The sequence below is a fragment of the Ranitomeya variabilis genome, chromosome 1 (assembly GCF_051348905.1).
Source record: "Ranitomeya variabilis isolate aRanVar5 chromosome 1, aRanVar5.hap1, whole genome shotgun sequence".
NCBI classification, from domain to species: domain Eukaryota; kingdom Metazoa; phylum Chordata; class Amphibia; order Anura; family Dendrobatidae; genus Ranitomeya; species Ranitomeya variabilis.
Window position 1 is genome coordinate 425,345,986 of NC_135232.1, and position 144,179 is coordinate 425,490,164.

At 41.9% G+C, this 144,179-nt stretch overlaps 1 pseudogene; it reads right to left on the bottom strand.

Moving 5' to 3' along the window:
- Window positions 1-4,557: 4,557 nt before the first annotated feature.
- On the bottom strand, window positions 4,558-55,877 carry LOC143795864 (zinc finger protein 592-like; annotated as a pseudogene).
- Between the last annotated feature and the right edge of the window lie 88,302 nt (window positions 55,878-144,179).

A 144,179-nucleotide genomic window follows, 5' to 3' on the forward strand; every position in this document is an offset into this window, starting at 1 on the left:
AAACTGCATGATGTAGCCTTTATGAGCATGTGGGCACTGACAGACAAGACAATAGGGAGTTGCTGTACCTGCATAGTCACTCAATGTCACTCCAAATTTTTCAAAATTAATTGATTTGTGATATAATGTGGAAACTAGTGATGAGCGAATTTGTTTGGAAAGCGATCGCCAAACATAAATTCGGCACAAATATGGCACATTCGGATTCATCATCGGAAACACGAGCAAACTTTTAAAAAATTGGTAAAAATCAGTAACAATCGGTAAAAAGTGTGGAAAATATTTGGTTGCCACAAAAGTATTTTCAGCACATTTGAAACGATAATGGTGGTGTATCATGACCATTTTGCATGTGTTTGATGAGGGAAGGGGATTTACAGAGCTCAGAGATGCAACGTTTTTGTAAACTTTTTCCCCCTAACTTTATGTATGCACATTGGGGCTAGACAATCATGGAGCAGGAAACATCCACAATGTCCTGACACCACGGCTTGTGTCATTGGCTGCTGAAATCACATGTCTCTCTCCATATAAAGATCAGACATCTCGTTTTAGCACCAATTTGAAACTGGAATAGCGCAAAGAGGCTGCTCTGGAATACATCAAGATTTTAGCTAGTAAGCTAGGTGGTTGCTTATCAGTCAGACAGCTAGCTAGTGTCCAGTGTGGCTGTTAAATTTACCTTCCAGCATTTATTTATTTTTGGCCATTACTGAGGTCCACAAAGACAGCAGGGCACATGTCCTACAAGTGTGTTGTGCTGTGGTGATATGAAACTGTCTGCGGACCTAACGCACATTAAAACAATTATAATTTTTCAGTTGCAAAAAGTTACAGTCCGCCATATCACACTTTGTCATTTTTGGGGGTTGAAATTAAGCTGTCTGCAGATCTCATGCACATAATAATAATAATCTTTATTTTTACATAGCACTAACATATTCCGCAGCGCTTTACAGTTTGCACACATTATCATGGCTGGGGCTTGGATCTGGGGCAGTACGAAGTAGGGTTCAAACAGCATCCTGACCCTCGTCATCAGATATTAACCCCTGGGGGGAGATGATCTTGATGAGACTCTGATATCTGCAGCTCAAGCAGACTGTACTGTGCTGTCAGGGCAGGAAGAGGAGGAGGGTGACTCCAAGGGCAAGCAATGTGATAACAAAGATGATGATGATGAGGTGTTAGATCCCAGTTGGTGTGAACATATAGGCACACAACTTAATAGGTCATCTGAGGAGGAAAATGAGGAGATTACCTTGCGTCATACAGCACATACACGTAGTGATGCAGCCACGATGAGCAATGCATCCTCAGCCACAACTGTGGCTGTAACCAGCAGCATCTGTGGGTATGCAGCTTGCAGGGGTGGCATGGGTTGCCTAGCCTGGGCTTTCTTTGACACTGCAAAGGATGGGCAAACTGATGTAGTCTACCAACTTTGAAAAAAACTGAGTCGAGGTAAAAAGTGCAATAATTTGACTACTACATTTATGAACTTTCACATGCGCAATCAACATGCGTTACTGTGGGAATCCCATTGAGCAAAGATGCTGACTAGCGGAGCTCCACAACTATCAGCCACCCTATCAATCGCATCTGCTGCTTCTTCTTCCTCCTCCTGTGTTACTGTGCCAACTATTGAGATGCAGGTCTTCGACCTCAGAACCTCAGGTTCTTTGCCCGCTCCAGTCACACTGACTAAGAGCCTGACATTAGTTGTAACAGAAGTGGACATGTCTCCTGTATTTCACCAATCTCGGAGAATGAGCACACCACAACTTTCTCAATCCACAGTGACATCTCCGCCTGCACCTCTCTCATAGTCCAGCAGTTTGTTCAGTTTACCATACTGCACACTCTGTTCGCACTGCAGCCAGCCCACGGTACCCCAGTTGTCATCATGTAAAAGATTGTTTCCTCCTACACATGACAAATCATAGAGGTTGAACTCCATCTCCAATCTTTTGGCCTTTCCGTCAGATGGTTTCCAAAAGCTGATGACTGTCACAGTCCCTAAGTACCAATTACCCAGTCGCTATTACTTTTCTAAGAAAGCTGTGCCTCCACAACACCAGCATGTTGCTGACAACACTTTTTCCTTGACTAAATCGATGTCTGCCAGGGTGCATTTCACCACAGACACTTGGATGAGTAAGCACGACTAAGGGCATCACATATCGCTGACCAGGCACTGACTGACTCTGTTGGCTGCAGAGGGAGGCAGTCAAGTGGCTGCTCATCAAGTCTTTGAATTCCCAAGGCTTGCTGGACAAACTCAGTATTTAACAGTTCCTCCACTGCTTCTTGCTCCCTTACATCCTCTAGGACCTCCACCTCTGCCCTCAACATCTCCCTTAATCAGACATGCATTCCAACAGTGCAGATATAATACCTCCATTATGGACTGACCTAGGTTAGAGTAGTCGTATTGCAACCACTAGGGGCATTACCAGCAGGTAGTGTAATCAAGAATAACCAGGGGACAGTACACAGAAGCAGCAATGTACTCTACAGGATCAGCAGGTGAAAGGAAGCTTGATTAAAGGCTGGTAGCTCAATTATCTTTCAAGGAAGAAAGTACACTGCCAGGTTTAAGAAGGGTGTTCAATCGAGGTGGAGCCAATTAGGAACTCAGGGTGGAGACAATCAGAAACAACACAGATACTTGCATCTGAGTTAGGAAGGTAATATCCAGCAAGCTGAATAGCTCAGAGGGAAGAGCTGCCACCTGGTGCACAAGAGCTGCTTGTTTCAAATCATGACAGTACTCCCTTCCTTCCAGAATGGCCTCTGGATACCCCCGGTGCTGGCATCCCTAGATGTCTCTGACGAAAAGCTCTTGTAAGCCTGGGTGCATGAACTTTGCCCTCCGGCTCCCTTGATTTTTCCTCTGGTTCATATCTCCTCCATTGCACCCAATATTGTAGTCTTCCTCTGAATCTTCTAGATTCCAGAATGTTATACATCATATACTCTTCTTCACTATGGACTTTTTTTCTGTCAGTGGAGGTGTCTGAGTTCTACCTGTAAACAGGTTCTCACTGAATGGTTTGAGCAAGGATACATGGAACAGAGGGTGAATTTTCAGGCTGTTAGGAAGTTTTAAATGGAAAGCAGCTGGGTTAATTTGTGCAGAAATTTGAAAAGGTCCTATAAATGTTGGACCTAATTTACAAGATGGAATATTAAATTTCAATATTTTTTTTTAGAAAGCCAAACCTTGTCACTGACCTGAAGGGTAGAAGGGGCTTTTGATGTTTATCTGCTGCTTCTTTGTAATATTCTTGGGCCTTTTGGAACATCTCAGGTAGTTACTTCTAAATTTTCGGCAACTCTGTAAGTCTATTTCTAACAGCAAGAACAGAAGTATTAATTTGAAGATTAAAAATAAATACTGGATGCAAGCCAAAGTTAGCAAAAAATAGACTTCGGAATGTAAAACTGTTTGGAGCTATTATAGGCAAATTCTGCTGTTGGTAAATATTCCACCCAGTCATCCTAGAGGTAAGAAATAAAGCAGCTCAGGTATTGTTCTAGACTTTGGTTAGTTCTTTCAGACTCACCATTGGATTGTGGGTGGAAGTCAGTAGACAAATTGACAGTATCTCCTAAAGCTGTACAGAAGCTTTTCCAAAATCTTGATGTAAACTGAACACTTCTATAAGAAAATACATTGTCAGGGATTCCATGCAGCCTAAATACAGCCTAAATACAGCTCTGGCAAAAATTAAGAGACCATTGCAAAATGTTCAGTTTGTCTGATTTTTCTCTTTATAGGTATATTTTTGAGTAAAATGTAAATTGTTCTTTTATTCTATAAACTTCTGACAACATTTCTCCGAATTTCCAAGCAATAAATTTTGTATTTTTTTTCTGACAAAGAAAAATGGTCAAAATAAAAAAAAACTAGCTCTTTCAGACCTCAAATACTGCAAAGAAAACAAGTTCATAATCATTTAGAAACAACAATACTAATGTTTTAACTCAGGAAGAGTTCAGAAATCAAAATTTTCTGGAATAACCATGATTTTTAATCACAGCTTTCATGCGTCTTGGCATGCTTTCCACCAGTCTTTCACACAGCTTCTGGCGCAAAAATTTAAGCTGTTCTTTGTTTGATGGCTTGTGGCTATCCATCATCCTCTTGATTTTCAATGGGGTTCAGGTCTGGAGATTGGGTTGCCCATGACAGGGTTTTGATGTGGTGGTCTCTTCATTTTTGCCAGAGCTGTAAATGAGCCATCATTGCTACCCGACCCATCACAACAAGTATATCAGTCATTTCTTTAGATGGAGGTACTGTAGGTCCACGATAAAATTAATTGAGATTGATCCCCAAGGCCTGGATGGAACTAGAATAGGTTAAAGGAGTCTTAGAGAACAATATTGTGGCATCTTGCTCTGTGCACATGTTAAACAGGAGGAAATATATTTTCCCACATCCTTCCTACAATTAGGCCACTAAAAAGAACAAAACAGTATTTTTTCCATTTTCATGACTCCAGTGAGCCCTACAAGTTTAGAATCATGGATAAGTTTGAGAACTTTAAGTCAAGTAGAATTTGGGACATATATTTGGTTGTTCTGTATCCCATACCACTCCTTAAAAGAAATATCAACATCTCTAGAAGGATTTAAAGATTCCTCCATAGGGACCACTGCAACTTTTTTAGCCTGCATGGCCACCAATGCAGCTACATGAGATAATTTAGAATGAGTTAGTTTAATCGGCTGCCAAGGTGGCACAGGTGAAGACAGAAGTCCCCTGGACCGGAAAAGACCTTATCCTGAGAATTGCTGCTGTTGTGAGCATCCCTAAAAAGCATAGACGAAACAAGCAAGCTGCTGTTTTTGTCGATACCTCGGGTTTGCTCAGATCTAGCCTTCTCTGCTTCCGTGCAATCAGATTTCGGCTCTTTTTTTACAGTATTCATCAAACATACTCAGCTCTGGTTCCGAGGGCTATCTAAGAGAATCGACCATGCATTCATGTTCAGGATCGTACATAGAAGGCTGTTTAAAGTACAAAGACTCTGTTACCTTCTATTTGTTAAAAACAATATTTTTTGAATCTTCTGGCTCAAATATACAAATAGGGCTAAGCTGGGTAAAAGTTGGGAGAAGTTCTGCATTGTGTTATTCTATTTTTTCTGTGTAGCTCCTTGAGTTATCCCCATTGATGAGTCTTGTTTCAAATTTTCCATAGCCTGGTCCGACAGCATGGTCCGACAGCATGGGGATCAGGGCCCACTCCAGGGCCACAAAAAACATTCAGCAGAACAGTTGGACATTGAGATTTTCGTCTTTTTCAGAAGCCTGAAATGACTCATGTCGGCTGGTGTTTTTCACAGTAACGCTAACTGCTAGAACATCAGGAACAGTCACAGACTGGGCCAAAGACAGATTCTCATCCAAACACATTCTTGAAGGTTTGAGATGGGTTTCTTATTCATCATTTGTTGTTTGGATAGTTTCCTTGGCATCCAAACTTGAAGAGTCTTCATGTTCAATATAATAATAATATAATAATAATTTTTATTTATATAGCGCCAACATATTCCGCAGCGCTTTACAACTTATAGAGGGGACTTGTACAGACAATAGACATTACAGCATAACAGAAATCACAGTTCAAAATAGATACCAGGAGGAATGAGGGCCCTGCTCGCAAGCTTACAAACTATGAGGAAAAGGGGAGACACGAGAGGTGGATGGTAACAATTGCTTTAGTTATTTGGACCAGCCATAGTGTAAGGCTCAAGTGTTCATGTAAAGCTGCATGAACCAGTTAACAGCCTAAGTATGTAGCAGTACAGACTGTTATGAATCCCAATGGCTAGGGGATCGCACTGGACAAGCAAAAATAACTCAAATAACGGACGAGCTCTAGGGTGATGGAACCTGGGCTGACCGCTGCCCTACTCCTGACAAACACAACTAGAAATAGCCAGGGAGCGTGCCTACCTTGATTCTAGACGCCTCACGCCAGCCTAAGAGCTAACTCGCACTGCAGAGAAAATAAAGACCTAACTTGCCTCCAGAGAAATAAACCCCAAAGGTATAGTTGCCCCCCACATGTATTGACGGTGAAAATGAGAGGAAGGCACGCACATAGATATGAAAATAGAGTTAGCAAAACGAGGCCCGCTATAACTAGAAAGCAGAAGGATACAAAAGGGGTCTGAGCGGTCAGCAAAAAACCCTAATCAAAAACCATCCTGAGATTACAAGCACCCATGTGCCAACTCATGGCACATGGGGAGCACCTCAGCCCACTAGAGCTTCCAACTAGCATAGAGTAATATTTAGCAAGCTGGACAAAAAACAAAACAACTGAAAAGCATAACTTAGCTTATCCTGAGAGATCTGGAAGCAGGTAGTCAGAACCAAACTGAGCACATCTGAGTACATTGATAGCCGGCAAGGGAATGACAGGAAAGCCAGGTTAAATAGGAAACACCCAGCCTCTGATGGACAGGTGGAAACCAAAGACCGCAACCCACCAAAGTCACCCAGTACCAGTTGTAACCACCAGAGGGAGCCCAAAAACAGAATCCACAACAGTACCCCCCCCTTGAGGAGGGGTCACCGAACCCTCACGAGAACCCCCAGGGCGATCAGGATGAGCTCTATGGAAGGCGCGGACCAAATCAGTCGCATGAACATCAGAGGCGACCACCCAGGAATTATCCTCCTGACCATAACCCTTCCACTTAACCAAATACTGGAGTTTACGTCTGGAAACATGAGAATCCAAGATCTTCTCAACAACATACTCCAATTCTCCCTCCACCAGCACCGGAGCAGGAGGCTCAACCGAAGGAACAACGGGCACCTCATACCTCCGCAATAACGACCGATGGAACACGTTATGAATAGCAAACGATGTTGGGAGATCCAAACGAAAAGATACAGGGTTAAGAATCTCCAAGATCTTATAAGGACCGATGAACCGAGGCTTGAACTTGGGAGAAGAGACCTTCATAGGGACAAAACGAGAAGACAACCACACCAAGTCCCCAACACGAAGTCGGGGACCCACGCGGCGACGGCGATTAGCAAACTGCTGAGCCTTCTCCTGAGACAACTTCAAATTGTCCACCACCTGATTCCAAATCTGATGTAGCCTGTCCACCACCATGTCCACTCCAGGACAATCCGAAGGCTCCACCTGACCAGAGGAAAAACGAGGATGAAACCCCGAATTACAAAAGAAAGGAGAAACCAAAGTAGCAGAACTAGCCCGATTATTAAGGGCAAATTCGGCCAGAGGCAAAAAGGCAACCCAGTCATCTTGATCAGCAGAAACAAAACACCTTAAATAAGTTTCCAAGGTCTGATTAGTTTGCTCCGTCTGGCCATTCGTCTGAGGATGGAATGCAGACGAGAAAGACAAACTAATGCCCATCTTAGCACAAAACGTCCGCCAAAATCTAGACACAAACTGGGATCCCCTGTCAGAAACGATATTCTCCGGAATCCCATGCAAACGAACCACGTTCTGAAAAAATAAAGGGACCAACTCAGAGGAGGAAGGCAACTTAGGCAAGGGTACCAAATGAACCATCTTAGAAAAGCGGTCACACACAACCCAGATAACGGACATTTTCTGTGAGACAGGGAGATCTGAAATAAAATCCATGGAAATGTGCGTCCAAGGCCTCTTCGGGATAGGCAAGGATAACAACAACCCACTGGCCCGAGAACAGCAAGGCTTAGCCCGAGCACACACTTCACAAGACTGCACAAAGGTGCGTACATCCCTTGACAAAGAAGGCCACCAAAAAGACCTGGCCACCAAGTCTCTAGTACCAAATATTCCCGGATGACCAGCCAACACAGAAGAATGGACCTCGGAGATGACTCTACTGGTCCAATCATCCGGAACAAACAGTCTTTCTGGTGGACAACGATCAGGTTTATCCGCCTGAAACTCCTGCAATGCACGTCGCAAGTCTGGGGAGACGGCGGACAATATTACCCCATCCCTAAGGATACCAGTAGGCCCAGAGTCTCCAGGAGAGTCAGGCACAAAACTCCTGGAAAGAGCATCTGCCTTCACATTCTTTGAACCTGGCAGGTATGAAACCACAAAATTAAAACGAGAAAAAAACAACGACCAACGAGCCTGTCTAGGATTCAGACGCCTGGCAGACTCAAGGTAAATCAGATTTTTGTGATCAGTCAAGACCACCACACGATGTCTAGCACCCTCAAGCCAATGACGCCACTCCTCAAATGCCCACTTCATGGCCAAAAGCTCCCGATTACCCACATCATAATTGCGCTCGGCGGGCGAGAATTTTCTAGAAAAGAACGCACATGGCTTCATCACCGAGCCATCGGAACTTCTCTGTGACAAAACCGCCCCCGCTCCAATCTCGGAAGCATCAACCTCAACCTGAAAAGGAAGTGAAACATCTGGTTGACATAACACAGGAGCAGAAGAAAACCGGCACTTAAGTTCCTGAAAGGCCTCCACAGCCGTAGGAGACCAATTAGCAACATCAGCACCCTTTTTAGTCAAATCAGTCAAAGGCTTAACAACACTGGAAAAATTAGCAATGAACCGACGATAAAAATTAGCAAAACCCAAGAACCTCTGAAGACTCTTAACAGATGTAGGTTGTGTCCAGTCACAAATCGCCTGAACCTTGACGGGATCCATCTCAATAGTAGAAGGAGAAAAAATGTACCCCAAAAAAGAAATCTTCTGGACTCCGAAGAGACATTTCGAGCCCTTCACAAACAGAGAATTGGCACGCAGGACTTGAAACACCTTCCTGACCTGTAGAACATGAGACTCCCAGTCATCAGAAAACACCAAAATATCATCCAAATACACAATCATAAACTTATCCAGATATTCACGGAAAATATTGTGCATAAAGGACTGAAAGACTGAAGGAGCATTAGAAAGTCCAAAAGGCATTACCAAATACTCAAAATGGCCCTCAGGCGTATTAAATGCGGTTTTCCACTCATCACCCTGCTTTATCCGCACAAGATTATACGCACCGCGAAGGTCTATCTTAGTGAACCACCTAGCCCCCTTAATGCGAGCAAACAAATCAGTCAATAATGGCAATGGATACTGATATTTGACTGTAATCTTATTCAGAAGGCGATAATCTATACAAGGCCTCAGGGAACCATATTTTTTAGCCACGAAAAAAAAACCTGGTCCCAGAGGGGACAAAGATGGACGAATATGTCCCTTTTCCAAGGACTCCTTAATATAATTCTGCATAGCAGTATGCTCTGGCACTGACAGATTAAATAAACGACCCTTAGGGAACTTACTGCCAGGAATTAATTCTATAGCACAGTCACAATCCCTATGAGGAGGGAGCGAATTGAGCTTAGGCTCCTCAAAAACATCCCGATAGTCAGACAAAAACGCAGGGACCTCAGAAGGAGTAGATGAAGCGATTGAAATCAGAGGTGCATCATCATGAACCCCCTGACATCCCCGGCTTAACACAGACATTGTTTTCCAATCCAGGACTGGATTATGAGTTTGTAACCATGGCAGACCAAGCACTAGTACATCATGTAAATTATACAGTACAAGGAAGCGAATCACCTCCTGATGAACGGGAGTCATGCGCATGGTCACTTGTGTCCAGTACTGCGGTTTATTCATAGCCAATGGTGTAGAGTCAATTCCCTTCAAAGGAATAGGAACTTCCAGAGGCTCCAGAGTAAAACCGCAGCATTTGGCAAATGACCAATCCATAAGACTCAGGGCAGCGCCCGAATCCACATAGGCATCGACGGAAATGGATGACAGTGAACAAATCAGAGTTACAGACAAAATTAACTTAGACTGCAGAGTACTAATGGCAAAAGATTTATCAACCTTTTTTGTGCGTTTAGAGCATGCTGATATAACATGAGCTGAATCACCACAATAAAAACACAATCCATTTTTCCGCCTATAATTTTGCCGTTCACTTCTGGACTGAATTCTATCACATTGCATAGTCTCAGGTGCCTGTTCAGAAGACACCGCCAACTGGTGCACAGGTTTGCGCTCCCGCAAACGCCGATCAATCTGAATGGCCATAGTCATAGACTCATTCAGACCTGTAGGCGCAGGGAACCCCACTATAATATCCTTAATGGCCTCAGAAAGACCATCTCTGAAGTTAGCAGCCAGGGCGCACTCATTCCACTGAGTAAGCACCGACCACTTCCGAAATTTTTGACAATATACTTCCGCTTCATCATGCCCCTGAGAGAGGGCTAATAAAGCCTTTTCAGCCTGAATCTCCAGGTTAGGTTCCTCATAGAGCAATCCCAGTGCCAGAAAAAACGCATCCACACTGAGCAATGCAGGATCCCCTGGTGCCAATGCAAATGCCCAATTCTGAGGGTCGCCCCGCAGGAAAGATATCACAATCTTGACCTGCTGAGCAGGGTCTCCAGAGGAGCGAGATCTCAAAGAAAGAAACAATTTGCAATTGTTCCTGAAATTCAGGAAGGTAGATCTATCTCCAGAAAAAAACTCTGGAATAGGAATTCTAGGTTCAGACATAGGAGTGTGAACAACAAAATCCTGTATGTTTTGAACTTTTGCAGCGAGATTATTCAGGCTGGAAGCCAAACTCTGGACATCCATGTTAAACAGCTAAGGTCAGAGCCATTCAAGGGTTAAGAGGGGGTAAGAAGCAGCTAGACAGCAATTAAAGGCTAGGCAGCAAAACTCTAAGGGAAAAAAATATATATTTCCCTTCAACACTTCTTTTTCTCCTGCTTCAGCCCAAACAATTAACGCTTTGTAGGCCGGCTATACTGTTATGAATCCCAATGGCTAGGGGATCGCACTGGACAAGCAAAAATAACTCAAATAACGGACGAGCTCTAGGGTGATGGAACCTGGGCTGATCGCTGCCCTACTCCTGACAAACACAACTAGAAATAGCCAGGGAGCGTGCTGTTGTGAATTCGGTTTGTGGGCTCCCCCGGTGGTCTGTTATGGTAGTGTCTCTTATGTGCCTTCCTCCATCTCTGATTACCTGTCGCCACCCTCTTGGGGAGTTTCCTATTTAAGGCTGCTTGGCTGTTAGTCACATGCCGGCCAGCAATGTGCTAGTAGCATTCTGTTGCATTCACCTGCCTCAAGTTCCAGTTCAGCTAAGTTGAATTTTGTTTCTTGTTTTGCTATTTTCTGTCCACAAGAGCTTCCAGCACTGAAGAGTCACATTGCAGATAGCTGGACAAAAATAGCAAAACAAGAAACAAAATTCAACTTAGCTGAACTGGAACTTGAGGCAGGTGAATGCAACAGAATGCTACTAGCACATTGCTGGCCGGCATGTGACTAACAGCCAAGCAGCCTTAAATAGGAAACTCCCCAAGAGGGTGGCGACAGGTAATCAGAGATGGAGGAAGGCACATAAGAGACACTACCATAACAGACCACCGGGGGAGCCCACAAACCGAATTCACAACAGCGTGCCTACGTTGATTCTAGACGCCTCGCGCCAGCCTAAGAGCTAACTCGCACTGCAGAGAAAATAAAGACCTAACTTGCCTCCAGAGAAATAAACCCCAAAGGTATAGTTGCCCCCCACATGTATTGACGGTGAAAATGAGAGGAAGGCACGCACATAGACATGAAAATAGAGTTAGCAAAACGAGGCCCGCTATAACTAGAAAGCAGAAGGATACAAAAGGGGTCTGAGCGGTCAGCAAAAAACCCTAATCAAAAACCATCCTGAGATTACAAGCACCCATGTGCCAACTCATGGAACATGGGGAGCACCTCAGCCCACTAGAGCTTCCAACTAGCATAGAGTAATATTTAGCAAGCTGGACAAAAAACAAAACAACTGAAAAGCATAACTTAGCTTATCCTGAGAGATCTGGAAGCAGGTAGTCAGAACCAAACTGAGCACATCTGAGTACATTGATAGCCGGCAAGGGAATGACAGGAAAGCCAGGTTAAATAGGAAACACCCAGCCTCTGATGGACAGGTGGAAACCAAAGACCGCAACCCACCAAAGTCACCCAGTACCAGTTGTAACCACCAGAGGGAGCCCAAAAACAGAATCCACAACAACAGACACAGAGGGCTATTAACTGCATAAAGTGTATGAGAACACGATGCAAGGAACCTGATTATGTGTTTTGGTTTTTTTCTATTTTTAGTAGGCCACACAGGGATAGTTAGGTTAATGCGTTGAGGCGGTAGGCCAGTCTGAACAAATGCGTTTTTAGGGCACGCTTAAAACTGTGGGGATTGGGGATTAATCGTATTAACCTAGGTAGTGCATTCCAAAGAATCGGCGCAGCACGTGTAAAGTCTTGGAGACGGGAGTGGGAGGTTCTGATTATTGAGGATGCTAACCTGAGGTCATTAGCGGAGCGGAGGGCATGGGTAGGGTGGTAGACTGAGACCAGAGAGGAGATGTAGGGTGGTGCTGAGCCATGGAGTGCTTTGTGGATGAGGGTAGTAGTTTTGTACTGGATTCTGGAGTGGATGGGTAGCCAGTGTAATGACTGGCACAAGGTAGAGGCATCGGTGTAACGGTTGGTGAGGAATATGATCCTGGCAGCAGCATTCAGGGCAGATTGGAGCGGGGAGTGTTTGGTAAGAGGGAGGCCGATTAGTAGAGAGTTACAATAGTCCAGACGGGAATGAATAAGAGAAACAGTAAAAGTTTTTGCAGAGTCGAAAGTAAGAAAAGGGCGAATTCTATAAATGTTTTTGAGATGCAGATAAGAAGAGCGAGCCAGTGATCGGATGTGGGGGGTGAATGAAAGCTCGGAATCAAGGATGACCCCAAGGCAGCGGGCATGTTGCTTTGCAGTAATGATTGAACCGCACACGGAGATGGCAATGTCAGGCAAAGGTAGGTTAGAAGAGGGAGAGAACACGAGGAGTTCAGTTTTTGACAGGTTCAGTTTCAGATAGAGGGAGGACATGATGTTAGAGACAGCGGTAAGGCAATCACTGGTGTTTTCTAAGAAGGTCGGAGTGAAAGCAGGAGAAGAGGTGTATAATTGGGTGTCGTCAGCATAGAGATGGTACTGGAACCCAAATCTACTGATTGTTTGTTCAATAGGGGCAGTATACAAAGAGAAGAGGAGGGGGCCTAGGACTGATCCTTGAGGAACCCCAACAGTAAGGGGAAGGTGAGAGGAGGAGGAACCAGCAAAACATACAGTGAAGGATCGGTCAGAGAGATAGGAGGAGAACCAAGAGAGAACGGTGTCCTTGATGCCGATGGAGCAGAGCATAGTGAGGAGGAGCTGATGATCCACAGTGTCGAATGCTGCGGAAAGATCCAATAGAATTAGCATGGAGTAGTGACCATTAGATTTAGCTGTTAGTAGGTCATTAGAGACTTTAGTGAGGGCAGTTTCAGTAGAGTGTAAAGAGCGGAAGCCAGATTGAAGAGGGTCGAGAAGAGAGTTATCTGAGAGATAGCGGGTAAGACGGGAGTGGACCAGGCGTTCGAGGAGTTTAGAGATGAAGGGAAGATTAGAGACAGGTCTATAATTAGCGGCACAGTTTTGGTCGAGGGAGGATTTTTTAAGTAATGGATGTATGATGGCATGCTTAAATGAGGAGGGAAAAATACCAGAAGTGAGGGAAAGGTTGAATATTTTTGTTATGTGAGAGGTGACAGCCGGGGAAAGGGACTGGAGGAGATGTGACGGAATGGGGTCACTGGTGCAAGTGGTCGGGCGAGAAGATGCAAGGAGCCTGCTTACTTCTTCTTCAGTAACTGGTTCAAAGTCAGAGAGTGAACTAGATGCAGTGGGGGAGGGAGGACAGTGCCTGGTATGAAGAGATTGGGAGATGATTTCCTGTCGAATGTGGTCAATTTTTTCTTTGAAGTAATTGGCCAGATCGTCAGCGCGGAGATCTGTGGTTGGGGCCTGCTCTCTTGGGTTGAGTAGGGACTGGAAAGTGTCGAAGAGACCTTTAGGGTTATTGGACAGTGAGCTGATGAGGGTGTTGAAATAGGTTTGTTTGGAGAGGTGAAGGGCAGAGTTGTATGTTTTTAGCATGAACTTATAATGGATGAAATCTTCGGGTAGATTAGATTTTCTCCACAGACGTTCGGCGCACCTGGAGCATCGCTGCAGGAAGCGTGTTTGCAGCGTGTGCCACGGTTGTCGCCGTCTGTGTCGAGTTGCTCTATGTATAGGAGGAGCAGCTTTATCCAGGGCACTTTGCAGGGTTTCATTGTAATGGTTCAGAGCAGAATCAGGACATGAGATGGAGGATATTGGGGCCAATGAGGACTGCGAGTTCTTCATAAGTTTCTGGGTGTTAATGGCCTGTATGTTTCTATAAGTGTGGAAAGTGGGGGTGACCTGAGCGGGTTGGCAGTTCTTGATAGAGAATGAAAGAAGGTTGTGGTCAGAGAGCAGGAGAGGGGTGTTTGTGAAATCATCCACTGAGCAAAGTCGGGAGAAGACCAAGTCAAGGGAGTTTCCATCTTCATGCGTTGGAGAGTTAGTATGCTGCGAGAGGCCGAAAGAGGAGGTTAGAGATAAAAGGTGAGAAGCAGACGGGGAAAGGGGAGAAGCAATGGGGATGTTGAAATCACCCATGATAAGGGTGGGGGTGTCACAGGAAAGAAAGTGTGGAAGCCAGGTGGCAAAGTGATCCAGGAACTGATGAGAGGGGCCAGGAGGACGATACACCACCGCCACTCGCATAGAGAAGGGGACGTAGAGTCTGACAGCATGGACCTCAAAGGAAGGGAATACAAGTGAGGGTACTTGGGGGTTAACTTGGAAGGTACATTTGGGTGAAAGGAGCAGCCCAACACCTCCACCTGCTCTGTTGTCTGATCTTGGGGTATGAGAAAAGTGTAGTCCACCATAGGAGAGAGCAGCAGCAGCGGTTGTGTCTGACTGCTGGATCCAGGTTTCAGTAAGAGCCAGGAGATTAAGAGCCTTAGAAAGGAAGTAATCATGGGTGAAGGAGAGTTTATTACACACAGAGCGAGAATTCCAAAGAGCACAATTGAAAGAGACAGAAGGCAGGCATGGAATATTAATAAGGTTAGAGGGGTTTCTGGGTGTAGCAGTTGGGAGGATTGACTGGCTATAACATGGGGGGCCGGGGTTTGGAGAGATGTCTCCAGCGACTAGGAGAAGGAGGATAGAAAGAGTGAGCAGATGGTTAAGTGATTTGTGATAGCGTCTTTTGTGTTGGATGGTGGGTGGGACTGAATGGATCTGCGCTGTTAAGCAATGTGAACAGAGCATGAGTGCTATACATAGGAGAGGCAAGGACAGAGGGGCCGATATGGATGGAGTTTAAAGAGTTTATGCAAGGGCGGTGAGTGAATGCAGCAGCCAGGATATAGATTATACAGATACATATGGTGTGTATTTGTTCTGTTTCAAATGAATAGGGAGTAGGTTTAGATTGTCTTACCTGTCTCCTGCCCTGTCTAACTGCCATGTTATAACTGCGTCATACTTAGAAAAAAATATACTTTGAAAAAAAAAAGTACACGAATAATAGTGCACGAATGCATCCCTGCATGAATGCATCCCCAAGCTATGTCTACATTTATAGAAGGCTAGCTCTTAGATCTCCCTTTTTTTTTTTTTAGGGTGTTTCTCCCCCTCTCGTTACAAATCAATCTACTTCAGTTGAGACAGCAGGACACAATAAATGTAGTGATCAGATAAACAAATGTCCAGGTCTACATGGATCATAAACCCCTTTGAAAAAGTTATGTGATCTCTCTACATAGGGACAAGCAAAAGTGAGTTAAATATCTATAAACACAAACAAATGCATAATAAGATGACTAACATATATAGATATATGCAGGATTCAATGCCGAAGATAGAATGAATCAGATACCATCCAAGCCGCTTGCTGTCAGGGAATGGAGCAATATGATTGGAAAGGTAACAGTATCTGGTATTGCTAATGGATGGCACCACTTAACGTAGATGATGCACTCAAAACCTCACCCTGTGTAGTAATAATAATAAATAATATTTTTTTTATATAGCGCCAACATATTCCACAGTGCTTTACAAATTATAGAGGGGACTTGTACAGACAATACATTACAGCATAACAGAAATCACAGATCAAAATAGATACCAAGAGGAATGAGGGCCCTGCTCGCAAGCTTACAAACTATGAGGAAAAGGGGAGACACGAGAGGTGGATGGTAACAATTGCTTTAGTTATTCGGACCAGCCATAGTGTAAGGCTCGGATGTTCATGTAAAGCTGCTTGAAACAGTTAACTGCCTAAGTATGTAGCAGTACAGACACAGAGGGCTATTAACTGTATAAAGTGTATGAGAACATGATGCGAGGAACCTGTCCGATCTCAGCTAAAACCACCGGGGATCTTGTCAAGTCAACAACCACAAAATCATACAGTATCTGTAATTGGCCAGATCAGTAGGCTGTGACTTGGATAAACTAACATGGCTAACTAGTGAAGGGAGAGAAGACAAGGCCTACTAATGGAGGAGGGAACTTCAGCTGTATCACAGCAGGAGCCGGGAGCTACCGAGCAAGCGTGTGCGCTGCACAAAGGCAGGGAGCATAGTCAGGAATAGCCAGGGCTGAGTACACAGGAGCAGCAATGTAGTTTACAGGATCAGCAAGTGAAAGGAAGCTTAACTAAAGGCTGGAAGCTCAATAATCTTGCAATGAAGGAAGTGCAATGCCAGGTTTAAGTAGGGTGTTCAATCGAGGTGGAGCCAATTAGGAACTCAGGGTGGAGACAATCAGAAACAACACAGGTACCTGTATCTGGGTTAAGAAGGAAATGCCCAGCACCCTGAATAGCTCAGAGGGAAGAGATGACACTTGGTGCACAAGAGCCGCTGGGTTCGAATCCTGACAGCCCCACCTCCATATTGCGCATTCATGGCTCAACATAAGGCAGTGTTCAAATTAATATGACTTGAAGATCGCAGTCACACAGCTCAAGAGTTATGGACAGCTATTGAGGCTGAGTTAGGGCTTCCTTAACTGAACCTGGAGCCAGGGAAGGCTGTGTGTGATAAAGGTGAGAGCCTGGTGTCGGCCCTATGCTGGGGAAACCTCGCACACGTGCCTTACATGGCTCACATCCTCATCCTGATGGTACAGCATTTTCTCCACCAATATCCTGGCATGGATTAGCTGCTCCAGAAAGCCCCGAAGCTGTGTGTTCATTTCCACCGTTCGCACCCCTCAGGTCATCGACTTGCATCGATACAGAGGTCTTTGTCCATGCCAGTTGCCAAGTTGATATGCAATGTGCCGACATGGTGAAATTCCACTCTGCACATGTTTCAGCAACTGTGGCAGCAGCAATGAGCACTGACTCAGTATGTCATGTCATATAACCTGGGTCAATGCAGCACGGAGGTGGCACATATCACGTTCACGAAGTGGGCACAGATTAAGGACCTCTGCACCCTTTTGCACAGTTTAAAAATGTCTATGGTTAGCGCTGATGACGCCATCATCAGCATCACTATTTAGGTCATCTATATGCTGGAGCAGATTTTAAATAGCCTGCGGTAGGAGATGGTGGTTCCAGAAGAAGAGGAAGCAGAGGAGGATGCAGAAAGGATAACATTGTGAGTGGTTTACTGCAATTGGATGGGGGCTGGTGATCACAGACAAACTTTTATTGAAGATGCAAGATCCAAGGAACAAATGGAGGAGGAAGAGGTGATGGGCGAGCAACTATGAGATGAAGAGGATAATCCTCCTCTCTCTGTTGTTCATGGTTGATGGGAGGGGTTGGAGGAAACAAGCATCATTGTTACCCAGCCACCAACACAGCATGGACTTGGACCTTATGGTAGAGCCCAACATATGAGTGCCTTCTTGCTGCACTCTTTGAAACATCCCCGTATAGTTATGATTAGTGTTGAGCATTCCGATACCGCAAGTATCGGGTATTGGCCGATACTTGCGGGTATCGGAATTCCGATACCGAGATCCGATACTTTTGTGGTATCGGGAATCGATATCGGGATTAATATCAATGTGTAAAAGAAAGAATTAAAATAAAAAATAGGGATATACTCACCTCTCCGACGCAGCCTGGACTTTACCGCCGTAACCGGGAGCCGTTGTACCTAAAAATGCGCGCTTGAAGGGCCTTAGATGACGTCACGGCGCTCTGATTGGTCCGTAGCGGTCGCGTGACCGCTACACGACCAATCACAAAGCAGTGACGTCACCTAAGGTCTTTCAAGAGCTTGAAAGACCTTAGGTGACGTCACTGCTTTGTGATTGGTCGCGTAGCGGTCACGCGACCGCTACGCGACCAATCAGAAGCTGCGGACGTCTTCTAAGGTATTTCAAGCGCTTGAAAGACCTTAGGTGACGTCACGGCTTTGTGATTGGTCGCGTAGCGGTCACGCGACCGCTATGGACCAATTAGAGCGCCGTGACGTCATCTAAGGCTCTTCAAGCGCGCATTCTTAGGTACAACGGCTCCCGGTTACGGCGGTAAAGTCCAGGGCGCGTCAGAGGGTGAGTATATCCCTATTTTTTATTTTAATTCTTTCTTTTACACATTGATATGGATCCCAGGGCCTGAAGGAGAGTTTCCTCTCCTTCAGACCCTGGGAACCATACAGGATACCGTCCGATACTTGGTGTTCCATTGACTTGTATTGGTATCGGGTATCGGTATCGGATTAGATCCGATACTTTGCCGGTATCGGCCGATACTTTCCGATACCGATACTTTCAAGTATCCGACGGTATCACTCAACACTAGTTATGATTAGGAATACTTTTGACTACTGTGTTGCCACTGTTAGATCCAGGTTATAAAATAGAATTTTGGCAGATGCTTTCCACCCTGGAAAGGGACCTGTGATTGCTGGAATATTTGAAACATGCTTGTACACAACCTTAAGAGAGCTTTTCCCCAAGACAGCAGTGAATCACACAATTTGCATTGCAGCTCTAGACTTCCAACCTCCAGCACATCAATTTATCAACACCAAAACATTAGCTGCAGCAGTAGTTTAAGTGGAAGAAGCAATTTCTGTCCTTTGACACTTTTTTAGACCAGCTTGTGCACCACCACAACATAGTCCAAGTCTTACACGTGGTGAACGAATGGAGAGTATGGTGCAGAAGTTTCTAGGACTGAATATCAATACCATGAGGGAGGGATTCAACCCTTTCACATTTTGGTCTTCAAAAATGGAAGCATGGCCTGAGCTCACCTCACACGCCTTCGAAGTTTTATTGTGCCCAGCAGCCAGCGTTCTCTCAGAACGTGTCTTCAGTGCTGCTGTTGGTATCCTGACAGATAAGCACAGCCAGCTATCCCCTGAAAGTGTAGACTGCCTAACTTTCATCAAGATGAACAAGTCATGGATCTCCAAGGACATTTGCACCCCAATTGCAGAATGAACAAACTAAGTTACATTGCATTTTTTAGTGTGTTGCATTAATGTCACGTAACTGCACTCTGTGATATCTTTAGTTTGGTTTCTGTGCCTGCTCTGGCTGCTGCTGCTGATGTTAACACAAATTTGTGGAAATGTGAACAGTCATGGTTGGTCTACATCTGCTGGATTGGCTGTAGTGGAAGACGTATTGGTCCCAATTATACTATTTCTACATACGTGTCTACTCACGTGAAATTTATGCCACTTTTGTGGTGTAAGGCCCTCATTTGTTTAAATATGAACACTCCGTGTTGGGTGTTTATCTGCTGGATTGGACGTAGTAGAAGACCTGTCCATCCCTATTATATTATTTCTGCTGTGGTGAAATTGAAAATTATATTGTCAACCGATAATTTTTGGAAATGTGAACACTTCTGGTTTGGTGTCCATCTGCTGGATTGGGTGTAATGGAAGACCTGTCGGTCCCTATCATACTATTTCTACTCTCGTGAAATTTATGCAACTTCTGTGGTGTAAGGCCCTCATTTGCTTAAATGTAAACTCTCCTGGTTGGGCGTCCATCTGCTGGACTGGGTGTAATGGAAGACCTGTCGGTCCCCATTATACTATTTCTACTGTGGTGAAAGTAACGCCACTTTGCTATTGTCTGCCAATAATTTTTGGAAATGTGAACACTCCTGGTTCGGTGTCCATGTGCTTGATTGGGTGTAATGGAAGACCTGTCAGTTTCTGTCATACTATTTCCACTCTCATGAAAGTTATGCCACTTCTGTGGTGCAAGGCCTTCATGTGTTTAATTGTGAAAACTCCTGGTTGGGTGTCCATCTGCTGGATTGGGTGTAGTGGAAGACCTGTTGGTCCCTATTATACTATTTCTATTGTGGTGAAATTGATGCCACTTTGGTAGTGTCAGCTACTAATTTTTGAAAATGTGTAGACTCCTGGTTGGGTCTCCTTCATGCATTTTGCCTGTAACAGTAGGCCTCCGAGACCATTAGGCCTCCACGCCCTTGGACTCAACTACCCATGTTTCTATTCTTACATTTTTCTGACAATGGTAGTCTGTGAAACTGATATTTGCACCACCTGAGTGTGGTTCAGTATGAAAGCAGGTAGAATTATTTCATGTGGTATCGGGGCTCCCAGCAAAGGGTGTCTACACTGATCCCTCACCCACCTCATCTTACTGTGACGTTCAATTGAAAGCTGTAAATGCTGTCCCAGACCCCAATACCTCATGCCTGGCTTGCTGAAGTGCCATGCTAGAATTTGTACTGTGAGTGAATTGAGGTCCCTTTCCTGGTATTTGTCCCTCATTTGATATGTTTTTGCAGCATTTGGGACCATTATAAGGTGTTGTGCATGTGTTTGTTTTTGCCTCTTATTGACATCGATGGCATTTGGCTATGTTCGCCGAATATTCGACAAATTAATCAGCGAATATTGCAAATTCAGTGATTGTAATCCAAACTGAACATTGAAATATTTGCTCATCTCTAATCCTGATGACTTAAAGGAGTTGCAAAGGTTTTTCAATTTTGCCAACTACTACCGTAAGTTTATCAGAAACTTTTCGGTATTGGTCAAACCTCTGATGGATATGACCAGGAAATGAATTGACTTTTCCAAATGGGCAAGTACAACCAGGGAGGCATTTGATAAATTGAATGAGTGTTTGCCATCTGCGACGATTCTCATCCAGCCTGACGTCACTCAGCCATTTATTGTAGAAGTTGACACGACTGAAGTGAGGACTGTAATGTCACAGGGTGCATCTCCTGGCAAATGGTGTCTCTGTGCACATTTTTCTAAAATACTGTCATCTGCAAAGAGAGAAACTGTGATACTGGTAATAGGGAACTTTTGGCAATCAAGTGGGCCTTTGAAGAGTGGGGCCATTTTCTGGAGGGGCAGTTCATCCAGTTATGGTAATTACAGATCACAAGAATTTAGTTCTAGAGTCTGCAAAAAGTCTAACGCCTAGGCAGGCAAGATCGGTGCTATTCTTCACCAGATTAAACTTTTCTGTTAGATATAAGCCAGGGAACAAGAAAATTCAGGAGAATGCCTTATCTCATTGTTTTCTTGGGGGTGGAGATAATTGTGAACCAATTCCTATAACACAAAAAGGGGTGGTTATTGTGTCTATATGCTTTGATCTTGAGAAGGAGGTTGTAGAGGCTCAGTGAGATGTCCCTGCTGCCTGTTCATTAGGTAAAATATTTTTGCTTGTGAATCTCAGTCTTAGCGTTCTTTGGGTATGTCTCCACGTTCAGGATTGCATCAGTCTTTGGTCAGGATTTTATGCAAGTAAAATCCTGACCAAAACTGCACCTGAGGTCACTGGCAGGTCACCTGTGGTGTACCTGCGTGTTTTGCTCATAGTAGCAACATGCAGCGTTTTGGAAAAACGCACAACGCATGCGTTTTCGCGGCAAAAACGCATGCATTTTTAAACGCATAGTGGAGTCTGGATTTCATAAAATCCCATCCACTATGCTGTAACATCTGGACGCTGCGTTTTTGACGCAGCAGAAAAACGCAGCGTCAAAAACGCAGCGTTTCCTGAACGTGGAAACATACCCTTAGTGAACATCATGATTCAGTCTTTGATGGACATCCTGGTAGTAAAGCCACCACAGTTCATGTTATCTAATGTTTTTGGTGGTCAGGGGTGCATCAGGATGTTCAGGAGTAACTTGCTGCCTGCAGTGTCATGCACATTCTAAGACTTCTCATACTCGTCCGTCTAGGTCTCATCAACCATTGGCGATTCCCAGTAGACCTTGGATTCATTTATATGTATATTTCATCACTGATCTACTTGTGTCAGCAGGAAATACTGAAATGTTGGTAGCAGTGGACAGATTAAGAAAGATGTCACATTTCAGTGTGCTACCTGCATTACCGAATGCCAAGACCTTTGCACAAATTTTCATCAGAGAGATCGTAAAATTACATTTGATTCCTATCGATATTGTTTATGATTGAGGTGTGCAATTTAATTCCACGTTTTGCACTTGTTTGGGCATATATCTGTCATTTTCTTCAGTGTTCTATCTACAGTCTAATGGACAAACTGAAAGTGTTAACCAGAATCTTGAAACCTATCTTAGCTGTTTTGTGTCTGAGAATTAGAAGGATTGGGTTACTTACTTACCTCTAGCTGAATCTACTCCTAAGTCCACATTCTTCGGGGCATGCGGGTTTCATCCTCAGTTCAGCTCGTTTAATAGAAATCATTCTTCAGGAATACCTGAAGAGGAACGGTTTCCATCATATTACATCTGTGGGGCAAATGTTTCTTAATAATTTGAAGAGGATGGGGTCCTAGTATAAGAGTGGCCAAGCTGAGACAATTGGTGGGTCCAGACCTGTGTGTTGGTGATTTTATATGGTTGTCTTTAAGGAACTTTAAGTTGAATGTTCCCTCTTAGAAACTAGGTCCCAGGTTCAACGGTCCCTACAAAATTGTGGCCATCAGCAATGTGGTAGCGTTCCACCCTGCTTTGCCGACCACCTTTAGGATTCATAAGGTGTTTCACGGGTTTCTAATCAAAAAGTATGTTGCATCCTCTGTACCATCATCGTTGTTGCCATCTCCACTCATTGTTGACGGAAATTTGAAATTTCAGATAGCTAAGATCGCTGATTTTTGCTTGCTTGATCGGTTACTTCAGTATCTGGTGCACTCGAAGGGTTATGGTCCTGAAGAGAGGATATGGGTTCCAGCATCTGATATCCATGTGGTCAGGTTGATCTGGTATCTTCACGAGGCACACCCTGATAAACCTGGCCCTGAGGTCCCGGAGGTTCCTTGTAATAGGGGAGTACTGTTACGGGGTTTCTGCAACAAAGAAGCTCCAGAACACAGCACTTCACCTTCATATTAAATGGTGCAGGTTGATTCTAGCAGTGCAGGGGTTAATCTACTCAGTTGAGAGCTCCTGGAAGCCTACCTGCCTTAAAGCTCTCAGCTGTTTACTGTTTACCCTGCCCCTGTAATATATAAACAGGACTCTGACAACTAAGCATTGCCAGAGTTAGTTTCATGCTGCATAGTTCAGGAGTTGGTGGTGTGTTGTTTGAGGAGGCGTTTGGTGGATGTATCTAAGATTGTTGCTAGGTTCTGATTGTGTGCAAATCCTTTCCTTCTCCTACATTGTTTTTTTCCCATCCTTCACTCCTTTGTTGTCTACTTCTGCTGTTTGTGAGTACATTTTCATATAATTAATATATATCCCTGTTCATATTACCTTGTTAATCTGGTTGGTGCATAGCCATACACAACTTCTCTCCTCTTCCTTGGTTGGGGAAAGGTAACAGACTGAGGGCAGATTCAGGAGCTCAGCAAGGTATGTGGCCCTGGCATCTTCACCATTAGAAGTAATCCAGGGAACAGGGATAGCTAGGGCGTCCCTAGCATTAGGGACAGGGAATGAGCCCCTAGCCCTAGGATACCCTACAGCAGAGTTGTGACATGAAATGTGTACATTAACCTCCTTTTCCTACACTGTATGAGCTTAAAATGGCATTCCTTGGCCATACTACATCTTTTATACTGGCTGTGATAGCCCCCTTTACTGGCTGTGCTAGATCAGGTTATGTGATAGCTGCAGGGTACTTTTGGGAAGTTCATGCGACCGCCCATTCTCTGAGTCTTTAGGCATGTAAGAAATGGTGTTGGGTGCTCAGTGTTTGAATTTGTGGTGACCTTCAAATTTTAGGATATTTAATGTAAAGTCTATCTTTCATGAATCTATCCAATAATCTATACAATACTAAGACAAATAGCGCTATTCTCATATTAGAATAATAATGCTACACACTATTAAGACAGTACCGATATAAAAAGTACCATACAGAAATTTACTTAGGCCATAAACTGCAAAGAATCATAGCACCACATTATTCCACAAAATACTCATTCCAATACTGCCAAACATTATTCATATTTAGCTACTTATATATTTTATTTAATAATTATGTTTCCCTGTATACTTTAAATTCTTAAGGGAAAGTAAAAAATGAGTAGTAATTCTGTTTAAACATATCATGTATGCCAACTGCATATGAAATAATCGTTTTGGAATTACAATCCCAAATAATAATTTCCAAATTCTACCGTTGAAGAAAACAAGACAAATCACATATTATAAGAAACCTTTGTTTTTCATTTTGTGACTTGCTAATAATATTATGTCCCTTTCCATGCCAGCCAATAGTATAGAAATGTTTTCTAACATATTGCATGAAGACAATGAAAACAATTACAATCACACATTGGCAGTAGTATGCAGGTAAGGCCCTGCTCCAATATGTGTACATTCTAGAGAAATTGCATTTCGAATATTAAGATGGTAATCTCAATCTACTCTGCACTTCTTAGAGCTTCTTCCAATGTATTGTTTAGTTGGGCATTGTGGCAGAAGTCCTTATCTGTATTATACAGTTTTCCTCAAAAACTCTTCTTTATAAATTCCCTTCCATTGTATACTGAATGCAGTTTATTAATTTAGGAAACTTTCAATAACAATTTACTTTTTAATGCATTGATCTTGTTAAGCAACAATAAAGCTGAAATGAATAGCCAAGAATGCAATTATCACAGTGGCCTCTTTTCAAATTGGAATTGATTCCATTATCCGCTTTACATATCAGGAAGTTAAATTAAAAATCAATTAATTGCGCACAAATGAAATGGAATATATTGCATCTTGTCTGCTGTTCATGCAAAATTAACTTTATGATAAAAACTTGACTTTTCTCCTGTAACTTTTTCCAAAATGGAGTAAAATCTACAAGTAAATTGGATAATTTGATTTATGCAACATTTCTTGTGCTGAGAAAAAATAGAACTCACTGATTAAAAATGTACAGTGAAAGATCATTAACTAGATTATGCCATTATATTATATTTCCTAGTTTCTTTATCTCAATAAGAATTGTCATACTGAACAAAACAATAATCAACTGAACTCAAACAAATGGAAATAAATGCAATTCTGTTTTCTCCTTTCATGGTTGTAGCAATGCTTTGTTTCGAATGGAAAAATGATTCATTTAGTTGCCCTTTAACTCTAAATCTAGTGGCTTGTTGTCAATGCGTCCTTTTTACCCAGCACTTTTGGGCACATACCCATCAACTCTCATCCAGAATTACCCACCACTGCTCTAATTCAGATTTCAATTCAGATAATAACAGCAATCATTTTAATGTAGAATTATTGTTTCCATATGCAACAAATTTAAAAGTCTTCCACTACTTTAAAATTGTGTATCTATAAGCAAATAGTGGGCAATAAAAAAACTGTACTCACTTCCCGAACCAACACCGTTCCTCTGCACAGGCATGTGCAATCCTCAACAGTTTCCATAAACATGATTATGATTGCTGCTCTGAATCAGTAGAGGAGTATTGTTGATACGGGCTGTGACTACCATATTTTTTCCCACCCTAGACCCATGCAGATTAACTTTAAGAGAAGGGGGAACTGTTGTGAACTATACTTCTTGGCTCCCTCTTGTGGTTTGGCACTTGGATTGTCGTTTCCCAGGTTGGTTCTCACCTGGTTCGTTAGGCCTGGGGTGTTGCTATTTAAACTTCCTGGATTCTCAGTCCAGTGCCTGGCATCGTTGTAATCAGTTCATTTCTGTTTGCTCCTGTCTTCAGGTCCTGGTTCTTTGCAAGATAAGCTAAGTCCTGCTTTCTTATTTTTGTTTATTTGTATTGTTCATATTTTTGTCCAGCTTGTACAAAATGTGATTCCTGATATCGCTGGAAGCTCTAGGGGGCTGATATTCTCCCCCCTCACCGTTAGTCGGTTCGGGGGTTCTTGGATATTCAGCATGGATATTTTGCAGGGTTTTTTGCTGACCATATAAGTCATCTTACTATCTTCTGCTATTAGTCAGTGGGCCTCTCTTTGCTAAAATCTAGTTCATTCTTACATTTGTCTTTACTTCTTACCTCACCGTTATTATTTGTTGGGGGCTTGAACTATAACTTTGGGGTCTTTTCTCTGGAGGCAAGAGAGGTCTTATTTTCCCTGATAGGGTTAGTCAGTTCTCCGGCTGGCGCGAGACGTCTAGGATCAACGTAGGCACATTCCCCGGCTATTGTTAGTTGTTTGTGCTAGGATCAGGTATATGGTCAGCCTAGTTACCACTTCCCTATGAGCTGGTATTTATGTTTGTAGACTTTGCTGTAATCTCTGAGATCCTCTGCCATTGGGATCATAACAGTATGCCAGGCCAAGTGAATAGTTAATGCATTGCAGAAGCGGGATTAAAAGAAAAGAAGTTCTGAGTTTTTGTTTTTTTTTCTTTCTTCCTTCCCCTTTTTCTCTGAGTGGCTTGAAGCTTTGCTTGCTGCAGACATGAATGTTCAGACCTTGATTACTAGTGTGGATCAGCTTGCTGCACGAGTGCAGGGCATTCAGGATTTTGTTGTTAGCAGTCCTATGTCAGAGCCTAAGATACCTATTCCTGAGCTGTTCTCTGGAGATCGATTTAAATTTAGGAATTTTAGGAATAATTGTAAATTGTTTCTATCTTTGAAACCTCGTTCGTCTGGAGATTCAGCTCAGCAAGTTAAAATTGTTATCTCCTTCTTGCGTGGCGACCCTCAGGATTGGGCTTTCTCGTTGGCGCCAGGAGATCCGGCATTGGCGGATGTTGATGCGTTTTTTCTGGCGCTCGGATTGCTTTATGAGGAGCCTAATCTTGAAATTCAGGCAGAAAAAGCCCTACTGGCCATCTCTCAGGGCCAGGATGAAGCTGAAGTGTATTGCCAAAAATTTCGGAAATGGTCCGTGCTTACTCAATGGAATGAATGTGCTCTGGCCGCAAATTTCAGAAATGGCCTTTCTGAAGCCATTAAGAATGTGATGGTGGGTTTCACAATTCCTACAAGTCTGAATGATTCTATGGCGCTGGCTATTCAGATTGATAGGCGGTTGCGGGAGCGCAAATCCGCTAATCCTCTGGCGGTGTTGTCTGAACGGACACCTGTCTCAATGCAATGTGATAGAATCCTGACTAGAACCGAACGACAAAATCATAGACGTCAGAATGGGCTGTGTTTTTACTGTGGTGATTCTACACATGTTATATCAGCATGCTCTAAACGCCTAACCAAGGTTGTCAGTCCTGTCACCATTGGTAATTTGCAGCCTAAATTTATTTTGTCTGTGACTTTAATTTGCTCATTGTCTTCCTACCCTGTTATGGCGTTTGTGGATTCAGGTGCTGCCCTGAGTCTTATGGACTTGTCGTTTGCCAAGCGCTGTGGTTTTGTCCTGGAGCCTTTAAAAGTTCCTATTCCTCTCAGAGGAATTGATGCTACGGCACTGGCGGAAAATAAACCGCAGTATTGGACACAAGTGACCATGTGCATGACTCCTGAACATCGGGAGGTGATTCGTTTTCTTGTTCTGCATAAAATGAATGATTTGGTCGTTTTGGGTCTGCCATGGTTACAGACCCATAATCCAGTTTTGGATTGGAAGGCTATGTCTGTGTCGAGTTGGGGTTGTCAGGGAATTCATTGCGATTCTCCGCCGGTGTCTATTGCTTCTTCTACTCCTTCAGAAGTTCCTGAGTATTTGTGTGATTATCAGGATGTATTCAGTGAGTCCAGGTCCAGTGCTCTTCCTCCTCATAGGGACTGTGACTGCGCTATAGATTTGATTCCTGGCAGTAAATTTCCTAAGGGACGATTATTTAATTTGTCTGTACCCGAGCACGCCACAATGCGTTCTTATGTCAAGGAGTCTTTGGAGAAGGGGCATATTCGTCCATCCTCTTCCCCTCTTGGTGCGGGATTCTTTTTTGTGGCCAAGAAAGACGGGTCTTTGAGACCTTGTATAGACTATCGGCTTCTGAATAAAATCACTGTTAAGTTTCAGTATCCTTTGCCACTATTGTCAGACTTGTTTGCTCGGATTAAGGGTGCCAAGTGGTTCACCAAGATAGATCTTCGTGGTGCGTACAACCTTGTGCGCATTAGGCAGGGAGATGAATGGAAAACTGCATTTAATACGCCCGAAGGTCATTTTGAGTACTTGGTGATGCCCTTTCGGCTCTCTAATGCTCCTTCAGTGTTTCAGCCCTTTATGCATGATATCTTCCGGAAGTATCTAGATAAATTTATGATTGTTTATCTGGATGATATTCTGTTTTTTTCTGATGATTGGGATTCTCATGTAAAGCAGGTCAGGATGGTGTTTCAGGTTTTGCGTGATAATGCTTTGTTTGTGAAGGGCTCAAAGTGTCTCTTTGGAGTGCAGAAGGTTTCCTTTTTGGGTTTTATTTTCTCCCCTTCTGCTGTGGAGATGGACCCAGTCAAGGTCCGAGCTATTCATGATTGGACTCAAACCCACGTCTGTTAAGAGTCTTCAGAAGTTCTTGGGGTTTGCTAATTTCTACCGTCGTTTTATCGCTAACTTTTCTAGCGTTGTTAAACCTTTGACGGATATGACCAAGAAAGGTTCTGATGTGCTAATTGGGCTCCTGCAGCCGTGGAGGCCTTCCAGGAGCTGAAGCGCCGGTTTACTTCGGTGCCTGTTTTGTGCCAGCCTGATGTCGCACTTCCCTTTCAGGTTGAAGTGGATGCTTCTGAGATCGGTGCTGGGGCTGTTTTGTCACAGAGAGGCTCTGGTTGCTCTGTGATGAGACCATGTGCTTTTTTCTCTAGGAAGTTTTCGCCTGCTGAGCGGAACTATGATGTTGGTAATCGGGAGTTGTTGGCCATGAAGTGGGCATTTGAGGAGTGGCGTCATTGGCTCGAGGGTGCTAAGCATCGTGTGGTGGTCTTGACTGATCACAAAAATCTGATGTATCTCGAGTCTGCTAAGCGCCTGAATCCTAGACAGGCTCGTTGGTCATTGTTTTTCTCTCGTTTTGACTTTGTGGTCTCGTACCTGCCTGGTTCGAAGAATGTTAAGGCTGATGCTCTTTCTAGGAGCTTTGTGCCTGACTCTCCTGGAGTCTCGGAGCCAGCTGGTATTCTTAAAGAGGGAGTAATCGTGTTGGCCATATCTCCTGATTTGCGACGTGTGTTGCAGAGATTTCAGGCTGGTAGACCTGACTCTTGTCCACCCGACAGACTGTTTGTTCCTGATAAGTGGACCAGCAGAGTTATTTCCGAGGTTCATTCCTCGGTGTTGGCAGGGCATCCGGGAATTTTTGGTACCTGAGATTTGGTGGCTAGGTCCTTTTGGTGGCCTTCCTTGTCACGGGATGTGCGGTCATTTGTGCAGTCCTGTGGGACTTGTGCTCGGGCTAAGCCTTGTTGTTCTCGTGCTAGCGGGATGCTTATTTGAGATGTTTTGTTTCTGCGGACCAGGATGATTGGGTGACCTTCTTGCCATTGGCTGAGTTTGCCCTTAATAATCGGGCTAGTTCCGCTACTTTGTTTTCGCCATTCTTCTGCAACTCTGGTTTTCATCCTCGTTTCTCCTCGGGTCATGTTGAGTCTTCTGACTGTCCTGGGGTGGATTCCGTGGTGGATAGGTTGCAGCGGATTTGGAATCATGTGGTGGACAACTTGAAGTTGTCACAGGAGAAGGCTCAGCGTTTTGCCAACCGCCGCCGCGGTGTGGGTCCCCGACTTCGTGTTGGGGAATTGGTTTGGTTGTCTTCTCGGTATGTCCCTCTGAAAGTTTCCTCTCCTAAGTTTAAGCCTCGCTTTATTGGTCCTTATAACATTTTGGAAGTTCTTAACCCGGTTTCTTTTCGTTTGGATCTTCCGGTGTCGTTTGCCATTCACAACGTGTTCCATAGGTCTTTGTTGCGGCGATACGTTGTGCCTGTGGTTCCTGCTGTTGAGCCTCCTGCTCCGGTGTTGGTTGAGGGCGAGTTGGAGTACGTGGTGGAGAAGATCTTGGATTCTCGTCTCTCTAGACGGAGGCTTCAGTATTTGGTCAAATGGAAGGGCTATGGTCAGGAGGATAATTCCTGGGTGGTCGCCTCTGATGTTCATGCAACCGATTTGGTTCGTGCCTTCCACGCTGCTCATCCTGATCGCCCTGGTGGTCTTGGTGAGGGTTCGGTGACCCCTCCTTAAAGGGGGGGTACTGTTATGAACTATACTTCTTGGCTCCCTCTTGTGGTCACTTGTGGTTTGGCACTTGGATTGTCTTTTTCCAGGTTGGTTCTCACCTGGTTCGTTAGGCCTGGGGTGTTGCTATTTAAACTTCCTGGATTCTCAGTCCAGTGCCTGGCATCGTTGTAATCAGTTCATTTCTGTTTGCTCCTGTCTTCAGGTCCTGGTTCTTTGCAAGATAAGCTAAGTCCTGCTTTCTTATTTTTGTTTATTTGTATTGTTCATATTTTTGTCCAGCTTGTACAAATCGTGATTCCTGATATCGCTGGAAGCTCTAGGGGGCTGATATTCTCCCCCCTCACCGTTATTCGGTTCGGGGGTTCTTGGATATTCAGCGTGGATATTTTGCAGGGTTTTTTGCTGACCATATAAGTCATCTTACTATCTTCTGCTATTAGTCAGTGGGCCTCTCTTTGCTAAAATCTAGTTCATTCTTACGTTTGTCTTTACTTCTTACCTCACCGTTATTATTTGTTGGGGGCTTGAACTATAACTTTGGGGTCTTTTCTCTGGAGGCAAGAGAGGTCTTATTTTCCCTGATAGGGTTAGTCAGTTCTCCGGCTGGCGCGAGACGTCTAGGATCAACGTAGGCACGTTCCCCGGCTATTGTTAGTTGTTTGTGCTAGGATCAGGTATATGGTCAGCCTAGTTACCACTTCCCTATGAGCTGGTATTTATGTTTGCAGACTTTGCTGTAATCTCTGAGATCCTCTGCCATTGGGATCATAACAGGGAACTCCTGTAAACCCCTTTCCTACATCGGGTGTAATAGTATGCCAATGGCGTACTCCCTTCCTTTGATGTGGGCTCCGGCGCTGAGCCCACATCTTTTCCAGCACATGTCAGCTGTTTTGAACAGCTGACATGTGCCTTTAATAGCTGTGGGTGGAATCACGATCTACCCATGGCTGTTAACTAATTAAATGCCGCTGTCTATTTCTGACAGTGGCATTTAACACATGCTTCCGGTGAGCACGGTGGCATTCCCGCCTATTGGTACCCATGTTGTGGGTCGCAGATGGGTTAGTATAATAACCAGAGGTCTTCAGCAGACCTCTATGGTTATCACTGCCTGATTGCTATGATCACCGCCTGGTGGTTGGCGCTCATAGCAAGTGAGAAGTTCTGCCACATATAGGTGATCTGATCATTGCCTGTATGTAGCAGAGCCGATGTGGTGGAGACTATTGAAGCATGCCAGAAGTAAAGAAAAACTATATATATATATATATATATATATATATATATATATATATATATATATATATATATATAAAAGTTCAAATCACGCCATTGAAAATGAAGCAATTAATAAAACAAACATACACATATTTAGTATCGCCACGTTCAGAATCACCCAATCTATCTATATAAGAAAAGGATTAACCCAATCTCTAAACGGCATAATGAGAAAAAAAAGTCAAAATGCCATAATTAAGTTTTTTGGCCATCACAACATTGCATTAAAATGCAATAATGGGCAATCAAAAGATCGTATCTGCACCATAATGGCATAATTAAAAACGTCAACTCAGCAAGCAAAAAATAAGCCCTCACCCAACCCGAGATTACCAAAAATGGAGACGCTACGGGTATTGGAATATGGCAACATTTTTTTTTTACAAAATGTGGATTTTTTTTTCTCCATTGAGATGAAAAATAACCTAGACATGTTTGGTGTCTATGAACTTGCAATGACATGGAGAATCATAATGGCAGGTCAGTTTTAGCATTTAGTGAACATGGTAAAAAAACAACTCTTGGATTGCACTTTTTTTGTACTTTTTTTGCAATTTCATCACACTTGGAATTTTTTTTACCATTTTTCAGTACACGATATGCTAAAATTAATCGTGTTGTTCAAAAGTACAACTCGTCCTACAAAAAAACAAGCTCACGCATGGCCATATTGACTTAAAAAATAAAAAAAGTTAAGGTTTTGGGAAAAAAGGGAGCAAAAAAGGAAACCTCAAAAATGAAAACCGGGGGGTTAAAGGGTGAATGCATTTATGATATAATTATATTTTAATGTTTTTTGCATTAGATAGTATCAAATCGAACTTTGAAAACTAACAAAATAATAAAAAATTTAATTTAGATCTTTTGGAGCAATACAGTAACAATGCAGTGGCTTGACAAGAGTCACAAAACTAATCATATGCTAAATATTTTCAAGTCAAAGTTAAGTATGAGATATCCAAAATGACGGTCTATAAAATGATGGTAGTCTCAAGTTCAAAGCAGATGTGAATAATGCGATATGGAGCCTGAAAATTAAAAGTTGAAAATATTGTTACCCTTTTGCTCTTCCCTGTATGCCAGCTCCGTGATTTTGATGTAGGCTCACATGCCAAGCCTGCATCTTTCTCCGCACATGGCATCTTCAGCCATCAGGAGCCTTTAAAAACCATGAGTGGAATGGAGCTCAGGGGCTGGTAGATTATGTCTTGGTGGATTTGCATCTGTGCCAAAAGCTTTCCCATTTTGGCATTTATGCGTGATGGATTGCACAGTCCTCCATGAGTTGTTCAGAGATTGGACAATTTTTTTTTTAAACTAACTCTGTTTTACTCTTCTCTACAATTTTATCACTGACCTTTCTGGTGTATTCCTTGGTTTTCATGATGCTGTTTGATCCCTAATATTCTCAACAAAGCTCTGAGGCATTCACCAAACAGCTGTAGTAGCGAATAAATCACACACAGATGGACTCCATTTACTAATTTTACGACTTTTGGAGGCAACTGGTTAGTATTTTATTTAAGGATATCAAACTACAAGGGACTGAAAACAAATGCTCATCACAACTCATTTCCTGTACAATTCACAGATACTTGCTACTTTTTGTTGGTATATCACCTAAAATCCCAATGGCATACATTTAAGTTTGTGGGTGTAACTTGAAAAAGTGTAGAAGAGTTCACAGGGTATGAATACTTTTCAAGATAGAGTAAATGAGATAATCTCTGCATTATACCGTATGAGGGGGCTGCATTATACTCTGTGGGGGCTGCATTATATTCTACGGGAGGCTGCTTTATACTCTATTGGGGGCTGCATTATATTCTATGAGGGGCTGCATTATACCCTATGAGGAGGCTGCAATACACTCTATGATGGGGCTACATTATTTTCCATGAGAGGTGCTACATTATTATATTCTATGAGGGCACTGCATTATATTCTATGAGTGGGCTACTTTATATTCTATGATAGAGGACTACATTATATTCTATGAGGGGGCCAACCTAACCCCTGATAAATCATTAAGACTTGTATTAGATTATATTATACCATAATAATAGAGTGTTTTACCACACAATTGGTGGTCCTGTACTTATTTCCATGTAGCTACATAGTGTACCCCAAGAATGAATTTCTCCAGTGCTCCAGTCCGATGAATTATATATATATATATATATATATATATATATATATATATATAGTATATATGTTTCAGTAAAAGATACTTTACTGGATATGAGAAAACAGAATAGTAACCCTAGTATAGTACAACATGCTACAGAAGACTTGGATAGTAAATCTGCATCTCCATTTACAGGAAACCAAGACAAGCTAAGAAATTCAATTATGATTAAGTTTGGAGAGTTCAATTTAAGAAAATGGACCACTGCCAGGAGATTCTGATATCCGTTTTAAATCTTGTTGCACTTAATGTAGTAATAGCATAGTAAAAAAAAAAAAAACTTCAATTATCACAAATCATAGAAAAATTACATAAGTCTCTTTCCGCAGTTTAACCCCTTTACCCCCAAGGGTGGTTTGCATTTTAACGACCAGGCCAATTTTTACAATTCTGACCACTGTCCCTTTATGAGGTTATAACTCTGGAACGCTTCAGCGGATCCTGGTGGTTCTAACACTGTTTTCTAATGACATTTTGTACTTCATGACAGTTGTAGAATTTCTTTGATGTGACTTGCGTTTATTTGTGAAAAAATGGAAATTTGGCGAAAATCTTGAAAATTTTGCAATTTTCCAAATTTGAATTTTCATGCCCTTAAATCACACAGAAATGTCAGACAAAATACTTAATAAGTAACATTTCCCACATGTCTACTTTACATCAGCACAATTTTGGAACCAACTTTTTTTTGCTAGGAAGTTATAAGGGTTAATATTTGACCAGCAATTTCTAATTTTTACAACATAATTGTTTTTATTAGGGACCACATCATATTTGAAGTCACTTTGAGGGGTCTATATGGTAGAAAATACCCAAAAGTGACACCATTCTAAAAAATGAACCACTCAGCGTGCTCAATACCACATTTAAGAAGTTTATTATCCCTTCAAGTACTTCACAGGAATTTTTGGAATGTTAAAAAAAAAGAACATTTAACTTTTTTCACAAAAAATTTACTTCAGATCCAATTTGTTTTATTTTACCAAGGGTAACAGGAGAAATTTGACCCCAAAAGTTGTTGTACAATTTGTTCTGAGTATGCTGATGCCCCATATGTGGGTGTTAAACCACTGTTTGGGCGCATGGCAGAGCTCAGAAGGGAAGGAGCACATTCTCAATGCAAAATTGGCTGGAATTGAGATTGGATGCCATGTAGCCTTTGGAGAGCCCCTGATGTGCCTAAACAGTGGAAAAAACCCAATTCTGACACCAAACCTAACCCCAACATACCCCTAACCCTAATCCCAACCCTAGCCATAACCCTAAACACACCCCTAACCCGAACACACCCCAAGCACTTATCCCAACCTCAACCACACCCATAACCCAACACACCCCTAACCCCAATGTAATCCAAACCCTACCCCAAATTTATCCCAAACCCTAACCCTAACTTTAGCCCCAACCCTAACCCTAACTATAGCCCCAACCCTAACCATAGCTGTAGCCCTAACCCTAACCATAATGGGAAAATGGAAATAAATACATTTTTTATTTTACTATTTTTCCCTACCTAAGGGGGTGATAAAGGAGCATTTGATTTACTATTTATAGCGGGTTTTTATGTTTGGCAGCTGTCACACACTAAAAAATAGTTTTTGCATCATCACATTTTGAGAGCTATAATTTTTCCATATTTTGGCCCACAGAGTCGTGTGAGGTCTTGCTTTTTGTGGGAGGAGATGACGGTTTTATTGGTACCATTTTCAGGCGCATGACATTTTTTGATTTTTTTATTCTGTTTTTTTTAGGAGGCAGAATCAACAAAAAACAGCAATTCATGAATTTCTTTTGGGGGGCAATTATACCATTCCGCATGTAGTAAAATTGATAAAGCAGTTTTATTTTTCGGGTCAGTAAGATGACAGCGATACCTCAGTAATATCTTTTTTTTATGTTTTGGTGCTTTTATACAATAAAAACTGTTTTATATAAAAAATAATTATTTTTGCTTTGCTTTATTCTGAGAGCTATAACTTTTTTATTTTTCCGGTGATGGTGCTCAATGGGGGCTTGTTTTTTTGTGGGACAAGATGACGTTTTCAGTGGTATCATGTTTATTTATATCCATCTTTATGATTGTGTGTTATTCCACTTTTTGTTCAGCGGTATGATGATAAGGCATTGTTTTTTTAGCCTTTTTTTAAATAGTGTTCACTGAACAGGTTACGTTGTGGGACAGTGTTATAGATCGGGTCGTTATGGACGTGGCGATACTAAATATGTGTACTTTTATAGTTTAGATTTTTTGTTTAATTCAAATATTTATTTATTGATTGAATAAATATTGATTTTTTAATTATTATTTTAAATTTTTTAAATGTTTTTACAATTATTTAAAATACATTTTTTAAAATTCCTTCTTACTTTTACACTTTGTCCCACAGATCTGCATGCTATCGAAGCTGTCAGCATTACAAACTCTGCACACTGACCTTAGAGACTTCCTGACAAGCACTGTGCATGACAGGAAGTCTCTCAGCTCTGGTAACCCATCATGACGACATCGGGTTACCATGGGAGCGATTGAGACCCCGCATCATGCCGCTGGGTCTCCGATCCAAAGGAAGAGGTCCTGAGTGCCTCTCTGCGAGCTCTGGAGCACTGAGATTATGTTTGATTGCAGTGTTGGGGGTTAATGTGTCGGGAGCGATCCGTGATCGCTCCTGGCACTTGGTGCCAGGTGTCAGCTGTGAGAATCAGCTGACACCCGGCCGCGACCAGCTACGCTCCCCCCGGGAACGTGGCTGATCGCAATGGATGTACTATTTCATCCATGAGTATTAAGTCCCAGGTCACATGGATGGAATAGTATGTCTGATGGCAGAAAGAAGTTAAATCATTTTACAATTTTTCATTTATAATTCAGAATCTCTTTATACTAAATGCAATTTTTTTTAAAACCTAAAGGACAAGGTCAGTTTTCTTTTGTTTTCTTTTTTTTCTTCTGTTTTTCCTACCTTTATTTCAAAAGCCATAACATTTTTTTATTCACATCGGCATTGCCACATGTGGTTTTTATTGACACCAATAATTTTACCATACCTTGTGCTGAGGAACAGGAAAAAAATTCTAGGTGCGGTGAAATTGTAAACAAAATCATTCCTGACATTGTTTTGAGGGTTTAGTTTTTATCACTATAATTGTGTGATAAAAATGATCTGCTAATATGATTCTCCAGGTCTGTACAATTACGGCAATACCAAATGTGTGTATTTTATTTTTATTTAGGTGGTGACAAAAAATCAGAAAATTGCTAAAAAAAATTGGTTTATGTCTGTTTACTGAGACCTGTAACTCTTTACTTAATACTATTTACATAATTACATCTATTTGGTAGATTGAGTTGTTTGATGAATTGTTTTTTTGCTTGGCAAATTGACATTTTTATGGATACTGTTTTGGGGAAGATACAATGTTTTAATGGTGTAGTTTTGTGTTTTTGACAGAGTTGTGGGAATGCAATTCAGATGTTTCAATTTCTTTTTACTTTACGATGTTTATTGTACAGGTGAAATAATAATATGTTTTGATGCATCCAACCTTTACAAGCACGACAATAACTAGAATGTTTTTTTTTTCAATTTCTTTATTTTTAACATGGGAAAATAGAGATTATTCAAATGTTCATTTTTTAAAATGTTTTTAAAACTTTTTTTTCTTTTTTTTTATCCTTTATGGGAGATGTGAACCTCTGATAGTTTGATTGCAAGTTTTACATATTGCAATACAACACTATTGCAGTTTATACAGAGGAGTACAGTCTTCTACGAAGCCCTGCCAGTGGTTATACGTGACAGTAGCATCATCATGGCATATGCAATGGCAGCCCAACAGCATACAGAAATGTAAGATTAGTGTCCGGAACGGATACACAAAAAACATTGCCATTGTCAGTGATTGATAATGGCATTTCATGGGTGCAATGATCGGTGCTAGTGCCAGTTGCTGCTGTTAGAATAAGATTCTGGCTATGTAACAAAGCTGGCATCTGCATTATGTTATATATTATATATATATATATATATATATATATATATATATATATATATATATATATATATATATATATTAGGATCGGCTTCCAATCCCACTCCATACACCTGCCACATTTCTATGATGTAATAGTGGGGGTTAAATTATATTATTAACTGAAATGTTAAGCAGGAAAATAAATACACACATCCTGCAAACCTTCCAAAAATGTATACTTCTTTGGAAGTCAAACATCATAAGGTAGGTAAAAGGAATAAAAGGTAAAAGGAATCTGTTAGTGTGTTTTCGTTCCACATGAAAAATTTGTATATGAGAATGTAGGTGTGTGAAACATAAAGCACTCTGTATGTTTATTAAGCTGAAAAAATTATGTTTTATGTAATATATGAAAATGAGTCTGAAGAGCTCTGATCATGAGCAGAGGACTTTTCGTAAAGCTACCTCCCTGGATCCATTCCCTCCCTAAACCACCTTCTGATTGACTGACAGCTTGCAAGCTAGTGAATAAAAAGGGGGTACTAGGTAGGGCACACCTAAAAGATAGCCTCTTTCCCATATGCAATAAAATATAAATTTTTTCCTGTAATGCTTAATTAAAGGTACAAGTTTATTTAAATTTCAATGGCTGATAAGCAGTAAAGATGAGTGAACTCTAAAATGCTCGAGAGCTCATTGCTTAAACCGAGCATTTCCTAATACTCAAATGCCTGTTTCGATTATGGGAAAGCCAAGCTTTTTACTGGCAGACCCTACAAACAGGTCTGGGCGGCAGTGAAAATTTTGGATTGGATGGGAAATGTGCTGAATGGAAGGAGAACAGCATGGGGAAGACCCCTGGAAGCATTTCTGACTCCCAGATTGCTGCTGAGAACAATGGTGCTAAACTTTTACTCCACGTTAAGGAGTCCCAATAAACATTCCAAACCAGCGAGAAAATGCATTTTACAGGAAAAAAAAAGTTGAGAAACATTTTTTCCTGTATGACTTGTAAACCATACAAAATGTAAAAAGGATTTTAAAAAATATATAATTTAAGTAAACCAGAAAATTTTTGATTACATAAATAGGAAATTTCAGTTTACTTTATGAAGGAAGAAAGAACTGCCAAAAATATTGGACTCAGGTACTCCCTGTATTAGACATAAAGGAGGCCTCATACGCATTCTGTTCAAATTGTCATGTAGTGGTACTCCTAGACTCATAAAGGCTATGCATTTTTGAAGGCTATAAACTAAGGAAATGTACTCCAGAACACGGATAAGTCTAAGGGTGAGCAATATAATAAGTAATAAATAATAATATAATATACCCAAGAAGATGTAATACCCTATGGGTGAGCAATATAATTCCGATACATTTTAAACAAGTTTTTTGAGACTTATATACCAACGAAATGTACTCCAGATCACGGAATAGTGTTTGAATGTTCAATATAATACCGATAAGGGTATGTGCACACATTGATTAAAATGTATGCAATATTTCTGCATCTCTTGACAGGAAAAATGTCCATTTTTTGTGCATTTCTACCTGAGTTTTTGCCAAGGGCAAAAATGCTGCAGATTATTTTCTGCACCAAATCTGCAAGTCAAAAATACTTAATGTGTGCATGATGAATTAGGTTTATTTCTGTTAATGTTGATGATTATGGCTTACATCCAATGAAAACCCAAAAGTCATTATCTCAGTTAATTAGAAATATAACACCAGCTTGAAAAATTATTTTAAAATCCGAAATGTTGGCCTCCTGAAATGTATGTTCAGTAAATGCACTCAATTTTTGGTTGGGGCTCTTTTGTATCAATTACTGCATCAATGCAGCGTGGCATGGAGGCGATGAGCCTGTGGCTCTGCTGAGGTGTTATTACAAACAAAGCCCAGGTTGCTTTGATAGCAAGCTTCAGAACATCTGCATTGTTGGGTCTGGTGTTTCTAATCTTCCTCTTGACAATACCCCATACATTCTCTATGGGGTTAAGATCAGGTGAGTTTACTGGCAAATCAAGCACAGTGATACTGTTGTTTTATACCTGGAATTGGTACTTTTGGCAGTGTGGACAGGTGCCAAGTCCTCCACGAGAATTAAATTTCCATCTCCAAAAAGCTTGTTGGCAGAGGGAAGCATGAAGTTCTCTAAAATTTCCTGGTAGATGGCTGTGCTGACTTTGGTCTTGATAAAACACAGTGGACCTACACCAGCAGATAGCATGGCTCCTCAAACCATCACTGATTATGGAAACTTGCCACTAGACCTCAAGCAGCTTGGATTGTGTGCCTCTCCACTGTTCCTCCAGACTCTGGGACCTTGATTTCCAAATGAAATGCAAAATTTACTTTCATCTGAAAACATCACATTGGAAAACTGAGCAACAGTCAAGTTATTTTTCTCCTTTGCCCAGGTAAGACGCTTCTGGTGTTGTCTATTGGTCGTGAGTGGCTTGACACAAAGAATATGACACTTGTAGCCCATGTCCTGGATATGTCTGTGTGGTGGCTCTTGAAGTAATGACTCCAGCAGCAGTTCACTCCTTGTGAATCTTCCCCAAATTTTTTGAATGGTCTTTTCTTAATAATCCTTTCAAGGCTGCAGTTATCCCAGTTGCTTGTACATCTTTTTCTCCCACACTTTTTCCTTCCACTCAACTTTCCATTAATATGCTTGGATACAGCACTCTGTGAACAGTCAGCTTCTTTAGCAATGACCATTTGCGGCCTACCCTCCTTGTGGAGTGTGTAAATGACTGCATTCTGGACATCTGTCCAGTCTTCCCCATGATTGTGGACCCTACTGAAACAGACTAAGGGACCTTTTTAAACACTTAGGAAGCCGTTGCCGGTGGTTTTTGTTACTTATTCTAAATTAATGAGATAATGACTTTGAGTTTTAATTGGCTATAAGCCATAACCATCAACATTAACAGAAATAAAAACTTGAAAAAGATCACTCTGTTTGTAATGACTCTATATGAGTTTCACTTTTTGTATTGAAGAACTGAAATAAATTAACTTTTGGATGATACTCTAATTTTGTGAGAAGCATCTATAATACCAATACATTTTCTAACAGGTATTTTTAGGGTTGTATTGCGGTGAAATGTACTCCAGACCTTGAAATAATCTATAGGTGAGCAATATAATACCGATAAGGGTATGTGCACATGTTGAGCAAACTTGTGCATCTGTTGCTGGAAAAACACAGCTGCAAAAATGCATGTTTTTAGAGCATTTTTGCCTCGTTTTTAGTGCAGTTTTGCTGTTTTTTTGTGCATTTTTGCCCTGAGTATTTGATTGATTTGATTGAATTTAATGGTAAAAAACACAGGGCAAAAACACAGAGAACTGACATGCATTAGATTTTTTTCTGCACCAAATCTGCAAATCAAAAATACTTATACGTCACATTCACTTCTTTGGCATAAGGCTTTGCTTCAGGTTTTGTCACAAATTTGAGCCAAAAATACAATATAAATAACACCAAATCTCCAAAGTGTGCACACAGCCTAAAATTATGAACAAGTTTTTTCAGGATTACATAGCAATGAAATCAACCCAAGAATGTATAAAAGTCTACCGATGAGAAATGTAATACCGATACATTTTTGAATATTTTTTTGAGGCTTATATAGCAGCGAACTGTACCCAAGAAGATGAGGATGAGCAATATAATACTTTTACTAAATACATTTTGAACAAGTTTTTAAGAGGGTTATATAACAAATAAATGTACACCAGAACTTGGATTAGCCTTAGGATGATCAATATAATACTGATACATTTTTAACAAGTTTTTTGAGGCTCATATACCACTGAAATTTTCTCACAAATATGTAAAAGTACCCAATAACACACTATACTGTGTAAATGACCAATATAATGCCGAAAACTTTTTGATTAAGTTTTTATAGCAAGGAAATGTACCCAAGAACATGTTATACATGTTATGCCGTGTGGATGATCAATATAATACAGATACATTTTTGTCCCAGATTTTGGAGGGTTTTATACTAACTAAATGTACTAAAGAACATGTAATACTCTAAGGCCGGCGTCACACTAGAGAGTTTTACGGATGTATGAGAGGCGCAAAAACAACGCATTACAGACTGACCAATGTTCCTGTATGGAGCAGCTCCTAGCTGCTGTATATTTCGCAGCTGTATTTTATGGGCTGAGAAAGCATGCTGCGTTTGTCAGCGTATTGCGCAAAAAATCCGCCAATGAAAGTCTATGGGGGTGAGAAAAATACGGATTACACACGGACCATCAGTGTGACTTGGGAGAAATACGCAGGGGTGTTCTACAGAAAAGCCGGCTATTCAGCGTGGTGTACAGTAAAATCACACTGACAGGTTAGAATAGAATACATAGAGTAAATGTCCACACATAGTGTAGGTATATATATATATATATATATATATATATATATATCTACTATATAATTGTCTAAGGTCCATTTCCGTCTGTTTGTCTGTCTGTATTTCTTTCTGTCACAGAAATCCCAAGTCGCTGATTGGTTGCAGCAAAAAGGCCATGACCAATCAGTGACAGGCACAGTCCGGTGGCAAAATGGCCGCTCCTTACTCCCCGAAGTCAGTGCCCGCAGTCCATACTCCCCCCCAGTCAGCGCTCACACAGGGTTAATGGCAATGTTAACGGACCGCCTTATGCTGCGGTGTAACGCAGTCCATTAACGCTGCTATTAACCCTGTGTGACCAACTTTTTACTATTGATGCTGCCTATGCGGGATCAATAGTAAAAAGATCTAATGTTAAAAATAATAAAAAAATAAAAAATCATTATATACTCACCTTCCGTGGGCCCCCGGATCCAGCCGAGGCTTTTTCCACTCCTCGTGACGTTCCGGTGACCAGTCCATGCATTGCGATCTCACGAGACGATGACATAGTGGTCTCGCGAGACCGCTACGTCATCATCTCGCGAGACCGCAATGCACTCTTGGGATCAGAGCATCGCGAGGAGCATCGGTATACGCCTCGGCTGGATCGCGGGGCTCCGAAAGGTGAGTATATAACTATTTTTTATTTTAATTCTTTTTTTTAACAGGGATTTGGTGCCCACATTGCTATACACTACGGGGGCTGTGTTACATACTGCGTGGGCTTTGTTATATACTACATCTCTGTGCTATATACTATATGGGCTGTGCTGTATGCTACGTGTCTGTGGTATATATTACGTGGCTGGGCAATATACTACATTGCTGTGCTCTATACTATGTGGCCTGGGTTATATACTGCATGGGCAGCGTTATATACTACGCCTCTGTGCTATATACTACGTGTCTGTGCTATATACGTGGACTGTGCTATATACTACGTGTCTGTGCTATATACTACGTGTCTGGGCAATATACTACGTGGCTATGCTATATACTATGTGGGCTGTGCTATATACTACGTGGCTGTAAACTACATACATATTCTAGAATACCTGATGCGTTAGAATCGGGCCACCATCCAGGCTGGAGTCACACACAACGTATAAAAATACAGACCAAATACGCAGAAATGTTCCCTGAACATTGATCCATATGTAATCCGTAGGCAAGGTGTGGCTGCATATTTTGCGCATGTAAACCTCTGTATGTAATCCGTATGGCATCAGTACAGCGAGATTTTGTCGCCGGCTTGCAAAATGGACATAGAATGGATCCATGGGCTAAAATATTCATGAGAACATATATACAGTTTATATATACAGTATATATATATATATATATATGTATATTTATATTTCATACAAAGCTAGATAGCTTAAAAGTTGGTAGTTTAATTGCCGGCTTTTGATATCTCCTTATCAAACCCAACAGGATATGACACAGGATATGGGACTCTTCCCACCGCTACAATGGAGTGGGAAGAGAGGGGCTAAGCACCAAAATAGGCGCATCTTACAGATGTGCCTTTTCTGGGGTGGCTGGGGGCAGATGTTTTAGCCAGGGGGGCAAATAACCATGGTCCCTCTCTAGGCTATTAATATCTGCCCTCAGTCACTGGCTTTCCCACTCTGGTGGAGAAAATTGTGCGGGTGCCCACACCAGTTTTTTCCGTAATTAAACAATTTATTTTAACAGCTAGAGCCACCAAATTTTGCATACTAACATTAGTAGTGAGGAATATGTAAAAAAAAAATAAGGGATATGAAATGGTTTACTGTATGTAAACCATGTGTCATATCCTGTCGGGTTTGATAAGGAGATAGCAAAAGCCGGCAATTGAATTACCGGCTTTTAAGCTATCTAGCACTGTATTAAATATATATATATATATATATATATATATATATATATATATATATATATATATACTGTATATATAAACTGTATATATGTTCTCATGAATATTTTAGCCCATGGATCCATTCTATGTCCATTTTGCAAGCCGGCGACAAAATCTCGCTGTACTGATGCCATACGGATTACATACAGAGGTTTACATGCGCAAAATATGCAGCCACACCTTGCCTACGGATTACATATGGATCAATGTTCAGGGAACATTTCTGCGTATTTGGTCTGTATTTTTATACGTTGTGTGTGACTCCAGCCTAAGGATGAGAAATACACTGCTCAAAAATATAAAGGGAACACTTAAACAACAGAATATAACTCCAAGTAAGTAAAACTTCTGTGAAATCAAACTATCCACTTAGGAAGCAACACTGTTTGACAATCAATTTCACGTGCTGTTGTGCAAATTGGAATAAACAACAAATGGAAATTATTGGCAATTATCAAGACACACTCAATAAAGGATTGATTCTGCAGGTCACAGCCCACAGATCACATCTCAGTATCAATGCATTCTGGCTGATGGTTTGGTCACTTTTGAATGTTGGCTGTGCTTTCACACTCGTGGTAGCATGAGACAGACTCAACAACCCACACAAGTGGCTCAGGTAGTACAGGTCATCCAGGATGGCACATCAAGTTTGCTGTCTGTCAGCGTAGTGTCCAGAGGCTGGAGGCGCTACTTGGAGACAGGTCAGTACACCAGGAGACAAGGAGGGGGCCGTATGAGGGTAACAACCCAGCAGAAGGACTTCTACCTCAGCCTTTGTGCAAGGAGGAACAGGAGGAACACTGCTAGAGCCCTGCAAAATGACCTCCAGCAGGCCACAAATGTGAATATGTTTGCACAAATGGTTAGAAACCGACTCCATCATGAGGATTGTCTGAGTGCCTGATGTCCACAGATGGGGGTTGTGCTCACAGCCCAAGACCAAACAGGATGCTTGGCATTTGCCATATAACACCAGGATTGGCAAATTCACCAGTGGCACCCTGTGCTCTTCACAGATGAAAGCAGGTTCACACTGAGGACATGTGATAGAGTTTGGAGATGCCTTGGAGAGCAATCTGCTGCCTGCAACATCCTTCAGCATGACCGGTTTGGCAGTGGGTCAGTAATGGTGTGGGCTGGCATTTCTTTGGAGGGCCGCACAGCCCTCCATGTGCTTGCCAGAGGTAGCCTGACTGCCATTAGGTACCGAGATGAGATCTTCAGACCTTTTGTGAGACCATATGCTGGTGTGGTTGGCCCTGGGCTTCTCCTAATGCAGGACAATGCCAGACTTCATGTGGCTGGAGTGTGTCAGCATTTCCTGCATGATGAAGGCTATGGACTGGCCCGCCGATTCCCCAGACCTGAATCCGATTGAACACAACCCAAAAGTAACACTGTTGTGAATTCTGTTTGTGGGCTCCCCCGGTGGTGTTTTATGGTAGTGCCACTTATTTGCCTTTTTCTATCCTTGATCACCTGTTGACACCCATTAGGGGAGTTTCCTATTTAAGGCTGCTTGGCTGCTGGTCTGATGCCGGCCAACAATGTATCAGTAGCATTCTGTTGCATTCTCCTGCCTCAAGATCCTGTTCAGCTAAGTTGAATTTTGTTTCTAGTTTATTCTATTTTTGTCCAGCTATTTGCAATGTGACTCTCTGTAGCTGGAAGCTCTCGTGGACTGGAATTGCCACTCCAGTGGCATGAGTTGTCACTGGAGTTTTAAAGTAATTTCAGGGTGGTGTTTTTGAGTAGTGTTTTGAAGTTGACCGTGAAGTGACTCTTTCCTGTACTTCTGCTATCTAGTAAGCGGACCTCACTGTGCTAAATCTGCTGTTCATCCTACGTATGTCTTTTCCTCTTGACTCACCGTCAATATCTGTGGGGGGCTGCTATCTCCTTTTGGGGTTCATCTCTGGAGGTAAGGCAGGCCTGTATATTCCTCTGATAGGGGTAGTTAGATCTCCGGCTGGCGCGTGGTGTCTAGGGCATCGTAGGAAACACTCCCCGGCTACTTCCAGTGTCGTGTCAGGTTCAGGTCACGGTCACTTTAGTTCCCATCACCCGAGAGCTAGTCCGTTGTTATTTTGATTTCCCTGCCATTGGGAAAATCATAATATAACACCATTCTAAAAACTGCTCCCTTCGAGGTGCTCAAAGCCACATTCAGGAAGTTTATTAACCCTTCATGGGCTTCACAGGAATTTTTGGAATGTGAAAAAAATGAATATTTAAATTTTTCACAACAAATTTACTTCATATTCATTTTTTTTTATTTTGACAAGGGTAACAGGAAAAATGGACCCCAAAATGTGTTGTGTAATTTCTCCTGAGCACACTGATACCCCATATGAGGAAGAAAACCACTGTTTTGGGTGCATGGCAGAGCTTGGAAGGGAAGGAGCGCCATTTTTGAATGCCATGTCGCATTTGGAGAGCCTCTGATGTGCAACAGTGGAAACCCCCACAAGTGATGCTATTTTGGAAATTTGAACCCTCAAGGAATGTATTTAGATGTATGGTGAGCACTTTAAACCCCCAGGTGCTTCACAGAAGTGTGTAATGTTGAGCCTTGAAAATAAAATAATCACATTTTCCTTACAAAAATGTTATTTTAGCCTCAAATTTTGTATTATCATAAGAGTAACATGAGGAACTGCACCATACAATTTATTGTGCAAATACTCCAGAATACGCCGATACCATATATGAAGGAGAAAACTACTGTTTGGGTACACAGCAGAGCTTGGAAGGGAAGGGGTGTTATTTGACTTTTTGAATGTAAAATTTCCTGAAGTGCCTAAACAGGGGAAAATCCAACAATTGACTCAATTTCTAATAATAAAACCCTCAAGGAATATATTCAGATGTGTGGTGAGTACCATGAACTCCCAGGTGCTTCACAGAAGCTTATAATGTTGAGCGGGGAAAATAATAAACTCACATTTTCCTCTCAAAAATGTTATTTTAGCCCCAAATTTTGCGTTTTTCATAAGGGTAACAAGAGAAATTGCACCATACAATTTTTAATGAAATTTTTCCTCAGTACGCTGATACCCAGTGTAAGGGAGAAAACTACTGTTTGGGCAAACGGCAGGGCTTGGAAGGGAAAGAGCATCATTTGACTTTTTGAATGTCAAATTTCCTGGAATCATTAGCGGACATCATGACCCAATTGGAGAGCCCCTGATGTGCCTAGACAGTGGAAACCCCCCACACGTGACCCCATTTTGGAAACTGGTGAGCACCTTGAACCCCCAAGTTCTTCACAGAAGTTTATAACATTGAGCCATGAAAATAAAAAAAATAAAATTTTCCCAGCAAAAATGTTATTTTGGCCCCAAATTTTGCATTTTCATAAGAGTAACCAGAGAAATTGCACCATACAATTTGATGTGCAATTTCTTCTGCGTATGCTGATACCCTATATGTGGAGGAAACTATTTCTGAGGCATAGTGCAAAGCTCAGAGAGAAAGAGGCATAATGGAGTTCAGATTTTGCTGGAATGGTTTGAGGATGCCCCTTAAAGCACTTCATGCTTCCCTCTGCCAACAAGCTTTTTGTAGATGGAGATTTCATACTCAGCAGGAATTAGCACCTGTCCACACTGCCAAAAGTACCAGTATCTGGTTTAAAAACAACAGTATCACTGTGCTTGATTGGCCAGCAAACTCACCTGACCTTAACCCCATAGGGAATCTATGGGGTATTGTCAAGAGGAAGATGAGAGACACCAGATCCAACAATGCAGACAAGCTGAAGGCTGCTATCAAAGCAACCTGGTCTTCCATAACACCTCAGCAGTGCCACAGGTTGATTGCCTCCAGGAGGAGTCCCAATCAAGTATTGAGTGCATTCACTGAACATACATTTCAGTAGGCCAACATTTCAGATTTTAAAATAATTTATCAAGCTGGTGTTATAAAATAATCTGATTTACTGAGATAATGACTTCTGGGGTTTCATTAGCTGTAAGCCATAATCATCAACATTAACAGAAATAAACACTTGAAATAAATCACTCTGTAATGAGTTTCACTATTTGTATTGAAGAGTTGAAATAGATTAACATTTTGGTTTTATTTTAATTTTTCTGAGAAGCACCTGTAATTGGGAAATATTTTTCAGGCACAGTGCAAAGCTCAGAAGGCATGGAGCGCCAGGTTTTGACCCAGTGGGAGAGTCCATGAGGTGCCAGAACAGCAGACCCCCTATATGTGACTCCATTTTACAAACAACACCTCTCAATGAATTATTCTAGGGGTGCAATGATCATATTGACACCATGGATGTTTGACAGAGTTTTATACAATTGGGCAGTGAAGCAAAAATAACTACATCTTTACCAACAAAATTTTTTTTTAGCACCAAATTTTACAAATTTACCCAAGAAGTGGGTAAAAATGGTACCAAAATGTGTCTCAGAATTTCTACTGAACGTGGCATTACCCCATATATGGCAGTGCATTACTGCTTAGCCATACGGAGAAACTCGGGAGGAACGAACCGCTATTTGCCTCCTGGAGCGCTGATGTTTCTAGAACAATTTGCAGACTCCATATACAGAGCCCCTAATTGCTAGAAGAGCAGAATCCTCCCTCAAGTGACCCCATTTTGGAAATTATACTCCTTTGGGAATTTATCTACAGGTATAGTGACGATTTTGAATGCATGGGTATTTTCCAGGATCAAGCAGCAATGAATGTTGCCAAGTGAAATTTGTAAACTGCCATTGTAGTGACCAGTACGCTGCAGTGATCAGTATGTTACAGTCACCAATACATTATGCCATGCTTCTGGAGGCATGAACCCATAAGTTAGGTGGACTCTCTTCACTTCAGAAAAGACAAACATGGACACAACATGAGGTTTAGGTACACTGTGGGGCTCAGAAGGCAGGGGGCATTTGAATTTGGGAGTGGAGAATTTGCTGAATTTCTTTTGAGTGGTGAGGAACCATTTCGCTTCTCCAGAGCCCTTGTGCTACCAGTAACATGGAAGCTTCCTTTTTTTGTGGATTGGGTTGAAGCTTTTATTGGGAACATTTTCCATAACGTTAGGGATCACATTTATCCGATGCTCTATGCAGACCACTTACTTTGGGATTTTCATCTAAATCTCTGCGTAACGTGATTCAGATGAAACCCCCGAATGATCCATTCACTACAATGAGGCAGCAGAGTTACTCTGGACTCCAATTGGCCTCTGTTTAGAGTCGTCCTTCTTTTCAGAAGAGCAGAAAACAGTGGCAGATGGCACCTTTATGCAAGCCTAAAAAGACGGACACCATCGAATCACAGATCAGATGGCATCCACAGTGCCTCCATCTGCCTCTTTATAGGGAATCTTCCAACAGAGGTTCTGTCTGAATCAAGTATTTCAGAGATTTTCACAGAAACACCGATGCGAGTGGTCAGCGCAAAGCACTGGATAAATGTGCACTGAGTCTTACTGCAATGTTTGGGAGACAGAATGAAAAAATAAACAGCAGGTGAAGAATAGGTTTTATTTATTTTTTATGCCGTTCCTTGTGCGGTATAAGGATTAGGCAACTTTATTCTTTGGGTCGGTGCGATTACAGCGATACCAGATTCATATCTGGTTTTTATGTTTGTCTGCTGTAAAACACTAAAATACGCTATTCATTGCAAAAACTGTTTTTTTTTTCTGTTTTGGCACTTTTACACAATAAAAGCTATTTTATAGAAAAAAAATATTATTTTTCATCGCCTTATTCTGAGAGCTATTACTTTTTTAGTTTTATGCTAACTGAGCTGTATAGCAGTTTGTTTTTTGCAGGACAAGATTAAATTTTCAGCGATACCATGTTTATTTTTATCTGTCTTTTTGATCGCGTTTTATTCCACTTTTTGTTCGGCGGTATGATGATAAAAAACAAGGCAAAAGATAATGCTTTATATATTTTATATGGTGTTCACTAAAGGGGTTAACTAGTGGGACAGTTTTATAGGTCGAGACGTTGCATACGCGGCAATACCAAATATGTGTACTTTTATTGTTTAGATTTATTGTTTAGATTTTTTTATACAAATATTTATTTATAGATTCAATATCTTTTGATTTTTTATTAATATTTTTTATTTTTTAATATTTCTATAATTGTTATTTATTTTTTAACTTTTCTTAATCTCTTTATTTGTCCCACAATGGGACTATAAATTTTTTGCAGTCTGATTGCTTGTAAAGCATGGGGATGCAGAAGCGTCCCTATGCTATCCAAACTGTCAGCTCTGCACTGGCAGAGAAAGTTGCTGATCATGCACTGCGCATGATGAAGCAACTTTCCTAGCTCTGGTGACCTGGATGTCATCAACCATTGAACGGGACCCCACGTCATGCTACAAGGTCTTCCATCCAAAGGCAAAGGGGCTGCCATTCCTCTGCCGGCTCCCACGTTTGATCGCAGCATTTCGGGGTTTAACGTGCCAGGAGCGGTGCCTGACCACCCATGGCACTTAGTGCCAGATGTCAGCTGTCAGAATCAGTATGAGCAGGGGATTGTGATGATGTAATAATCCATCTCGGGTCAAATAGGACCAGGGCACATGGACAAGTTATTATATCTGATGTCAGGAAGAAATTGTAAGTAATTATTATTATTATTATTATTATTTATTGTTATAGCGCCATTTATTTCATGGCACTTTACATGTGAGGAGGGGTATACATAATAAAAACAAGTACAATAATCTTAAACAATACAAGTCATAACTGGTACAGGAGGAGAGAGGACCCTGCCCGCGAAGGCTCACAATCTACAAGGGATGGGTAAGAATACAGTAGGTGAGGATAGAGCTGGTCATGCAGCGGTTTGGTTGATCGGTGGTTACTGCAGGTTGTAGGCTTGTCGGAAGAGGTGGGTCTTCAGGCTCTTTTTGAAGGTTTCGATGGTAGGCGAGAGTCTGATGTGTTGTGGTAGAGGGTTCCAGAGTAGGGGTGATACGCGACTGACAGACTGATAGACTGGGGTCTATGAATGACAGACTGTCATTCATAGACCCCTGAAAGGCAACATCTGATGGGCCTCATTCAAATATTTTAAAAGTGCACGTTCTGTACTCATACACACATAAAAGGTTTGCAAAGCCAGTGAAAAATTATAACCAAGATAATACAATAATCCACTTCAGATGTCCGCTTCTTCTCCTTCCTCTTGAGTCTGGGCGGGCTGCCTCCACCTGCTCTCTGGAGCTCGATTCCCAGGTGTATGATCTTTATGTGACCCGGCTTCAGGTAGTGTCAAAGCCCCTGACATACAGAAATGGACAACAGCCTCCTGTGTCACCTGTACCATTGGCTGCTCAAGCACAGAGGTTGGGAATTCCAAGGACAGTATGATCTCTTAGGGGTGTTAGTATCCCTGTCTTGAGCTGATTCAAGAAGTCTTTCCCAGGCTTGTTCATTCCTCAAGAAGGGTTCATCATGCTCCCTTATTTCTGGGATCACACCCAATGCATACCAATGATGTTGCGTCTCTATTTTTCTGAATGTGTCCCTAGTTCTAGCCATGAGCTCTTGCTGCCTTTGAGGCAAGAGTTCCATCTCTACTTCCCTATGGTTGAACGAGATGTGATGACGGGTCACAAACTCTTAATTGGACCCCCTTCTTTGCTGACCGTCATATGTAACTACCACCCCCTGCCAACTCTTGGTATTTTACTGCTAGAGGACCCATTAACATTTGTCCAGACTGGGTTCTGGTTTGCCTTCTTGTCTCTTCCGACTAGATTAGACCCAGTAGTCAGCTCATCAGTTCCTGAAACCTGGCTGTCCCTTCTGCAACCCACAAGAAAACCAGCAGTAAAGGATTTGACCTGGTTTCGGGCTTTGTTAGGTCCAGCATATCAAATAAATCAGGAACACAGGCTCCTGCCACCTCTGCTGATGCGCCAGCTTTCTCTGGCTCCAACATTCCTCCGGTCACTCCCTCGGGAGTCTCTCATGCAGCTGCCATATTTGTCGACCACTAATCACTAATATTAACACTTTTTTAGTGTTATAAATCACAGAAATGTACCCCAGACCACGTAATACTGTATGGCTGAGAAATGTAACCTTACAAAAAATGTAAACACTTTTCTTCAGATTCATAGATTACAGGAAATATACTCCGGAGCTCAGAATAGTGTGTGGAAGAGTACTGTAATCCAGACAATCTTTTCAACACTTTTTTATGATGTTAGATAATCTCACAGAAATTTACTCTAGACGATGGAATAGTATATGGGTGAGAAATGTAATCCTGCTAATTTGTTTAAGGCTTTTTTGAGTATTAGATATCTAAGAAATGTACCACAGAACACGTGAAACTGTATGACTGAGAAATTTAAGCCTGCAAAATTTTGTAATGCCTTTATTTATGGTTTATATATCACAGGATACGTATACCAGACCACGTAAAGCTGTATACGTAACAAATTTAACCCTGCAACATTTTAAATGCTTTTTTGGACTGTTATATATAAAAATTCATCCAGAACACAGAATAGTGTATGGGTAAGGAATTTAGCCCAGGAAATATTTTTATGAGTTTTTGGAGTGTTATATAACACATAAAAGTAACAAATCACTTAATTCTCGATGGATCAAAGTATATTCAATTTTTTTCACCTCCCCAAAAAGCAGGAGCTATATGTTTGTCAACCAACTGCACAGCCCTAATCCCTGTCTACAGAATGGATTTTTGCACTCTCCCTGCTCCTCCTTTCTCCTTCCCTAGGCTAAATGCAGATTGTATATGGTACAAACAGCAAAGCAAACCATTACCTGTTAGAAGGGCTGTTAGTATGATGGCTGCTAACATCAGTATCAACACTACAGGCCTCTGTCTCAATGAACTGTGTATACACAGGCCTAGACAAGCACTCTCTCCCTCCAATACAAAGTGCAATGGCGTCAGTGTGCCGAGTCAAGAGGCACCTGCATTTTTATAAGCCGTGAGGATGTCACACCACCAGCTGATCACAGTAGTGCCACACCCAAGATGGCTACTGCATTACAGTGTAATGGACCGCTTACTAAGGACCGGGTGACTCACTGCTAACTGCTCTTACCCCCCCGGTATACATCTGTCAATCCACGCTAGGCTCCGTCAGAGTTGTGGACTGTACTGCACCCTGCGCAGCAAAGCCCGAACAAAGGAACTCATTAAGGAAACCAAAGACAAGCCACTGCCATCAGGATTTGACTCAAGGACACCTACAGGATGACACCGGATCCGTCCCTCACTGACCGTGTTGGCACTACCATATCTACTGTGGACTCTTAAGTTAGGAAGCCATTGGACTGATAAGTTAACCCTTGAGAACTGTTGTTATCTCTATTATATACTTTACACCCTTCCAGTATACCAATTGATAAACCCCAGTTTTATCCTATCTTCTCCCTGTGTGGAGTTTACCCCTGTTCTAGTAAAATACGTTAACTCTTGCTCTGTCTCCAGTTCATTACTGCATCCCGCAACCTGCTCACATCCTTACCAGGCACCTCTTCTCTTTTTTTAAAGGGATTGGCCGGGCTTTTCTAATACTGTATGTATTTACCTAGGCTGTGGAATGCTAACAGTTTGTAATACACTTACTCTTAGCATTCTGCATGGTTGCCTAGCTACCACACTTCAGCATGTGACCAGCTCTATCCTCATTCTGGAGGAGCTATTCACACTCCGTCTAGTGTTTTCCTGTCTGGCAGAGACTGGATATAACGTCACAACAGACACCATGTCCAGTCTCTGCCAGACCCGCCGTCTCCTGCCTCCTCTGAAAGCAATTCCATCATATGTGCAGAGACTCTTCAGTCTCCTCATATCTGTGCAGTATAGCTTAGTGCAAGGCAGCAGCACAGCTGATTGGATCAAGCTGTCTAGTCAACTGTTAGCTGTGACAAGGCTATTGGCAAAAGGGAGGTCCAATGAGTGCCACCCTCCTCTAACTGAGGGAAGTGCTCATTTGAAAAGGGAGAAGGGAAGGCAGCTGTATTTTGAATCTAGCACTGTCACATGACAGATCCTGCCCTGAACTTCTCAAACAGCTAAAACTAGGGGCAGAAAAGTGGCATCAACTGACTCAAAGTAGAAATTTGCAAATGGCACCACAGAAGTCAGCAGTGGACCATGCATGAGGTATCAGGCCCTGGGCCCCCATTTGGGGCTTTGAATTGTAGTTTCAATTTATACCTGGTTGTTAAGGGAGCAGTGTAAGCCTTCTTTGCTGGGAGCCCAGATACCTCATGCAATAGCTTTTTTTCCCAGCCACGCTCGGATGGCACAAACATCAGTTTCATAGAGTACTGTTGGTAGAAAAATGAAAGGAAAGTAGCACAAATAGTTTAGTAAAAGTGCAGGCCTGCCTGTCTGGGAGCCTTACTGCTACAGGCAACACACATGAAGGCGACTCAACTTGGATTCTCCACATTTCAAAGAATTATTGTTACACACCACTATTGTGTCATCAATTTCCACAGAGTAGAAACAGTACAAAAAAGGCCTCCGATGCACCTTCCACTACAGGCAACCCATTAGATGGAGACCCAACTTGGAGTCTTCACATTTCAAAAAACTGTAACATCAGCAGCAGTTGCAACAGCATGCACCGAAACCACAACAAAGGTGTCACAGACTTCAATAACACGAGATCAAGGAATGACTCTAAAAACACACCATCGCCCAGTCTTCCAAGTCTGTGACTGGGGTGCAAAATTCATTGGAGATGACTTGTTCATTTTGATGAAAGTTAGGTGGTCTACACTTTCAGGGGACAGCCGGATGCGCTTATCCATCAGGACAGCACTGAAGACACATTCTTAGACAACCAAAATGCAAAAGGGTCCAAATTCCCCCTGATAGCATTGATATTGATCTCCAGATACTCCTGCACCATCATCTAAAGTTGTTCACAATGTGTCAAAATTGTTCTGCTGGTGCAAAGGCTGGTCTAAAAATTGTGCGAAATGACTCACAGAAATTGCTTATGCCACTGACACTGCTACTGCTGATGTTAATGTTTTTGCAGTGATGCCTTGATGCTCCTGGGGTTGGAAGTCTAGAACTGTATTGCATAATGTGTGCCTCACTGCTGTCTTGGGGAAAACTACCCTTAAGATTGTCTACAAGCGTGTTTCGATACTCAAGCATGCACGTGTCCCTTTTCAAGGGGTGAAGCATCAGGCAAAATTTATTCTTGTAGAGTGGTCACCCAGTAGTTAGGACTGTTTCTAACCCTAAGAATATGGGCATCATGTTGAAGATAGTGCAGCAAGAAGATGCTCATGTGTCAGGTGCTTCCATGAGGTCCAAGTCAATGTCCAATGTTCTGGTGGCAGGGTAGCACTCAAGGTTGCCTCCTCCATCCACTCCCACCAACCACGGACAACAGAGATCATTATCCTCTTCATCTCATGACTGTTGCGCATCCATCACCTCCTCCTCCTCGTCCTTCTAAATTAGTTCTCCGGCTCCTGCACCTTCACTAACAGTTTGTTTGGTACCATGAACCTCGCTCGATTGCTATAATCTACCCTACCATGACACCCACCTGTGCAACAGCAATCAGGAACTTACGCATACTATTCAATGTGTGCTCCATGTAGATGACCAGAATAGTGGTGATGATGATGGCATAATCAGTACTAACCATCTTAGTAGCCAATTCAAAACTGTGCAGAAGGGTTCCGAGTTATTTGATCTATGCCCACCTGATTTTCACCGAGTCCATACTGCGTTAGGCCAGGCTATTCAAAAGGACATACTGCACCAGAGCTTGTCTTTGCTGACACAGTTGCTGCAACATGTGCAGAGTGAAATTCCACCATGTCAGAATATAGAATATCAACATGTTAACCGCTAGGCCAAAAGTGTAGTGCTGCAAGTCGATGACTTTTAGGGTGCGAAAGGTGTAAGTGAGCACACAGTGACTGTGCTTTCTGCAGCCTCACATTCAGGCTGAGATAGTGGCAGACAAATTTTGTACCACCAGGTTGAGGACATGAGCCATGCAAGGCAAGTGTGTGAGGTTGCCCCGACAGAGTTTCCATGAGGTTAGCAAAAATATCGCACACTGTCTTCCCTGGCTCCAAGTTCAGTTGAGACAGCCACTGCTCAAACTTGGCCAGGATGGCTGTCCACAATTCGTGGGCTGTCTGACAACAAACTCCAAAGCATAATAATTTAAGCACTGCCTCATTGCAGAGAGACCTGGCTGCGCAGTGCAAAGGTTGGTCGGATTCTCCCTGCAGTGTTGTAACGCATGTCCCATGAAGGGGGAGGTTTAGGGCACTGGTGGAGGATGCAGAATTAGTGGAGGAAGTGTTAGATAAAGAGGTTTGTCCCGCAAGCCCTGGGGATTCCAAGACTTGTGGAGCAGCCCCTTGACCGCTTGCCCCTGCTCATGTTTGCTCATCCAGGTGTCAGTGGTGAAATGCACCATGACAGACATAGACTTTTGCAGGTAAATGGGTGATGTTTTCTGATACATACTGGTGTAGTTCACATGTAATGGGGCTGAGCAACTGGTGGTGGGGGACTGGGGCTGCCATCAACTTTCAGAAACCATCTGTATCCACTAGGTGGAAAGGCAGCATTTCCATGGCATTCAGATTGAGTTGAAGCTCTTAGCTTTTCATACAAATAGAGAAAAAGACCAGAACATCCAAACTAGTGTGAACAGGTGCCAACCAAAAAAGCATACAACTTAAAAAACGATAAAGGTTGCACCATGATTTACCAATAATGATTATTCTAGAACATTGAAACTGCATTACTGCCTTAGAAAATGGTAAAAAAGAATAAAAACACTTAAGTATAGCCTTAAATTTGATACATTTATTAAAATCAATTAATTCTAACTGTCAACACAGTGTTACAGTTAACAAAAAAAAATTTGGAATTCAGAAGCAGTCCAACACATATTTGCATAATTATATTCAGATAGGTAAAGCAAAATTATTTTGAAAAATAAAAAAGTTTACTGCTTAATAATTGATTGATTGACTAACTTAGCAGGTTCCAAGTAAGGAGAGAAAAATGAAAAATTGACAACAAAAACAGAACCGCATAATGGAAAATAGAGGATGATCCATTAATTAAAGGTATTGTCTAATGTCTAGTGAATGATGATTAATAATTACAGAGATATGAGTCCATTGGGGCACATTTATCAATTTAGTTATGACAGTTTTCAGGTGTAACTGAATTGAAAAGAATAGCATTTGAGCTAAGTGTTTATCATGATCTCCTCCTTCATAATCTGAACACTTATATGTAATATTTATATTGTAGCTTATAAGAGAAATTATTAGTGATGGGCAAACGTTCTCAGATAGTGTCGTATCCTAACATGCTCAGATCTTATCGAGTATCTTTGGCGTGCTCGTATATTATGTTCATGTTCCTATGGCTGCATGATTTGCGGTTGTTAGACATCCTGAACATGTGGGGATTCCCTAACAACAGGCAACCCCTGCATGCGTTGGGGCTGTCTAACAGCAGCAAATCATGCACCCGCAGGGACACGACCATAATATACGAGCATAGAAGGACTATAAAATAATATACAAGCATGCCTAAAAGTCTCAGATAACAACTAAGAATGCTCAGATAAGACGTTATCATCACTAGAAATTATAACGTCAGTATAGTAACATTAAATTAAACCTGCCATTCACATTACAGGGGTGCATTCGTGCACTATTATTCGTGTACTTTTATTCAAAGTATTTTTTTTCTAAGTATTCGGCAGTTATAACATGGCAGTTAGACAGGGCAGGAGACAGGTAAGACAATCTAAACCTATTCCTATTCATTTGGAACAGAACAAATACTCACCATATGTACCGTATATACTCGAGTATAAGCCGAGATTTTCAGCCCAAATTTTTGGGCTGAAAGTGCCCCCTCGGCTTATACTCGAGTCACGGTCTGTGGCAGGGTCGGCGGGTGAGGGGGAGAGGGCGCTGAGGCATACTTACCTAGTCCCGGCGATCCTGTCACTCCCCCTGCCCGTCCCACGGTCTCCGGGTGCAGCAGCCTCTTCCCCTGAGCGGTCACGTGGGACCGCTCATTAGAGAAATGAATAGGCTGCTCCACCTCCCATAGGGGCGGAGCCGCCTATTCATTTCTCTAATGAAGCGGTGCCGGTGACCGCTGACAGAGGAAGAGGCTGCGGCACCGAACACAGGCAGGGGGAAGGAGCGGGACGCCGGGAGCAGGTAAGTATGTCATATTCACCTGTCCGCGTTCCACACGCCGGGCGCTGTCTCCATCTTCCCGGCGTCTCTCTCTCCTCACTGACTGCAGGCAGAGGGCGCGATGACGCATATAGTGTGCGCGCCGCCCTCTGCCTGATCAGTCAGTGCAGGGAGACGCCGGGAAGATGGCGCCGAGAAGCTGCAAGCAAGACAGGTGAGTATGTGTTTTATTATTTTTATTGCAGCAGCAGCAGCAGCACAGCTATGGGGCAATAATGGACGGTGCAGAGCACTATATGGCACAGCTATGGGGCAATGGTGCAGAGCACTGTATGGCACAGCTATGGGGCAGTAATGGTGCAGAGCACTATATGGCACAGCTATGGGGCAGTAATGGTGCAGAGCACTGTATGGCACAGCTATGGGGCAGTAATGGTGCAGAGCACTATATGGCACAGCTATGGGGCAGTAATGGTGCAGAGCACTGTATGGCACAGCTATGGGGCAGTAATGGTGCAGAGCACTATATGGCACAGCTATGGGGCAGTAATGGTGCAGAGCACTATATGGCACAGCTATGGGGCAGTAATGGTGCAGAGCACTGTATGGCACAGCTATGGGGCAGTAATGGTGCAGAGCACTATATGGCACAGCTATGGGGCAGTAATGGTGCAGAGCACTATATGGCACAGCTATGGGGCAGTAATGGTGCAGAGCACTATATGGCACAGCTATGGGGCAGTAATGGTGCAGAGCACTGTATGGCACAGCTATGGGGAAGTAATGGTGCAGAGCACTATATGGCACAGCTATGGGGCAGTAATGGTGCAGAGCACTGTATGGCACAGCTATGGGGCAATAATGGTGCAGAGCACTATATGGCACAGCTATGGGGCAGTAATGGTGCAGAGCACTGTATGGCACAGCTATGGGGCAATAATGGTGCAGAGCACTGTATGGCACAGCTATGGGGCAGTAATGGTGCAGAGCACTATATGGCACAGCTATGGGGCAGTAATGGTGCAGAGCACTGTATGGCACAGCTATGGGGCAATAATGGTGCAGAGCACTATATGGCACAGCTATGGGGCAGTAATGGTGCAGAGCACTGTATGGCACAGCTATGGGGCAATAATGGTGCAGAGCACTATATGGCACAGCTATGGGGCAGTAATGGTGCAGAGCACTGTATGGCACAGCTATGGGGCAATAATGGTGCAGAGCACTATATGGCACAGCTATGGGGCAGTAATGGTGCAGAGCACTGTATGGCACAGCTATGGGGCAATAATGGTGCAGAGCACTATATGGCACAGCTATGGGGCAATAATGGTGCAGAGCACTATATGGCACAGCTATGGGGCCATAATGAACAGTATGGAGCATCTATTTTTATTTTTGAAATTCACCGGTAGCTGTTGCATTTTCCACCCTAGGCTTATACTCGAGTCAATAAGTTTTCCCAGTTTTTTGTGGCAAAATTAGGGGGGTCGGCTTATACTCGGGTCGGCTTATACTCGAGTGTATACGGTATTTGTATAATCTATATCCTGGCTGCTGCATTCACTCACAGTCACCGCCCTTGCATAAACTCTTTACACTCCATCCATATCGGCCCCTCTGTCCTCTCCTCTCCTATGTATAGCACTCACGTTCTGTTCACATTGCTTAACAGCGCAGATCCATTCAGTCCCACCATCCAACACAAGAGACGCTCTCACAAATCACTTAACCATCTGCTCACTCTTTCTATCCTCCTTCTCCTAGTCGCTGGAAACATCTCTCCAAATCCCGGCCCCCCATGTTATTGCCAGTCAAACCTCCCAATTGCTACACCCAGAAACCCCTCTAACCTTATTAATATTCCATGCATGCCTTCTGTCTCTTTCAATTGTGCCCTTTGGAATTCTCGCTCTGTGTGTAATAAAATCTCCTTTATTCATGACTTTTTCCTTTCTAACTCTCTTAATCTTCTGGCTCTTACTGAAACCTGGATCCAGCAGTCAGACACCACCGCTGCTGCTGCTCTCTCATATGGTGGACTACACTTTTCTCATACCCCAAGATCAGACAACAGAGCAGGTGGAGGCGTTGGTCTGCTCCTTTCACCCAAATGTACCTTCCAAGTTATCCCCCAAGTACCCTCACTTGTATTCCCTTCCTTTGAGGTCCATGCTGTCAGACTCTACGTCCCCTTCTCCATGCGAGTGGCGGTGGTGTATCTTCCTCCTGGCCCCTCTCATCAGTTCCTGGATCATTTTCCCACCTGGCTTCCACACTTTCTCTCCTGTGACACCCCCACCCTTACCATGGGTGATTTCAACATCCCCATTGCTTCTCCCCTCTCCCCATCTGCTTCTCACCTTTTATCTCTAACCTCCTCTTTCAGCCTCTCACAGCATACTAACTCTCTAACGCATGAAGATGGACACTCCCTTGACTTGGTCTTCTCCCGGCTTTGCTCACTGGATGATTTCACAAACTCCCCTCTCCCACTCTCTGACCACAACCTGCTTTCATTCTCTATCAAGAACTGCCATCCCGCTCAGGCCAACCCCACTTTCCACACTTATAGAAACATACAGGCCATTAACACCCAGAAACTTATGAAGAACTTGCAGTCCTCATTGGCACCAATCTTCTCCATCTCATGTCCTGATTCTGCTCTGAAGCATTACAATGAAACCCTGCAAAGTGCCCTGGATGAAGCTGCACCTCCGATACATAGAACAACTCGACACAGATGGCGACAACCGTGGCACACGCTGCAAACACGTTTCCTGCAGCGGTGCTCCAGGTGCGCCGAACGTCTGTGGAGAAAATCTAATCTACCCGAAGATTTCATCCATTATAAGTTCATGCTAAAAACATACAACTCTGCCCTTCACCTCTCCAAACAAACCTATTTCAACACCCTCATCACCTCGCTGTCCAATAACCCTAAACGTCTCTTCGACACTTTCCAGTCCCTACTCAACCCAAGAGAGCAGGCCCCAACCACAGATCTCCGCGCTGACGATGTGGCCAATTACTTCAAATAAAAAATTGACCACATTCGACAGGAAATCATCTCCCAATCTCTTCATACCATGGACTGTCCTCCCTCCCCCACTGCATCTAGTTCACTCTCTGACTTTGAACCAGTTACAGAAGAAGTAAGCAGGCTCCTTGCATCTTCTCGCCCGACCACTTGCACCAGTGACCCCATTCCGTCATATCTCCTCCAGTCCCTTTCCCCGACTGTCACCTCTCATCTACCAAATATATTCAACCTTTCCCTCACTTCCGGTATTTTTCCCTCCTCATTTAAGCATGCCATCATACATCCATTACTTAAAAAACCCTCCCTCGACCAAAATTGTGCCGCTAATTATAGACCTATCTCTAATCTTCCCTTCATCTCTAAACTCCTCGAACGCCTGGTCCACTCCCGTCTTACCCGCTATCTCTCAGATAACTCTCTTCTCGACCCTCTTCAATCTGGCTTCCGCTCTTTACACTCTACTGAAACTGCCCTCACTAAAGTTTCTAATGACCTACTAACAGCTAAATCTAATGGTCACTACTCCATGCTAATTCTCTTGGATCTCTCCACAGCATTCGACATTGTGGATCATCAGCTCCTCCTCACTATGCTCCGCTCCATCGGCATCAAGGACACCGTACTCTCTTGGTTCTCCTCCTATCTCTCTGACCGATCCTTCACTGTATGTTTTGCTGGTTCCTCCTCCTCTCACCTTCCCCTTACTGTTGGGGTTCCTCAAGGATCAGTCCTAGGCCCCCTCCTCTTCTCTTTGTATACTGCTTCTATTGGACAAACAATCAGTAGATTTGGTTTCCAGCACCATCTCTATGCTGACGACACCCAATTATACACCCTTCTTCTGCTTTCACGCCGACCTTCTTAGAAAACACCAGTGATTGTCTTACCGCTGTCTCTAACATCATGTCCTCCCTTTATCTGAAACTGAAGCTGTCAAAAACTCAACTCCTCGTGTTCTCTCCCTCTACTAACCTACCTTTGCCTGACATTGCCATCTCCGTGTGTGGTTCCATCATTACTCCAAAGCAACATGCCTGCTGCCTTGGGGTCATCCTTGATTCCGAGCTTTCATTCACCCCCCACATCCGATCATTGGCTCGCTCTTCTTATCTGCATCTCAAAAACATTTCTAGAATTCACCCTTTTCTTACTTTCGACTCTGCAAAAACTCTTACTGTCTCACTTATTCATTCTCGTCTGGACTATTGTAACTCTCTACTAATCGGCCTCCCTCTTACCAAACTCTCCCCGCTCCAATCTGTCCTGAATGCTGCTGCCAGGATCATATTCCTCACCAACCGTTACACCGATGCCTTTACCTTGTGCCAGTCATTACACTGGCTACCCATCCACTCCAGAATCCAGTACAAAACTACTACCCTCATCCACAAAGCACCACTCCATGGCTCAGCACCACCCTACATCTCCTCTCTGGTCTCAGTCTACCACCCTACCCGTGCCCTCTGCTCCGCTAATGACCTCAGGTTAGCATCCTCAATAATCAGAACCTCCCATTCCCATCTCCAAGACTTTACACGTGCTGCGCCGATTCTTTGGAATGCACTACCCAGGTTAATACAATTAATCCCCAATCCCCACAGTTTTAAGCGTGCCTTAAAAACGCATTTGTTCAGACTGGCCTACCGCCTCAACGCATTAACCTAACTATCCCTGTGTGGCCTATTAAAAAAATAAAATAAAATAAAACCATAATCAGGTTCCTCGCATCATGTTCTCATACACTTTATGCAGTTAATAGCCCTCTGTGTCTGTACTGTTACATACTTAGGCAGTTAACTGGTTCATGCAGCTTTACATGAACACCCGAGCCTTACACTATGGCTGGTCCAAATAACTAAAGCAATTGTTACCATCCACCTCTCGTGTCTCCCCTTTTCCTCATAGGTTGTAAGCTTGCGAGCAGGGCCCTCATTCCTACTGGTATCTGTTTTGAACTGTGATTTCTGTTATGCTGTAATGTCTATTGTCTGTACAAGTCCCCTCTATAAGTTGTAAAGTGCTGCGGAATATGTTGGCGCTATATAAATAAAAATTATTATTATTATTATTATTATTATTATTATTACTAAGACAACAGAAAGGGCATAACATCTATGTGCTTTTATTACAGGAACTCAGAACCCAAGGGGTATCACAGATTATAGAGAGTGTCTTTTCTGACATCTTGGCCTGGTGAGCATGAGCTTCAAAGCTTAGGCAGATGGTCCTTTGTGGCCAGGCCAGACATTTCCTATTTACTATAGGGAAGGAGGTTGAAGAAACTTTAATATGAAATGCCCACTGTCTAGTTACAGACCTGCGATTTCAAAAAGGCAATCTCCGCCATACTGGAAATCTGAGCTCAGGAACAGGCATATAAAATGGGTTACTTAATGGAAAGATGTTCACATGCAGGGATCAGCCTGAGCTGAATGTAATCCATAAACCATTTCTATTTCCCTGAAGGAAACAGATGAACAATTTTGAACCAAAACGTATATGTTAAGTATTTTTGTTATTTTTCAATTTTTGTTTTGTAACTGTTTTGCTTATTTGTGTGTCACTTTATTTTTATATTTTTATAGCTTTTATTGTAAGCACTGTACATTTTATATTAAAGCTTAAAACTTCAATAAGTTTGGTCCATGTATGGAATCCATAACGTTTCAGAGAATCTGTAGCCTATTGACAGTCAGACCGTAGTATGTATTTCATGGACTCATCACCACATGTGACTGATGAATGGTGGCAGCATGTTGCGCATCAGAGATGTGTCGAAACTGTGTTGGAGTGTGATTTATGCAGAATACAACTGAGGTTGAGTGTTCTTTTGAGTGAGAAGAGATAAATTAAACCATGTAGTGAGAGGAGATAAATTAAATCTTGTACCTCACATCACGTTCTAATAAGTGTGTACGTGACATTGTACATTAGCATTTCCCTGCAATTTGCCCATTATTGTTCTACGCAACATTCTTACTTTATGTTATATTCTGGTACACGATCTCCATCTATAGAGCACCTTTACATCACATGCATATGTGACTAAAATAAGTTGAGTCAAATCAGGGTAATGCAACTCACTGGTAATAAAAAATATTAAAGGTGAAAGGATCAATCCTCATAAAATCAAGTTTGAGTGGAATTTCCAGAAATTCATGGTTTCATGCAACTTTAAACATTTTGAGATTTGATTTGCGATTCTCAAAAAAAAAAACCTTGCCAGACACAATTTCCCACACTGCTGGATCACCAGACAGCAGGCTAATGTCATTTTGTGTTACCAAGCGTGGCTCCCCATATTTAATGGATTATCAGATCTTGTACAGTTGGAGTCTGTACATGGGCCATGTCAGATCACCAGTTCTCAGTGGAGCATAGTTTCTACAGCAGAGTTGTTTTCCATCTCCAGAGTCGCTGGGTGTTCATACTCTGTAGACTTTCCAGTTTTCCACATTACAACCACAATCTTAAACTTATTTTTTTAAGATTTTAGACTACAGAGGGTTGAATACAAATACACGTCACAATTTTCAGATTTATATTTTTAAAATAATTAGAAAACCATGTATCATTTACTTCTCACTTCATAAATACTTGCTATTTTGTGTTGGTATATCACATAAAATCTAATTAAAATAGATTTAATTTTATTGGTGTAATATGAAAAAATGTGGAAAAAAATCACTGGGTTTTATTATTTTTACAGCACCATTGATATAAATTACAGAGAAAAAAATAACAATAACAAACTAATGCAAATATGGCTACGCATATATGCAAATATGGCAATACTGTCCTTCCAGATGTCTTATGACAATGTGAGTTACATCCCATGGTAAAGGTAAAAAATCATAAAAAACAAATACAATTGAAAGTGCTGTAGTATAGCCCAAGGTTCAATAGATGCAAATATGGCAACACTTAACAATTGAATTAATACATGCTAAATAGAATACAATGATAACAATTCTAACCATGAATAGCATGTTTCATATTTAGTACATAAAAAAAGCAAAAAACAATGAAGGAAGAGTGAAAATGATCAAACAATAAGCAAAAAAATATAACATAGCCATGGGAACAAGGCTACTATACAGCCAAATATGCACACGTAAGTAGAGAGAGTATGTCAACTGATAAGGAAGATGCTCCAGTGTGCGCCTATCGCACCTTGGGCTATACTATGTAATACTACATAAAAAAATCATATATATATGCATGCATATACACGAGACATTACACTAGCTGCCCATTCATTACAGGATCCAATTCAAAGTACTTGTTCTCACCCACAAAGCTCTTCACAGTGCGGCACCCCCTTACATCTCCTCCGTCATTTCTGTTTATCGGTCTAGCCGATCGCTGCGCTCTGTAAACGACTTACGACTAACCTCTGCACTATTCTGTACCTCCCACTCCCGACTCCAAGACTTCTCCCACATTGCTCCAATCCTCTGGAATGCTCTACCCCAAGAAATTAGGACCAACCACAACTTGCACAGTTTTAGACGCTCCATCAAAACACATTTTTTCAGAGCGGCCTATCACGTTCCCTAATCAAAGTAATTTTATGTGTAAGGCCGGGGTCACACTGACGACTAAAGTGGATGAGTGCAATGCGATAAAAAATCCCATTGCACTCGGACCAATGTTAAACTATGGGGTAGCTCCCAGCAGCCGATTTTTTGCCTGCAGTTTTCCTCGGTCCGAGACAATCGCAGCATGCTCGCTTTTTATTCCCACTTTTGACCAGATCAAAAACCAGCAATACATAAATTTCTTTTCTGGGGGGGCGTTAATACCCTTCCGCATTTGGTAAAATTGATAAAGCAATTTTATTTTTCGGGTTAGTACAATTACAGTGATACCTCATTTATTAAATTTTTTTATGTTCTGGCGCTTTTATATGATAAAAACTATTTTATGTAAAAAATAATTATTTTTGCATTGCTTTATTCTTAAGACTATAACTTTTTCATTTTTCCGCTCATAATGCTTTTTGGTGGCTCATTTTTTGTGGGACAAGATGACGTTTTCAGCAGTACCATGGTTATTTATATCTGTCTTTTTGATTGCATGTTATTCCACTTTTTGTTTGGTGGTATGGTAATAAAGCGTTGTTTTTTGCCCCGTTTTTATTTTTTTTTATGACGTTCACTGAAGGCGTTAACTAGTGATACAGTTTTATAGGTCATGTCGTTATGGACGTAGCGATAGTAAATTTGTGTACTTTTATTGTTTTTTTATTTAGATAAAAGAAATGTATTTATTGGAACAATATTTTTTTGTTTTTTCTTTATTTAGGAATTTTTTTTTTTTACACATGTAAATATTTTTTTTAAAAACTTTTTTACTTTGTCCCAGGGTGGGACATCATGCTATAGTGTCAGATTGCTGATCTGACACTGTGCAAAGCACTGTGTCAGATCAGCGATCTGACAGGCAGTGCTGAAGGCTTGCTGGCGCCAGCTCTCAGCTTGCAAGACACCTCTCTGCAGGATGCGGAAGGAGCCCCGTGGCCATTTTGGATCCGGGGCCTGCAGGGAGGAGATGCTCGGAACAACGCAATCATATCATGTTGTTCCGAGGGTCTCAGGGAAGCATGCAGGGAGCCCCCTCCCTGTGTGATGCTTCCCTCTGCTGCCAGAACCCTGTGATCATGTTTGATCGCAGTGTTCTGGGGGTTAATGTGCCAGGAGCGGTTCGTGACCGCTCCTGCCACATAGTGTCGGATGTCAGCTGTAAAAATCAGCTGACACCCGGCGGCGATCGGCCGTGCTCCCCCTGTGAGCGTGGCCGATTGCCTATGACGTACAATCCCGTCCCTGGGAGTTAAGTCCCAGGTCACCTCGATGGGATAGTACGTCATATGGGATTAAGGGGTTAACTGTAAAGCATTGCGGAATATGTCGGCACTATATAAATAAAGATTATTATTATTATTACTATAATCACCTAGGAAGTTGTCTCGTTTTAATTGAATTCTAATATATCTACTATTGTTGATATTTATTTTTTCGGTGTGGGTACCTCTTGTATGTGGTGCTACTCTTTACCACTTGTGTTAATAAAGGTACTTTTAACTCTATATAGTCTGACCCCATATTATTCTTCGATCACATGTTCGGTTCCCCTTTTTTTGGTCTTCTCTGTGGTGATAAAGTGGAAGCAGGGTCAGTGCAGGCTGTAAGCTTTCTTGAATAGATGGGTTTTCAAGTTTTGTCTGAAAGTTCTGATTGTGGCGGATAATCGGACGTGTTGGGGCATAGCATTCTAGAGGATGGAGGATACTCAAGAGAAATCATGGAGGCGATTGGGTGAGGAGCGTATAAGTGTGGCGAAGAGAAGGAGATCTTTAGAGAATCGGAGGTTAATGGATTTTGGGAGATTATTTTGGAAGTATAAGGAGGAGACAGATTATGTATGGCTTTGTGGATCAATGTTAGAAGTTTGACCTGGATACTTTGGGGAATTGGGACTCAATGAACAGATTTGCAGAGGGGAGAAACAGAGGAGTAGCAGGGAGAAAGGTGGATTAGTCAGGAAACAGGAGGCAGATACGGTGTTGAATAACTATTTGAGGTTGTGGGATAAAAAAGGTGCAAGAGTGGTGAAGCAGTCTTGTTTAGCAGAGGTGACTTGAATGTGAATGTTGCTTGTTTGAATGCCATGAAGTCTTCCTGTGATTGCATTTTTTTTCCAGCACCACTCCGCAACTCTGGACACTTGCCAAAGCTTTTGGGTGAGATTGTTGTGCCAGGATTGTCTATTCATTCATCACACTCATGCACGAGAGAGGTGACCAAATCAATAGTTGATGCGAGTGTGGCTTTGTAGTTAATGGTGGCACTGTCTGTGTCATGGAGTGAAGAAATGGAGGATAGTGGTAGAATAAAGTCAAAGACTGTATGGATATCTAGTGTGTGAGGTTTCTCTGGGGGTGCACTAGTTGCTCGACATAGGGGCAGATTAGGAGGACAGGGATGAGAAAGTGAGTAGATGGTGGTCAGATAGGGGGATAGGGAAGGTTAGAAAGGGAGCAATGACAGGTTCAGAGGTGGGGTATGAATACTTTTACAAGGCACTGAATCAGCTCTTATGGTAAGAGGGGTCCTCTCTGTCTTTCTCTCCTGTAGTGTGAATGGATCCTTATGGTAATCAGGGTCCTCTCTCCTCTAGAGTGTAAGCTCTTGTGGTTAGCGGGGTTCTTTCTCTCTCACCCAAAGGGTGTAAGCTCTTATAGTCAGCAAGGTTCTTTCCTTTCTTTTTTTTTATTTTCTAAGCAATTGCAAGCTTTCCAGGATTAAGAATTGCATTCATTTATTTGTCACAAATCAAAGTTTTGCGGAATAATCGTTGAAGTCATCAAATTCAAATTTCAAAAGATCTGCTCATCTCTACTAATTATCTATATAACAATCTGCATTGATCTTTTGAATAAAAATATAATGACATTTGCTGTCTGGTGACATTTTTCCATGCACATCTCCACATGTTTTAAAGATAAGCTACAGGGGATTATAGGATGTTTTTTGTAAATACAGAATATGTCATATAAGAATGAAAAGCTTTATTCATATAACCATTGGCTTTGCCATAAAGTATAAGGCAATGCTTTAGGCATTCAAAGAAATGTATTTCATGATTTTCCAAGCAACAAGGCCACTTCAATCATATTTTATGGATTTGGAATATTTTTTTAAATCTCTTAAATGTTATTAAATGAAGCAAAATGCACATTCTTGTATGGAATTCAACATGTAATCATCATTATCCAGCAGAAAAAAAATTACATTTGGTAAGTGTAATTGCAGTAAGCTAAAAATATATAAGTATTTGAACCTCTTGGCATCACAGTCAGTTTTGGGACTTCATGACAGACCATATTTTTTAACTTTTTACATTCAAGGAGCTATATCCCCTTCACCCCGAAGCCTGTTCTCACCTTCCTGACCAGGTAAATTTTTGCAATTTTGACCATTGTAACTTTATGACGTTATAATTCTAGAATGCTTCAATGGTGCCCACTGATTCTGAGAACGTTTTCTCATTACATATTGTACTTTATGATAGTGCTAAAATTTCTTTGATATGACGTGTTTATTTGTGAAAAAAATGGAAATTTTACTAAAATTTAGCAATTTTCAATCTTCTAATTTTTATGCCCTTAAATCACAGTTAGAGAGCACAAAATACCAAAATATTTTTTTTTTGCTAGGAAGTCACAGTAAAGAATATAATTATTTGATCCCTTGCTGATTTTCTAAGTTTGTCCAATGACAAAGACATGAACAGTCTATAATTTTAACGGTAGGTTAATTTTAACATTTAGAGAATATCAAAAATAAAATCCAGAAAATCACATTGTATAAATTATATAAATTTATTTACATTTTGCAGTGAGAAATAAGTATTTGATCCACTACCAACCATTAAGAGTTCTGGCTCCTACAGACGAGTTAGATGTTCCTAATCAACTCGTTACCTACATTAAAGAGACCTGTCTTACATAGTCACCTTTATAAAGGAATGCTGTCCACAGACTCAATTAATCAGTCAGACTCTAACCTCTAACAACATGAGCAAGACCAAAGAGCTTTATAAGGATGTCAGGGACAAGATCATAGACCTGCACAAAGCTGGACTGAGCTACAAAACCATGCGTAAGACGTTGGGTGAGAAGGAGACAACTGTTGGTGCAATAATAAGAAAATGGAAGAAATACAAAATTACTGTCAATCGACATCGATCTGGGGCACCATGCAAAATCTCTCCTCTTGGGTATCCTTGATTATGAGGAAGGTGAAAGATCAGCCTAAAACTACATGGGGGAACTTGTTAATGATTTCAAGGCAGCTGGGACTACAGTCACCAAGAAAACCATTGCTAAAACATTACGCCGTAAAGGTTTAAAATTCTGCAGTGCCCGCAAGGTACGCCTTCTCAAGAAGGCAAACATGCAGGCCCATCTTAAGTTTGCCAATGAACACCTGGATAATTCTGTGAGTGATTGGGAGAAGGTGCTGTTGTCAGATAACACAAAAATTGAGCTCATTGGCATTAACTCAACTCGCTGTGTTTGGAGAAAGAGAAATGCTGCCTCTGACTCAAAGAACACCATACCCACTGAGAAGCATGGAGGTGGACACATTATGTTCTGGGGGTGTTTCTCTGCTAAGGGCACAGGGCTACTTCACCGCATCAATGGGAGAATGGATGGAGCCATGTACTATAAAATCCCAAGTGACAACCTCCTTTCCTCCACCAGGACATTAAAAATGTGTTGTGGCTATGTCTTCCAGCAAGACAATGACCCAAAACATACAGCCGAGGCAACAAAGGAGTGGCTCAAAAAGAAGGGCTTTAAGGTCATGGAGTGGCCTAGCCAGTCTCCAGACCTTAATCTCATAGAAAACTTATGGAGGGAGTTGAAGCTCTGAGTGCCAGGCACCAGTCTCAAAATCTTAATGATTTAGAGATGATCTGCAAAGAGGAGTGGGCCAAAGTTCCTCCTGACATCTGCACAAACCTTATCATTAACAACAAAAAAGTCTGACTGCTGTGCTTGCCAACAAGGGTTTTGTCACCAAGTATTAAGTCTTGTTTGCCTGAGGGAAAATTAGCAAAACAATTTTTTTTAGGGACCACCTCACATTTGAAGTGACTTTATGGGGCCTATATGGCAGAAAGTACTCAACAGTTAAACCATTCTAAAAAGTGCTCCCCTCAAGGTACTCAAAACACATTCAAAAGGTTCATTAACCCTTTAGGTGCCTCACAGGAATTTTTGGAATGTGGAAGGAAAAAATAAACATTTACTTTTCTTTCATAAAAATTTTCTTTAGACCTAATTTATTTTTACTTTTGCAAGGGAAACAGGAGAAAATTGGCCATACAGTTTGTTGTGTAACTTCTCCTGAGCATGCCAATATCCCATATGTGGGAGATATCTACTGTTTGGGCACACGGCAGGGCTCGGAATGGAAGGAGCGCTATTTCACTTTTTGAATGTAAAATTTGCTGGCATAATTAGAGGACACTATGTGTTGTGAATTCTGCTCTTGGGCTCCCTCCGGTGCTTGTTGGTGGTAGTGCAGTTGTCTTGGGGTTGTAATCCGGGCAGGTGTTTCTGCTGATTGCAGCTCTATTAGGTATTTAGGTGTGCAGGATCCATGAGTCTGTGCCAGTTGTCCATTTTACTTGGAGGGATTGCATCTCTCTCTGGCTCCTCATGCCCTGCTGCAAATTCAGCTAAGATAAGTGTCTGGTTTTTTGTCTCTGTGCACACATGCAGTGTGCTTTGCAATTCAGTGCAATTTATTGTGTTTTTGTCCAGCTTAGACTTTGTTTGGATTTTTCAGTCATGCTGGATTCTCAGGAGATGCAGATATACTTTCTATGTCTTTAGTTAGATGTGGAATATTTGTATTATCTGCTGTGGATGTTTTTAGGATTTTAATACTGACCGCTTAGAATTCTGTCCTATTCTTTTCTATTTAGCTAGAAGTGCCTCTTTTGCTAAATCCTGTTTTTCTGCCTGCGTGTGTCTATCCTCTTATACTCACAGTCAATATTTGTGGGGGGCTGCCTATCCTTTGGGGTTCTGCTCTGAGGCAAGATAGAATTCCCATTTCCATCTATAGGGGTATTTAGTCCTCCGGCTGTGTCGAGATGTCTAGGACATGTTAGGTACATCCCACGGCTACTTCTAGTTGCGGTGTTAGATTAGGGTTTGCGGTCAGTACAGGTACCACCTACTCCTGAGAAAGTCTCTCATGCAGCTCCAAGGTCACCAGATCATAACAGTACAAATGGCAAACAATGAGTTAAATGCATCTCAGAAGAAGGGAAGAAAGAGCCATTTTTTTCTGTAGTCTGCTTTGTCTTTTCTTCCCTCTTTTCCTCTGGGTGACTGAGGAGTCTTGTGCTAGCATGGATGTTCAGGGATTAGTTTCTCGTGTAGACCAGCTTGCTGCTAGGGTACAGGGTATTTCTGATTATATTGCTCAGACTCCGCTTTTAGAGCCTAGGATTCCTACTCCTGATTTGTTTTTTGAGGACAGGTCCAAATTTTTGAGTTTTAAAAACAACTGTAAACTGTTTTTTGCTCTGAAGCCTCGTTCCTCTGGTGATCCCATTCAGCAGATTAAAATTGTCATCTCCCTGCTGCGTGGCGACCCTCAGGATTGGGCATTTTCCCTGGAATCTGGGAATCCGGCCTTGCTTAATGTAGATGCCTTTTTTCAGGCTCTAGGATTATTATATGATGAACCAAATTCTGTGGATCAAGCGGAGAAGACCTTGTTGGCCCTGTCTCAGGGTCAAGAAGCGGCAGAATTGTATTGTCAGAAATTTAGAAAATGGTCTGTGCTGACTAAATGGAATGAGGATGCTTTGGCGGCAATTTTCAGAAAGGGTCTTTCTGAATCTGTTAAAGATGTTATGGTGGGGTTTCCCAAGCCTGTTGGTCTGAGTGATTCTATGTCTCTGGCCATTAAGATCGATCGGCGCTTGCGGGAGCGCAGAACTGTGCGCGCTGTGGCGTTGTCCTCAGAGCAGATGCCTGAGCCTATGCAGTGTGATAGGATTCTGTCTAGAACGGAACAAGGATTCAGACATCAGAATAGGTTGTGTTTTTATTGTGGCGATGCTTCTCATGTCATTTCAGTCTGCCCAAAGCATACAAAGAGAATCGCTAGTTCAGTTACCATCGGAACTGTACAACCTAAATTTCTGTTATCTGTGACCTTGATCTGCTCATTGTCGTCATTTTCTGTCATGGCGTTTGTGGATTCAGGCGCCGCTTTGAACTTAATGGACTTTGAATTTGCCAGGCGTTGTGGTTTCCCCTTGAAGTCTTTGCAGAACCCTATTCCTTTAAGGGGCATTGATGCTACACCTTTGGCTAAAAATAAACCCCAGTTTTGGACACAGGTGACCATGTGCATGGCGCCAGCCAATCAGGAAGATTGTCGTTTTCTGGTGTTGCATAATTTGCATGATGCTATTGTGCTGGGGTTTCCATGGTTGCAGATACATAATCCTGTGTTGGATTGGAAGTCTATGTCTGTGACTAGTTGGGGTTGTCAGGGGGTTCATAATGACATTCCTGTGATGTCAATCTCCTCTTCCTCCTCTTCTGAAGTTCCAGAGTTTTTGTCTGATTTTCAGGATGTATTTGATGAGCCCAAGTCCAGTTTCCTTCCACCATATAGTGACTGTGATTGTGCTATTGACTTGATTCCAGGCTGTAAGTTTCCTAAGGGCCGACTTTTCAACCTGTCTGTGCAGGAACATACCGCCATGCGGAGTTATGTTAAGGAGTCTTTGGAGAAAGGGCATATTCGGCCATCTTTTTCACCGTTGGGAGCGGGATTTTTTTTTGTTGCTAAGAAGGATGGCTCCTTGAGACCCTGTATTGATTATCGCCTCTTGAATAAGATCACGGTCAAGTTTCAATACCCTTTACCTTTGCTTTCTGATTTGATTGCCAGGATTAAGGGGGCTAGTTGGTTTACTAAAATTGACCTTCGGGGGGCATATGATCTTGTTCGTATTAAGCAGGGTGACAAATGGAAAACTGCGTTTAATACGCCCGAAGGCCATTTTGAATACCTTGTGATTCCATTCGGGCTCTAATGCTCCATCTGTTTTTCAGTCCTTCATGCATGATATCTTCCGGAATTATCTTGATAAATTCATGATTGTATATTTGGATGACATCTTAATTTTTTCCGATGATTGGGAGTCTCATGTGAAACAGGTCAGGATGGTATTTCAGATCCTTCGTGACAATGCTTTGTTTGTGAAGGGGTCTAAATGTCTCTTTGGAGTACAGAAGGTTTCTTTTTTGGGCTTCATTTTTTCTCCCTCATCTATAGAGATGGATCCGGTTAAGGTTCAGGCCATTCATGATTGGATTCAGCCCACATCCGTGAAGAGCCTTCAGAAATTTTTGGGCTTTGCTAATTTTTATTGCCGTTTCATTGCTAACTTCTCCAGTGTGGTTAAACCCCTGACCGATTTGACGAAGAAAGGCGCTGATGTAACGAATTGGTCCTCTGTGGCTGTCTCTGCCTTTCAGGAGCTTAAACGCCAATTTACTTCTGCCCCGGTGTTGCGTCCGCCAGATGTTTCTCTTCCGTTTCAGGTTGAGGTTGACGCTTCTGAGACTGGGGCAGGGGCCGTTTTGTCTCAGAGGAATTCTGATGGTTCCTTGATGAAACCGTGTGCCTTCTTTTCCCATAAGTTTTCGCCTGCTGAACACAATTATGATGTCGGCAATCGGGAGTTTTTGGCTATGAAGTGGGCGTTTGAGGAATGGCGACATTGGCTTGAGGGTGCCAAGCACCGTATTGTGGTCTTGACCGATCATAAAAATCTGATTTACCTCGAATCTGCCAAACGGCTGAATCCTAGACAGGCTCGATGGTCCCTGTTTTTCTCCCGTTTTGATTTCGTGGTTTCGTATCTTCCGGGTTCTAAGAATATTAACGCTGATGCCCTCTCTAGGAGTTTTTTGCCTGATTCTCCTGAGGCACTTGAGCCAGTTGGCATTCTGAAGGAAGGGGTGGTTCTTTCTGCCATTTCCCCTGATTTGCGACGGGTTCCGCAGGAATTTCAGGCTGACAAACCTGACCGCTGTCCAGTGGGGAAACTGTTTGTTCCTGATAGATGGTAGTAGAGTGATTTCTGAGGTTCATTGTTCTGTGTTGGCTGGCCATCCTGGTATTTTTGGTACCAGAGATTTGGTTGGTAGGTCCTTTTGGTGGCCTTCTTTGTCGCGTGATGTGCGTTCTTTTGTGCAGTCCTGTGGGACTTGTGCGCGGGCCAAGCCTTGTTGTTCCCATGCTAGTGGGTTGCTTTTGCCTTTGCCAGTCCCTGAGAGGCCCTGGACGCATATTTCTATGGATTTTATTTCAGATCTTCCGGTTTCCCAGAGGATGTCGGTTATCTGGGTGGTTTGTGACCGGTTTTCTAAGATGGTTCATTTGGTGCCTTTGCCTAAATTGCCTTCCTCTTCTGATTTGGTTCCGTTGTTTTTTCAGCATGTGGTTCGTTTGCATGGTATTCCGGAGAATATTGTGTCTGACAGAGGTTCCCAGTTTGTTTCTAGGTTTTGGCGGGCCTTTTGTGCTAGGCTGGGCATTGATTTGTCTTTTCCTTCCGCATTTCATCCTCAGACAAATGGCCAGACCGAGCGAACTAATCAGACTTTGGAAACTTATTTGAGATGCTTTGTGTCTGCTGATCAGGATGATTGGGTGGCTTTCTTGCCATTGGCCGAGTTTGCCCTTAATAATCAGGCTAGTTCGGCTACCTTGGTTTCGCCCTTCTTTTGTAATTTTGGTTTTCATCCTCGTTTTTCTTCAGGGCAAGTTGAGCCTTCTGATTGTCCTGGTGTGGATTCTGTGGTTGACAGGTTGCAGCAGATTTGGGCTCATGTGGTGGACAATTTGGTGTTGTCTCAGGAGGAGGCTCAGCGTTTTGCTAACTGTCGTCGGTGTGTTGGTTCCCGGCTTCGGGTTGGGGATTTGTAAAAGATAGGAGAAAACTCGGAGTATGTAGGTAATAAATGCTTTATTAATGCACATATAATTTACATAATAACTAATCCATACAAAAATTACACAAAATGTAATAAAATACCAGGATGGTAAAACAGAAAGGTGGGAATCCCCCAGTGTGCACCGTCTATGGGGCCAGCATGCATACCATTAATGTAAGAGACCTACTGCTGTAGTTGCATATAAAGCTATGAGCCAAACTGGCATAAAGTAACAAATGATAAAGGCTGCTCTTACCGCTGCTAGGCACCAAGGCGGCGCACACCGGGTCGAATCCTCAGGCACAGTCCCCGACGCGCGTTTCGCACACGAGGTAGATTGCTTTATCAAGGGGATTGGGTTGGGGATTTGGTCTGGTTGTCTTCCCATCATGTTCCTATGAAGGTTTCTTCCCCTAAGTTTAAGCCTCGGTTTATTGGTCCTTATAGGATTTCTGAGATTACACTGGTCAACAGCATTTTTGGTGCCAAAGATATTTCATCGAATTTAGGGTATTTTTGGGGTGCTGATTCTGAATATGTCATCAGTTTTGCCAGATTGGCTCAAGTTTTTGAGATTTTTGGTATCTTATTTATAGCACTTGTTGGTAAATGCGACGCATCATCTCATTAATTTCTTTGGATTAGTACTTGAACTGAGCAGTTCTCAATATAGTTTTGTGTTAATTAGTGTTCTAAAAGTTTGTTCATAGCTTGATTTTTGCACTAACTTTATGTTGTTGTCTGTTTTCCAGTGAAAAGCATGAACTCATCAAGAAGAAGTTGTCTTAACGATCCAGACTCATTCTGTTACATTTGTGGTGAATACACACTGCCAAAACATAGAAGAAACATAACAGACTTCGTAAAAAAAGTGTATTTTGCCTATTTTGGGGTTATGCTTGGGGACCAAGACAAGTTTTGGGCACCACACATAGTGTGCAAAGCATGTATCGAATTATTACGAAAATGGAGCAAAGGACAAAGAAAAAGCTTCAAATTTGGTGTTCCAATGGTGTGGAGAGAGCCAAAAAATCATCATGATGACTGTTATTTATGGTAAACACAGGTACAGGCACATCTTCACAATGAGGGACAGGCCTTCTTGCAGATTCCATGTTACTCCCATTTTCGTTTCTTATGCTTATTGAATCCTTGCACTTGCACTGCACAGAAATACCAACGAGTGCTATAAATAAGATACCAAAAATGTCAAAAACTTGAGCCAATCTGGCAAAACTGATAGCATATTCAGAATCAGCACCCCAAAAATACCCCAAATTCATTAAAATATTTTGGACACCAGAAAAAAATTTTTTTTTTGTTGACCTGTGTTATCAATCCGGTGTCTTTTCATTTGGCCCTTCCGGCCTCTTTTGCCATCCATAATGTTTTCCATAGATCTTTATTGCGGAAATATGTGGTGCCCGTTGTTCCCACTGTTGATCCTCCTGCTCCTGTGTTGGTTGATGGGGAGTTGGAGTATGTGGTTGAGAAGATTTTGGATTCTTGCTTTTCGAGGCGGAGGCTTCAGTACCTTGTCAAATGGAAGGGTTATGGCCAGGAGGATAATTCTTGGGTTTTTGCCTCTGATGTCCTTGCTGCTGATTTGGTCTGTGCCTTTCATCTGGCTCATCCTGATCGGCCTGGAGGTTCTGTTGAGGGCTCGGTGACCCCTCTTCAAGGGGGGTACTGTTGTGAATTCTGCTCTTGGGCTCCCTCCGGTGCTTGTTGGTGGTAGTGCAGTTGTCTTGGGGTTGTAATCCGGGCAGGTGTTTCTGCTGATTGCAGCTCTATTAGGTATTTAGGTGTGCAGGATCCATGAGTCTGTGCCAGTTGTCCATTTTACTTGGAGGGATTGCATCTCTCTCTGGCTCCTCATGCCCTGCTGCAAATTCAGCTAAGATAAGTGTCTGGTTTTTTGTCTCTGTGCACACATGCAGTGTGCTTTGCAATTCAGTGCAATTTATTGTGTTTTTGTCCAGCTTAGACTTTGTTTGGATTTTTCAGTCATGCTGGATTCTCAGGAGATGCAGATATACTTTCTATGTCTTTAGTTAGATGTGGAATATTTGTATTATCTGCTGTGGATGTTTTTAGGATTTTAATACTGACCGCTTAGAATTCTGTCCTATTCTTTTCTATTTAGCTAGAAGTGCCTCTTTTGCTAAATCCTGTTTTTCTGCCTGCGTGTGTCTTTCCTCTTATACTCACAGTTAATATTTGTGGGGGGCTGCCTATCCTTTGGGGTTCTGCTCTGAGGCAAGATAGAATTCCCATTTCCATCTATAGGGGTATTTAGTCCTCCGGCTGTGTCGAGATGTCTAGGACGTGTTAGGTACATCCCACGGCTACTTCTAGTTGCGGTGTTAGATTAGGGTTTGCGGTCAGTAGAGGTACCACCTACTCCTGAGAAAGTCTCTCATGCGGCTCCAAGGTCACCAGATCATAACAACTATGTTATGTTTGGAGAGCCACTGATGTGCCTAAACAGTGGAATACCCATTAAATATTACTATTATGGAAACTAGACCCCTTAGGGAACTTATCTAAATGTGTATTTAGCATCCTGAACCCACAGGTGCTTCACAGAAGTTTATAATGTAAAGCCATGAAAATAAAAAAATCACATTTCTCTCAAAGAAATCTTTTTTAGCTCCAATTTTTGCATTTTCATAAGGATAACAGGAGAAATTTCTCCCTACAATTTGTTGTGCAACTTCTCCTGAGTGTGCAGACACCCAATATGTGAAGGAAAACAACTGTTTAGGCACACGGCAGAGCTTTGAAGGGAAGGAGCGTCATGTGACTAAACAATGGAAAACCCCCCAAGTGACACCATTTTGGAAACTAGACCCCTTTGTGAACTTATCTAAAAGTGTATTGAACAGCCTGAACCCCCAGATGCTTCACAGAAGTTTATAATGTTAAGGCTACTTTCACACTAGCGTCGTTTGTAATACGTCGCAATGCATCGTTTATGAGAAAAAACGCATCCTGCAAAGTTGTCTGCAGGATGCGTTTTTTACCCATATACTTTCATTAGCGACGCATTGCGACGTATGGCCACACGGTTGCGTCATGTTTTGGCGGACCGTCGGCACAAATAAATGTTACATGTAACTTTTTTTTGCGCATCGTGTCCGCCATTTTCAACCGCGCATGCATGGCTGAAACTCCACCCCCTCCTCCCCGGACATTACAATGGGGCAGTGGAAGCGTTGTAAAACTGCTTCCGTTGCCCATGTCGGGCATTACTTTCACAACGCGCGTCGGCACGTCGGGCCAACGCATAGCGACGGCCCCGTGCCGACGCTCGTGTGAAAGTAGCGTAAGACGTAAAAAAACAATAAAATAACAATTTCCCACAGAAATCTTATTTACTGTAGTTACAAATTTTGCACTTGTTTGAGGGTGCCATGTTACATTGGCAAAGTCCCTGAGGTGCAAGAACAGCAGAGCCTCCCATAAGTGATCCCATTTACCAATTAAACCTCTCAATGAATTCATCTAGAGGTACATTGATTATATTGACACCACAGGTGTGTCACAAACGTTTATACCAATGGGCAGTGAAGAAAAAAAAAAAAAACTTTTTTACCACCAAGATTGTGTGTTAGCCCCAAATTTTACATTTTCATATTGGGAACTGGGTAAAAATGGCACCAAAATGTGTCCCACAATTTCTGCTGAATGTAGAAATACCCCATATGTGGATGTACAGTACTACTTAGCCATACAAAGAGACTTGGGAGGGACGGAGCACTATTTGCCTCCTGGAGCCCAGATTTTTCTAGGCTAGTTTGCAGATTCCATGTAAAGAGCCCCAAAGTGCTAGAAAAGCAGAATCCCCCCTCAAGTGACACCATTTTGGAAATTATAACCCTTTGGGAATTTATCTACAGATGTAGTGATGATTTTGACTCCATGGGTGTTTTCCAGAAACCATCAGCAGTGGATGTTGCTGAGTGAAAATTGCAAACTGCTGTTGTAGTGACCAGTACATTATGCCCAGCCTGTGTTTCTGGAGACAGGCACCCGTAAATTAGGCAGGCTCTCATCACTACAGAAATGCCAAACATGTGGGCGTTAAATGTGGTTTAGACACACTGAGGCTCAGGAAAGAGGGGGGCATTTGGATTTGGGAGCAGAGAATTTGTTGAATTTCTTTTGGGGGGCTTTACAGATCCTTTGTGCTACCAGTAATGTGGAAGTCCCCAATATTTCCATTAAAAGATGACAGACTTGAGTAGGGACTTACTTTTTTTGTGGACTCAGTTGAAGATTTTATTGGGAACATTTTGCAAAACGTTTGGGCGTTTGGGATCACATTTATCTGGCGCTCTACGCTTAGCACTTACTGTGGGGTTTCCATGTAAATCTCTGAGTAACGAGGCAGATGAAACCCCTGAGGGATCCAATCACTATAGTGAGGCAGCAGAGTTACTCTAAAGTCCGTCTGGCCTTTGTTCAGCGGTGTCCTTTTCGGAAGTGCACAAAACTGTGGCAGATGGCACTTTTATGCAATCCTAAAATGACGGACACTGCAGGATCACAGGTCAGATGGCATCCACAGTGCCTCCATGTGCCTCATTATAGGGAATCTTCCGCCAGGGGTTCCATTTGAATCACGCATTTCAGAGATTTACATGGAAACCCCAATGTAAGTATTTGACACACTGCCTATTTTGCACATTTTCCCACCTACGAACTTCAACTTTGAGAAACATAATCTAAAAAAAAAACAAAAACAGAAAATCACATTGTACAATTTTTAAATACTTAGATTGCATTCTATTGCATGAATTATGTATTTGATACAATAGAAAAACAGAAGTTAATATTTGGTACAGAAACCTTTGTTTGCAATTACAGAGGTCAGACATTTCCTATAGTTCTTGACAAAGTTTGCAAACACTGCAGCAGATATTTTCGCCTACTCCTCCATACTGATCTTTTCATGTTTTGAGTGAATAGTTAAATATTCAGATTTGGGAAAATCGTCACAAATAACTTTTAATATCCATGTGTTCGTACTGAATAACAAATCCAATGCAAGTCAATGGGAAAGCCGAATATTTTTCTTTTGGACCCAACTAACAGGTCTGGGGTCTTGAGAAGAAAGCTGATATGGATGGGAAAGAGCTAAAAGTGAATGGGAACAGCATTGAGAAGATGCCTGCATACTTTTCTGGCTCACATACAAAATCTGGTAAGAATGTTGTCAGACTACTGCGTTGGTTTTAAGGACTTATAAGAAGACCTACCAAACCAAACATTTTTTTTTAAAGGGAAAAATGCTAATAAACATTTTTTCCTTGATGTAAAATGTATATAACGCAAAAAAAAAAAAATAAATAAAGACGTGGAGCGTTTTGGCTTTATTTTGTCCATTAACATTTGTCAGGGCTCTCACTTCTAACATTTTGGAGGTCCATCCCTCATTCCAAATTGTTAGCTAGAGAGTGGAATACATATTCCCCATCACGTTACATTGCCAGCTAAAACATGTCTCTTTTAATTTTGGACTTCGCCCACAACCACCACCACGTCCACCACCGTGTCATTATGTGACCCTCACTTCACATTTTCAGAGGGCAGGCAGGTCCCGTGAAACCCGAGTTTTGTAAGCCACTGTCATAGTGGTGAAGCCGCTGTCAGGTGAATATAATACAGGAGTTGGGGAGCTGTATGCTTAATGTGAGTAACGTAACATGGGGGAAGAGCTAATAGTTTCACCCTCAGACACAGATTTTGGACCCAGGCATTCCGCCCAACTACTGGGGTGCTGCGTATATGAGCAGAATATGGTGTATGCTAACAGAGGTATGTAGAATTTCCCTTTATAAAGGGATGTGTTGGTAAGATTTTCAAACTAGCAGCTTATATATAGAGTATGCTTCATTACTCATATTATTATTCTTTGTAAGGCTGAAATCTGAAGAAGTGTGTGGAGCATATTAATGCATTGATGTTCCAAAATGTCCAAGTGCAGACTCAAAAATCAACATCAGGCTACCAGATACACGCATAAAGACACGGCGAGAAGGGCAACACAATAAAAAAATTATAATAATACAATATATAGAGATTGAGAGTGGAAATTTGACCACTGCACAATGTACAAAGGTTTCCAAGTGGGTCTGTATCATACACGCTGAAAGAAACCAGGATGGGGACCTCACAATAAGATTTGTAGTTATTATCACTGCTAGAAATAGGGAGTACAAGTTTCACCATTGCACAAAGTGCACATTTTTCAAAAAAATTACACAAGGGGTCTATATGATACAAGCTGAAAGACACCATGATGGGGACCTCACAATACATTTTGCAGTTATTAACATAGGTAGAGACAGAGAGTTCAAGTTTAACCATTGCAGAATGTGCAAAGATTTCAAGAAGCAAAAAACATTACCCACTTGGGGTATACATAGATGACCATTAAGTACTTGGAGAAGCAGGAGGAGGATGTGATTTCTTGAACAAAATGGGTTTGGATGGTAAGGCTTGGACATTAGGACAAATTAAAAAAGAATATTTGGGCTGCATTTACATTATGTTGCTGTCATCCGTAGGGTTTGGAAAAGTCAGAAGAATTGCAGCCTTTGTTCAATTTTAGAAGAATCAGCCTGCCTGTATTTTCCGTTGACAGCCATGTGTGCCTATCCGTTATGATTGCACCTGCTGAACTAAAAACCCTCTCAGATAACACTTATAGCAGAGCATGGCAGCTACTCTAAGGCATACAAGGAGAGGTCGGGCCAAGTGTGCAGCTTGGACAACCAATAGTTAAAGGGCACTGAAGAATCAGGAAGGATGCTGATGATCACTTAAGTAGTCCTTCACAATCTTGGTCAACGTTTCCCTCCTCGTCATAGTTACACCCACAGATAACTCTAGCTGATGGGACAGTCACATGAAAATGGTCCAGTTGGTGGACATTGCCCCCCCTGAGTTGCACCTGGTGTGCGTGGCCCTCCCCTGTAATCCTTGTGGGTGAAAAGAGCTGGTACCTCTGCCAGCAGCGTTGTCTGAAGGTAATCTTTTTAGCAAGTCTTCCACAACGGCCCTCTGGCATGCATTCACTGAAAATGGCACATCTGCCTCCGACATGAGAGAAGCAAATTTCTCCTTGAACCGTGGGTCAAGAAAGGTGCACAGCCAGTATTTCATGTTGGACAAAATGTGTTTCACACAAGGATCTTGGAAAGGCATCTGTACATGAACTCTGCCATGTGTGGCAGGCTACAAAGAGTCAAACATTCAGTGTCCTCACCATGAAGAACACTAACCATCCTCTCCTCCTCATGGCACATCACCTCCTCCTCCTCATGCCATCCATGCTGGACAGGCATGAAGCAGGGATTGGGAGGAGTCCCCTATGTAGCGTAGCCCCAAAACTCCTGTTCCTCCAAATCCTTCTCCTTCTCCTCCTGTTCCTTGTTATCACCAAATGTATCCTTAGGATATTGTGTGAGGCTTGGCTCTGTGATATCAGCCCCTGTAAAATCTTGCTTTATAGCCACCTGCTCTGCATTCAAAGATTCTTCTTTGAGATTCTGCAGTGATTGTTTTAATAGAAAGAAGAGCGGGATAATTACGCTGATAATAGCATCACCAGCATTCACCATCTTGGTGCAGTACTCAAAGTTTTGATGAACCTCACATATGTCAGCGATCCACACCCACTCGGCAGTTGTTATGTGTGGGGGCTGAGTGGTACTCTGATGGGCATTGAAAAGCTGGAATTCAGACACTACACTCTGCTGCTCACTAAGCCTTGCCAACATATGAAAGGTTGAATTTCCACTTTTGGGCAGGTCACAAATCAGTCAGTGATGAGGCAAATGAAAGTGAAGCAAGACTGGCGAAAGCCTGAGATGTCTTTTAGAAATGTGCACTGACACGGCGTACCTTGGAAGGTAGGTCCGGAAAGTCAGGGTATGTTTTTAAAAAAATTCTGTACAACCAAGTTCAGCACGTGGGCCATGTATAGAACATGTACCAGCTTGCAGAGCTTTAATGCCGCCACTAAGTTATGACCATTACCGTACAAAACTAGACTTGGTTGGAGGTTCAGCAGTGAGAGCAACTGATCGGCCTGTTCTTTTATCCCTTTCAACAGCTCGGCTGCGTTGTAAGTTTTATCACCTAAACAGATGAGCTTCAGCAGAGCCTGCTGCCGCTTCACCAAGGCAGTGCTGTAGACTTCCCAGATGGAGAGTGATGGGTAGGCTCGTTCCGCTGAGGATGAGGAGGAGGAGGAAAGACAAGAAATGGAATAAGAGGAGACTGAAACCCTGATGGAAGTTGGACCCACTATTCTTGATGTGGGTAAGATGTGTGATGTCCCAGCATCTGACTCTGTCCCAGACTACACTAGGTTAACCCAGTGTGCTGTCAGGGAAGTGTAGCACCCCTGTCCACAAGAACCTGTCCACGTCTCTGTGGTTAGGTGGACCTTCAATGTGACTGTGTTGGCCAGAGCATGGCTGATATTGTGAAACACGTGCTTCTGTAACGCGGGAACGGCAAACCAGAAAAAATAGTGGCAGCTTGGAATCGAGTACCATGGGGCTGCCACCGCCAAGAGGTCACGGAAAGACTTAATTCCCTCAAGTCAAAATGGCAACTTTTCCAGGGCTAGCAATCTTGCAATGTGGGTGTTTAGCATTTGGGCCTGTAGGTTGGTGGGTGGATATTTGTGCTTTCTGTTAAAGATGAACGGGCAGTGGTTTTACCCTCAGACACAGATTTTGTACCCAGGCATTCTGCAAACCTACTGGAGTGCTTGGCTGCCATGTGCTTTTGCATGCTGGTGGCTCAGGTTAGCAGTGTTCTTGCCTCTTACCTTGGTTTAGTGGATGATGCAAATTATAGTTGTTGTGTCTGAAGTAATTTCATAAAAAACTGCCATACAGGGGAACAATGCACCCTTGGCCTGTTATCTTCACAAGTGTGGGGGCTCTGTGAAACAGTTGACCGAATTCTCCTTCTGGTCAAACCACTACCTCTTCTTGCCTGTTTTCATGCTATGGATCCATCTCTCTCTGCACTGCTGTGCTCGATAGGTGTCCCACCATGCCTGATTGGATCAGTGGTCTCATCATCGACCGCATCATCTTCCAATTCATTAATCTGATCCTCTTTCTGAGTTGTAATTTTAGGCTGACCTGATGGCAACTGTGCATCTTGATTATCTTCCACGTCTTCAGACTTGAATTGACCTTCCCCAAAGAGGCGTTCTCCTGGGTTTTGTGGGTGCTCAAATGTTTGGGCATCACTGCACTCCACCTCCTGATGACCCTCTTTAATGATGCACATTGAGAGGCCTGAAAAATTACAAGGGAACGTAAATGGTTTCTCAAAGTGTCCAGCATTGGGGTCACATGTCTCCTGGGACTCTTGATGGTGTGAGGAAGGATGACCATTTTGAAGATTCAGAGGCCCAGCCTCATGGCTACTGAGACTGGACCATGTGGAAGACATCGTGGTGCTGTTTGTCAACACACTGGAGCCTTTGTCTGCCATCCAACCCACAACATTCTCGCATTTGCCTGTGTTCATCAGTGGTGTAGCGCGCTGACCAAATTTTTGGCAGGAAGCTAGAATGAGATACAGTCACCTTCTGATCTGTCACACGGCCTTGGCGGGCACCACCACATCCACATCCCTTAACATCACCCTTTCTCATATTTAATGCGTTATGCTTATGAAAAAAAAAATCCTGCCTTTATTTTTCACAAGTACCCTGGCAGAGGTGTTATGTATAAATCTTCTATATCTAGCAACATGTGGCTATTTTTTTTTTCAGATATCAGCTTTATTACACACGGCAACAGCAGAGTCATTAAAATTAAAAGTAAATAGTCACATTGGCATATCTCAGCAGGCTTTGCCCCAGTCTCACAACTGCTAGATAAAGATACGTATTTATTAAACCAATGGAAAATTAGTATTTTTTATATCACCTTGCTGACACACTGCAACAGCAGACTAAAGAAAATTATTGCCACTGGTAAATTGTGATGTTTAATTATCTCTGCCCGGATTGTGCCAGCCGCACAATTGCTAGTTAAAAATATGCTATTTATTTAACAAATAGAATTTTTTTTATTTTTTAGATCTCCTTTGTGAGAGAAAATGAATGGAGCCCCAGCAGACCAAGAAGGACCCTAATGTACAAGTAAGTACACCACAGAAGGGACAATATGTTTATGAGAAGGAGGGCCAGGGTGTGCCAGTACTGCCACTCTCAGCCATGACTGCCTCCCTGGCCTCCATTTCAGTGGCACTGAGAAATATTATTTAGCTGTAAAAAAAATATTATATGCTGCTATGCATGAATATTATATAGCTCATAAAAATGTTTTTTATATGCTAGTACTACCTAATATTATTTGCCTATAAAAATAGCTGACTTGTAAATTATGGTAGTGGATGAAAGCCTGCCTATCTCTCCCTGATCCCACAGTCTATTCCTAATCATAAACTATACAACACATTGCAAGATAGCCGAGATTTCCAGCATGTACTTGCAATGATGTTGAGAGAACTATATTTCACCCTCATGAGCTCTTAATAGAGCTTTTTGGAAAAAAAAATCTCCCAATGCACTCCTTTTGCTCTCCCTATGCTCACGCTATGCTCTTGTTACGTTGTTTCCAGCTGCATTGTGCACAAGATTGCGCCAGCAGGGATTATATATCTCCCATGATGCTGTAATGCCAGCCAGTCACAGTAATGCCACACCAAAGAGGGCGTCGGCATTACTGTGATTGGCAAGTCAGCCCAGCATGTTTATTGACTGCAAATAAAGCAAAAAACATGCTGGGCTGGTCACTCAAATATACTGAGGTGAATACCAAATTACTCACCGAGTAACAAATAGCCTGAATAGGGTACTATTCGTGTGAGTAACAAATAGTGGCGAATGTATTCGCTCATCACTAATTTTTTCCAGATCTTTCAGGTTTTGAGGCTGTCAATAGGCAACATTAAATTTCACCTCCCTCCATAAATTTTCTGTTAGCTTCAGGTCGGTAGACTGGCTAGGCCACTCCAGGACCTTGAAATGCTTCTTACCGAGACACTATTTAGTTGCCCAGGATGTTTGTTGTCATGCTGGATGCAGGCCCGGTTTTAGACAAAGTGGGGACCTGGGCAAAAGTTTAAAGCGGGGTCCCAAATGCTAACATATTGCACCATCACACAGAAACATTTTGTTTCTATTTAAGATAAATAGCACACTAAAGGGACCTAAAACATAACATTTAATATACCTATTAAAATGACACGACACAACATACATAGACAAACATGTGTATTACCAACAGTTGGTCAAACAATTATCTAATAGTTAAAAGAAATCAAGATAATGGTACTCAAAGCAGAATGATGCTCTCCAATTCACAACTGGCTTATTCAGCTAGCATGTCTTTATCCAAACTCAACAAAATGGCTGAAGAAACATATATAGTAATGCTGCTGCCTGTACCAGTATACTTTTGCTCAAAATATATGACACACATCAGTACCACTGATGATCACTGTGCTTGCAAAAGTCCATACAAAGAGTGCATGATATAATATGGAACAATCTCACCCGTTCATGAAGATGCCACATAGAGGATGCACTCCACCATTCAATTAATCAAAAATATCCAACAAATCGATGCATAACTCCATAGACCTTTCCTATCCAGGACCACCTCCCTATGCGTTACATTCCAAAAAACGGTAATCATCAGGGGATAGGAGGGTCAAGTAGTGGTCTTGATCATGGAATTCTTAGCCATCATTAGCATGCACATAGAGCCTGTCATTCACATAGAGCCTGTACTTACATGCGCTGACTTCAGGTTGTTAAACGAGCAGGATAGACAATATTGAAAGTCTTTCTATGCTTGTCTCCAGGTTTCTTTACACTGGCTAAGTAAAAATTATAGGGACATAACAATTACTAATAGAACAATCTGTCCACATACAGTGTCATTTAATCAGTAGCATATCTGCAGTTTTCACCAGGCGATGTGCGGCTGAGAACAATGATTTTTATTTTGGCATAAATAATCCAATAATTCAATGAATAGAAACCATTTTTGCTTGTTTAGTATAATACATCCCATATTCTTCCACATAGTATAATGTACTCCATAATCCTCCATATTGTATAATACACACCCCATAGTCCTCCATATAGTGTAATATACCCCATGGCACTCCATATAGTATAATACACTCTCCATAGCAGTTCATATAGCATAATACACTCTCCATAGTTCTTCATATAGTATAACAAACTTCCAATAGTCCTCCATATATAATAATACGCTCTCCATAGCCCTCCATATAGTATAATAAACTTCTCATAGTCCTCCGTGTAGTATAATACACTTCCCATAGGCCTCCATATATTATAATAGACTCCACATAGTCCTCAATATAGTATAATACACTACACATAGTCCTCCATATAGTATATTGCTCACCCCATAGTCCTCCATACAGTGTAATGCACTTCTAATAGTCCTCCATATAGTCTAATGCACAACCCATATACTCCCTATAGTATAATGAATTCCCCATAGTCCTCAATACAATATAATGCAGGTCTCATATAGTACATATAGTATAATGCACTCTCATAGTCCTTGATAGAGTATAATGCAGCCCCCATATAGTATAATGCAGCCTCCATAGTCCTTGATTAAATATAATGCAACCCCCCATAGAGTATAATGAAGTCCCCTCATAAAGTATAATGCAGCCCCCCTCAGAGTACAAGGCAGCCCCCCTCAGAGTATAAATGCAGCCTCAATCAGGGTATAATGCAGCCCCCCTGAGAGTATAATGCTGCCACCCCATATAGTATAACAAAGCTACCCCATAAAGAATAATACAGCCTCCCATAGGTTTTAAATGCAGCCCCCTTCAGAGAATAAATTTATCCACCCTGAGAGTATATTGCAGCCTCCCTGGGAATACTATGCAGCCACCCCACAGTATATAATTCAGCCACGCCATACAGTATAATAGAGCCATCCCATAGAATATAATGCAGCCCCCCATAGAGTATAATGCAGCCTCCATAGTCTATAATGTAGACCCACAGTTCTTCAGTATTATGGCCATCAAGTACTCACTGATATATATAAAAAAATACTTACCTCTCCCCATTCTCCTGCTGCTCCAGTCTCTGCAGCGTGGCTCAGCAGCTCCACTGCCCGACACAGCATGATGTGCAATGAAGTGACGTCATTGCGCACCTGCTGCATCTGAGACAGAGCAGGAATGATGGGAGAAGGATGCGCTCTCCTCCATCACTCCTTTCAACTATATCAGCATCTATGATGTGGGAGGGGGCAGGTTGAATGTTGAACGTGGGGAGGGCAGGTGCAGCACCAAGCCCCTTTGACTCACGGGACCCATAGGGGCTGCATGGTGTGCCGCTCTTAGCGGCATGCCACTGGCTGGGGGCCGCTTGGAGACCTAGGCAACTGCCTAGTCAGCCTGCCCATCTTCAATGCTCTTACTGTGAGAAAGAGGTTGTTGGCCAAAATCTCATGTTACATGACCCCATCCATGCTCGCTTCAATACAGTGCAGTCGTCCTGTCCCCTTTGCAAAAAAGCATCCCAAAAATATGATTTTTTCCCCCACCATGCTTCATGGTTGAGTCAGTGTTACTGGGGTTGTACTCATCCTTCTTCTTCCTCCAAAGATGGTGACTAGAGATGATACTAAAAAGTTCTATTTTGGTCTCATCTGACTACTTCATCTTCTTCCATGCCTTCTCTTGATTATCCAGATGGTCATTGGTGATCTTGAAATGGACCTGGACAAGTGCTGGCGTGAGCAGGGGGACCTTGCATACCCTGCATGATTTTAATCCATGACGTATTGAGTTATGGTAGTGTTTGAGACTGTGGTCACATCTCTCTTCAGGTCATTGACCAGGTCCTCCCATGCAGTTCTGGGCTGATCCCTGACCTTTCTCAGAATCAATCTTATCCCAAGAGGCGAGATCTTGCATGGATCCCCAGAACAAGGAAGATTGACAGTCGACTTGTGTTTCTTCCATTTTCTAATAATTGTTCTAGCAGTTGTTGGCTTCTCACCAAGATGCTTTCCTATTGTCCTGTAGCCCATCCCAGCCTGTGCATGTCTACAATTTTGTCCCTGGTGTTCTTTTGGTCTTGGCCATGGTGGATAGGTTGGAGAGTGATTGATTGAGTGTGTGGACAGGTCTCTTTTATACAGGTAACAAGTTCAAAAGGTGCAATTAATAAAGGTAATGAGTGCAGAGTAGGATAACTTCTTAAAGAAAAACTAACATGTCTGTGAGAGTCAGAAATCTTGCTGGCTGATAGGTGATCAAATACTTATTTCATACAATACAATGCAATTTAACTATTTAAAAATCATACAATTATTTCATTATACCAGAAATGACCATAATGAAGGTTAAAGTCACCTAGAGGGACTAAGCAAAGAATGAAGAGAAAAGTTTTTAAAAATATTTTAAAGAAATCACAAAATAAAAAAAGGAAAAAATACTATACCAATAAATGCATATATTTATGTAAAAAAGTACACATATTTGGTATTGCCACATCCCAAATGGCCCAAACTATAAACTTATTAACCCCTTCAGTGATTACCGTAAAAAAGAAAATTATAAAGAGGCACAAAAAGATGATGATTTTTCATCATATCGCCAAACACAAAGAGGAATAAAACGCTATAAAAAATTTGACTATAAAGAAAAATAGTATAGCTGAAAACATCAACTTGTCCCTCAAAAAACAAGCTGCCATACAGCTTCGTTAGCAGAGAAATAAAAAATGTATAGCTCTTTGAATATAGCAAAGCAAAAACCATTCTTTTTTAAAATTAGTTTTAGTGGTCTAAAAGTGCAAAAACATAAAAAAAAATATAAAAGTGGCATCATTGTTATGGCACTGACTCTAAGAATAGCATTAAAAAATAATTAATTTCTGAATTGTTGGTTTTGTTCATTTTGCCTCTTAAAATTGGAATAGAAACTGATCAAAAAAAGTTATGGGACCAAAAATAGTACCAATAAAAAGTTGTCCAGCAAAAAACAAGCCCTCACATGACTTTTATGGGTAGAATTATGGAAAATTATAGCTCTCAGAATATGGCTATGCAAAATCTTTTTTTTTGTAAAAAAAAAGTGTTTTTTTTTATGTGTGATTACAGTCATTATAAAAAACAATACAAATCTGATATCGCTGAAATCGCACCAACCCAAAGAATAAATCCGCCTAATCACTTATACTGCACAATGAATGGCATTACCAATAAATAAAACCGATTCTTGGCCTACTATTAATTGGTTTATTCTTCCTCCCAAACATCGCAGTAAGGCTTGATGCATATCTATCCTGCACTCTGTGCTGAGCACTTACATTGGGCTATTCATGTAAATCTCTGAAATACTTGATTCTGATGGAACCCCCGGCAGAAGATTCACAATAATGAGTTAGATGGAGACACCATGGGTGCCATCTGACCTATGATTTGCTAGTGTTTCATTTTAGTTGTAAACAAAAGCGTGGTCAATCAGTTTTTTGTACATCTGAAAAGAAAGACGCCGCTGAACAGAGGCCAGACAGAGTAACTCTGCTGCCTCATTACAGTGAATGGACCTGTCAGGGTTTTCATCTGAATCAAATCATTTAGAGTTTTAGATGGAAACTCCAATGCAAGTGCATAGAGCACACACACTCTGGTAAGTGTGATCCAAAATGTTGCGTAAAATGTTCCAAATTAAAGCTTCAACTTAAACCACAAAAAAAAAACAAGTCCCCACTCACGTCTGTCATCTGTCAATGGAACAAAAGCAGACTTGTATGTTACTGTTAGCACAAAGGCTCTCTAAAAATCCAGCGAATTCTGCACTCCCAAATCCTAATGACCTCGTCTCTTCTGAGCCTTACAGTGTGCCTAAACCTCAGTTATTGATCACGTCTGGAATTTCCGTAGTGATGAGAGCCTGCTTAATTTATGGGTTCCATGTCTCCAAGCTGGGTACATTGTATGTTTACTATTACGTACGGGCACTGCAATGAGAGGTTTGCAATTTTTACTCCGCAACATCCATTGCTGCTTGTTTCTGGAAAATACCCATTGAGTTCAAATTGTCACTACTCCTGTAAATAAATTCCAAGAAGGGTGTAATTTCTAAAATGGGGTCAATTGAGGGGGGAGGGGATCTGCTCTTCTGGCACTTAGGGGCTCTGTATAAGGAGTCTGCAAACTTTTCTACGAACATTTGTTCTCCAAGAGTCAAAAAGCGCTCCTTCCATTCCGAGTCTCACCATGTGGCTAAGCAGTACTGTACAGCCACATATTGTGTATTACGCGGTCTAGAGAGGAGCACTAGGCTGGTGATGATAAGAGCCAGGAAGGATTAAAGGTGCAAACCATTATTGAATCATAAGTCCACTGTATAATAAGTCCACAATGCGTTTCAATGGCGTTCTGCCGTCTTCATCAGGTGGCATATCAAAAATGGTGGCTAACAGTATATTTAAAAGAAGAGGAACCAATGAGAAAGGGCAATTAATCAAACAGTAATTACATAGGAGGATCATATGCACCTCTAAGGTGTCAGAACATAATACATAAAAATACAGCAAGAGCAATTATATCACATGAAGTAAAAAATACAAAATATATATTTGCTAAAAGATGGAAATAGCAAATAAAATATAATATGATACAAGTATGGTTAAAATTAATATTAAAAACAATAACAGAAAAAATAAAACAATAAAAAAGACTATCCAACAATGTTATCTATTGTAAGGTTTAGACCCTCTGGGGCCAGTGTACCATGTTTAAAAATCCAATAGTTTTTCCCTAATGATCAGATACCTCAAACGGTATGGGGCATTAACGGGTAATTAATCAAATCAATAATAGTGAGACTCAAGTAACTGCGATTCTTTTGGTGAGTGACACAGAAATGCTTATAAACACTGTGTAGTAAATAACCCTTACGGATGTTTTGATGGTGTTTATTTAAGCAGACATGCATTGTTTGGATTGTAAGCCAAAAGTGCATTGGAACAGATAGATAACGTAATTTGACTAGAAATCCATGTGACTCTTGATAGTATAGTTAGTGCCTGTTGTGTTTGAAGTAAAATATTTGGCTCCATTAATAATGGAAGAACAACACAAACATTTAGAGGTCTTACATGCAAAACAACCAGGGTTTGAGGGGATTCCGATTGTAGAAGAGGCGGAATTGAGTGTGGTCTTACTAGGAGCCAACATGTTGCTTAAATTGCGTTTTTTCCTAAAAAATAATGTTTTGTTTCATCAGGAGATGTCTAGAAAGTACTGGGTCACTTTTAAAATCAACGAGTGTTTTTTGAGCAATTCTCGGATGAAGCTACAGTAGTTATAGGTAATAACAAAACTCCACTTAGTTAAATCCAAAACAGTAGTATCTCTACTAGTGTTTGAATTTATCTTGTTAATACAATCTACTTGGGAAAAACTTTTAATCTTGTGAAAGACATCTTGCAATAACCGTTTGGGATAGCCTTTCTGCTGGAAACATTTCTTGAGTGCTTGAGATTCAGTTAGAAAATCACACTGATTAGTGCAGTTTTTCTGAATTCTCCAATATTGGCCGTAAGGCACATTAGTAATCCATTTTGGAAGATGGCCGCTTTTAAAATGTTGTTAACTGTTCACGTCAACATGTTTAAAATGAGTAGAGGTTGTTCAGCTACACTGTCTGACACCGATATCCAATTTGAAGTAGATTCACCCAGTAAATTTACAACCTCTAATAATGTAATGTAATAATTTCTCTTTGGCGATGACAGCTTTTTAGAAAAGTATGCACATGGACGCTATTTACCAGTAGATGCACCCTTTAACAATACAGCCCCCACTTCAGAAACATCAACTTCTAGAATAAATGTCTGAGTGACGTTAGGCTGCATAAGAATCAGTGCAGATGCAAAATATTTCTTCAATGTATCGAATGTCTCCCTGGCCGGATTTAACTCCTTTGAAAAGTCTATCCCTTTCCTGGTCATATTCATCACGTTTATCCAGTACCGAAAAGTTTTTGATGAACTTACGGTAGTAGTTGGCAAAACTCAAACACCTTTGTAACATCTTCAAGTCCTCAGGATGAGCCCAATCCAGTACCACCCAGACTTTCTCCGGATCCATGCGAAAACCGATGGACCATAAAACATATCCTAGAAAAGGGATTTCATCAACCGAGAACACACATTTCTCTGGTTTGACAAATAATTTATTGTCACTGTAAGAACTGCCTGACATGTACCTGATGTGACTCATGATCAGGTGAATAATTAATTAAGATAGATTACCACAAATCTACCTACCAGGTTAATGAAATTGTAACTTACAAAGTGCTGAAAGATGGTGGCAGCATTACTCAATCCAAATGGGATCAAAGGGTTCTCATAGTGTCTCTCAGGCGTACTGAAAGCTGTTTTTCACTCATTCCCTGCTTTAATACAAATGAGATTATATGCTCCCTGAGATCCAGTTTAGAAAACCCTTTTGCTTCTACAATCTGATTAAATAGATCCAGGACAAGAGGGAGCAGATGTGGATCACGGACCATGATCTGTTTGAGTTCACTGAAATCTAGGCAGGGGCGTAACCCCCATCTTTCTTCTTTGCAAAGAAAAACCCCACAACAATGGAGGATGAGGATGGTCTGATATGACCCTTTGCCAAACTTTCCACTATATAGTTCTTCATGGCCTTCCTCTCTGGACCAGAGATATTATCTAGTCTGCTCTTTGGCAGCTTTGCCCTGGGACAAGATTTACATTGCAGTCATAAGAACGATTGGAAGCTCTTGTCACCCCTGCTCCGAAAACACATCCCCAAAGTCAGACAAATATTTAGGCACAGAATAGATATCTACACTTGCAAGCCAGGTGCCCGAGCAGTGTCCTTGACAACACTCACTCCACTTTACCACCTCCTGAGTCTGTCAATCTACCACAGAGTTGTGCAAAGTGAGCCAAGGAAATCCAAGAACCATAGGAGAGGTCAGACACTCTAACACATAGCAGGTAATACCTTCTGAGTGTATGGCCCCTACCTGTAAATGTAACCCTCAGACAACTTGAGTAAAATACCCCTGCCTCAAAGGTGCAGAGTCAATGGAGATTATGGGTAAAGGTGTGGACAGTGTTTGTGGTTTGAGGCCCTTGACCTGAAGGGACCTAGGGTCGATCAAGTTAAACCTGGCCCCACTGTCCAGGAAGGCAGAAGACAACCAAATTATTTATGCCCAAGATAGATTTCAACAGGCAGAAAAAAATGTGCCCTCCCCATGGAGGAGATATGCACACCCGGGTTGCTAACCTCCCTGCAATCCAAGCTCATTAGTCTTCCATCGGCTGTTTACAGTGAGTTAGGGAAGGACATGTGCCCATGAAATGGCTCTTTCCACCACAGTAAAATCATATTCTCGTTTGCATTGAGCAACAGACTGCTTATGAGAACGAGTTGCCTCACCCAACTGCATAGGTTCCTCAAATGACTCAGACCGGGTTTACCTTGGCCCCAGACTTCTTGCACATTAGTGTGTATCTTTATGTCTCTGGCAAAAAACAACAATCTATCTGGATAGCTAGAGACATAGGCACCTCAAAAGAGATGTGTCTCATACAGGGATAAGGCATCCTTCATCCTTACTGATAGCCGTTCACAAAACTGGCTATGGAGCATGGGGTTATTCCACTTAGTGTCAGTGGATCACCTCCGAAACTCAGAGCAATACTCCTCCGCCTGCCTCCCTGCTGAAGCTGACATAGTGTGGATTCAGCCAGGGAGATGTGGTCGGGGTAGTCGTATATATGACCCAGTGCCAGAAAAAAATCCTCCACCATCTGCAGCAACTGGGAGATAGACAGGAGAGAGAATGCCTGTGCTTGGGGTTCACCCTGAAGGAGAGAGATTATTATCCCCACCTGTTGCTCCAAGGTTCCTGAGGAACAAAGACGTAACCTGAAATATAGCATACAGGCCTCCCTCAAAATAACAAACTTGTCAAGCCCCCAGAGAACCTGTCAGGCAAAATGATCTTGGGATCCATTAAGGGATCCATGTGAGTCACGGTTCCCAAAGCTGATGTGTTAGGATGTTGTAAAATGACAGTGCGTAGATCTGCCACCTCCAAGCTGAGCTGTTGCAAGAGACCTGTCAGAGCAGTGATAAGATCCATAATGGATAAAAAAAACGGTTTTGGTCAAGGTAATGTCACGACTAGTGTTGAGCGATACCGTCCGATACTTGAAAGTATCGGTATCGGAAAGTATCGGCCGATACCGGCAAAGTATCGGATCCAATCCGATACCGATACCCGATACCAATACAAGTCAATGGGACTCAAGTATCGGACGGTATCCCTGATGGTTCCCAGGGTCTGAAGGAGAGGAAACTCTCCTTCAGGACCTGGGAACCATATTAATGTGTAAAAGAAAGAATTAAAATAAAAAATATTGCTATACTCACCTCTCCGACGCAGCCTGGACCTCAACCGAGGGAACCGGCAGCGTTGTTTGCTTAAAATTTGCGCGTTTACTTCCTTACGTGAAGTCCCGGCTTGTGATTGGTCGCGTGCCGCCCATGTGGCCGCGACGCGACCAATCACAGCAAGCCGTGACGTAATTTTAGGTCCTTCAGGATTTTAAAATTACGTTCTGGCTTGTGATTGGTCGCGTCGCGGTCACATGGGCGACGCGACCAATCACAAGCCGTGACGTCACGGGAGGCTGGACACGCGCGCATTTTAAAATCATAAGCCAGAACGTAATTTTAAAATCCTGAAGGACCTAAAATTACGTCACGGCTTGCTGTGATTGGTCGCGTCGCGGCCACATGGGCGGCACGCGACCAATCACAAGCCGGGACTTCACGTAAGGAAGTAAACGCGCAAATTTTAAGCAAACAACGCTGCCGGTTCCCTCGGTGAGGTCCAGGCTGCGTCGGAGAGGTGAGTATAGCAATATTTTTTATTTTAATTCTTTCTTTTACACATTTTTACATTAATGTTGTTTCGATACCGATACCCAATACCACAAAAGTATCGGATCTCGGTATCGGAATTCCGATACCCGCAAGTATCGGCCGATACCCGATACTTGCGGTATCGGAATGCTCAACACTAGTCACGACTCTGTTGTCGGGTGTCCCAGGACCAAGGGCTTTTTCCCTGACCCTAACGCTAAGGAGCCTGTTCCCCAAATTACTTATGATGGTGAAGATACTGGGGCCACGTACCTTGCCTTATCTCCTGAATCTGCCCTCCATCTGTACATTTACCCTACTCAGGGAAGAGGGAAGTAGTAGTGCATTGTAAATATACCAGCCAGCTAACAAGGTAATACAAACTGGGATAAAGGAATATAAAAATCATGGAAACATACAGTACAGACCAAAGGTTTGGACACACCTTCTCATTTCAAGATTTTTCTGTATTTTCATGACTATGAAAATTGTACATTCACACTGAAGGCATCAAAACTATACACATGTGGAATCATATACTTAGCAAAAAAGTGTGAAACAACTGAATTTATGTCTTATATTCTAGGTTCTTCAAAGTAGCCACCTTTTGCTTTGATGACTGCTTTGCACACTCTTGGCATTCTCTTGATGAGCTTCAAGAGGTAGTCTATTTTTATGGCTCAGCCTTATAAAACTCTGTGAAGCTCCTGCAAGTTTGAGGTGCTCATAACACAGCTAGATAAATGAAATGAGGGGTGTAATTTCAGAAATGGGGTAACTTGTGTGGCTTATCTCTGTTTATATACATCAGGGGTTCAGCAAACACTACATGACATCCATCTATTCCAGCCAATTTTGCGTTCCAAAAGTCAAATGGTGTTCCTTCCCTTCTGAGCCCTGCCTTGTGCCCAGGGAGTAGTTTTCTACCACATGTATGGTATTGGCATACTTACTGTAGGAGAAATTGAACAATAAAATGGATGGTCCATTTTCTCTTGCTACTCTTGTGAAATTGCAAAATTTGGGGCTAAAGTATCATTTTTGTGGGAAAAAGTTACATTTTCATATTTTCCTTTCAAACTGAATTGATTCCTGTGAAACGCCTGAAGGGTTAATAAACTTCTTGAGTGTGGTTTTGAGCACTTTGAGGGATGCAGTTTTTAAAATTATGTCAGTTTTGGTATTTTCTGTCACACAAGCCTTCAAAGCCACTTCAAATGCGGAGTTGTATATAAAGAAATTTGTTTTGTAACTTTGTAAATAAAAAAAAAATGTTTCAAAAAGGACCTAAAGTAGATATATGGTACATTTTATGTATTTTGTGTGGTATAACTATTTATTTTAATGGCATAAAAATTAAAAGTTTGACAATTGCAAAACTTTCAAAATGTACTCAAAAATGTTGATATTGTCACAAATAAAAGTAATAAAACATCTACCTAAATTTACTACTAACATAAAATACAGTGTGTCATGAAAAAAAACAGTCTTAGAATTACTGTGATATGCTGAAACAGTCAAAAGTTATCACATGAATTGACACTGGTCAGAATTGTAAAATTCCGAGATTGTTTTTTTTTCATTGTATTTTATGTTAGTAGTAAATTTAGGTACAGGAAGGTGAAAATAGACTAGGGATAAAGGGGTTAAATTAGATATATTGAGAAAGGAATGTAACCTGTAGGCAATACGGCATTCTGCATGTCTGTTGCTGGGGTCCTTATGACCATGGTTCCCCTGATGTATTTGAAGCTCTCAATGAATTATCATGGCAGATGAAGAAATGTGTCAACATTTAATTTAGGGTACTGAATGAAACTAGTTGCGAGGAAAAATTAAAAAATCATTGCAATAAAGCCCTCCTGATTATAAGCAATCCACAGCAGTTAGTCATTTAAGGAATGACATTATTTTGTTTGCAACGATTAGAGCTTGGAACAGAAGGTTATATTTCACATTGCAGTTTCTAAATAGACAAATCACACAATGCAATCTGTTAGTTTGGACTCCATTTGTTACATCTTTTTTATTTCTTTGGCAGATTAGAACAATGTCCTAATACAGCAATGAAGCCACAAGCATATGCCCAATTCATTCTCACTGTGCCACCATCCTTATCTTTATCCAAACACTGTTCCTTTCCCTGTTTGTGTGCTGAAAACGCCCAGCTCTGACTCTCCTGCATATGGAATGCAGAAACATTACTCCGTATTCCACTGGGAGAATGTACAAATTGCGCTACATCCTTATTCTCTGTAATAGTAAAGCACAGGCAAAATGTTAATTAATCAATTATGAGACAAATGAATTATAACATGCTCCATAAATAGTTCAGATTTTAACATATGCTAGTCATGTCTGTATTATGAATTATTTTCCCATAGCATCAGTAGAAAAAATTCTTAGACTCATTTTGGCACATGCTCTTATACACTTACAGTAGCTTAAATTATGTCATAGTAGGTTCAAGTAACTTGCTCTTCCACACATTCTTTTCAAAAAGTACAAGGTCTTTAATATGAGAGAATAAATACTAATCCAATTTTCTAATCTTTCCTCCTGTGAAATTCTTATGGCTACCTTCACAGCCCAGTAACAAATCACAAATATGTGTCAACACATACTTCATCAGTGAGTAAAAGAAAGAACATGTCAAAAATGTTCACCCCCGGAATTGCGAGAAAGTATCATCCTAACTAATCAAACTGTCATGCTCCAAAAATCAGGTCAATATAAGTCTGCCATACTCAAATTAAAGCCTAAAAAGTGACAACCAATTCTAAGGCTGGTTTCACACTTGCGTTTGGCTGGTCTGCGTATGGCTGCGTACATCCTCCGTTGAGCTCCGCCTACACTCCGTCTACTTCCGCATGGGTCCTGCATCATCCTGCGTACCTATCTTTAACATTGGATACTCAGGGACATGCATTGTATGCGGATGCATCCACATGCGGCGTTTTGACGTGCCTGCTGACCGCACGGGAATGTAACTTTTTGAATTAGGACATTTTGGGGCTCTATCAGAATCTATCTGGACTCTTTTTGGCATATTCCTCAAATATTAAGCTCTGTTTCAAACATTTGGTCTTTTATACTTATTATACAGTGAGGCCTGAGAAGTCTCCCACATGCATTTAGCATATGCTGCAAGAAAGGTCATACTTTCCTGGTTATGCAACACCCACTAGGGCCGTGGGGTACTTGGAACCAGGTTGCAAGGCTCTTAAAGGGGTGGTCACGGCAGCAGTGACCCAGTCCTTGGCCCTGGGTGTGCAATTAAAGGGATGGATAATAGAAAATGGATGATGGTGGAAATGGGAATAAAGTTTGTATAGGGAAAAGGGTATTATTCTTGAAGCCACCTGTGGTGTTCGGCTATAAATGGCCAATGCTGCTTAAGGAGACCGCTGGGGCTGATGGTTCTGCTCCCCACAGGTGGAGCGGGACCCCAGGGCTACCGGTGTAGTTCTGTAAGGGACTTGTGGACTCTGGGGTGCAGGACTGATGGTCCAGGACTGAGGGTGCGGGAATAACTAAAGTACACAAGGGTTGCAGTTTCTTTACCTTTAATCCCAGGTTGAAGTTGCAGTCCCGGGCACAAGTCACAGCTGGGGATGGAGATCCGGGCAGCCTGGAAGCAATTCAGAGTTCCCTTAGCCAAGTGGGGTTGGAGGCCTTCCTACTGCACTGTTCTCTGGGTGCTTAATGCTTTTAGTTCTCCTCAAGTCCCTCTCTCAGTCTGTCCACTAAGTGAAATACTACCCGCACGGCAGGTAGCTTGAGACTGTTCCAGGTGTCACTTCCTCGTGGTGACTCCGGGCTCTCATATACTGCTGTGCCTTTGGGTGTCAGCTGGGGCCAGGAGACCTACAACCTCCTCTGGATTTGATTGAGGGGCCTGAAGGTCCCACACAAACATGGACTCCGGTGTCCACTCTTCAGCGCTTAGTCCTGGGGTGAGCCCAGTCGCAGCTCCTCTCCCCCGATTCTCTTCACTTCTTGCCTCTTCCTAATTCACTGTCTGCTCTCTGACTGAAGCTAGAAAACTGACTAGCCCCTGCCTCCAGGCCAGAATTTATAGGGAAGTTCCCCTGAAAACTGGGTTAGAGCTCCCCTTCTGGTCTGGAGTCAGGAGAATTGTTGTATGCTGAAATTACCTGAAAAGGGGACCCCTCTGGCTTCCAGGCATGGTATCACCCCCCTCCCCGAGGAAGGTAATGCCACTGTGGCAAGCAGACTCCTGGGGTGCCACAGTTACATTGCTTCTATGGTCAATTACTGTTTGCCTCAGTTCAGGTTTGGTTTGCAAAGGACCTCTTGTGGAGAGGTCTGCTTTGTGACCTCTTTTACAGTACCCCTGAGTATGCGATCTTGGGATTTGTTGGTTACCCATACTCAGGCCGTAAGTAGTTTGATGGTAAGGTACCTTTAAAATTCTTGACAAATCAATAAGATAAGGGTCTTTTTTTCAAAAATTAAAACTTGTTTATTGAATATGCGAATTGCCTCTTCTGAGAAAAAGAGGACTTAACTCTATAGCGCCACCTGTTGGAAGTAGCGATCCTACAAGTCACAATCAACCCTCTAACGAGTCGTGCAATATGACTTAGGATAAAAGCCAAATCAGTATCTCAATTCGCAGACACGAGGCAATTTGCATATTTAATTTCCCAGAGGAGCATTGTACGGCAAATAAGCCTCCTTACCTTGACAAGCCAGAGATGGTATGTCACTCTCCATAAGGAGAAACGATACCCCTTAGAACTTGTTTATTGGAAATTTTCAAACAGAACTTGAATAATTAATAGCAGGCACAATACTTAACAGACATTTCTTCTGCATCAAGTGCAGGCTCCTCCTTTGAGAGAATTAAATATGGCATTTTGAAAGTATAGGTGCAATTCAAGAGTAACAGAGTATTTTACAAGCTTTCTAGCTCTGTCCCTACTTTATTTATCCTTTACTGCAATGAGTGCCTCATGTTTCTTCCTTGTCGGAATAGAACTTTTAAACCTCCAGAACTGGTTTATATGCTGCCTATCTATAGCCCATTCCTTCTAGTTTCCAAAGGCATTTCTGCCTTCTTTAGCTCTGTTTATTGCTATGGCAGGAGCTCCACTGATGGCAAAAGGAACGTTCCGGATACTCCTCCAATCTCTACATCGGCCATATAAGAAACCAGTTGTTGTTGAATACTTGGATCCGGAACTTGCTATCCTTTCAAAAACTTCTGTCATTTAACACTCTTTCTCCCTTGTGGTCTTCTTTTAAACAATAGCGCTTCCTATTTGTACAATAGCTATTCATCAACTCCCTAACAACCAAGAACTAGCTTCTTATGTGCCAAGGTAACTTCTCCCAACCAGGGACGGTATAACTGTTAACCCAGTCCTAGGCTAACTACTTCTGCAGGACATAATGTATATAAAATCTCATGAAGATACATAGAACAGTAGGTCAATACAATAATATAGAAGTATTCTTCGAGGGTGTTATACTACTTCTTACCCATTTTTGCTCTCTCAAATATTTTATCGTGCTTGATAAATAAGCAGGCTTTATTTTTTTGTCCTCGCTACACGTTCCCCTGAGGTGTGTGCATAGTCTGATAGGCAGTTAAAACAATCTACCATAGTCCAATAAGAAGACTGTAACTTGAAGTCTGTGCAGTTTATTGAACACTAGTAAATACATTCGGTGAAACTAGGAGCAATGAAATAACAAGGTATCACTACATGTATACAGGTAACACAGAAATACGAGGCAAATACTGAACAGTTTATACACAATGTGTTAAACCAGCCTCCTATCCCCCTTATAAATGCAACTGACTAATGCAGGAGTGGAGTCTTAGGTATCTGGTGGCTGCAAAGAAGTACTACATAATCCTTCTTACCAGATTCTATGCTATCATGAGGGGGGATAAAATGGTGGATATCCTCTGAACACCAGTTTGTGAGGTAATCAGCTTCTTCTTCCCAAAATGCACCACTACAGAGCAAGAGACAGGACGTGCAAAGGAGCTAAAGCCTAATACCAATAAGTAAATTCAGCCACTAGATGGAGCCAGTGTACTGGAAACAAACTCAACAATGAAACACCTAATGCTACACCTCACCTATAGCAGCCATGTTTCCTGTGCCCATCTCTGAAATTGTCTTCTATCCATGTCTTGCAATGTTTCTTCATTAACAAATGTCTCAAGGGATGTTGGGAGATAGTTTTTTTTACTCAACCTTATGAATTTGAGTTTTCATCATGCATCACTATATTTTTTGATATTGCACATATATATTTGCAGCACTGTAGCTTAGTGATTAGCATTGTGCCTTTGCAGAGCTAATCGTATCAAGTAGTTGGTAATAGAGCAAATCCCACCAAGAAGAACATATACAAGGAGTTTGTATGTTCTCCCTGTGTTTGCGTGGGTTTCCTCCGGGTAAAATAAATATGGACTATGATTTTAATGTATTTATGTATGTACTTGTAAGTTCTACATTTTAATTTTTTATGATGTATATCACCATTTCAGGAGCATAGTAAACAGATTATTTTTACTTTACACTGCACTATTAATAAGGGGTCATCCACCAGTGGTAAACTCCTTTAACTATTATGCATAATGCTGGTAACTTGCAGATATGAGGATAATACCATTCTGAACCTGCCAGGTGCCTGCACGTTGAGCCCCGCTGCCAGTGCCAGCCCTAGGTTTCAATCATGAAGATGGTGCTGGCGCAGGATAAGTCACCGCTCTGGCTGACTGACAGCATTAGGACCAGCTGTCAGTCAGAGCCAGCAGCGCAGTTACCACCGCCGCCCACTATACAAAGAGCGTTGACTGAACCAATGGCGTCAGTGTACCTGAAGCCTGAACTTTGCCAGAAGGAAACTTTATTCCTTCCAGCAGCATGGCTCTGTGCTTAGCAGGTTCAGAGTCTATTAACAAGAGTCATTGGAGTCAATGGGACTAGAGTTGAGCGAATATGTTCAGAACCGATCTGTAAACATAAATTCGGCACGAATAGGGTACATAAATGGCACAAATATGGCAAATTCGGATTTGGCAATCGTTTCCAAACATGTTCGCTCAACTCTACTATTAACCTGCAGATTAACCCCATATCTGCAGGTTAACAGCATTTTTCGCATGACAGGTTCCCTTTAATGACTTACTGATGAAAAAGGACTTTTAAATGACATTTTGGGAATAATGACTAAGATAACATTCAACATAGAATACGCACACAGAGAATAGTAATGATGTGAGCTACTTTAACGATTGTCAGGAGTAAGAAACATTCTCTGGATACATTTTTTTTACTTAGTAGTGCAAGACTTATAATCATGCAATCAAGTGGCCTCAAGCTGGCTCTTTAAACCCTCTTAAGGATCTCATGCCCCAAATGACTAGTCTAGTATAGAAAAAACAAGACACTCTTCGAATTATGCACAACACCCTTCATTTTAACTACCGTCCTCTGATATCAATTTTACCACTTTTTTTAAGCTATTACTTTCAGGATAATAATGGCTATTACGTGTGGGGTTGTTAACTATGTATTCTTTATACATGTCTGCATTTTTATATTCCCTGAAAGGAGAGACTATCAATGATTTCCTATTGTCATTCAATACATATGCAAATTAACCATGCCATTTTCATATTTCATACAGGATGCTTATAACTCTATCATATACATAAGTACAAAGCGACAAAAATACAATATAAAGTTATATTACTGTTCTTCTCAATTGTATTTGATAGCATGGTTTAGTGGTGCTTTCTCTATAAATATGTATGTGCTGATGTAAGAAATTTCCTTAGAGCTGTAAGTCAGCCCATTTATTACTCAGCTTGAACCATACATATAATGATATGTGATTTTCCTGTAATTCTAACTCCCTGAATGCCTCATAAAAGTTCTCAATAAAAGCTTCCTGTTGCGGAGCTATGGAGGAAGGAGAAGGTAGGGCTTTGTCTTGCACTGTCTGTATTTTAAATAACAGGCAAGGAGTCAACGTATAGGTCACCTGTGAGATCTGGAAATACTGTATATCTTATGGATATGATAACTACTGAATCTATACTGTCTTCAAGCATATTCTTAAAGATGTATTAGGGTTATCTAACGTTAACTTAAAGTCATATTATAAACATCAGGATGTAAAGGAAGAAAGAAAGAAAGAAAGAATGAAAGATAGATAGATAGATAGATAGATAGATAGATAGATAGATAGATATGGGAGATAGATAAATAGATAAGGGATTGATGGATAGAGATAGATAGATAGATAGATAGATAGATAGATAGATAGATAGGGGATAGATAGATAGATAGATAGATCGATAGATAGATAGAGGAAAACCTGACAAGCATCTCCTAAGTGTGAACAGGTGCAGGCTGCGATGGCTGCATTATATAGTGTAGCATAGCGACTGGTCATGTGAATAATGGATGGTATGTATCGCAGAGGTGGGTGGCCCTGTGATGGAAGCCTGGCTATGTTTTGCTCAAGCAGATCTACTGCTGAGGAGTTTGTTTACATTGGGAAGGCTTCCAGGTGATTGGAGAGATGGGTGGGTTCAGTCACCTACAAACCCAGCCAAAGAGGCATGTCTGAACACGTAAGATGGTTTTGTGTGTAAGGACCTGTGGTGATGTCACGCTCACTTGACTAGCCATGTGACAGGTACCTGGGTGTGGTTACACCTATGTAAAGGAGGTGTGTGTAGCACATGGTAAGAGAGATTGAGTGAGTGTGTGTCTATCAGGGTGGACACACTTCCGTGTGTCCTGGCAGGACACTGCAGAATGGCCTGTGTGTTGGATGGTCCACCCAGGGATGTCCTGGAAGCACACAGAGACCATTCCAGGCTGGAGAGCCTGCGTGCTGGACATAGCATGGACGGTTGGTGTTGGAGACTCCTGGGAGTGCAGTCGTCCTGGAAGCACCTGGAGACCGCAGACCTGGACGGTCTGTGTTGAGGACCTGGGACTGACCCGAAGTCAGTGTAGGTAACCCCGGACAACGGGATTATAATATACAGCAGTGAAGCCTAACTGCTACGTGAACCGTCTAATGTTTCATGGCTGTAATGAAATGGACTGTACCCTGTCTGGTTTATGCGGAGTTTGAATAAACCATATGGCCAAGCGAGTATCCCCAAGACCCGTAGCGGGTGAAACGCTACAAAAGAAAAAAGAAAACATAGCACTCTGCATAAGTCAGGCCATGTGAAAACATTAAAAACATTGAATCTAGACTGTTACTACTTAAAAAGATGTACTTACAAAAATGAAGGTTCTTAGCACATAATTGGCCAATTCATGTATGCCCAGCCACGGCAAGATGACCTACCTCTGATGGGTCCTATGTCTACTGTACATGACACGCTCAGGCTATCAACCTACAGTTAAATGGACAAACTTGTCTTCCAGGTCATGAGCCCACAATTTATGGGCAAGTCGAACTGATTATCTATCTGAACTGTTTTTAATGTTTTCTGTGTTTTCACATGGCCTAAATTATGTAGAGTTCTGCTGTGTTTTCTTTTTCTAGATAGATAGATAGATAGATAGATAGATAGATAGATAGATAGATAGATAGATAGAGAATTATTTCACCTGAACAATAACAGGATACTGAGATTGCAAAGCAAAATGCTTAACGTTTACATAATTGTTACATGTAATTTGAGAAAAAACACTCACATGAGATATTTATATCTAGAAAATCTAATTTTGCTGCTTAGCATTAATGCACACTTTATGGTCACAAGGGGAACAATCACAGTTTCTCACATCACTTGAAAAAATAAAATACAGAAATTAAATGAGAATACATGTAAAAGTCACAAACAGACCTGTCACCAAGTAGGAAGCCCACATCATTGTAGTTTCCAAGCATTCAGACATGGGCTTCACTTGAAGCTTCTATGCCACCAATGCATAATTTACTAGAACATACATACCCAAACTGTGCCACTTGTAATATTCTCTTTTTTGTGGCAGTGTTCTTTGGTCCAGGATCCAGGTGCAGCTGCTTCCTCTACACTCGGCTAAAGCTACACCTTTGCATTTAGCTATAGCCATAGTAATAAGAAAAGCGCAGAATGATCTGCAGGGACTCATTTTCAGGTTGACTTTCCTGAAATTCATGGCTTTATGCAAGTTTGAATGCTTTGAGATTCAATTTGCGGTTCATAAGAAGAAAACTAGCCTGGCTCCACTTGAAACACTGCTGAATCATGAGAGAGCAGACTAATGTCTTCTAGCATAGCCGTACATGCCTGCTAATAATAGCCTGCAGCTATAAAATCTAGAGGAGCACACCTTGTGCAATGGTGGTCAGTACCTGGGCCATCACAGACCAGTGGTTCCCAGTGGAGCACAGTTTGCACGGAAGAGTTGTCTTCCATCTCCAGAGTCGCTGGGTTGGTCTCTCCCTCATTAGTGGGGTCCTTTCTCCTCTGTGGACTGTAAGCTCTTATTGTTGCTGTGTCCTCGCTTTTTCTTCCCTGTAGTGTGTAAGCTCTCATAGTAAGCAGGGTTCTCGCTCTTTATCAACTGTAGAGAGTAAGCTTTCATGGCCAGCAGGATTCTCGCTTTCTTTTTGTTTCTCTTTCTCTCTATCCAGCAGAGTGTAACCTTTTATGATCGGCAGGGTCCTCTTTTTTCTCTCTCTTTCCTGTAGAGTGTAACTCTTATGGTTAGTTATGTCCTCTCTCTCCTGTAAAGTGTAAGCTCTTATGGCCAGTAAAGTTCTCTCTTTCTCCTCTAGCCCTTGTGCATTTTCCACACAATTACAAGCTTTATAGAAGTGAGATTTGGGCAACTTTATTTAGAGAGAACAAAATTGGTTTGGTAAAATTTGGAGAAGCTGATGGATTTGAATCTACAAAGTTCTGCTAGTAGCAAGAATTATATTGTCATAAAAGAAGTGAAAATTAGAAAAAATATTGCAACAATTGAACCAGGAATATTTTTCTAGCACAATTATTACTTAAGGGCATGCATACTACAGAAATCTACCATGGTCCCATCTGCATTATTACTTTAGGCTAAGAAATTGTGCTCTCTATATATTTTATATTGTTAAAAATATAACAGAAATGTCTTAGAAAGATTCAGGGGATTAAAAAACATGCACACCTTTGTTTTGGGTGACATAGCTTTGCAGTAATACAGAAGGGCACAGATTTGTGTTTTGTCACGTCACTCTATTTTGTATGTATTCCACTGACTTTACTATTTTTTAAGGAGAATAATTTTATAAAGGGCATAAACCGTGGTGAATTCTGTGCATTAGTTAACTTTTAAAGTTACAGTATATTGATGGGTGACGTAATTTGGATTTGGCAATACAGACCTGAAGAATTAACTTCATCTCTTATTAATTTGAACTCACAAAAGATTTAGGTGAAAACATTCTTACATAGAAGTGGTAATGGAGAGAAGAATGTTCTCAGGAGAAAGTATCCACAAAGTCATCTTGAGGTTACTGTATTTTCTTAGATAGAACCCTGCAGGTGATAAAAACTCAATATTCTTATAAAAACACCTGTTGGTTCTCCTTACATGTCTGTTTCATTAAATACCTTATATTCTTTGTGAATTAATAGTTTTGGGGCATATTTTCATGTGCTGTTCCTTTGCTATTCCTACTTGAAATTTATGAATAAATTGACAACAGGGTATTACTATTAGGGGCTTTGTCCCTACGCAGTCTGATATCAGCCTATATAGATGCACAACCCTTTGAAAAGAATAATAGTAAAGCCCCAGTTGTCAATAGCAATAAAAAATCAAAAGGAATGACAGAACAATAGATAAATGACTAAAGTCCAATGATGGATATATCCGACATTAGAAGCCTCCCCTCCGGGCTCCGGTGTTGAGCCTGCACCTTTTCTGGCACACATGACAGCTGATCTGATCAGCTGTCATGTACCCCTAACAGCTGTGGGTGGAATTGTGATCCACCTGCGGCTGTTAACATGTTAAATGCTGCTGTCAAAATCTTTCATATGACCGTGGGTCACCGATGGGTTGGCATGACAACCCGGGGTTTGCAGGAGACCACTGGGATTGTCATAGCTAGATAGCTGTGAGCGCCGCCCAGCGGTCGGAACTCATAGCAAGTGATCATTTCTGCTACATATAGCAGGGCTGCAGCCCTGTTCTATGCAGCACAAACGATTGGATGATCACAGCTTCTAGTCTCCCATGGAGACTATTGAAGCAAGAAAAAAGTAAAAATAGAATGTTTTTCAAAATATTAAAAAATGAAAAAAAAAATATAAAAGTTCAAATCACCCCCCTTTCGCCCCATTCAAAATAAAGAATAAAAAAAATCAAATGTGACAGAACAAATTTTCCAAAGCTTCACAGAAGATCAAATCCTTTATTGAATTGTCACTAGTCAAAAAATTGTAATTAGTTCCTTTTTTGAAAGTTTAAGGCACCAGAAGATTGTTTTAACAAAGGTAAAAATCTGTGTATAAATTAAAACCCTATTAACACGGCTCATAATTTTGCATCAATAATCTGTAAAGTGCGTGATTTTGTGAATGTGAAAACAATATTTATGAGTCCACTTATATCTCATCAATTAATACGAAAAGTGGAATAACAATAAAGGGCAAATAATGTTTTATCTGAGCAGCAAAGGGGAGACCAAAGGCAATGGCACTCACCTGGTGTGGTTTTGTATCCACAACCACTAAAAAGCTCAAGGCTGCTGCAGACCCACGGCTTGGAAAACAAGTAATTTGAATGAAAGGGTTAATTCTGTGCTGCAGGTAATAAAGAACAAAATAGAACGATATCCAGGAATGCGGTTTATTAGTCAACGCATTTCAAACTTCCAAACTTCTTCAGTAGGACAAACCACAGTGTATAATACAATAACAATAAATTTTTCAATGTATTAAATTACAATTATCTTTTTTTTACTCCAAGTCAAGACTAGGCAAAGAAATATCTGAAGACAGATTTATCAAAGGCTTTATGGACTCATCATATGAGAGTTACTCTTTAAGGGTCAGATAGAGGGCCGTGGCTGGATCAGTAATGGGCACAGACATCCACCCTGACTATGGGCTGGTATTTTTTAAAACAAACTAATTGGACTTTTGAGTTGTTTGGTTATTTTTCTCACTTTAACAGATGAAAATAAACAATTGAGATGGGAAAATTACATTTTATTTAGCTACCCATTAACTGCACACATAGACATTCCACTAAGAAAGACGATACCTTTTACTCTCTTAAATATTCAGTTTTCTCTTTTTTTGACTGACAGCACCGTAGTTATTCAATAATAAAATGAAAAATCAAAAATACAAATGCCCTAGTAATTGTGCACACAGTGTACTTATCAACAAACTTACTTAATTGCATCTTTTTGTCTTACAATTACATGTTTGGATTTTATTTTTTGCCCAATGGTTACTTCTCTTTCTACTGTAATTATATGTTCCTCACACTTTTGTGTCAGTCATTGCTTGTTGTTATGGGTTAGCAATGAAATTTTTAGTGCTCAGTCCTAGTCCAGTGGTGTCTCGGCTGCTCATATACTCATCCTGTGCCCAAGAATGCAGTCTATAGCAGATGGTATTTGATGGCGCACACATCTTATTAACAAGGTGTACTATACAGTAGCACTAGTTCTATATTTGCCTATATTTTGAAAAACTCGAAAAAGTGAGTTTTTTTAAAACCTTTCCTGACACTGATTTCTATACACACCACCCTGATGAACCCCATTTTTCTTCTACTTTGTGGTCATACAGACTTATTTCTGGATGGTATTCTGTGTCACAGCAGTAAATTGCATGCTTGCTCAGCACCAACTTACTCATCATGGTCACCGCATTGTTTCACTTTTTGTCGGGCCAATTTACTGAGTTTGTCTCCTGCAGCACTCCCCAGCACTGCTGCATCTCTATGCTGTTTCAACATGGCTATAGGAGGGCATGAAGAGATCCTGCAAGAATTTAACCCAGCTGTGTCCTGCAGAGTTTGAATTTCTCAGCCAATCACCAACCAACCTGTCCTATATCCGGTATTGTCACCCTCCACAAGTTTGCCTGAGCTTAGGTTCCAGTTTGCTGTTAGCATCTAGTTCCCAGTCAAAGTGTTTTGTTGTTTATTCCTCCCATTACTGACCGGCTTGTCTTCTCATCCTGTCTGATCTCTCTCGGCTGCATATGCAGAAACTGTTTATACAAAGAGGAATGAGAGTCTATGCTATTCGATGAAACTACAAATTTATTGGAAAAATTCATAAAATAAATTTAGACATACAAACATATAGAGAAAAATTTGCAGAGTTAGAGGTGAGACAGTGACAGTAGAACCAGAGTAAATGGAGCGAGGGGTCCTGTATATATAAAATAAACCTAGGGTAGATGCCAGCAAAGTGAACAATAGAAAGTACATATAATAACCATCCTATTGAACATCCAGGTGCCAATGCATATAGTAGTTATATTACACACATATCATTGAGTATTCAGTGCAGCATTATATGGATTGAAGATATGTATTGGTATAAACATTAATGCTGAATTAGCTATAATTGCACATTCATCTTAACCCCCACACTAGAAGTAAAAAGTAATAATATGCATAATAGTACCCATGACATGTAGTTATGTAGATCAAAAGTTTACATAAAGTATGGCAATATCAAAAAGTAAATTAGAATAATTAGCAAAAAACACCTGCACAGGCTTCCTAAGCATTTAAAAGGTCCCTTAGTCTGTTTCAGTAGGCTCCACAATCATGGGGAAGACTGCTGACTTGACAGATGTCCAGAAGGCAGTCATTGACGCACTCCACAAGGAAGGTAAGCCACAAAAGGTCATTGCTAAAGAAGATGGCTGTTCACAGAGTGCTGTATCCAAGCATATTAATGGAAAGTTGAGTGGAAGGAAATAGTGTGGTGGAAAAAGGTGCACAAGCAACCGGGATAACCGCAGCCTTGGAAGGATTGTTAAGAAAAGGCCATTCAAAAATGTGTGGGAGATTCACAAGGAGTGGACTGCTGCTGGAGTCATTGCTACAAGAGCAACAACACACAGACGTATCCAGGACATGGGCTACAAATGTCACATTCCTTGTGTCAAGCCACTCATGACCAATACACCAGAAATGTAGGCAGCTTAGGCAGCCTTTGCAGGTGTTTTTTGTTAATTATTCTAATTTCCTGAGGTAATGACTTTTGGGTTTCCATTGGCTGTAAGCAATAATCATTAACAGAAATAAACACTTGAAATAGATCAGTCTGAATGACTCTATATAATATATGAGTTTCACTTTTTGTGTTGAAGAACTGAAATAAATTAACTTTTTCATGATATTCTAATTTTGTAAGAAGCACCTGTATTTCCATTGTATTTTAAGCAAAAACAAATATTTTCATCTTTTACATTGTAAAAATTGCAAAAATGAAAATGGGCTGATACAAAAGTTTGGGCACCCTGCATAGTTGATATCTAGTAGCACCCCCTTTTGAAGGTATCATAGCTTGTAAATGCTTTTTGTAGCTAGACAAAAGGGCTTCAATGGAATGAGCGTAAGGTGAGTATAACTGTTTTTTAATGATATTTCAAAGTAAGCAGTCAGTATTATTCTTTCAAATTAAGGATATTATTCTGGCTGTTTCTTTTTTTTACAATTAAACTATGGATTTAGTAATGCATAGGCATCTTTTAGACTCTTCTCCATTACCAACCTGTGAGCTTGATGTCAGTAGCCATAAAACAGCTGATATCAACCTTACAACCATTATCTCACTTGCCAGCGCTAGAGGGCAAGTGGGATGAGTGGAGCAAAGAGCCAGAATTGGTGTATCTAATAGATGCACCTTATCTGGGGTGGCTGCGCAGTACTATTTTTAGGCTGGGGGGGCCAATATCAATGGTTCCTTATCTGCCTGGGAATACCAGCTCCCAGCTGTCTGCTTTAGCTTGGCTGTTTGTAAAAAATGGGTGGGACCCCACACCGCTCTTTTAATTATTTACTTAAATAATTTTAAAAAAATGCCATGGGGACCTCTCTATTCTTGATAATCAGCTATAATAAAGCTGACAGCTGAGGTTTGCAGCCCGCAGCTGTCAGTTTTGCCAGAGCTGGATATGAAAAAGATAACAGCCCCCACGTAATTTATTTATAGCGTAGACACTGGCTGATTAATACTCCCATCAGCGGTGCCAGCTCTCGCTGATATCAGTGACAACAGGTGTAAGCTGATGCTAGTAGTACTCTCTCATCAACCGACGCCTGTGACCAGAGGTACATTTTTTACAGTCTCTGCTGCTGGCTCACGCTGTCAACAGCATGGGAACCATAGCTCTCTGACCAGCGATAATAATCCTACCGCCGATCAGAACCTATGTTTGCAATACTGTCAAACAGATGACATATAGATGACAGCATGGCAAACAGACTGAATGAGTCCAGGTTCAGGGACCGTTCACCACCAGACTCGAACATACAGGGGTTTGCTTATCCTTATTAATAATTCTAGATTTGTAATTATAACAATACTAAACATTAGCAATAAAAAAGCAAACTACTTTTAGTACCTCAAGATCTCACAGTTTCTACATTTCTAAAATAGATTTCTAAAGACATATTTTATGCCACCACCTGAGCAGTTAAATAAAGAAACATTATTTTGTTTTTTAAACAACTCTTTGTGATTTATTACTGTCGTGCAGTATAGACATAACCTTCCCCTGCAAAGCGTTCAGCATCATTATCCTTAGAGAAATTGAATTCCCTGGAGAATACTGGACTCCATCTTTAATTAGTTAATCATTCTATTAAGTTTAACAGCAACAATACATTTAGGCCTAGAAAATATACAGCCTGTTGTTAATTTGCCAAAGTGTGATGTAACTGAGACTACAAGGAAATTAATAACATCCCTGGTTATTTAAGGGACCTGGTATTTTATCACCTCATTATCTGATCAGCCCACAACATCAGCCATATCTTATATAGAACTGTAATGATCCTGGAGGTTATTTATAGGCACAATATAAATCCTGATGAGTGTAACTGTTAAATATTGCAGCTACTTGTCAAAAGTGTCCTTCTGCTGTTTCTTACAGTTTACTTTAAAATATTATCTACCCTGAAAAATGAGCATTCAGCTGAGAATACCTAAGAGAATTTGTCTCAATAATTCAATTGTCGCAACTAATTCCTGTGAATGAGATCTGCTCTGAGATTATCACGTTTCAACGAATGTCTCTGTAACATATTTATTAAGTTTGGTGATGCCAGCTGCATGCTATCCAAAGCTCCACTTATTGTGATGGCCAACAATCATACAAAAAATGGCCAACTGCATTACTGCCTCATCGTCTGACTGTACTCTTAAGGGGACACAGTTCTACATATTTTCAAAAGTTGTCAGGTTCAGTTATAAAATAACCCATTTTCTAATGATTTTGACTTCCTGAATTCAAATCTGACAATGAATTTTTTTAGTTGGCTCTTGTTTCTATGATATCAAAGTGTTTTCCTTGTACTGCTACATATAATTAATGCATAGACGTTTCAGTACTTTGAAATATTATTATTTTTGCAAATATAAAGATGCAGGATATTTTAATATGCCAAGTTTCTGATATTTATTTAGAGGAAACTTAGCAACAATTCAAATAACTAAAACATGTATAAACATTAATGCAAATTATAAATAGTTACAGACTACAAAATGTGGTCCTCATTCAGTGACAACTCTTTTTTGCTTGTTTCTTGAACTCCTGCATTGGATCTTCTCTTATAAGTGTCCAGCAGCAATCTGAAAGCATTGATTAATTTCATTGTTTGGTGGAAAAATTCTAGATGCCAATTTAAAAAAATAATTTTTAAGAACATATCACAGCCAAGATCCTTACATGTTTTGAGATTTTCCACCTGTAAGACGAGGCAACGATATTCCCGAAGAACTCTGGTGTGATGTATCATTAGTGCGAGAAGGCTGCCACCCACTGTTCAGACAAGACCATGCAAAATCAACTGAATCATGAAGATTTGCAAGGGGGAGGAGTCTGAATACAACACCCAGTCATGTGCCTTTGATGAAGAAAATCTTGAATATAAAGGTTTGGCATAGTTTGGTACCAAGAGAGAGAGAGCTGCAGATGTAGATGAGAGATGATTGTGAAGCCAGAGTGACAGGCCTTAGAAGGAAGTGTATGCCAACAGAGTTCTGTCCACTAGCAGTTAGAACGCAGACATTACCAAATGAGAACCAACTATGCCAGTCAAGATCCGAGGACCAGACGATCTATGCCGGTCAAGATCCAGAGTCCAGATGATGCTAGTCAAAAGACAGAGCCCAATCTTTTCCTCAGACCCAGGAGACACCCGCCATTGGTCAAACACGGAAGACCTGTGAGGAGATGTTGGCTGAAGGAGGACCCCTGCAGTGATATAAGGAAGAAACGAGTGAGCCGGCCCGTCACTTCCAGCACTGATGTACAGTCAAGGGGTTGACCTGGGCTAGTTCAACAGAAGGAGGTAGCGGTTGAAGCAAAGGAGGCTCAACATTCGTTGATAGACTTTGTTATTTGTATAATTTGCTTGTTCTTTCGCTGTTGCATATTGTTTAACTGTTTTGTTACTACTGTAAGTTCCTTCTTTAATGGATGAAATAAATAGTCTGTTGTCTGCTTCTGCCTCGTGCTCATCTGGGCGTTGCATCCAGTAACCTGCATTACACACCAACTCTTCATAGCTTACTGCTCTTGAGTTTCCCAAAAAATGAGTTACGACTAATGCGAGTGCTACCCATGGAGCCTTTTCTCTGCCTTTCAGCAAATGGAGAAACTCCTCATATTCAAGAAGCTTATTAATCTGAGGTGAAATAATTACTCCTTTATTTATCATGGCTTCACTCAACGCTTGAAATTTATCAATGAGATACTTGGGTGCTTTTGCATTTTTAACCATAGCCTTTACAAAGTTCTTTACAGGGCCCAACTTAATATGCAATGGTAGTAACAAAATCTTTTGTTGGTCAAAACATGTTGAATGCAGGACATATTTACTTAACTTCCTGGCAGAAGTTAATGTCAGAAAAGCCACTCTCTTTTATTATAGAGATATTCTCTTGCATGACTATCCCACCCACACAGAAAACAGCAGTAATTTGGGTATCCATCCTGGAGACCAAGTAAGAGGGCAACCACCTTTAAGCCACCACATAGGGGCCACAAATGTTGGTCATAGTTCAGTCATTTCAACAGTTATTTTATGTTGTCATAGCTTTCTTTTCATCTGCACTGCATAGCCAACTAGGACTGAAGGTAGTGCATTACCATTATGCAGAAAGATGGCTTTTAGGCTTGTTTCTGACGAATCAATGAAGAGCCTCCATTGCTCTCGATTCTGACTTATCTTCAGAGCTTCCATTAAACTGTTGATGTCGTTTCATGCCTCAAGATCACCCTCCATGAAGAAGTATTGGACAAGATCGCTATCACAGCAAAGAAATACGAACATTACTAGCTAGGAGATTCCACTTCTGTAGCCTGGAATCTAAGAGCTCAGCCTTACTCTTGGGCAGATTCATATCTCCAAAAAGGTAGTTCAGTTGACTTTGTGTTATAAGGTGTGGTTCAATTGAGGTTGCTGACAGAAAGTCTGGATCGTGACAGGAAGATGCTTCATGACACAAAGCACCCTCTTTTTCATCACTTGACTTGATTAAAAATGTTTCTTGTGCTTTCGGAACCAGCAGTTTTTCTGAATGTGGCACTGGGCATATTGCAGATAGAATGTTTGGATACTGTAAAGTCCATTTCTTCCTTGAAACTCCTTTTCTAATGTGGGGCACTATGCAGAAATAGCAATTGTGAGTGTGGTAAGGTGGCTCTCTCCAGATCACTTGGACTGCAAAGGGTGTACATTACCTCTTTCAAAGCAAACAATGGGGAAAAATGTGATGCACATCTACTGCAGCATATGTGTAGAGCACAATTCTTGTCCTGATCTCTTTTTTACTGCCAAATACAGATTGTAGGCTTTGTTTCTTATGTTAGTGATGTTTAGCCTTTGTGACACAAAAGTGACTTCTCTACATATGTAGCAAAAACTATCCTTTTTTAATGCAAGAATGAGCCATATCTGAAAAAATACAGAAAAATGTCAGCATGCTAAGAAACTAAGCTAATGAAGCCTAAAATTGTATACCTTACACAGAGAGCATTTATAAATGTAGGTGATACAAACTAACAATGGAATAATGATGATGAAATATTAGAGACGCATTATTTCTATAAGCCTGCATGAAAGGTGTCATAAGTAATTACAACCTCTTCTGGATCTTGAAATTAAAGCATCGTATTTGATTTGAGCACCACAAAATTAGCTGTGTTCAACTGTTTTTGTCTCTGAACCAATTTGGCTGTAGAACAATGGGGCATTTACACTGTAAGATAATCGTGACTTAGGGTACCGTCACACAGTGCAATTTTGATCGCTACGACGGCACGATTCGTGACGTTCCAGCGATGCATTTACGATATCGCTGTGTCTGACACGCTACTGCGATCCGGATCCCCGCTGAGAATCGTACGTCGTAGCAGATCGTTTGAAACTTTCTTTCGTCGTCTAGTGTCCCGCTGTGGCGGCATGATTGCATTGTGTGACACAGGTTGTATACGATGTGCGCACAGTAACCAACGGCTTCTACATCGCAAATAAGTCATGAAATTATCGCTCCAGCGCCGTGTATTGCAACGTGTGACCGCAGTATACGACGCTGGAGCGATACTTATACGACGCTGCAACGTCACGAATCGTGCCGTCGTAGCGATGAAAATGGCACTCTGTGACGGTACCCCAAGAGTTGCTAACAACGCTTATTTTACAACTATCTTGCAATGTAAACAGGCTACTGATCATCTGATGAACAAACAAAACACTTGTTCATCAGGTACAATTTTTTATGCAGCATTAATCATTCACGGCAGTACATTGTAAGGTGTAAATAGACCTCAAGCTGCCAAGAACAATGTCTGTCTATGCACACTGAGCGATCTAGTATAGATTACTCAGTGTTTATTATTTACTTTGCTCTGCCTGTGCAAACAGTCATTCAAATGATCTCCAGTCAGTAAAATTTACCGATCAATGGTCGTAATGTACTGCAGGTTGGTCTGTGCAAATTAATTCTAAAGGTACCGTTACACTAAACGACTTACCAACGATCACGCCCAGCGATACGACCTGGCCGTGATTGTTGGTAAGTCATTGTGTGATCGCTGGGGAGCTGTCACACAGACAGCTCTCTCCAGCGACCAACGATCAGGGGAATGACTTCGGCATCGTTGAAACTGTCTTCAACGATGCCGAAGTCCCCCTGCAGCACCCGGATAACCAGGGTAAACATCGGGTTACTAAATGCAGGGCCGCGCTTAGTAACCTGATATTTACCCTGGTTACCATTGTAAAAGTAAAAAAAAAAAACACTACATACTCACATTCTGATGTCTGTCATGTCCCCCGCCGGCGTCCACAGGGTTACGCGCTGCTGCTCAGAGCTTCCTGCACTGAATGTGACAGCCGTAAAGCAGAGCACAGCGGTGACGTCACTGCTGTGCTCTGCTTTACTGCCGGCGCTGACACAGTCAGTGCAGGAAGCTCTGAGCAGCAGCGCGTAACCCTGTGGATGCCGGGGGACATGACAGACATCAGAATGTGAGTATGTACTGTTTTTTTTTTTAACTTTTACAATGGTAACCAAGGTAAATATCGGGTTACTAAGCGTGGCCCTGCGCTTAGTAACCCGATATTTACCCTGGTTACAAGTGAACACATCGCTGGATCGGCGTCACACACGCCGATCCAGCGATGGACAGCGGGTGATCAGCGATGAAATAAAGTTCTGGACTTCTAGCTCCGACCAGCGATATCACAGCGGGATCCAGATCGCTGCTGCGTGTCAAACACAATGAGATCACTATCCAGGATGCTGCAATGTCACGGATCGTTGTCGTTCTCTCTGCAAAGTCACTTAGTGTGAAGGTACCTTTACTGTGTGTTACTTAATAAGTTTTCTTTAACACCCCTTCACGACATGTGCCGTACTAGTACTGCGCATGTCGTGTCTCCCCCTTTGATGTGGGCTCCAACACTAAGCCCACATCAAAGTACTGACATGTCAGCTGTTTTGTACAGCTGACATGTGCGCGCAATAGCCGCAGGTGGAATTGCGATCCACCCACCGCTATTATCTAGTTAAATCTGCTGTCAAACGCTGTCTGCGGCATTTAACCACCGCTTCTGGCCTTTGGACCAGAAATACGTGCATCGCTGACCCCCGTTATGTGATCGGTGGTCAGCGATGCATCGGCATAACAACCAGAGGTCTCCTTGAGACCTCTATGATTGTTGATGCCGGATTGCAGTGAGCTCCACCCTGTGGTCGGCGCTCATAGCAATGCAGGGATTTAGCTACATTGGATAGGGTTGAGCGACTTTCATTTTTTTAAGATCGAGTCGGGTTTTGTGAAACCCGACTTTGTCCAGAGTCGAGTCGAGTGCAGTCGGCCGATTATCGCTAAAAGTCGGGGATCGACCGAAACACGAAACTCAATGCAAGTCAATGGGGAAGCATAGTCGGCAGTGAGTGGAGGCCAGGAAAACACCTACAGTGCCCATTTTAATGCCAAAAACATCCATTCTTGTTTCTGAAGCTTGTCAATCTTAATTAACTTTATAATAATAGTTGGGCATAGGAAATTGGGGGTCATTTGGCAAAAGTTGTGGGGGGAGTAGGGCTGGCTCAAGTTTTTCGTGGGCCCAGGAAATGCGGACTACGTCACGGCGGTGTTGCAGGGAGAGGTAAGTATTTCAATGTTGCAAGTGCTGTGATCCTGAGCAAGCAGGGGGGGCCCACTCGTTCGCTTTGGCACTGGCACAGGGCCCCTCAAAGTACGGCGGTGTGTTTGCATGGCGGGGGCGCCTCCCACCAGCAGCTACACTTTTGCATACTCTGAGGGGCCCTGTGCCAGTGACGTCGCCAACGAGTATGCCCCCCCACCTGATGAAGGAACCTGCACTTTCATCTGCACCTTCCTCTTTGTCCCTGTGTAAGGTGGTATAACATGCGGGAAGGGGAACCTTACTTTCAGCAGGGTCAGATTCTGGCTGTGTAGAGTACAAGGGGAATGTAGTGGTCTAGGTCAATGTACCAGCAGACTCATCTAGCAGTGGCTGGGCAATGGGCAGGATGAGGAGGAAACAGATATAGGGCCAAAGAATAAAGTAGGCTAAATGCAGTTCAAAATTGGTAACAGGACTAAACAGGCGGCATTGCTTTGTTCAGTGGAGTAGCAAACCCAAGAGCAGCAGACACTGTTTCAAGGGCCTAACCACACTAGTAGGCCAAATGCAGTTTAATATCTGATAGTATAGGCCGAAAGCCAGAATGTGGAAGCTCAGCTTTGTTCAGTTGAAGACAACACCAGGCAGGGGCAGACACCTTTAGTAGGCCGGAACAGCCAATTTTATTTTTAAAAATCGTAATTTGGAACAGAAGGTTGAAGCACAGCTTTATTCAGTTGAGGACAACACCAGGCAGGGGCAGACACCTTTAGTAGGCCGGAACAGCCAATTTCATTTTTAACAATCGTAATTTGGAACAGAAGGTTGAAGCACAGCTTTATTCAGTTGAGGACAACACCAGGCAGGGGCAGACACCTTTAGTAGGCCTGAACAGCCAATTTCATTTTAACAATCGTAATTTGGAACAGAAGGTTGAAGCACAGCTTTATTCAGTTGAGGACAACACCAGGCAGGGGCAGACACCTTTAGTAGGCCGGAACAGCCAATTTTATTTTTAAAAATCGTAATTTGGAACAGAAGGTTGAAGCACAGCTTTATTCAGTTGAGGACAACACCAGGCAGGGGCAGACACCTTTAGTAGGCCGGAACAGCCAATTTCATTTTTAACAATCGTAATTTGGAACAGAAGGTTGAAGCACAGCTTTATTCAGTTGAGGACAACACCAGGCAGGGGCAGACACCTTTAGTAGGCCTGAACAGCCAATTTCATTTTAACAATCGTAATTTGGAACAGAAGGTTGAAGCACAGCTTTATTCAGTTGAGGACAACACCAGGCAGGGGCAGACACCTTTAGTAGGCCGGAACAGCCAATTTTATTTTTAAAAATCGTAATTTGGAACAGAAGGTTGAAGCACAGCTTTATTCAGTTGAGGACAACACCAGGCAGGGGCAGACACCTTTAGTAGGCCGGAACAGCCAATTTTAAAAAAAACAGCAGTTAATAAGAGGCCAAAGGTAGAAGCTCAGCTTTATTCAGTTGAGGACAACACCAGGCAGGGGCAGACACCTTTAGTAGGCCGGAACAGCCAATTTTAAAAAAAAACAGCAGTTAATAAGAGGCAGAAGATAGAAGCTCAGCTTTATGCAGTTGCAGCTTCTTGGCAATAATATAAAGAAGACGCGACAGGACAACACTCGGTGGATGCCATATCTGTGTTTTCAATGGAAAAAAACCTTTCAGTTAACTACTTGCAGGAGAAAGTTTTTGTAGCTGGTGGCCAATTTTTTTTAAAAAAAGCAGTTAATAAGAGGCAGAAGGTAGAAGCTCAGCTTTATGCAGTTGAGGACAACACCAGGCAGGGGCAGACACCTTTAGTAGGCCGGAACAGCCAATTTTTTAAAAAAACAGCAGTTAATAAGAGGCAGAAGGTAGAAGCTCAGCTTTATTCAGTTGCAGCTTCTTGGCAATAATATAAAGAAGACGCGACAGGAAAACACTCGGTGGATGCCATATCTGTGTTTTCAATGGAAAAAAACCTTTCAGTTAACTACTTGCAGGAGAAAGTTTTTGTAGCTGGTGGCCAATTTTTTTTTTAAAAAAGCAGTTAATAAGAGGCAGAAGGTAGAAGCTCAGCTTTATGCAGTTGAGGACAACACCAGGCAGGGGCAGACACCTTTAGTAGGCCGGAACAGCCAATTTTTTAAAAAAACAGCAGTTAATAAGAGGCAGAAGGTAGAAGCTCAGCTTTATGCAGTTGCAGCTTCTTGGCAATAACATAAAGAAGACGCGACAGGACAACACTCGGTGGATGCCATATCTGTGTTTTCAATGGAAAAAAACCTTTCAGTTAACTACTTGCAGGAGAAAGTTTTTGTAGCTGGTGGCCAATTTTTGTACTGTACCAGTTTTTTGTTGTATGTGTTTTTGTTTTTAATGTTAAAATGTCTGCATTTGATATCTCTCCAGTATTTTCTTTTTTATAAGCAAAATACTGCAGTTTTACATCGGTTACATGGATACACGGGCAGGCAGCTTGGTGGTCAGTGGAGGAGTATTTAAAGTAGGGACCGCAGACAGGCTATCAAAGGCCTAAAATAACAAACAATAGGCTCATGGCAGTTTTACATCGGTTACATGGATACACGGGCAGGCAGCTTGGTGGTCAGTGGAGGAGTATTTAAAGTAGGGACCGCAGACAGGCTATCAAAGGCCTAAAATAACAAACAATAGGCTCATGGCTGTTTTACATCGGTTACATGGATACACGGGCAGGCAGCTTGGTGGTCAGTGGAGGAGTATTGCAAGGAGTGTCTGTCCCTGTACTCCCAAAATATAAATAGATGTTAATGTCTCGCAAAACAACCAAAAAAAAAAAAAGGTGGCATACTTAGGTACAGGGGTGGGCTCATCTGCTGAGTTTCTGACATAGTAATTTGGCAGTAACTATTTAATGGTGCCAATATAGGACACAGACACAGACTACTTTAAGTTGCATCATAGATGTCTACACATTTGTATTGTCAGTGCCAGACATTGAATGATGTCAGCGAATAGACTAAAGATTGGTGGAGCTGTGCGACATAATTTTGCACGTGGTAGAGCACAGTTTGAGCTGGGGGAGGGGGGAACTCTCTTGAGGCCGGCGGGACCGCCCCAGGGCCCCTCATGTTACAACGGTGTGTCTGACGTTGGGTGCGCACCACCACCGCCAGAGACACTACATTGTACTATGAGGGACCCAGTAGCAATGCCGTCAACCAAAAGCGAGCACACCCACCTCTTCAGACAAACAGCAGTCTCACGGGTGCTTGCGCCAAGTCGCGATACCACGGCCCCGTGTGGGGAGTTTGGCCATTTAGGGAGGTGTAAACATGTCGTATGCTGTACAATCAGCTGCAGCAAATTAGACATTAGAAAAGTAATTCACAGGCAAGAGTTTTTCATAGGAAAGCTAGGTGTCGGCCGGGCAAGGTGGGGCAAAAGATTTCGAAATCCAGTTGTGGTTCATTTTAATGAATGTTAGATCGTCAACATTTTGGGTAGCCAGACGAGTCCTTTTTTCGGTTAATATTGAACCTGCAGCACTGAATACTCTTTCTGATAGGACACTTGCTGCCGGGCAAGCAAGCTCCTGCAATGCATATTCTGCCAATTCTGGCCAGGTGTCTAATTTTGATGCCCAGTAATCAAATGGGAATGACGGTTGAGGGAGAACATCGATAAGGGATGAAAAATAGTTAGTAACCATACTGGACAAATGTTGTCTCCTGTCACTTTCAATTGATGCAGCAGTACCTGTCCTGTCTGCGGTCATAGCAAAATCACTCCACAACCTGGTCAGAAAACCCCTCTGTCCAACGCCACTTCTGATCTGTGCACCCCTAACACTCCTAGTCTGCTGCCCCCTGGAGCTCGTGTGAGAACGATCACGTGCGCTGTGTGCTGGGAATGCCTGAAGCAAACGGTCAACAAGAGTTGATTGTTTGGTTGCTAATATTAGTTCCAAGTTCTCATGTGGCATAATATTTTGCAATTTGCCTTTATAGCGTGGATCAAGGAGGCAGGCCAACCAGTAATCGTCATCGTTCATCATTTTCGTAATGCGTGTGTCCCTTTTTAGGATACGTAAGGCATAATCCGCCATGTGGGCCAAAGTTCCAGTTGTCAAATCTACGGTTGTGATTGGTTGAGGGGCAGTTTCAGGCAAATCTACGTCACTTGTGTCCCTCAAAAAACCAGAACCCGGCCTTGCCACGCAACCAATTTCCAGTGCCCCTGGGAAAGCTTCTGCATTAAAAATATACTCATCCCCATCATCCTCCTCGTCCTCCACCTCCTCTTCGCCTGCTACCTCGTCCTGTACACTGCCCTGACCAGACAATGGCTGACTGTCATCAAGGCTTTCCTCTTCCTCTGGTGCAGACGCCTGCTCCTTTATGTGCGTCAAACTTTGCATCAGCAGACGCATTAGGGGGATGCTCATGCTTATTACGGCGTTGTCTGCACTAACCAGCCGTGTGCATTCCTCAAAACACTGAAGGACTTGACACATGTCTTGTATCTTGGACCACTGCACACCTGACAACTCCATGTCTGCCATCCTACTGCCTGCCCGTGTATGTGTATCCTCCCACAAAAACATAACAGCCCGCCTCTGTTGGCACAGTCTCTGAAGCATGTGCAGTGTTGAGTTCCACCTTGTTGCAACGTCTATGATTAGGCGATGCTGGGGAAGGTTCAAAGACCGCTGATAGGTCTGCATACGGCTGGCGTGTACAGGCGAACGTCGGATATGTGAGCAAAGTCCACGCACTTTGAGGAGCAGGTCGGAGAACCCAGGATAAGTTTTCAATAAGCACTGCACCACCAGGTTTAAGGTGTGAGCCAGGCAAGGAATGTGTTTCAGTTGGGAAAGGGAGATGGCAGCCATGAAATTCCTTCCGTTATCACTCACTACCTTGCCTGCCTCAAGATCTACTGTGCCCAGCCACGACTGCGTTTCTTGTTGCAAGAACTCGGACAGAACTTCCGCGATGTGTCTGTTGTCGCCCAAACACTTCATAGCCAATACAGCCTGCTGACGCTTGCCAGTAGCTGGCCCATAATGGGACAACTGGTGTGCAACAGTGTCATCTGCCGATGGAGTGGTTGGCCGACTGTGGTCTGTGGAAGAGCTGTAGCTTCTGCAGGAGGACGAGGAGGAGGAGGAGGAGGGGGTGCGAACGCCTACAGCCAACTGTTTCCTAGACCGTGGGCTAGGCACAACTGTCCCGAAATTGATGTCCCCTGTGGACCCTGCATCCACCACATTCACCCAGTGTGCCGTGATGGACACATAACGTCCCTGGCCATGCCTACTGGTCCATGCATCTGTAGTCAGGTGCACCTTTGTACTCACAGATTGCCTGAGTGCATGGACGATGCGCTGTTTAACGTGCTGGTGCAGGGCTGGGATGGCTTTTCTTGAAAAAAAGTGTCGACTGGGTAGCTCGTATCGTGGTTCAGCGTACTCCATCAGGGCTTTGAAAGCTTCACTTTCAACTAACCGGTAGGGTATCATCTCTAACGAGATTAGTCTAGCTATGTGGGCGTTAAAACCCTGTGTACGTGGATGCGAGGATAAGTACTTCCTTTTTCTAACCAGAGTCTCATGTAGTGTGAGCTGAACTGGAGAGATGGAGATCGTGGAACTTGCGGGTGTGCCGGTGGACCTGGCAGACTGAGAGACGGTTGGAGACGGTATTGTTTCCACCGGTGCCCTAGATGCAATATTTCCTCCTACAAAACTGGAGATTCCCTGACCCTGACTGCTTTTGGCTGTCAAAGAAACCTGCACAGATACTGCCGGTGGTGCGGAAAATGGTGGCCTTACAGTGACGGAAGGGATGTTGCGTTGCTGACTAGCTTCATTGGCCGAGGGTGCTTCAACCTTAAGGGACGTTTGATAGTTAGTCCAGGCTTGAAAATGCATGGTGGTTAAGTGTCTATGCATGCAACTAGTATTGAGACTTTTCAGATTCTGACCTCTGCTTAAGCTAGTTGAACATTTTTGACAGATGACTTTGCGCTGATCAATTGGATGTTGTTTAAAAAAATGCCAGACTGCACTCTTCCTAGCATCGGATCCCTTTTCAGGGATTGCAGACTGAGCTTTAACCGGATGGCCACGCTGTCCTCCAACAGGTTTTGGCTTTGACACGCGTTTTGGGCCAGATACGGGCCCGGCAGATGGAACCTGTTGCGATGTTGATGCCTGCTGCGGCCCCTCCTCCACCTCCGCTTCTGAACTACTGCCGCCTGCACCCTGTTCCCCCAATGGCTGCCAATCGGGGTCAACAACTGGGTCATCTATTACCTCCTCTTCGAGCTCGTGTGCAACTTCGTCTGTGTCACTGTGTCGGTCGGTGGTATAGCGTTCGTGGCTGGGCAACATAGTCTCATCAGGGTCTGATTGCGGATCAGTACCCTGAGAGGGCAATGTTGTGGTCTCAGTCAAAGGAGCAGCATAGTACTCTGGCTGTGGCTGTGCATCAGTGCACTCCATGTCAGAATCTACTTGTAATGGGCATGGCCTGTTAAGTGTTTCACTTTCTAAGCCAGGGACGGTATGTGTAAAGAGCTCCATGGAGTAACCCGTTGTGTCGCCTGCTGCATCCTTCTCTCTTGTTGTTGTTTTTGCTGAGGAGGACAAGGAAGCGACTTGTCCCTGACCGTGAACATCCACAAGCGACGCGCTGCTTTTACATTTACCAGTTTCAGAAGAGGAGGCAAAAGAGCTAGAGGCTGAGTCTGCAATGTAAGCCAAAACTTGCTGTTGCTGCTCCGGCTTTAAAAGAGGTTTTCCTACTCCCAGAAAAGAAAGCTTTCGAGGCCTTGTGTAGCCAGACGACGAAACAGCCTCCACAGCTCCAGACTTAGGTGGAATATTTTTATCCCCACGACCACCTGATGCTCCACTACCACTACCATCATTACCAGCTGACAATGAACGCCCACGGCCACGACCTCTTGCACCAGACTTCCTCATTGTTTGAAAAACTTAACCAAATTAACTTTATTTGTTGCTGTCAAACAACTTACACGTTGAGCTATAACTTCAGTATGATTTCAATATCCCTTAACAGGTTGGTGAGACCACAAGGAAAATCAGGCACAATGTTACACACTCTGTTTTCTGTGGCACCAAATCACAGAGATGACACACACGCAGGACTGTCACTCAAGCACAAATGTCAATATTAATCTCCCACCTATTTTTTTTTTTTTCTCAGGGAGACTTTAGAAACCAAATAAGATAAAATGTTTTTTTCAGGGAGACTTTAGAAACCAAATAATAAAATAAAAAATAAAAAAGGCTTTCTATGGCCCACTGAATGAGAGATGGCACACACAGGAGTGGCACACAAGCCCTGACTGAGGCCAATATTTTTCTCCCACTGATTGATGTAGTGTTTTTTTGTTAAGGTAGATTTTCGAACCAAAATCAAGGAAAAAAATAAATAGGCTTTCTATGGCCCACTGAGTGAGAGATGGCACACACAGGAGTGACACACAAGCCCTGACTGAGGCCAATATTTTTCTCCCACTGATTGATGGAGTTTTTTTTTTTTAAGGTAGATTTTCGAACCCAAATCACGGAAAAAATAAATCGGCTTTCTATGGCCCACAATTTGAGAGAGAGAGGTGGCACACCCAGGAGTCAAGACTGGCACACAAGCTGAAAGGGCAATATTAATCTCCCACTGTTTTTTTTTTTTTTTTTTTTTTTTTTTTCAGGGAGACTTTAGAAACCAAATAATAAAATAAAATAAAAAAAAGGCTTTCTATGGCCCACTGAATGAGAGATGGCACACACAGGAGTGGCACACAAGACCTGACTGAGGCCAATATTTTTCTCCCACTGATTGATGATGTGTTTTTTTGTTAAGGTAGATTTTAAAACCCAAATCAAGGAAAAAAATAAATAGGCTTTCTATGGCCCACTGAGTGAGAGATGGCACACACAGGAGTGGCACACAAGCCCTGACTGAGGCCAATATTTTTCTCCCACTGATTGATGTACTGTTTTTTTTTAAGGTAGATTTTCGAACCCAAATCAAGGAAAAAAATAAATAGGCTTTCTATGGCCCACAATTTGAGAGAGAGAGGTGGCACACCCAGGAGTCAAGACTGGCACACAAGCTGAAAGGGCAATATTAATCTCCCAGTTTTTTTTTTCTTTTTTCAGGGAGACTTTAGAAACCAAATAATAAAATTAAAAAAAAAGGCTTTCTATGGCCCACTGAATGAGAGATGGCACACACAGGAGTGGCACACAAGCCCTGACTGAGGCCAATATTTTTCTCCCACTGATTGATGTAGTGTTTTTTTGTTAAGGTAGATTTTCGAACCCAAATCAAGGAAAAAAATAAATAGGCTTTCTATGGCCCACAATTTGAGAGAGAGAGGTGGCACACCCAGGAGTCAAGACTGGCACACAAGCTGAAAGGGCAATATTAATCTCCCACTGTTTTTTTTTTTTTTTTTTCAGGGAGACTTTAGAAACCAAATAATAAAATAAAATAAAAAAAAAGGCTTTCTATGGCCCACTGAATGAGAGATGGCACACACAGGAGTGGCACACAAGCCCTGACTGAGGCCAATATTTTTCTCCCACTGATTGATGTAATGTTTTTTTGTTAAGGTAGATTTTAAAACCCAAATCAAGGAAAAAAATAAATAGGCTTTCTATGGCCCACACAGGAGTGGCACACAAGCCCTGACTGAGGCCAATATTTTTCTCCCACTGATTGATGTAGTGTTTTTTTGTTAAGGTAGATTTTCGAACCCAAATCAAGTAAAAAAATAAATAGGCTTTCTATGGCCCACTGAGTGAGAGATGGCACACACAGGAGTGGCACACAAGCCCTGACTGAGGCCAATATTTTTCTCCCACTGATTGATGTAGTGTTTTTTTTTAAGGTAGATTTTCGAACCCAAATCAAGGAAAAAAATAAATAGGCTTTCTATGGCCCACAATTTGAGAGAGAGAGGTGGCACACCCAGGAGTCAAGACTGGCACACAAGCTGAAAGGGCAATATTAATCTCCCAGTTTTTGTTTTTTTTTGTTTTTTTTTCAGGGAGACTTTAGAAACCAAATAATGAAATATTAAAAAAAAAGGCTTTCTATGGCCCACTGAATGAGAGATGGCACACACAGGAGTGGCACACAAGCCCTGACTGAGGCCAATATTTTTATCCCACTGATTGATGTAGTGTTTTTTTGTTAAGGTAGATTTTCGAACCCAAATCAAGGAAAAAAATAAATAGGCTTTCTATGGCCCACAATTTGAGAGAGAGAGGTGGCACACCCAGGAGTCAAGACTGGCACACAAGCTGAAAGGGCAATATTAATCTCCCACTGTTGTTTTTTTTATTTTTTTTTTGTCAGGGAGACTTTAGAAACCAAATAATAAAATAAAATAAAAAAAAGGCTTTCTATGGCCCACTGAATGAGAGATGGCACACACAGGACTGGCACACAAGCCCTGACTGAGGCCAATATTTTTCTCCCACTGATTGATGTAGTGTTTTTTTGTTAAGGTAGATTTTAAAACCCAAATCAAGGAAAAAAATAAATAGGCTTTCTATGGCCCACTGAGTGAGAGATGGCACACACAGGGATGGCACTCTAGCAGAAATGCCAATCTTAATCTCCCACAAAAAAAAACAAAAACCAGGGACTGTCCTACAATTACTATCTCCCTGCAGTAATCTCAGCCAGGTATGGCAGGCAGCAATAGGAGTGGACTGATGCACAAATTAAATAAAAAGTGTGGACAAACAAAAAAGATAGCTGTGCAGAAAGGAAGGAACAAGAGGATATGTGCTTTGAAAAAAGCAGTTGGTTTCCACAGTGACGTACACACAGCAATACAGCTATCACAGAGCCTTCTAGGGCAGCCCAATGAGCTACAGCGCTGAGAGAAAAAAAAAAAAATTAGCTTCCACTGTCCCTGCACACCGAAGGTGGTGTTGGACAGTGGAAATCGCTACAGCACAAGCGGTTTGGTGGTTTATGGACCCTGCCTAACGCTCTCCCTGCTTGTGACGAAGCGGCAGCAACCTCTCCCTAAGCTCAGATCAGCAGCAGTGAGATGGCGGTCGGCGGGAACGCCCCTTTATAGCCCCTGTGACGCCGCAGACAGCAAGCCAATCACTGCAATGCCCTTCTCTAAGATGGTGGGGACCAGGACCTATGTCATCACGCTGCCCACACTCTGCGTTCACCTTCATTGGCTGAGAAATGGCGCTTTTCGCGTCATTGAAACGTGACTTTGGCGCGAAAGTCACGTACCGCATGGCCGACAAGCACAGGGGTCGGATCGGGTTTCATGAGACGCCGACTTAGCCAAAAGTCGGCGACTTTTGAAAATGAACGACCCGTTTCGCTCAACCCTAACATTGGAGCGACCTGAGCATCGCTTCTATGTAGCAGAGCCAATCAGGCTATGCCAGCTTCTAGCCTCCCATGGAGGCTATTGAAGCATGGCAAAAGTTAAAAAAATGTTTTAAAAATATGAAAAAAAATATATAAAAGTTTAAATCACCCCCCATTCGCCCCATTCAAAATAAAACAATGACAAAAATCAAACATACACATATTTGGTATCGCCAAGTTCAGAATCACCCGATCTATCAATAAAAAATAGGATTATCCTGATCGCTAAACGGCAGAGCAAGAAAAAAATTACAAATTAAAATTTTAAATTACATTAAAAGCGATCAAAAGAACGTATCTGCACAAATGTGGTATCATTAAGAACATCTGCTCAGCTCACAAAAAATAAGCCCTTACCCGACCCAAGATCCCGAGAAATGGAAACGCTACGGGTATCAGAAAATTGTGCAATTTTCTTTTTTTGCAACGTTTGGAATTTTTTTTCACCACTTAGATAAAAAATAACCTAGACATGTTTGATGTCTATGAACTCGTAATGACGTGGAAAATCGCAATGGCAGGTCAATTTTAGCATTTATTGAACCTTGCAAAAAAAACAAACAAAAAATAAATGTGGGATTGTACTTTTTTTGCAATTTCACAGCGCTTGGAATTTGTTTCCGATTTTCTAGTACAAGACATGGTGAAAACAATGACTTCATTCAAAAGTATAACTCATCCCGCAAAAAAATAAGCCCTCACATGGCCATATTGACAGAATAATAAAAAAGTTATGGCTCTGGGAAGGAGGGGAGCGAAAAACAAAAATGCAAGAACAAAAAAGGGCTGCGTCTTGAAGGGGTTAATGAGTCAGAATAGTCATGACATAATTAAACATATTCTTGCAAACTAATTAGCTTAATAAATAACTTAATGGAAATCTGCCATAATGAAAAGTCACATCTGTGAGAAGAACATTACAGAGCAGGAGGAGAAGAGCAGAGTAATATATAGGTTTTTGGGAAAAGATTCCTAGTTGGATTCATTAAACAGTTTGTTCAGTAGACAGCTATTTACAGCGAATCGGTTAGCAGGATTTTGCTAAGTAAACTACAGTCATTGTTAGGTTGGCATTGTTATACTGATTAAAATTATACATGGGGTGAAGAAATACATCTTGTACTTCTTGTGTAAATATTGTTAGAAGTTTTGAGTTAACCCCTTTCTGACATTAGACGTACTATCCCGTCGAGGCCGATCGGGCCGGGTGTCAGCTGATTATCACAGCTGACATCCCGCACTATGTGCCAGGAGCGGTTACGGACCGCTCCCGACACATTAACCCCTGGAACACTGCAATCAAACATGATCGCAGCATTTTGGCGGCATTGGGAACCATAGCACAAGGAGAGGGCTCCCTGCGTGCTACCCTGAGACCCTCGGAACAACGCGATGTGATCGCGCTGTTCCGAGCGTCTCCTCCATCCTCCTACCTGCAGGCCCCGGATCAAAAATGGCTGCGGGGGTCCTCACGGGTCCTACAGGGAGGTGGCTTGTCAGTGTCTGCTGAGAGCAGTGCTCTGCAAAGTGTCAGATCAGCGATCTGACAATATACAGTGATGTCCCACCCTGGGAAAAGTAAAAAAGTTTAAAAAAAAATGTTAACATGGGTATAAAAAAATAAAAAAAACCTAAATAAAGAAAAAAAATATTGTTCTAATAAATACATTTCTTTATGTATATGTATAAAAAACAATAAAAGTACACGTATTTAGTATTGCTGCGTCCGTAATGACCCGACCTATAAAACTGTCCCACTAGTTAACCTATTCAGTAGTGTTGAGCATTCCGATACCGCAAGTATCGGGTATCGAAATTCCGATACCGAGTTCCGATATTTTTGTGATATCGGAAATCGGAATCGGAAGTTCCCAGTGTATGGTTCCCAGGGTCTGGAGGAGAGGAGACTCTCCTTCAGGCCCTGGGATCCATATTCATGTAAAAAATAAAGAATACAAATAAAAAATATGGATATACTCACCCCTTCAGCGGACCCTGGACCTTAGCGATGTAACCAGCAGCCTCCGTTCCTAAGAATGCAGTGAGTGTAGGGCCTGCGATGACGTCGCGGCTTGTGATTGGTCACGTGAGCGGTCACATGAGCGGTCACGCGACCAATCACAAGCCGCGACGTCATCGAAGGTCCTTCACTCTGCATTTTTATGAACGGAGGCAGACGCTTGGACGGGTGAGAGCCAGGGGCCGTCCGAGGGGTGAGTATATCAATATTTTTTATTTTTATTATTTATTTTATACATGAATATGGATCCCAGGGCCTGAAGGAGAGTTTCCTCTCCTTCAGACCCTGGGAACCATTCCGATATTTTGTGTCCCATTGATATGCATTGGTATCGGGTATCGGTATCGGCGATATCCAATATTTTTTGGGTATCGGCCGATCCAATCTGATACCGATACCTTTGCATATCGGAAGGTATCAATCAACACTACTATTCAGTGAACACGGTAAAAAAAACAGGCAAAAAACAATGTTTTATCATCACACTGCCGAACAAAAAGTGGAATAACACGCGATCAAAAAAATGGATTTAAATAAAAATTGTACCGCTGAAAACGTCATCTTGTCGTGCAAAAAATGAGCCGCCATACAGCGTCATCAGCGAAAAAATAAAAAGTTATAGCCCTCAGAATAAAGCAATGCAAAAATAATTATTTTTTCTATAAAATAGTTTTTATTGTATAAAAGCGCCAAAACATAAAAAAATATAAATGAGGTATCGCTGAAATTGTACTGACCCGAAGATTAAAACTTCTTTATCAATTTTACCAAACATGGAACGGCATAAACGCCCCCCCCAAAAGAAATTAATGAATTGCTGGTTTTTGTTTATTATGCCAAAAAAAAATCGGTATAAAAAGCGATCAAAAAATGTCTTGTGCCTGAAAATGGTACCAATAAAAACATCAACTTGTCCCACAAAAAACAAGACCTCACATGACTCTGTGCGCCAATATAGAAAAATTATAGCTCTCAAAATGTGGTGATGCAAAAAATATTTTTTGCAATAAAAAGTGTCTTTTAGTGTGACAGCTGCCAAACATAAAAACCAACTATAAAAACCAGCTATAAACAGTAAATAAATCCCCCTTTATCACTGCCTTAGTTAGGGAAAAATAATAAAATAAAAGAATGTATTTATTTCCATTTTCCCATTAGGGCTAGGGTTAGGGTTGGTGCTAAATTTAGGGTTGGGGCTAAAGTTAGGGTTAGGGTTGGGGCTAAAGTTAGGGATGGGGCTAGAGTTGCGGATAAGGTTTGGATTACGTTTACGGTTGGGTTAGGGGTGTGTCAGGGTTAGGGGTCTGGTTAGGGTTATGGTTAGGGTTGGGATTAGGGTTAGGGGTGGGTTGGGATTAGGGTTAGGGGTGTGTTCGGGTTAGGGTTGTGGTTAGGGTTGGAATTAGGGTTAGGGGTGTGTTGGGGTTCGGGTGTGGTTAGGGCTGGGATTAGTGTTAGGGGGTGTGATGGGGTTAGGGTTGGAGTTAGAATTGGTGGGTTTCCACTGTTTAGGCACATTAAGGGCTCTGCAAACGCAACATGACATCCGATCTCAATTCCATCCAATTCTGCGTTGAAAAAGTAAAACAGTGCTCCTTTCCCTCCGAGCTCTGCTGTGCGCCCAAACAGTGGTTTACCCCCACATAAGGGGTGTCAGCGTACTCAGGACAAATTAGACAACATTTGTTGTCCAATTTCTCCTGTTATCCTTGGAAAAAAAAAAATTGGGGGTCTAAAAAAAATCATTTTTGTGGGTAGCAAATGAATTTTATTTTCACGGTTCTGCATTATAAACTTTAGTGAAACACTTGGGTGTTCAAACTTCTCACAACACATCTAGATAAGTTCCTTGGGGGGTCTAGTTTCCAATATGGGGTCACTGGTGGGGGGTTACTACTGTTTAGGTACATCAGGTGCTCTGCAAACGCAACGTGACGCCCGCTGACCATTCCATCAAAGTCTGCATTCCAAAATGCTATTTCTTCCCTTGCGAGCTCTGCCATGCACCCAAACAGTAGTTTTCTCCCACATATGGGGTATCAGCGTACTCAGGACAAATTGGACAACAACTTTTGGGGTCCAATTTCTCCCTATACCCTTGGGAAAATACAGTACTGGGGGCTAAAAAATATTTTTTTGTGGAAAAAAATAGATTTTTTATTTTCACAGCTCTGCATTATAAACTTTAGTGAAACACCCAAACAGTAGTTTTCTCGCACATATGGGGTATCAGCGTACTCAGGACAAATTGCAGAAGAACTTTTTCTTTCCAATTTCTCCCAATACCCTTGGGAAATACAAAATTGGGGCCAAAAAGATAATTTTTGTGAAAAAAATATGATTTTTTGTTTTTACGGCTCAATATTATAAACTTCTGTGAAGCACTTCGGGGTTCAAAGTGCTCACCACACATCTAGATAAGTTCCTTTAGGGGGTCTCCTTTCCAATATGGTGCCACTTGTGGGGGGTTTCCACTGTTTAGGCACATCAGGGGCTCTCCAAACGCGACATGGCGTCCTATTTCAATTCCAGCCAATTTTGCATTGAAAAGCCAAATGGCGCTCCTTCCCTTCTGAGCTCTGCCATGTGCCCAAACAGTGGTTTACCACCACATATGGGGTATATGCGCACTCAGGACAAATTGTACAACAACTTTTGTGGTCCATTTTCTCCTGTAACCCTTGGTAAAATAAAACAAATTGGATCTGAAATAATTGTTTTGTGAAAAAAGTTAAATGTTAACATTAACATTCCAAAAATTCCTGTGAAGCACCTGAAGGGTTAATAAACTTCTTAAATGTGGTTTTGAGAACCTTGAGGGGTGCAGTTTTCAGAATGGTGTCACTTTTTGCTATTTTCCATCATATAGACCCCTCAAAGTGACTTCAAATGTGATGTGGCCCCTAAAAAAAATGGTGTTGTAAAAATGAGAAATCGCTGGTCAACATTTAACCCTTATAACTCCCTAAGATAAAAAAATTTTGGTTCCAAAATTGTGCTGATGTAAAGTAGACATGTGGGAAATGTTATTTATTAAGTATTTTGTGTAACATATCTCTGTGATTTAAGGGCATGAAAATTCAAAGTTGGAAAATCTTGAAATTTTCAAAATTTGTTTTCTTTTTTCACAAATAAATGCAAGTAACATCTAAGAAATGTTATCTTTATCATGAAGTACAATATGTCACAAGAAAATATTGTCAGAATCATTGGGATCTGTTGAAGCGTTCCAGAGTTATAACCTCATAAACGGACAGTGGTCAGAATTGCAAAAATTGGCCCTGTCATTAACGTGCAAACCACCCTTGGGGTTAAAGGGGTTAATGATATGCCCATGTACCATGGCAGGACTGTAGGCAGAGTGTTATCTTCCTGCTCTAACCCAGAGATACCAAGGAAAGACCTTCCCGCAGGCCTCCCCAAAGCACAAACATGTTCCTCATAATAGAGCCAGACTGTTTGTTCTTCGGGATGGCCTGTGGGCAGGTCTTTCCTTGGTTTTTCTGGCCTAGAGCAGAAAAGTAAAACTCTGCCTGCAGAATGCCCCAGAGCATGGGCATATCATTAACTTAAAACTTCTAACAACCTGTCAGTGTCTGTAGGTTACTTAGCAAAATCTTGTTGATAGGTTCGATTTAAGGTGTATGAGCTCTTTGGCTCTAGCTTCTTATATAGAGCCACCCTGTCCTGTCCTCTTCCAGGTCCCTTTTCAAAATAATTGTCTGTGATCACGACAGCTATGTCGGTTCATGGACTTGATGCTAGCCACAGTGATAGAAAGTTATGTCACAACATTGACAAATGTAGACAGTGGTTACTGCAACTAGAAGAAGACATCACACAAGAAAATACTGCAGTTCTGTTACATGACGGTATCCATAGCTACCAACAGTCTCAGATTTAGGTATTTGTCTCGCTGTCCTGGGCATTGAGCCAGTCTCCTGCCCTGCTATCAGTGAGCCCTGCACAGCTTAAGCAGTGACCTGCTGAGCTCACCCTGCGGAGCACTGTACAATTCCTGAGCACAGCATCAAAAGACTGAAGCAGTTACTCATCACTATGTGTCTTCTCTCCTGCAGGCATTAGACCACATGATCACTGGGTCTCTGATGGAGAAAGAGCTGCTGGGTCCTAGCCAAGCTAGATCAGCTCTGCCAGTGACTTATCATTGTGTGTTGTACCTGCAACTGAGGCTCCCAGAGATGCCTCAGCTGCAGTGAAAAATATATACAATAAAGGAAAAATAAATATAAGTCCCCCACAGATCAACTTGGGGAATAAATTATGTAAGACAAATAAAAGTAAAATGATTTATCACAAATCTGTCTATCTAAAAAAATAAAAATAAAGAGCTGTCCACCATAAGACATAATATACCATCATAATACAATAGCATTTTATTACATATGCTAAAGGAAAACTGGAGGGAGAAAGCATTTAATCTTCAGATATAGGGTTATTCTGCAGGTCAATAGTGATATGAAGGGGTCGGACTGCAGTATTGAAAGTGTGGCTCCCAGCAGAAAATAGATTTCATAGTAAGGCTCTCGGGAGACAATGATCTTTATTCCTCTCATGTGCCGCTGGCTTTCCATTATACAGGTGTTATAGTAAGCATGCCCCAGCTCATTAGTGCACAACCTGCTGTCAATCTGCACAAGGTGATGCTTTACTGTGCTTTGAGCGTTAACTGAAGCTGTGCTGATACACCTGTACAAATTAAAGCTGGCGGCTCCTGGGAGTAGTAAAGTTTATTTTCATGCTGCTACTGAACTAACAGAACAGCAGTCAGGCACCTGCTTTTGCTTGACAGGTTTCCTTTAAATATCAAAAAACATATATATTGTTTTAACACAGGGTGGGTCATTTATATGGATACACCTAAATAAAATGGGAAAGGTTGGTGATATCAACTTCCTGTTTGTGTCACATTAGCATATGTGAGGGGGAAAACTTTACAAGATGGGTGGTGACTATGGCAGCCATTTTGAAGTCGGCCATTTTGTATCCAACTTTATTTTTTCCAATGGGAAGAGGGTCATGTGACACATCAAACTTATTGAGAATTTCACAAGAAAATCAATGGTGTTCTTGGTTTTAATGTAACTTTATTCTTTCATTAGTTATTTACAAGTTTATGACCACGTATAAAATGTGCTCAAAGTGCTGCCTATTGTGTTGGATTGTCAATGCAACCCTCTTCTCCCACACTTGACACACTGATAGCAACACCGCAGAAGAAATGCTAGCACAGGCTTCCAGTATCCGTCATTTCAGATGCTGGAGCCATCTGAAGGCAATTGTCTATGCTGTGAAGATACAAGATGTCAAAGTCCTGACCTTAATCTCAATGGGATGCTATGACATGTCCTTAAAAAGGCAGTTCATCCTCGGAAACCCTCCAATGTGGCCGAATTACAACAATTATGCAAAGATGAGCAGGCCAAAATTCCTCCTAAGCACTGTAAAAAACTCATTGCTAGTTATTGCTAATGCTAACTGCAGTTGTTGCTGCTCATGGTGACCCAACCATTTATTAGGTATAGCGAGCAATTACTTTTTCGCAAAGTGCACTGTAGATTTGGATTGCTTTTTCTTTAATAACAAAGACCTTCATTTAAAAACTGCATTTTGTGTTTTATTTTTGTTATGTTTGTCGTATATATTTAAATTTGTTTGATGATCTGAAACATTTAAGTGTGACAAACTTGCAAAAAAAATAGGAAATCAGGAAGTGGGCAAACATTTTTTCACACCACTGTATGAACAGTGGCGGAAATAAGTATTTGCTCCCTTGCTGATTTTGTAAGTTTGCCCACTGACAAAGATATGAACAGTCTATAATTTTAAGGGTAGATTAATTTTAACATTGAGAAATAGAATATCAAAAATAAAATCTAGAAAATCACATTGTATAAATTATTTAAATGTATTTGCATTTTGCAGTGAGAAATAAGTATTTGATCCCCTACCAACCATTAAGGGTATGTGCACACGCTGCAGAATGGTGTGAAAATTTTTCCACACTGATTTTGGTAAATCCGAAGGAAAACTGCACTGCAGATTTACTGCAGAATTACCGAAGGATTTGTCGTGTTTTTTCCATGTTTTTTGTGCGGATTCCACATGTGGTTTTACACCTGTGGATTCCTATTGAGGAGCAGGTGTAAAGCACTGCGGAATCCGCACAAAGAATTGACATGCTGCGGAATATAAACCGCTGCGTTTCCGCACAGTTTTTTCCACAGCATGTGCACTGCGGATTTTGTTTTCCATAGGTTTACATGGTACTGTAAACTCATGGAAAACTGCTGCAGATCTGCAGCATCGAATCCGCTGCGGGTCTGCAGCAAAATCTGCAGCATGTGCACATAGCCTAAGAGCTCTGGCTCCTACAGACCACTTAGATGCTCCTAATCAATTCGTTACCTGCATTAAAGACAGCTGTCATTCATAGTCACCTTTATAAAAGACTCCTGTCCACATATTCAATTAATCAGTCAGACTCTAACTTCTACAACATGGGCAAGACCAAAGAGCTTTATAGGAATGTTAGGGACAAGATCATAGACCTGTAAAAAGCTAGAATGGGCTACAAAACCATAAACAAGATGCTGGGTGAGAAGGAGACAACTGTTGGTGCAATAGTAAGGAAATTGAAGAAATACAAAATGACTGTCAATCGATATTGATCTGGGGCATCATGCAAAATCTCACCTCGTGGGGTATCCTTGATCATGAGGAAGGTGAGAGATCAGCCTAAAACTAAGCAGGGGGAACTTGTTAATGATCTCAAGGTAGCTGGGACCACAGTCACCAATAAAACCATTGGTAACACATTACACTGTAAAGGTATAAAATCCTGCAGTGCCGCAAGGACCCCCTGCTCAAGCAAGCACATGTGCAGACCCACATGAAAGTTGCCAATGAACACCTAGATGATTCTGTAAATGATTGCCAAAAGGTGCTGTGGTCAGATGAGACGAAAATTTAGCTCTTTGGCATTAACTCAACCTGCCATGGTTGGAGGAAGAGAAATGTTGCCTATGACTCAAAGAACACCATCCCCACTGTCTAACATGGAGGTGGAAACATTATGTTTTGGGGGTGTTTCTCTGCTAAGGGCACAGGACTACTTCAACGCATCATTGAGAGAATGAATTGAGCCATGTGCTGTAAAATCCCTAGTGACAACATCCTTTCCAAAAATGGGCTTTGGCTGGGTCTTCCAGCAAGACAATGACCCAAAACATACAGCCAAGGAACAAAGGAGTGGCTCAAAAAGAAGCACATTAAAGTCATGGAGTGGTACATGACTGCATCCATTCTCCCATTGATGCGGTGAAGTAGTCCTGTGCCCTTAGCAGAGTAACACCCCCAACAAATAATGTTTCCACCTCCATGCTTGACAGTGGAATTGGTGTTCTTTGGGTCATAGGCAGCATTTCTCTTCAACCAAACACGTCGAGTTGAGTTAATGCCAAAGACCTCAAATTTTGTCTCATCTGAACATAGCACCTTCTCCCAATCAGTCACAGAAAACCATGGGTAGCCGTTATGATCCGGTGACCGTGGAGCCACATGAGAGAGTTTCTCAGGAGTAGGTGGTACCTATACTGACCGCAAACCCTAAACTAACACCGCAACTAGAAGTAGCCGTGGGATGTACCTAACAAGTCCTAGACACCTCGTCACAGCCGGAGGACTAAATACCCCTATAGATGGAAATGGGAATTCTATCTTGCCTCAGAGCAGAACCCCAAAGGATAGGCAGCCCCCCACAAATATTGACTGTGAGTATAAGAGGAAAGACACACGCAGGCAGCAAAACAGGATTTAGCAAAAGAGGCACTTCTAGCTAAATAGAAAAGGACAGGACAGAATTCTAAGCGGTCAGTATTAAAATCCTAAAAATATCCACAGCAGATAATACAAATATTCTACATCTAACTAAAGACATAGAAAGTATATCTGCATCTCCTGAGAATCCAGCATGACTGAACAATCCAAACAAAGTCTAAGCTGGACAAAAACACAATGAATTGCACTGAATTGCAAAGCACACTGCATGTGTGCACAGAGACAAAAAAACAGACACTAATCTTAGCTGAATTGGCAGCAGGGCATGAGGAGCCAGAGAGAGATGCAATCCCTCCAGGTACAAGGGACAACTGGCAGGTACAATGGACAAATGGCAAGGACTCATGGATCCTGCAAACCTAAATACCTAGTAGAGCTGCAATCAGCAGAAACACCTGCCCTGGATTACAACCCCAAGACAACTGCACTACCACCAACAACCACCGGAGGGAGCCCAAGAGCAGAATTCACAACAGGTAGCACAGTAAGCCGTAAAGATTTTAAATCCTGCAGTGCCCACAAAGCCCCCTTGCTCAACAAAGCACATGTGCAGGCCCATATAAAGTTTACCAATGAACATCTGGATGATTCTGTGAGTGATTGGGAGAAGGTGCTGTGACCAGATGAGTCAAAAATTGAGCTCTTTGGCATTAACGCAAATCGCCATGTTTGGAGGAAGAGAAATTCTGCCTAGGACCCAAAGAACATGACCCCCCTTTCAAGCATGAAGGTGGAAACATTATATTTTGAGGCTGTTTCTCTGCTAAGGGCACAGAACTACTTCACTGCATCAATGGGAGAATTAATGGAGCCATGTACCGTAAAAACCCTAGTGACAACCTCCTTCCTTCTGCCAGGATATTAAAAATGGGTCGTGGCTGGGTCTTTCAGCAAGACAATGACCAAAAACATACAGCCAAGGCAACAAAGTAGTGGCTCAAAAAGGAGCACATTAAGGTCATAGAGTTGCCTAACCAGTCTCCAAACCTTAATCCCATAGAAAACTTATGAAGGGAGTTGGAGCTTCGAGTTGCCAAGCAACAGCCTTTAAAATCTTGATGATTTAGAGATGATCTGCAAAAAGTAGTGGACCGAAATTCCTCCTGACATGAGTACAATCCTCATGATTAATTACTAAAAACTTCTGACTGCTGTGTTTGCCAGCAAGGCTTTTGTCACCAAGTATTAAGTCTTGTTTGCCAGGGGGTTTAAATACTCTTTTCTCACTGCAAAATGCAAGTAAATTTGTATAGTTTATATAATGTGATTTTCTGGATTTTGTTTTTGATATTCTATCTCTCAATGTTAAAATTAACCTACTCTTAAAATTATAGACTGCTCATGTTTTTGTCAGTGGGCAAGCTTAAAAAATCAGCATGGGGTCAAATACTTATTTCCCTCACTGTATGCACTATGTGCAAGTGATGCCAAAAATAGGAGGCACTCCAATACCCTTTGAAGAAATGTAGTGGAGGGCTTCGGAAAACATTTTTTTCCTGTCATTAAGTAATGGGTATCCTAGCATGGTCATGCCCATGCCCTAAGTGAGTGGGCTGAAAAACATTTACCCCTTAGGAACAATATATTGTTGGTTATGGTAACTAAAGTAAAATTTTCAGTGTCACCCTGAAATTGACATTTTCAGAGTGCTACAGTAATTTTTTTTTCCACTTTAAATTTTTATTATTTTGGCATTTTACTATTTGTCATAACATTGATGTAAACAACAACTTTTTTTTTATTCCAACATTTTTATTGATTTTACATATTCAATACATTATGTAGTATAAACTATTACAACTATATTTTGAACAATTTTTTTTATCAAAAATGAAAATGTATGCACCTTACACAAACATATAAAACATTTACACCCAATTAACAACATAGTGCAACCCTTCCCCCTCCCTCCAGTGTAATCTATAAGTATTTCAAGAACAAAAGAGTAAAATTGGTTTACAGTTAAACAACTATCTATTGTAGTGCTTTTTTGGAAACAATGTTTCTGGTTTTACCTTCAGGTGTATGTATGAAAAGATTTTTGGAGTTACCCACTCTAAGGCCGGGGTCACACTAGACCGTAATACGGACGAGTGCTATGCGATAAAAAATCGCATAGCACTTGGCCCAATGTTAATCTATGGTGCAGCTCCCATCATCTGATATTTTCTCCACCGTATTTCGGATCCGAGGGAACTCGCAGCAGGCTGCGATTGTCAGCGTATCTCGGCCGAGACTCGCCAATGAAAGTCTATGGGTGCGAGAAAAAATCGGATTACACACGGACCATGCGTGTGCATTGCGAGAAATACGCAGCGGTGTTCTATAGAAAAGCCGGTAATTCAATTGCCGGCTTTGCATTTCTCCTTCACAAACCCGACATGATATGAGACATGGTTTACATACAGTAAACCATCTCATATCCCCATTTTTTTTGCATATTCCACACTACTAATGTTAGTAGTGTGTATGTACAAAATTTCAGCACTGTAGCTGCTAAAATAAAGGGTTAAATGGCGGAAAAAATTGGCGTGGGCTCCCGCGCAATTTTCTCCGCCAGAATGGTAAAGCCAGTGACTGAGGGCAGATATTAATAGCCAGGAGAGGGTCCATGGTTATTGGCCCCCCCGTGGCTAAAAACATCTGCCCCCAGCCACCCCAGAAAAGGCACATCTGGAAGATGCGCCTATTCTGGCACTTGGCCACTCTCTTCCCACTCCCTGTAGCGGTGGGCTATGGGGTAATGAAGGGTTAATGCCACCTTGCTATTGGAAGGTGACATTAAGCCAGATTAATAATGGAGAGGCGTCAATTATGACACCTATCCATTATTAATCCAATTGTTTGAAAGGGTTAAAAAACACACACACATGATTAAAAAGTATTTTAATGAAATAAACACAGCGGTTGTTTTAATAATTTATTGCTCTCTCATTCCATTTTCAGACCCTCGCTTGGCAAAACAATAAACACACAAGATACATACCCTCTCTGATGAACTGTCACGTCCCACTAAGTAATCCATCTGAAGGGGTTAACTAATATTACAGGCAGAGCTGCGATAAACCACTCGCTCGTGCCTGTAATCCCCGGGTGCTGAAAGGAAAGCAGTGATCTATACTTACATTGAGTCGCGGTGATGCTCCCCTGCTGGATGTTCTCATGAACTGCAGCCTGGGAACTTTTTCCCACGCTCCAGGTCATATGAGGACATCCACCAGGGGGCGCATCACCGCGACTCAATGTAAGTATAGATCACTGCTTTCCTTTCAGCACCCGGGGATTACAGGCACGAGCGAGTGGTTTATCGCAGCTCTGCCTGTAATATTAGTTAACCCCTTCAGATGGATTACTTAGTGGGACGTGACAGTTCATCAGAGAGGGTATGTATCTTGTGTGTTTATTGTTTTGCCAAGCGAGGGTCTGAAAATGGAATGAGAGAGCAATAAATTATTAAAACAACCACTGTGTTTATTTCATTAAAATACTTTTTAATCATGTGTGTGTGTGTTTTTTAACCCTTTCAAACAATTGGATTAATAATGGATAGGTGACATAATTGACGCCTCTCCATTATTAATCTGGCTTAATGTCACCTTCCAATAGCAAGGTGGCATTAACCCTTCATTACCCCATAGCCCACCGCTACAGGGAGTGGGAAGAGAGTGGCCAAGTGCCAGAATAGGCGCATCTTCCAGATGTGCCTTTTCTGGGGTGGCTGGGGGCAGATGTTTGTAGCCACGGGGGGGCCAATAACCATGGACCCTCTCTAGGCTATTAATATCTGCCCTCAGTCACTGGCTTTACCACTCTGGCAGAGAAAATTGCGCGGGAGCCCACGCCAATTTTTTCCGCCATTTAACCCTTTATTTGAGCAGCTACAGCGGCCAAATTTTGCACATACACACTACTAACATTAGTAGTGTG